Source organism: Lepisma saccharinum, chromosome 30 (assembly GCF_977018435.1).
Source record: "Lepisma saccharinum chromosome 30, izLepSacc3.1, whole genome shotgun sequence".
Taxonomy (NCBI): domain Eukaryota; kingdom Metazoa; phylum Arthropoda; class Insecta; order Zygentoma; family Lepismatidae; genus Lepisma; species Lepisma saccharinum.
In genome coordinates this window covers 31,684,928-31,809,533 of record NC_139258.1, presented here as the reverse complement: position 1 = coordinate 31,809,533, position 124,606 = coordinate 31,684,928, and the positions used below count along the sequence as shown (strand labels likewise).

The 124,606-nt window shown below is 37.1% G+C and overlaps 2 protein-coding genes across 7 annotated transcripts; one reads left to right on the top strand and one right to left on the bottom strand.

Annotated features, from left to right (window-relative positions):
• Nucleotides 1–15,696: 15,696 nt before the first annotated feature.
• phtf (putative homeodomain transcription factor) lies at nucleotides 15,697–102,899 on the bottom strand. 6 transcript variants are annotated; one of them, XM_083115290.1, is made up of 18 exons: nucleotides 102,855–102,899; nucleotides 102,003–102,065; nucleotides 98,561–98,700; nucleotides 93,978–94,195; nucleotides 92,839–93,022; nucleotides 88,601–88,676; nucleotides 85,129–85,802; nucleotides 81,744–81,844; nucleotides 74,414–74,548; nucleotides 58,132–58,275; nucleotides 57,336–57,381; nucleotides 54,264–54,386; nucleotides 52,242–52,425; nucleotides 47,671–47,899; nucleotides 42,150–42,245; nucleotides 33,716–33,859; nucleotides 29,618–29,713; nucleotides 15,697–24,779 (listed from the first exon to the last, which is right to left on the bottom strand). In XM_083115290.1, exons 2-18 carry the CDS (start codon nucleotides 102,026–102,028, stop codon nucleotides 24,630–24,632), a joined length of 2,766 nt encoding a protein of 921 aa, XP_082971416.1. In that variant the 5' UTR covers nucleotides 102,029–102,065; nucleotides 102,855–102,899; the 3' UTR covers nucleotides 15,697–24,629. The 6 variants fall into 6 exon arrangements, with proteins under 6 accessions (XP_082971416.1, XP_082971415.1, XP_082971413.1 ...); XM_083115289.1 differs by having other exon boundaries at nucleotides 102,803–102,880; XM_083115287.1 differs by having other exon boundaries at nucleotides 102,777–102,859.
• Nucleotides 102,900–112,836: 9,937 nt separating this feature from the next.
• Nucleotides 112,837–123,626, top strand: thoc7 (THO complex subunit 7). Its single transcript, XM_083115094.1, has 4 exons — nucleotides 112,837–113,033; nucleotides 119,546–119,669; nucleotides 122,159–122,471; nucleotides 123,340–123,626. The coding sequence occupies exons 1-4, from the start codon at nucleotides 113,024–113,026 to the stop codon at nucleotides 123,535–123,537; spliced, it is 645 nt and encodes a 214-aa protein (XP_082971220.1). The 5' UTR covers nucleotides 112,837–113,023; the 3' UTR covers nucleotides 123,538–123,626.
• The last annotated feature ends 980 nt before the right edge of the window (nucleotides 123,627–124,606 follow it).

Genomic DNA, 124,606 nt, shown 5'->3' with positions numbered 1-124,606 from the left:
CTTACGGTCTGCCAGCACCACACAACCGGTGTTCCCAAGTGACCTCGTGATTGCTCCTCATATCACAAATTCTGCCACGTGCCTTATGGTGTCACTAGAGAGCTCTTCATGCTGATGATTCATCACAGATGAATTGTACTGGTTGAGGACACACTCACTTCATCAACATACATTGCTACTTTTGACTTTCCAACTTTGGTTTTGGGATTTCTTGCTTGCTCCCCTAATTGTCTTGACCAGTGTATATTGGAATGACGTACTTTGGCAACAGTGTTTCAATTTGTCATGTTAAAAGAGTGCAGTAATGTACAGTTGATGGTCGTGTATTTTTAGCTATAGCAGTTTGTGAGATTTTTAGTGCAAGTGGCAGTTGCAGTGCTCGTAGATTTATTGACAAATACCACGAGATAGATTCAGGGAATTGTCCTTCCCAAAGCATACAGTGTCACATTAAAAATAGATGAAATGATCAGCATCTTTTCTTGTTAATACAAGGGTCGTGTTACCAGACATTTTCTTTTCCCGCTGGATATGCCTTGACATTTAGTCTTACCTTCAGCATAGGGAAGGATATTGAAAAAAGTATATATATATATATATATTGTAAATGCACTACATTTTAAACATCACTACAACTTTCACTGTCATGTTTAGTATTGATTCACTACAGTTGAAAAAAAATAACTTGGTAGTTGTATTATATTTTGACACTCAAAATCTTACAAAGAATTGACTCATTGTAGTAGTGTTAGTGATCATAAGTTTGGAAATTTTGTACTCTCGGCAAAGGTAAAGTTCCTCACACATTCTCAATCTCGATCTTGGCCATTTTATTGAGGTGGTTACCCACTCCATGCTCCAGCAGTCTTTAATCTCCAAGATTAACTCACTTATTACAGGCGAGATGAACCCAGAGCCACTTTATGCAGGGACTAGGTCGAAGAATTCCAACATTGGCTCTCCCACACGGCAGTCAGATTTCCTACTGACTTGAACACCACGGCTCTCTTGTACCCAGAGTTCAGTTAGCATTTCATAGTATTATACTGTACATTAGTTACTGTGAATATTTGTACTTCATTTTAGCCAACCTCTGACAGAGTGATTAGCACAGCATGCTATGATGCCAGGGGCCCCGGGTTCAAATCCAACCCTAGGCATGGTTGTTCTTTGTGAATGTTCCTTCATAAATTTCATCCTCATTTTTGCAATTAGCCAAAAGTGTCAGAAAAGTGAAGTAAAATAAACCAAATCAATTGTTCTCCATTTTTCTTATTGTGATTTGGTAACCAGTTAAGAGTTTACAAACTGTACACAAATGCTACTGTGCCAGATTTACTTGTTTCATTCTGTTAGAAACAATTAATTTCAAGGGGCCACTGCCTTCATTGTCTCTTGGTCTAAAGTAGCATCAGGAGTATCAACGTGATACAACTTTTCTTTGCGAGACATCTTGACACTGAAGTCAGTGGGCCAATGAAATGAATAGGTGTAAACTGAAAGGAACCAGCAATATTTGCATGTAATTTTGAGCATGTTTTCCACATATCATGAAAGTTTTAGAATAGCTGATAATGGTAGTTCATAGTTTTACAAAGTGTTAGTGTTTGGCAGTGCAATGCAGCTTGATAGGCTAGTGGGCAGATGCTAGATATTTTCTGCATTGAAATTGTGATTGTGCTCAGGGAGTGTACAACTAACTAAAGTATACAGTATGTAACATTCTTATTCGTACACACGGATTTTCAAAGAAAATTCTTTAATATCTGAAAGGAAATACAATCTTTTGAAATTGATTCTTTACAATTCAATAACTAATATCATTAGGAACATAAAATCTTACCCAAATTCTGTATAACCAATGACAATAATAAATTAAATGAAACTGAAAGAGAAACATGCCATATTTTGTACAACTTTTCTATTCGTACGCTTAATAATAGAAAAGAGTATATTCAGAGCAAATTGACTGACAGTTCTAATACTTTGATGCGTACACTTTGGCTTTAATTACTGCTTGACACCTGTTCTTCATAAAATTAACCAGTTTCCGACATGTTTCAGAACTTATTTTATTCCACTCGGCTTGCGCAACAGTTTTCAACTCTTGTTTGGACTTGACGCCTGCTTAATGGACTCGACTCTTCAAAATTGCCCATAAATGCTCAATGGGATTTAAGTCTGGCCTTTGAGCTGGTGTATGTAGTAGTTTGGGCACATTCCATATTAGTTAATTCATGTTTACTCGCACCTTATGCTCACTGTCATTGTCTTGGAATCTGAAGATAGGCAGCATGTTCATTTTTTGGGCACTCTGCTTTACATTGTTCTTCAATATGCCCAAATGGACATATGCATCCATGATATCATCAATAAACTGGATGGTATCAACACATTTGGACGACATACAGCCCCAAATCATTAATGACCCACCACTGTGTTTAACTGTTGGAACTGTGTTAATGTGATCATTGTCTTTATTTGATTTTCTCCAGACCCTATTTATCCCATCTGACCCGTATATATTAATCTTGGACTCGTCTGACCATATGACACTATCCCAAAATTCCTGGTCCTTGTGGATGTGCTCTTTCGCGAATGAAAGTCTATTCCTGCGATTCACCTTATTTACATACGGCCTCTTTCGTGGTATTCTGCCATGATATCCATGCTTCCACAAGACACGTCGGACAGTTTGATCGGACATCATCTTGCCAGCAACATTTTCTACTAACGGTCGTAACTGAGCAACACTTAGTCGGGGGTTTTCTCGCACTCTTTTTAAAATAAAGCGTTCATAACGTTTATTCAACCATCTCTCTCTTGGTTTTCTCGGCACATTCTGTGTTGAACCTTCCTCTCTAAATTTGTTTACTATATATTGAACTGTGGAGTGTGATTTATTGACTGTTTGTCCAATTTTTCTTATTGAATAACCTCTAAGAGCCAAATTTATAATAACATCCTTCAGATCGGAACTAAGTTCCTTCACCTTGCCCATTTCGAACACGCTGATAGATAGACGATAGGCCTACCTACAACAATACCTACGCCAGCATTCCGCTTGACGGGGAGCGCCTGCATGTTCAAACTTGATACGAAGTTGAAAACTGCACGAAATCGCCCGAATAGCGGTGGTGCTGTATGCGAGGAAGATTGAAACTCTTGCCTGTACGAATAACAATGTTGCATGAAACAGTGTGTTTTTCTCTTTTCACACAAATTATATGCTCTGTTTATACACTTTGAACATACGAGGGTCACTATTTATATTTTGAGCCTAACAATGAAAAAACAGGAATTTGGCATTGAAAACTGCTTTATTGTTTTTCGAAGTATTCTCCTTTATGGTCAATACACTTTTGCATTCGTTTAAACCATTTGTCAAAGCAGTTTTTCCAATCTTCTCGAGACACCTCCATAATATGGTTTTTGAACACATCAACGGCATCTTCCGCCGACGAAAATCGTTGTCCACGCAATTTATTCTTGACATTCGGGAACAAGAAGAAGGCATTGGGTGCCAAATCAGGACTGTACGGCGGATGACCCATCAATTCGATTTTTTGACTGTTCATAAAGTCGGTTGTTAGACGAGATGTGTGACAGCTGGCATTGTCTTGATGAAGAATGATCCGACGGCGTTTGTTTGTTTTCCGTATTTGACCGAAGACCTCTGGCAAACAAATTGTTGTGTACCATTCAGAGTTGACCGTTCTATGTTCCTCTAAAGGCACAGTTGCCACATGACCAGTTTTCCTGAAAAAACAGGCGACCATTCGTTTCGATGTGCTTTGAGTGCGAACAACTTTTGTTGGATTGGGTTCATCTTGAAACACCCATACAGTCGACTGCTGTTTACATTCCGGCTCATATGCATATATCCATGATTCGTCACCTGTTACAATCTTATATACATCTTTTGAAGCACCACGATGGTATTTATTGAGCATTTGTTTGCACCAATTGACGCGAGCATCTTTTTGAGTTTTTGTCAAATTGTGTGGGATCCAATGAGAACATACCTTTCTCACAGCTAAATGATCATGTAATATTTTATATATGCTGGTGGAACTAATGCCTATGGTTGCCTCAATCTCACAGTATGTCACATGACGATCTTGCAGTATTAGGTTTTGCACAGCATCAATGTTTTCTTGAACAACAACTGATTTTGGACGAGCTTCGCGAATCTCGTCGGTGAGGGAATGGCGGCGACGATTAAATTCGTTATACCAGCGTTTCACAGTGGCAAAGGATGGGGCTTCATCGCCAAATGTGGAAGTAAGTTGATCGATGCACTCTTGTCTTGATAATCCACGTCGAAAATCGTAAAAAATCATCGCACGAGTTAATTCCATTTTATTGTTGTCGCGCAATCTCCAAGGCAACATAAACAACACAAATCAAGCTATTGACAAAACATTTGAAGTATGTTATGGTCAATAATGCCAGACGATTCCGTGCAAACGTCAAATCGCGCCTAACTTCAATCAGTGTTGCCAAGGCTCAAAATATAAATAGTGACCCTCGTACATTCTTATTGACATTTGTTGGTGAAACCTTCATTAACATTAATTTCCAGGTACATATGAAAATGATTATATTTACTAGTAGATATGACATTTTTTCCTTGGAAATTCTATGCGTACGAATAACAATGTTACATATTGTATGTCACTGTTGTGCACCTTTTAACAGGTCTTCCTGCGAAGAATATTCCTGAAGAAATATATCATGTTTACTCAGATCTGTTTGTCTTGTAAAGTGGTACACAGCTGGGTCAGTAAATTCCCTCAAGGATGCTCAAAATTTAACCGATTAAGATAAACCTGGTTATCCTGTTGAGATTGTGATAGAAGTAAAAGTGGAGATTATGAAGTTCAGGCCAACAGGTAAGTTACTTTAGTAACCCAAGAATTTATTATAAATTGTTTGATAAAAATGGTGCTTCAAGAATGTTAATTCATATGAGAGTCAATAATTATCCATGCTTTTGCTGTAATTTCCTTTAGGTTGGCTGTACAACTTTATGTGTGTTCTTGTCAATAGAATGTGCATGTCATTGCTTTAGTGCATATTTTACTGTAAATGATGCGATCAGCTGTTCCTGTCTCTCACGTTCCTTTACTGCAAGTGAGGCCACCAAAACATTGACCCAATCAGGCATCACGGTCACTGGGAACGGAACAGCAGCCATCAGAGTTGGCCGAATTCGCACTTCAGAACATTTCTGGCATCAAAACTCAAGCTCACCTTCATCCACAACAGTCTCTGCCATGAGACAGCAGTCCGTGTGTTAAGGGAGCTCACACTGAACACAACAGTAACCTGACGCATCGCCATTAATGTCAACCGATTTCATCTACGAGTACCTGCACGGCCAACCCGCAATGTAATGCTCTTCCACATTTCCACTACAAGGCTCTCTTTACTATAGGCACCCTCCCCCCCCCCCCCCCACACTTTTCGCCACTTTTGCCCTGGCACTATGCTAAACCTTATCTACAAAGGGAAATATACCGTCTTTGCTTCCCTCAGTTTTGGCATCTTTCCCCCTCTGGTTTTGGAACCCAATCGCTGCCACTGTCCCCACTTATATAATAAGTAAATGTTGATATTTTCTTGTCAGAACACAGTTTCCGACAAATCACTAAGAATGTACATGTAACAGTTCTTTTTGTCTACCATCTTGTATTGTCTTGTTATTTTTTTCTTGTTGCTACAGTTTCAGTATAAAGTGGTCTTTCAGTACTGTATCTGAAACTTTAAGTAAATAAATAAATATAAACAATGTGCATATCTACTTACAGGAAAGTACTATGTTTCTTAACAACTTTAATGGAAATACACGACTTTAAAATGTATAGTTACACAGTGCATTTCACGGTCAAGTCATTCGTGGACAGCAGCTAGCTTGCCAGGCAGTAAGAGCACATCTGCAGACAAACTCTTGTGGAGAGATTTTTGAGGAGTATGTTTCAATCATGCTTCATTGTCGTCTAGTTTCTCCTCAGTAAGCAAAAGGCCATTTTGCTCTTCACTTATTTGTTTTACATTTTATAACCATGGGATCATGCAACTAGTACTGAGATAAAACCATATTTGTGTGGTTCAATGGTGGTGCATGAAGCGGAGTAAGTGGTATGGGGTGGGGGTTATGGTGGTACTTAGTTTAGTGACCATGCAATATCTTCACTGATACTGAGAAAAATTACAACTGTAGTATTGTGGGACGGGGTTGCAAGGTTGGAGAGGTATGAGGTAGAAGTTCTCAGTGATCATTGGGCTGATACTTGAAATAACTTACATTTCTTGCTTGGGAGGAAGTGCAGATTAGGCTGACACGGATAAGTTTAGTGAAAGACTGCTAATAATTAATTTGAATACAGATAACAGGTTACTCTTCTGCAGTCAGTAGCAAAAATATTAATTCACAGTGTGTCAAAGTATTCTACGAGTGAAAAATGTTTAATAAAAAGCAATAAATTATCTTGGAGCAGCTACGGCTGTTGAAATTACCTCACTTTCCAGGTGGTGGTTTCCAAAATAACAAGTTTTTGAAAACAAAGTAACAAAGCAAGTTTTGAAAACTGAAAAACAGTTCTTTAAACCAAAACTGAAAAATGTATTTCACATTGAGAATACTGGTGACAGGTTTTGAAAATATGGATGGGGGTTGCTTATTATTTTGATCCTTGGTTGACAATGATGTCATGCATTTTCAGACAATGCTGGACTTCCTTGCTTGGCTCTGTAACTAATATTTCAGGATGGTGTAAGGTAATGGTCTGTCATACATGTCATAAAATATAAAAATTATGTGCATATTGTAACAACATTATGGAATTAAGTGCTCATTTAGCATTATTGTAAAGCTATAAACATTTAGTGTCACCTACAGGTAACGCTGAACATTATACAGGGTGTCCCACTAGCTTTCGAACCCGAAAAAACGTTATAATTTCCGAACAAACATACATAGGAAAATGAAATTCACAATACACGTACCGTGTTTCATGCTGAATACATGATCACCACAGCAGGTGCTGCAAGTGTCTTCCCTGGACGTCCAGACATGTTTGTACACGGCGCTCCATATTGTGAAAAGTCCGGTGTGATCTCATGAATCGCATTCTCGATGTTGTTTCGCAACTCTTGCAGTGATCGTGGTTTGTTTCTGTAGACACAACCTTTAAGCAAACCCCATAAAAAAAAATTCGGAGGTGTCAAATCTGGGGATCTTGGCGGCCTCAATCCTTTGGAGATGATTCTGTCACCAAAAAAGAACTCAATTTCTGCCATGGACACGTTGGAAGTATGGCATGTTGCTCCATCTTGTTGGAAATAACCGCGATGCAGTTATTCATCATCCAGCTGATTCACAAATGCACTGAAGATGTGTCACTAAACTTGTGTGTTTACTGTATCTTCAAAGAAGATGAGTCCAATGATACGCTGTCGGGAAATTGCACACCAAACTACCACCTTCAATGGTCCTTTACGGCATCCCGATATCCAATATTTCTTTACAATGAACACGCGTTCTGGTACGGTGTACCGTTCCATCCTCGCAATGCAGGGACTCGCGCATCACACTAACCGACACGCACCACTTCCCTTGGTGCCATCTAACGTCTTTGTTTGGACGTGTGCGTTTATGTTCAACCCTGCCTCGTATTCAGCATGAAACAAGGTACATGTATTGTGAATTTCATTTTCCTATGTATGTTTGTTCGGAAATTATAATGTTTTTTTCGGGTTCGAAAGCTAGTGGGACACCCATTATTTCCTAAATTGCCAACATTATGAGAAAAACCTATTCTAAGTCCAATCTTGCAACATACTGGTGACAAATTTCATACATAAGTTTCGTGAAACTTTAGAAAATTGTAAGAACAGCAACATATGCAGCATGAACAAAAACTTGTCCTCGGTCATCACAAAGAATGTTTCTAATTTCAGTTATTTTACACTGCTTTTCTACCTCTCTCTCTGGTTAATCACAATAAAGATCAATGACAAACTTATGAAATGGAAGAGTCAAACACGAAGTCAACTTGTGTTTTCAACCCCTCCACCATGCATGACCAAGAATCCTGTGGCTGGTGTACTGGTTTGACAATTGCCTTAACAACGTGTGTAATCGAGTACTGCATGGGACCACTTTCGCTCACTGAAACTTGTGCAAGCTTGAGGGTGCTGCACTCTTAGTGGAATTATTGGCAACGTCCCGTAATATCAGAGCATAATAAGCAGCACTGTCAACCTAAAACACATACATGGAAGGAAACCACCCTATGCAATTACTATTCTAATAATAATTCCGTATGTTATTATGTAAGACTCAAGTACAATACATGTGAAAATATGCAATATCAACAGACCAAAATGTAAAATGGATACACATGCTGACAGACCTGACGAAGCAATTACAAATATCCTATCACAGTGTAATCATTGTTCACTTACCGAAAAGGATAATCATATTCTGCGAAATAATAAAATGTAGTTCTAATATTCAATCGAACATCATTTTAATGTGACAATAATCATAGATACATAAAATGTCAGCCTAGGTAGTTTCAGCTCATAATCATCTATTTCATTTTCATATACAGGGTGTTTCTAAAGGTCGTTTACAACGCTTGGGAGGTGATACCTCACACGAAAACAAGCAAAAAGTCTAAGTTCCATTTTTACGACTGAGGCTTCGTTTCCGAGATAGGAGCCTCGCAAAAGGTGACAAAGTGATCGTCACACCTAACTGGGACGAATACTATAACAGATAGAGAGGCGGTTCCAAGGGAATCATAAAGGAATCGTATGTGCTCAGTCCGGAAGTCACTATGAAAAGTTCACTGCACGCATGCGCAATGGAGTCCTCAAAGGAATTGGGGATTTCCAGCAAGAACAATACATGGAAAGGGTATGTAACGCAGCAAGAAGGACCGTGACAATGAGAAATGCGTTAAAGACAACACATCCCGACCTCAAACATCAAAACATGAGCACCGAACACAAAATCCGAAAAGTTGAGCACAGTTGCATACCCCAGTTACACGCGAGGAATGAACGAATCATGTCATGTGGCATACGAGAGACAGGAGGAGGGAAAGAAAAACACAATATCAGATGATTGCGACAACGTGTATTTTTACACGCGACAACTATGTAATATCCCCCCCCCCCCCACACACACACACAACAAACAACAAATGCTACAATATCTTACGCACAGACAGTCCGTGTCACTGTACACCAACTGAAGATGTCACTTTCACCACACAAAGGGGGTGGGGAGCAATACCAAAAGTGTTCGCACGCGATCATTGTGACGTAAAAGAGACCAGTTTTGGAAGCGCTGCACAGGCAAGTCTGGCTCTCGTAGTCTACGTTTGACCTTCATGACTGCTGTTCCCGCGAGAGGAGCTCGAAGGGTTGGTTCTCTCCGGCAGTCGTTCCAGTCGTGTTGCAGGTGCTGGGATATGATCAGCAGTTCGCTCTAGGTTGTCATACGCATTGAAGAGTACTAGTATGTTGTATTGAAAGAAGTTGACGTGGTGGAGTGGACAAGTCAAGTATCGCAACAATTGGTCTGTGGTGTTCGTACGGTGATACGGCCAATTTGTGCAGTGTGCCAGTGTTAAACAAAAACAATACTTTGCAGTTCCAGCTCCCTATTACACAGATGGCTGCGTATACGACCCAGCAGCTAGCAGACATGCATCTCATGTATGGGGAGGCACGTGGTAATAGCCGCGAGGCAAGGCGTCTTTATGGAGAACGCTTTCCACATAGACCTTTACCGTCTCACACCTTCTTTCAGGTAGTGGACAATCGACTGCGTGAAACAGGGTCAGTGTTACCACCGCGGCAAGAAGTTGGAAGACCCCGAAGTGTACGCACACATCAGTTTGCAGAAGATGTGTTAACAGGGGTCGCAGAACATCCTGGAACTAATACGCGCGTGCTCGCTCGGGCACGAAACACGTCTCATGTGAATGTTTGGCGAGTGTTGTCAGAGGAAGGAATGCACCCTTTTCAACTGCAGAAAGTACAAGAACTGTTACCTCGTGACTTTCGCCCTCGTATGGAGTTTTGCCAATGGTTGTTGCATCATCTGGACACAAACCCTCACTTCGGGGCAAACGTATTGTGGACAGATGAAGCCATTTTCACCAGGATTGATGTCTTCAATAGTAGAAACAGTCATGTATGGGACTTTGACAACCCATATGCATTTTTGTGACCCATCACCAGCACAGGTTTTCAGTGAATGTGTTGTGCGGGATAGTACATGATCATTTAATTGGACCATACATTCTCCCTGTTCGCCTGAATGGTCGCACGTATCATGCATTTCTTAGTGACGTTCTGCCTGAACTGTTGGAGACCGTACCTTTGGCACTGCGGCAAGAAATGTGGTACCAACACGATGGTGCACCAGCTCATATCGATTGTAATGTACGACATTTCCTGCATGACGTGTTTCGCAATAGGTTCATTAGTAGGGATGAGCCTGTGCCTTGGCCACCGAGGTCGCCAGATCTCAACCCTCTCGATTTTTTCTTCTGGGGAGAAATGAAAACCCTCCTATACGACACACCTGTCACATCAGCTGAGGACCTCGTTGTCGCATCAACATCGCCGCCGCGACGGTAGCAGATACATCTGGCTTGTTTGCTCGTACTCGACAATCCTTGAAATGTCGCTGTCATCTCTGCGTAGAAGTGAATGGCAGACAGTTTGAAAACCGTCTGTGATTATTGCCCTCGGCAAATCTCAGTGAGAACACTCTTGGTATTGCTCCCCACCCCCTTTGTGTGGTGAAAGTGACATCTTCAGTTGGTGTACAGTGACACGGACTGTCTGTGCGTAAGATATTGTAGCATTTGTTGTTTGTTGTGTGTGTGTGTCGGGGGGGGGGGGGGGGATATTACGTAGTTGTCGCGTGTAAAAATACACGTTGTCGCAATCACCTGATAATGTGTTTTTCTTTCTCTCCTCCTGATGGAGTAATGTGTCTCTCGTATGCCACATGACATGATTCGTTCATTCCTCGCGTGTAACTGGGGTATGCAACCGTGCTCAACTTTTCGGATTTTGTGTTCGGTGCTCATGTTTTGATGTTTGAGGTCGGGATGTATTGTCTTTAACGCATTTCTCATTGTCACGGTCCTTCTTGCTGCGTTACATACCCTTTCCATGTATTGTTCTTGCTGGAAATCCCCAATTCCTTTGAGGACTCCATTGCGCATGCGTGCAGTGAACTTTTCATAGTGACTTCCGGACTGAGCACATACGATTCCTTTATGATTCCCTTGGAACCGCCTCTCTATCTGTTATAGTATTCGTCCAAGTCAGGTGTGACGTTCACTTTGTCACCTTTTGCGAGGCTCCTATCTCGGAAACGAAGCCTCAGTCGTAAAAATGGAACTTAGACTTTTTGCTTGTTTTCGTGTGATGAATCACCTCCCAAGCGTTGTAAACGACCTTTAGAAACACCCTGTATATATATATATATATATATATATATATATAATGGATAAAACCAAGGAGGGCCAAAAGGGCTCAGTAAAAATCAAAGAAGGTAAAAGGAAACACTCACCAGACAGTAGAAAAATTCAAAATTTTCGCTAATTTCATAGCATCATCGGTGTGAGGAGAAATAGACGGAACCGGAAGTATATATATCTCCAAGATATACAAAACTGCATTTTAACATGGAGAAGATGACTATGTTCACTTATTTTTCAATTTCACTTCATGTTTTACTTCACGATCCATATTTGAAGACCCACTACCATAGACAAATGACGGAAATACATGTACTAATAGGGTTCGAGTGTATTTCGCTCGAGCGGAAGACATCAATTCTGTATGCAATCTAGCGTTGCCCATGCGAACTATTTGCTGCTCGAGAGAAAAATGCTCATTGCATACTCTAGTGTGTAACTATATTGTGGAGTAGCATACAGTGTATGGATTCTGATGATAAATTTGTTGCAAAACTAACACCTTATCAGAACTTATTTTCAGAATATTACTTGACCACCTACACAGCAGCAGTTTGAAACAAGGGTAAAATCAGGTATAAATTTGCCAGTTTGCTGAAATCTACAAGAACAAATTAGCAAAGATGAAAAAAAAACTAAACATTGCAACACACCATACGTTTATTTCTACTTAAGTAACCAAGCAGTCTGTACAGAGTTATACAAAAATATGACTCGGGAGTGGCAGGAACTGGAGAAATATTTATTGGAAATCACATTACGATAACACAGTGTAATATAACAATATAAAACAAGCAAAAATGTATGAAAAATATCGACAGGAAAGGGTGTCATTTCACAAACATTTCGTATCTTCAGACTCAACGGAGTTATTGCAATCAGCAAGAGAAAAATTTCTGCGCAAGTCGTATGATGGACATAACTTAAAATTTCACTAGTCCTGAAGAAACAAAAACTTGCAGAACATCACCATTTGCAATATGCTGTATTATCTTGTTTATGCTCATAAATTGTTACTAGGGACGTGAAGTTTTTGTTTCATTTTTCCCTAAATTTCAATGTTATTTTTTACTGCAATTCGGTATTATTTTTCGAGTTTAGGGCAAAATTTGGTGCAATTTTAGATAATTTTTACTGTTCCTTCTATGCATAAGATTTCACAGGGTTTTAGATCTGGAAAATTGAGACAAATTTTAGTTTTAATGACAAAAAAGAATACATTTTAACGCTTGTGAGAAATGACAAAGTTTCTTCGATTTGAGAAACTATTTGATCATCAGCCACTAAATATGAAATGTTTATTGAATGATATTACCCAAGTCTTTGTACAATAATACACATCACAATACCCTAACAATGCCAAAAAATCCTTCCAACGACCTCAAAATACCATTTTGTGTACACCATTCCCTTCAACACAACAATTTTCCCGTTCCCATCGAACTTCCCTTCTGGAAGTGAATTCTATTTCAGGACGAGGTTAAACACCCTCAATCATGTCTGCGCCAAACTGCAATAAATGAAGTGCGACAGTCTCTTTCAAATTGAACTATCACCAGCTAGACTAGAAATGACAGATCGAATATCTCTTTAGGTAGTTCTTTTTGAACAGAAGAAATGTTATCCCCAGTTTATATTGCATATTTTGCGGCGTTCTTCGTGTTAAAGTGGAAAATTCTTGTCTCATTCTGGAAAATGCCATAAGTTGCATTATTTCACGATTCCGAAACTTTTGCTTTTTTCAACTTTTCGGTGTTATCGTTAAAACGAAAACCTCACGTCCCTAATTATTACACAAAAATACAATAATTAACAGTGATGGAACATTTTCAGCACTTAATGAGATGAAACTTGTGTTTTGCATGGTAAGTCATTTACTGCAACATTTTCAACAAACTGGTCATATTCCATATATATTTGAAAATGTAAAACCCAGACTTTTGCATATAAAATTACATAACAATTTTTTCGAATATGGATGATTGTAAATTTCAATTAGCACATCATTTTTTGTATTCTCCACACTATCATAAAAATATTAGGGATGGGACCAATTAATCGGTACTCTATCAGCATCGGCCGATATAGGCATATCGGTGTATCGGTAAAATTACAGATTATTTTACCGATCCGATATATCAATAAATATCTGATAATTTACTGCACAATTCTGCCATTTTGTTGTAATTTTTATGGATAATCTCCACGTCCTACTTTCTAAAAACGTAAATGTCTAAATATGCAATTTCTTTTGCACTGCAGTCACTTTGAAACACATCTTTATTAAGGAAGCAATGAACCTGATCAAGGACCATTTCTAATTTTATATCGGATCGATTATCAGTATCGGTAAATTTTATATCGGTACTTTATCAGTATCGGCTAAAATTTTCATATCGGCCCATCCCTAAAAAATATACTTCAAAATGTATTAAACTGCACCAGTCCTCAGGATTACTGTATTACATTTAAGTTTATGAAGCATAAGGTTAACAGGAAATTTCATTGGCTAAAGAATGGAAATGTTCCAGTAAAAATTTCATTCAATACCTAAACTGCAAAAAGGTTGAGAAGTAAATGAGCTCTATTTGATTAAAAAAGTTGAACCATTCATTTATATTTATCACAAATTATTCAGGAATGTATTTCCTGTTTGATCTACTGGGACAAATATTACTTTCTAATGCAAGACGTAATTTCATTCCATTGCAACAACACATTGTAATCTTTTGAGAAAGAACATTTAAAAAAGGAAAAGCAAACTGATTGAACATTTTTCAAAATAGTTCTACTTATTTCTATGTATATTACTGAAAAGATTTTTTACAATATATTTTTCAAATAATAAAGCAACTAACTATAAAGGTTGAGATTCACATATTAAGTGACATGCCATTATCACTTTCTAATATAATTTACAAACTGCAATAAAACTATACACTTATTTACGTTCCACTATTTCTATTGTCTAACCTGTACATATATTCATTTGTGCTTCCAACATGATTACTGTACTTTCAAAAATACATACACAAGTGTACACAAATCCAACACCACATAACTTCCTCCAAAAATATTCCTTGTGTGTCAGAAATATAATTCTTCTGTCAACATTTAAAATGCACATGTTTACATGTACATTATGGCACATAAAAAGTTTTGAATGACATTGTCATGAATTAAAAATACTGTGAATTAGTTTTGAATTACATCCATAAATGTACAAATACACATCACGCAAGGAACTAGTAAGTTCTCTCTCATAGTGAGCTAAAGTGTGCATGAAATACAGGATATATTTGCTACACACAAAATTCAAAATGTATTTTTCTTGTTCACCCCAAACCGTGAGTGAATTTATTAGTCAATAAACAATTTTACATGTACAGTACTTTATTTTGACACACATTATGGCTATTCAGTTTACATTTTCACCTTACATAAAAGCTAATTACTTTTCACAAATGTCACATGAAAAATGTATTATCTTCCTTTTTGTGTCTCGAAGTATCGAACTGTTACAGCTTATGATCCAAACAAAATAGTTTTCACATCACTTTTGTTTCTTCTACTGTCAACAGGAATGCAAGATTAACATTAAAAACTTTTGGACTTATTTACATATTTCTCTGAAAGTTTAAGGAGAACCAGCAGAATCACTGCCATCAAGTGGTTTGTTATTAGATTTGAATTTCCTTGCATCATGACAACTAAAATGTCATGTGAATGATTCAATTGAAGTACAAAACACATAAATGTTACAATTATACCCAGTTGCTGTTTAAGTAGCATTTACCACATACTCATTGACTTATTTATAAAATTGTTCTATGATACTGTAATATTAAGTCAGTATATTGCAAATCAAAACGTGGGCATTCCAACATTACGTGTGTGTGAAATTCACCCATGAAATGTAAGGTTCTAGACATGCAATTGGATTAAAATGTTCATTATGAACTGATTTCATAAAATTATGAACCTGCTAACAAATTAAAAAACTTGAGTATGATGACATAGCCTGAATGCATGAAAAGCATTAACGAGAATGTGTTGTGTGTGATGCTTTAAAAATGTAGCGATATATGCAAATTATATGCATTCACAAACATTTTAGCCTTAATGCAATTTAAAATAATAATAATTTCTACATTGGTTCTTTTTAGATGAAGTGGAATGCCCCAACAAAGAAAATGCCAACATCTGCACAATTTTGTATTCCTATAAAGAAACACCTTATTTGAAATTTAAATATTACACTTACAATCATTAATACTTTCCTATTTTCCCATTATCATTACATAAAAGAATGTACTTAAATTCAAATATCCGAATTTGGCACTAAATTGTAATCGTTGTAATAGAATTCAATTAATCTTATGTATCTCCATTACTATCTTTAGGCATTATGCAAGAGAATTTAGACTCTTAGAATGAATACTTGTTTGATATGTCAAACATAAAGCTATAAATTGTGTATTCACATCGAGAACAAAATATATACTTGATAACTTGATATATCTCATGAAAACTGGTCTGATGGGACAACGGCCTTTCCCAAAATTTTGAGAATATCAAAATTTTCAAATGAAAGCAATGAATAACTCAGGGAAAAGCCAAATGACTCTCAGATAACCATTTTTGTCTTTCATATATTTCATATATTATTGTGTATCCCCCCTCCCAAGAGTGCAGCTTTACAATTCCAGCCCCCCTCCCAAAAAAACAACAAAAAAAAAAAAGTGTATGCTATTGATAACCTACGCCAATTCAAGGAAAGTTTGGTTATGGCATTCAGAAACTGGCACACAGAACAAGTCACCAATGCACTGGTTAGAAGTATGTTTGTATTACATTGTTTTTCTGCTATGTTTGGCTAATTGTGACGCCACTAGTTGCATGTAAAAGGAGTCTTTAAAGGTGACTGAAACCAACCTGTTACATTCACCACCATTGTCTACTGAACTCCGAAAATATTGAGGAAATGTTCGAAGATTACACAATCACACCTCAAGAGCAAAAAAACTATAAACTTTCCACAACTACCCTAACAAAAAATTGCAATAATAAATTTGATAGTCTGTACATGTTTGGAAGTATTAAATGTTCACTACATGAAGTTATTGTTGCACAATATACTCTCTAGAAAATTCAACATAACTACATTATATGTTAAGTTTGATTAAACTTTCTGAAGGAAAGAAAAACAGTACAATCCAGTTTAAAACAATACATTCATAATATTTGTACTATACAAACACTGTTTTACTTGAACTACATAACAGATAGAAAAAAATGTATGAACGAAACAGCTAATAAAATTTGTTTTACTCACGTTCACTTCAACACATTATCTAAATGAACATTTGTTAAGATTAGATAACTTACTATGAAAGATTTAAGTATAACTATAGAACTAATTTCTACATTACTCAATGTGCAAGAAATCTTAACTTTGCATTCAGAGAAGCATATACTTTTAATCAAATCATGTTAACATGACAACAAATATAGGTTGATAATTCCATTGAATAAGATTAGTATTACACATTTACAACCATAAATAACAAAATAATCCAAAAATCTAATTACTATTGCTACAAACTTGAAAAAACAAGTATAAAATAAAGATCCCGTTTACATTGTATACATACATAAAACAACGAAGGAAAAATGAGAAATTATCAGTGACTACTTTTTACGGATGACTTACCAAGGGCCACCCAAACTAGTCTATGGTGGGCACTTGCGCTGCCATAGTTTTTCATATGGCCTGCCTCCAGGTTAAAAAAACATCTAATTTTATTTAGAGATTATCTTTACAGAAAGTAAGTTACCCCCATGCATGTAGCACCGTGCCATGAAGGCACATTTAGGGGAAGTGGAGGTAGGACACCACACATTCTCGATCTTGGCCATGTTTGGTTACAGAAAGTAAAATATAATTAATTGTTCAAGTAGTTTCTGGCACTGCATACACAAAAGTTTGGGCACTGACCTTTTTGTCAACACCATGAGCTATTTCTCCTAATAACTTCCACATAAGACAAAGCTTATACTGAATTTTCAAACATTAATTCAACATTAATTTACAGCAATCTTTCATATTTTGCAGATACATGTTTAAGATGTCATCCAACTTGAGCATTATTTATTTACACAAATATTATTTTATGCATATCTTAGTAGACAAATTGAGAATAACTATAATTGCACTAAATTCAAGTTAATTAAAAGGAACAAGATATGATTAGTTGGTAGTGTTATTCAGAAAAATATTTACAAATCACTCACATGCAGAAAAAAATGTGCGCCCAGCATTTCTTTACAAAGATTAAATGCTGCATTTGCCACCTCAACATAAGCATCATTTCCTTTGCTTTATTGGAGGAATGTGTTGCATAATATGCCAATATCTTATTTGAAGGACACATCCCTCTCCCCCACCCCTACTATTAGCAATGCCCCTGCTGAGTCCCAGACCATTTGGAGATAATGCAAGAGTTTGTCATGATGCAAATTTGCCAAATACTGTAAAATGTTTATGACCCGGCTGCCTACATGTACAAGGATCTTTTCACCTTTTCCTTCACCCACCTTTTAATCATTTCCATCTTTATGATTAATCTGCTGGCAGAACAATAATGTATGTTCTGTATGTAAGTACATACCTTTAATGTCTGATACTGTATATTTATTTCCAGTATTCTCAGTATTTTTGGTATGCAACAAATACCAAAAGACTATCTAAAACTCAATACCTGACGAACCGCACTTATAGTACAGTCTCTATCATATACAATGCCGACCTCCATAGCATAGTGGTTATGTTCCTTCACCAACGTCGTCGTATCTTCACTCATCCTTGTTGTTGCAATTAACCAAAAGTGGCAGAAAAGCAACGTAAAATACCAAATCAATCTAACCCACATTGAACAATATACCATATTGCATTGCTCAATTCAACCATATTAAGCTTATGAGTAGGGCTATGAAGTTGATGGAAAATCATATTTTTATCTGGGCCTTGAAGACTATGCTAAACCTGATAGTAGTCCATTTAGCTTCAGTTAGAACCAGAAAACATAGTTTTTATTTTTGCATGTTTCTTTTTGCATTTTCAGCCTCTTTTGGCTTTTAGATACATTTTTTCAGAATTTTTCTTTATTTTTGATGATTTTTTTAAAATCATTTTTGAGGTTTCTTTTTGTTCCTTTCCTGCATTGCTAGTACTTAAATTTCCTAATAAGTATGCCATTAATCGAACATATGTTCAATGCAAAATTATAATCTGATACACATGAAACAACCATATTTTCAGATGCTGACCGACTACTGTATCATGCAAAGCCCACTCTGAATTATTTATACAGAATAACTTATGGTGCATTTTATGTAATCTTGAGGTAAAAATAAATACATTAGCACTTAATTGCTTTTTTTCCTTTGCTACGGTAGTTTTATGGAATTATTTAACTACTCTCTTGTAATTTATGAAAAATGAAGCTTTCATTTTTAAGGGCGAAAATTATTTTTAGTTCCTTTAAAAAAGTAATAATAATAATTTTTCAATAGTTTTAAGGTCGTTCTATGGCTCAATATTTTGAGATTTTTTAGGTTCTCAACTTACGAGATATTTAACTCTATTTAGAGCAGCACTTGATTTTATAAATGTTGAGGCAAACTCTACTTAAGATAGCCTTAGTGCCTATGATTAAAACCAGCTTTCGCAATATGCTTTGGCATTCCTGATTCAGCAATCAGAAAATTGCATCTCACTTCCTCTTTCACCAGATCTCCATTTCATAACTCAAATGAACATGGAAGGACTCAACGTCAGCTACGAAACAGAGTGACAGCCACTGTTCACTTCCTATGTCTGAGTGGACGAACCAGACCACTAACGACATTTGACAAACAAACGTGAACCTTGCACAACCAGTGGAAAAATCCATACATTAGTGCACAATACATTATAATCTCTCTCTCGGTGGTAAAAAAGTCAAGACGTTAGATTACAGAGCCTCAATGAAATCAATATGTGCTTACTTTTTTGTAGGCAATGTGGAATTCTCATTTTTCGTTTACATGTGAGTGATATAGAATAACGAATTGAACATCAAATTAAAATGTTATAAGACTGAACATAAGATTTGTTATGCAATCATTTATTTTAACCGGAAAGCTATTTATTGAGATATACCAATAAGAAACTTCTAGCACCATCAGTAGAACATATTTGTCTTTTCTGTATGTAAACAGGAACACAAAAAGTAATACACACACAATAAAAACTGATAAACATTCCACTAGCTTTGCCATGGTTAAAATGTAGCTTTAAAAAACAGGTGAGGGAAGTCCATTTTCAATTTGACAATGCTGCTGAGAAGCCGGTAAAATGATACATTTTTAACAGTTTTATTTGTACATGATGCTGTGTTCCTCTCTGTGCTACAGGTAAAACAAATAGATGGCATAAGGCTGAGAAAAGTTGCATCTATACTATTAACAACCATAATTTTATTTTGAATTTTTAAGTCCACTTTATACAAAGATAGACTAATTGAACTGGACCTACAGTTTAAAGTGGAATCTGAACTACTGTGCAACGTGCCTCCACCAGGTATCAAACCCAGGTGACAACATTGCCACTAGGAAGTCCTTAGCAACTATGATTGTAAATAAACTAACTCATTTTGAGTGGCTTTTCAATGACTGGCATGTGATGAATGCATCAATTCAGCTGCCACTGTTATCTGACTTTGTAATACTGTAATTACCCTGTTAATGCCAAGGCAACACTGAAGTTTTCAGACCCATGCCAGGAATGAACCCTGGGACAACTACACAACAGTCTCCGAATAATTTGGCTACACGGAACCTCTAACCTCCTACGCAACTTTTATTTCAGGTTATTTTTCATCTACACATCCTAGATTTATTGCACAGCAGTGTAGAAATATTAGTTAGAATATAAAAAATGAAAATGTTATGATGTAGATTAGCTTTGGAAAAATCAGATCATACATGCTTCTGCAAACATTTAAAAAGTTAGTGGAAAAAAATATGGTTCAAACCTATTACTTAACAAATTGTGCTGGCCTTCATGGAGTGGTTAGCACAGGGTGCTTAGATGCCAGGGGTTCCCGGTTTGAAACCTGGCCTCAGCATGGGTGTCTCTCTCTCTTCAATATCATCATATAGTGGAATCACAAGCAAAAAAGCCTGCGCAGACCAGACTCCCACATGGAGGGAATGGGCAGAGTTAACCATGCTTCCTTATGGCCTGAGTTGAACGGAAGAAGGAGAGGTGCACGGAGACTTTTCATCCAAGGTTCTTTTGTTTGTGGTCTCTCTACATCATCACTCGTCCTCATCTTTGCAATTAACCAAAAGTAGTAGAAATGTGAAGTAAAATAACCCAAACCAGTTATAGGTCCAGTGTCTTGCATGGTTCACTCATGATCTTGTCACTGGAGGTTTTGGCTTTGTGTTTTGGAGAATAGTTCTTTGCGAGTCGCACAACTTCATCATCAGGGCTAAAGTGATATTACTTTGAACTAATGTTAATACACTATTTTTTCAGACTACGAAGAAGTATCAGCCAGTATCAGTCATTAAATTCCATCCGCTATTTCCCTACAGCACTGGTATCAGTATCTGTTCAGCCCTAATAATAGCTCATTCTCATCATTGCAATTAGCTAAAAGTGGCAGAAAAGTGTAGCAAAAAATAAGGAAAATAAGTGCTCATATATACAGAGTGATCCATTGAACTGTAGACCATCATGCCAGGGTTGGCAAGCGAGGTGCTCGCAGTACTGTAAGCGAGGTACCGTAGTCTGTTCGTGAATCAAGTGTGCAAGTTTCCGTAACTAGTTTAAAGAGTGATTTATTTCATTACTAATTTATGAAAGAAGGTACTGAAACTGCCCACCTTCATTGTCCGCACATTTTTGACACCTCTTGATGAAGTTACCCAAGCTTGCTGCAGTTCCCTTGATTAATGTTGGTAATTTCATGGCAGATGTTGCCCTTGAGTTCTTCCAGGGTGACTTGTATACCTCATTTTTTAATCTATCCCACAGATAAAAATTTCATGGAACTTTTACAACCAGGAATCTTGTTTCTAATCACCTTTGAACTTCACGTGCAGATTGGGTTAACACACATGAATCATAAATAAATATACGCTGTGCAGGAGAAAACATTTGCCGAGCCATAGCATGCTTTGCAGTTGAATACACTAGAAGAAGCATAAAACGTAACAAGCACCTTATCACTCCACAGTCGCCAGACTAATAAACATGACACACAATACAAAACAAGGACCCTTATCACTTCAGTCTCCTGTTTCAGAACCTCTGTAAAAACTGGTTTCTAGCGCCCTCGCCAGCTTATGTTAGTGGGTCTCTTAATGAAGATGTATCAAAAATGTGTGCATCAAAGGCAACTAGTTTGAACACCTCCTTTTATAAATGTGGTAAGTAAATCACTTTTTAAAATAATTACGGAAACTGTTGTGCGCTTGCTTCATCGACACTCTACAATCTTGACAAACGGCGGCAAGTGCCTCGCTTACCAATAACAAGCACAGACGTGGCAGTCTACACTTCAATGGATTGCATTGTATAAATATGTATGGCAAATCTGTTTAAATCTGTAAAGCCCATCACGCAGTGAAAAAAAGGAATTACTAGAACAAGAAAATCAAATCTATCTGTGGATAATGTAAGTACATGTTACCCATGCATCAATGTGTCACATTAACTGTTTCAAGAGCCATGAAGTTGTTCTTATTGTGAAAACCATAAATATGTTTTGCCACACCAATAAAAGTATATGCTCATAAGGATGCATTATGTAATACTCCAGTGATTAAGCAGTAGTTTCAAAATGCTCCTCACACGATGATAAAGCAATAGCTGCATAATAATCACATGAGATGCCTGAGACGAGCTGAACTAGCCGAATTGTTAAAAATAAAAAAGGAGGAAGAAAAAGCATGTATGTAGTCTTTGGTTCTTGAAAAATAAAATGTGCATGTAGTATGTGGCTTGCGAGTGGAAAGTTTGGGAGTTAATCATGCTGTACCATCAATAGAAAGGCAATCAAGGAATCTGGTTGTTCTGAAACATTATTACTTCCATAAGAGGAATATGTTACTTTTTTTATGGTGTACCTCGGCTGGTGAGAATAATCGATAGAGGCATGCATATTTCGTTTTTGACAAAAAAATGTTTCAGAAAGGTGTGAGGTGCATTTTCCTACCCTGATTTGCCATGAAATGATGCGAAATGAACTGCAAAATGCGAAATGGACTTTAAAACGATATTTAGTGTTTATTTACCAATGCGACACTTTCGGAAGTCTGAATTATCCTGCAAGTTATACAATTCACGGAAAATTGATTAATTTTGATGTAAATATTTGAGAAGCAAAAATGGACCCTTTATACAGGAATAAACTTAATACTCTGTTAACTACGTAAATGTACTATTAGAAGGGATGTGTTTATTTTGTGTAAAAGTGCAGTTTTTAAATCAAATTTAGGTTTACATTCACAATTTTCATACCAAAATCTCATTTTTACATACCGCTTTTGATCCAATTTTTCACTGCTATAACACAGAAATTTTATTTTATTTACCGCTTTCGAACCCGAAATTGAGTGTTTTTGTATCGAAATTTTACTTTTTTATTTACCAAAAATATGTGCCTCTAATAATCAACCACACATTATGGCGTGATTCGGCTGGTGAGAATAATCGACCATACCTATTTCACGACAGGATTCTGTGGTATCTAGTCTGCTGGACCAAGTGCTAAAGAACGAAACAGGGGCTAGAAAATTCACAGCATGCGAAGCTATGGCTACAAAACATGCTATAAAAGGTGAAGCACAGGTGAGCTACGACTGCTAGCAAGTCACATATGCCATCGCATTTATCAGAGTGGATCCTATATCGAGAGGACTATAATATTAATTGGTTTATTATTTTCCAAACTCTTCACAAATTAAATACCACAGACAAGTGCACCATATTTGGACCTTGTTGCTGCAACAACCAATTGTTAAGGACAGCCCAGTAGACAAGCTAGCAGAGAACCTAGCAGCTCTGGAAAAATGATGCAAACCAGTCAATCAAACAGTGGAGAAGGAAGCTCCAAGATGGATAATGGCCAAGGACCACCAGAATTAATAGAAAAAGACCAATGAGATTGGCAGATAAATACTTGTTTTAGGTATATTAAAAGCACGTCTTTCAATATTAGTCAGAATTAACTGTTGGCCCAGTTTCATCAAGATCAATAGAGTGGAACCTTGACCACATGTTTTTCAATGTTCTGTTCTGTGACTTAAAATCGTAAATTGCAGGAAAATGTTTAATCAAGGACCTTTTTATAACATATAGCTTTATTGGAACCAAGAAGGCAAAGTACATAATGCAGAAAATTGTAAGAGAACATAACATTGGACTTCTGCTGTGTATTCAATGGCTTTTCAATTCATGCATTTTGACATAACTGCAATGGTAAATAAACCATTAAAAAGGTAAATAAAAATTGATAATTAAAAAAATAATAAAGTACTTTTATTGTCTATTTGGCAGAACATTTATCCTTGCTGTGATAATTTATGGAGAATTTAATCTCTGTTCAGTCTTAAACTATTTTAATTATACCCTTTCAGCTCAGATCTTACTTTCCACACAAAATGCATCAAGGTTTCTACTTAAACAATTATCTGCAAATGGATAAAAATTGAACAGCACCATTAAAACTACATAAATACATCATTTCATACAAATTTGAGTTTTATGCAAATTTGTAATTATCTAAATTTCAAATCTTCAACATTATACAGTAAATATCTTCACATTTAAACAAACAAGATGGGAGAAGTCTATGAAGTAAAATGAAAACAATTAAACACATATACATAAAATATATTTATCACTTACCTGAGTTCAAAGTAGTTTCTCTAACATACATACAATTCCACCCTTTCACCACAGTCAAAATACTATTAAATACACAACAGAATCTAAGTTTGCAATAAATCAATCATCCCATTGAACAATGGTCATACCAGCTACCTGAAAAGTGCCTACTTGATCTTAATCTTATGGAGTTTCAGCTTAAAGCCCAGCATCTCCGACAGTACCCCAGAGAATGCAGAGAGTATCACGACCTTTGTGATTGTGTACAGATAGGGATTTGCTGACAACCCAGAAATCTTGAAAGGACTCTCAAGCTCCTGAAAAATAAAGGTAACACTTATTACTTTCCAATGCACTATAGGTATCAATGCAAGAAGTGGTTTGATATTGACTAATGACTAAGGTTGAGCAGATACCCACCAATGCTGTTACACTTATGAATTCCCACCAATTTCAATACCAATACTTGAACATTGTAACAATTAAAAGTTGTGTTCAAGAGGAAATTGTGTATTTAAAACACATCAATCTAACCAGAGTCTTGCTTTAAAATATTTGAAGAAATATGTAAGAGAAAATCAGGATATTAAAATAGCTGATGTTTATGAAAAATTAGAAAATACACTTCACAAATAAATCATGTGTCATTTATGCGCATCTCAGAAAAGTATCAGCTGGAACTGGTACTAAATTTAGATCTATATTTCCAATACTAATACCACTGGTATCTGCCAATATCTGCCATCGATATGAGCTAAGCCCTCCTGATTATTCAAAATTATAATGGGTGCATAATCCTTGAGGATATTTGTGCCTTGCTAAACATGAACAAAAATGTAAATTAATTTGAATAAAATGATTCTTGGGAAAAACAAGTGCTGCTGTTCAAGGGTATCCAGGTATCACCTCCTCACATAATAATTTAAAAAACAGTTCACATGGTGTGCTACATAGGAGGGAGCTTTCAAACTGAAGTGACATGTGACCTAGGGGTTTCACCCAGTGAAAAGCAATGTGCCCACAAATTTCACCCATTGAAATAAGCACTTTCCCATCCAGCCTGCAAAAAAAGCATGCATTGACACTTTGGTAGAAAAGCTCCCAAAGAGAGGTTGACATTTAAATGCTTTTTGAAACCGATATCTCTATAACCCCTCTTCCACCCCCTTCCCATGCACACAAACAAAAAATATTTAATTTTCATCACTAAGAACACAAGGCGAAACTAATGAACAATGTTATCTAAAATGTTTCTAAATTTGTAGTTTTTTGTAAGACAAAAACCCATCGAAGTCATCTGGTTACATGCATTTAATGAGGAGCCAAACAAATCATAAAATACATAATTATCATTTTTACTTAGGCAACAATAAGAAATTCAATTTGCATCTTATTAACTCAAAATCAATGAAAATTGTACCAATCTGGAATGCTGACATTCCATGCTTGTGATCTACTGAGTTACCACAGAATCATCTAAAGGTCTTTTCTATTCTTACGGCAGGAAGTGGGGAGCCGGGAATATGCAGCAGACCAACCAGACAACAGCGGTGGTGCAGACTTACGGCATCGAGGGAAGGAACTACTACGTGCACCTCGTTCTACAGGCTGCTGCATTTCTTATCGCACTGGATTGGTCGCTTCCCACTTCCCTTGCCAGTATATAGAGCACCCGCCTTAATACTGGAAAAGAGCTTTAACATGCTATAACTGACCCTTATCATACCCTCACTGAGTAACTGTTTCCATGGACATGTTGATTACTTATTGTGAATCCTTTGAGTTATGTTCAAGTTATTTCTAACAGTGTCTATTCTAATGCTTTGGAAAGTTTCTAAAGAAACTTGTAACTTAAATAACTTGTAATTCCAAGTGCTGAATAAGCACAGTACATAATAAGAATAAAATTCCAATATCCTGCCAGCAATGTGAAGGTAAAATTGGGAGGGAGGTTTGGTCCATTTTTTACCTTAATTAAGTCAGTAAGAATGTCAGAATGTTATTCTTATTTTTGTGTGCTGCATGCTTTATTTCGTTACTAATCTTGACAGACAAGACTGTAAATTTTGTACAGCAAAATATGACTTAATACATACACAGTGTGGTCACTCTAGGACCACCAAAATTCAAGTATAATTCCCGGTTCTCAAAAAGTCAAGGGTACAAGCAGATCTTTTCTCTATTTGAACTTTACATATTACCATATCTCTATCTCTCTCTCTCTATTAACAATATAAAGGGTCTGTGTGATTCCAGTGTCCAAACATTCTAATTCTATTTGAATTCAATTAAATGGTACATATACTTAAAATATTTATTTTTAAGGTGCGGAATTTACATTTTACATTTCTCATACTAAGACTCGAAATACGAGGTGCATGTCAAAAAAAAGGGCCGATAATTTTTTACGTGGGGTTGGCAACACTGATGAATTTAAGCATGCCCTAGTATTCTGTGTTTGCAACAGAGATAGATTCATCAGAGTGGGGTTGCGTACATGCGAGTAGCAGTAAGGTGAAATGGCTGCCGTAATACAAAATCCCGCCAAATGTGAAGTGAGATCTGTCATACGATTTCTGAATGCCAAAGCACAGAATGCAGCTGCCATCCATCGGGAATTGTGTGCCATTTATGGACCGACAGTGATGAGTGAAGGGAAGGGAAGGTCAGGCAATGGTGCAGAGAGTTTCGGGAAGGGCGTTCAAATGTCCATGACGAAGAGCGTAGCGAAAGACCTAGTGTTCAGACGGACGATCTGGTAGAACGTGTTAACGAGAAAGTGCGTTCCAATCGCCGGTTCACAACATCTGAACTCGCCAAAGAGTTTCCAGAAGTGTCTGCGAAAACAGTGCATTGAATTGTGACTGACAACCTGGGGTATCACAAACTGTGTGCGAGGTGGGTACCAAAAATGCTAACAGACGCTCACAAAGAGCAAAAGAAGGACAGCTGCACGTGATTTTTTGGCCAGCTGGGGAAGGATGACCTCTTTTTGCACATAGTGACGGGGGATGAAACATGGATATCGTATGACACTGGGGAGTCGAAGCAGCAGTCAATGCAATGGCAGCACACTGGTTCTCCTACAGTGAAGAAATTCAAACAAACACAATCAGTTCAAAAAATCATGGCAACCGTGTTTTGTGACCAAAAGGGTGTGATTTTTGTGGAATTCTTGGAACCATGACGAACAATTACAGCAGAGGTGTATTGCAAAACACTGAATAATCTGCGACGTGCCATCCAAAATCGGCAGAGAGGAATGCTACGCTCTGGAATATTTCTGATCAATGACAACGCCCGCCCACACACAGCTGCTCGTACTGTTGAGACAATTCAAAGATTTTGATGGGAACTATTCAATCATCCCCCTTCCAGCTCCGACCTTGTCCCCCCGCGATTGCTTTCTTTCCTTCACCTGAAAAAGTGGCTTGCATTGAAGTGTTTCAACGACAGTGACATGCTCAAGACATCAGTTCTGGACTGGCTGCACTCTCAGGCAGCAGATTTTTATGCAGAGGGTATACAGAAGCTTGTGCCATGCTATCAGAAATGTCTGGAGGTTAATGATGAGTATGTCGAAAAATAGCCAAGGTATGTACTTATTTATCAATCACAATAAATTTCTTCTCCTATAATTTTCTTGTTTTTTAAAAAATATCGGCCCTTTTTTTTACATGCGCCTACAAACACAAAACACAAATGTTAAGGGATATACTAATCTACTAAAAATTGTTAATTGTACAAGAATTTCAAACTCAAATTTATCTAATCAACTTCAAGATCAGGGTGGCTACTCTAGGACCATGATAAAATTAAAGTATAATTCCCAGTTTTCAAGGCAAACTTTCCAAAAATTCAAGCAGATGTATTATCTATTTCAATCTTACGTATTACCACCTCTCAACATCCACACACAAATATCTTCATAATATAAAGGATCTATGTGATTCCAACATCCTAAAATTATAATTCAATTAAAAGGTATACGTAATATAATTAAAATATTTAATATAAGGTGCTCAGTATCTATTTAGAATCAGAGGTGCAACCACGAATTTTTGTCTGAGCGGGAGGGAAGAAAGTTCCAGGATAAACGTACTACTACTAATAATAATAATAAGTGTTAATAATAATATTATTATAACTATTATTATTATTATTATTATTTTACTTTGCTTTTTGTGCCACGTTTGGCTAATTTGCGAAGATAGGGATGAGTGATATGATGAAATTGATGAATGGACAGTCACAAACATCCATGCTCAAACCAGGATGTGGAGGGACCAACATTGTTGTTATTATTATTATTATTAGTAGTAGTAGTGGTAGTATCAAAGACGTTATTACCCTCGTAAATTATGCAAAAAGGGGGTAGAAGTTGGTGTTAAAGCATTTGTGTTCGAACAAACAATTTCAATTATTTTTTTCTTCACGGATCTCACTTCAAATTGTAGGTCCAGTCCGATTAGCCTTTCTGTGCATAAAGTGGACTTAAAACCACAAATCAATCAATCAATTTTACAACATTTTTCATATAGATAGTTTGGCGCGCAGGGCCGTCTATGGCTGCCTCCTAGCTATGGTTATAAACTTGATAACACTAAGAAAATTTTACGAAAATAATTTTTATTTGCATAAAATGTGAATAGGATTTGGATTAGAAAAAGTTGTAATTTTTCACGTCTACAGAGAAAAATTCAAGTAGAATTCACGCATAATTCCCAGAATTCAAGGAATTCCCGGTGAGTAGCCACCCTGAAGATATATTATCTTGCAACAATATTCCGTCTGCCAGATAGATTGTTCTGCAAAGGACACTAACAAAGTAAACAGATTGAGAGAATTCTGTTATAATTTCCAGGCAGCTTTCTTTTTCCTTTCTTGATAAAAATAAAAGCTAAACTGTGAAATCTTGCTGAGGGCATTTATAAATATGTATAAATTCATTGGGATTTGGATTAATAGAAGTTGCAATTATTCACGTCTACAGAGAAATATTCACGCACAATTCATGCATAATTCCCAAAATTCAAGGAATTCCCAGTAAGTAGCCACCCTGGTTCAATGTGGACAGCCACTCATTAATGACGGATTACTATAATAATGTTGTAAAAGAAAAACATTGTCTTTCTACAAACGTAAATAAACTTACCTTAAGTAGATCGGCAGCTAATTTTAATACACTGTTCGCTACCATAAGCTCTTCCTTTTTATTTGGCTTTTGTTCAATTTGGAGATACAGGTTTATCTGAAAATATAATCTTTATTATTGAAACTGCTCAATGATGTTCTTTTCTTAAAATACTAATCACAAAACTAATATAATCATATTTACCCGTGAATTTAATTACATATGTTGAATTTAAATCAGTCACGTGCAATTTCAATCATATGATTCAAAAATTAAAACTGCAAGCCCGATGGGTGCGGTGAGAAATTGAATAAAATTTCTGATTTTTAATCTGTGGATGTTTGGAACCAAGAAGCAATTTTGTTGCATTTGTTTTGAATTTCAAAAGACTCTAGCTTATATATCAGCAGTGAGTGCCACCATATCCCCTGGCCTGAACAAGGCCACCCAATAAGGTTCCCCATCTCACCCACACCACTCATAGTTTTCGGCAAGCCTGGCTAAGGAACATTTTTTTGTACCATCTACAACTTTGTTTTTGGACCTGGCAACCTTGCAGGTCTCACTATTTCTTCCGTCAGGTCTCTTACTTTGCTTCTACAACTGAAGATTCGGCTCGCGGCTGCGAACATTTGAATTTTTCCTGTGCCTGGTGAGTGTTTTCTCTTTCCTCTTTTAATTATTATTTAACCTTTGTACCACTCCTTCCTTTTATCCACTACATATATATCATGGGTACAGATGGAATCCCAAATCTTTGTGTAAAATTCACCATACTGCTTTCACTCAGTCTCAATTCGACAGCATGTCACCAAGCAGAACGGGTTGGACTTCTTCCTCGTGATATCCTCTCTCACTCTTCCAATGTGCATTCATCTTGTTATTACAGTTCCACTTGTTCGAAATGCTGTAACCCATCTCAAGATTGTATTGTGATTTGGAATGGGCCCATGACGTCTGATAATGAAACTGCACCAAAGAGCCACTGTTTTTCAATTTTTCACGAAACTGTTGTATGCGAACACACCATGCTCTAATGTCCACGGTGGCATTACAGCAACTGATCCCAGCCGAGCCTTAAATGGCATGGCCGAGCGAGTTCACTGCCACCCTACTCTCATCTCTACCCTCTCTCCCTGCTTCAAATTCCCCATTTGAAAATGGTGTGTGTCCCGTGATGCATCCTTTATATGATTATTTAATTGCAAAAGAATTGCACCCCCCAAAATTATGCTACAAAAAATGCTGTTGGTACAGAAACAGTTATTCATACATACAAAAGGGCAATAAAGTATTCAAGGGAACTAAGCATACAATCCACACTCAATGTTTACTCTTTATGTGAGAGCAATAGTACATTATAATGTATTAAATATGAATAACATGGCCTCTTTTATAGAATTCTCGAAGATAGAAATTTGAGTGCTGGAACCAGTAGCAGTATTGGATATTTACTAATTCCAAGACTGATTGAAATTAAAATGCTATGTGATCCAGTACTAAGGCTATTTACACCCATCATGTAATACAGAGACAAGATCCTCATCAATAACTATATGAAGGAAAGTTGTTGAATCAAACTGATTATGTAGAGCCAAACTCCTTACCAAGACTAAAAGCAATAAAATGTCGGAGGACTAAAATTTCCATATCTATGCTAAAAGCTGAGGCTACAAAGGGGCACCCAGCACACAAATGGATAAAACACAAAACAAGATACAGCTCCACAGGAGATTATCCAGACACCAGAGCCTCGTTAACCTGCAAGAATGCAGTTATCACGGTTTACTACATGGAAAAGAGATTGACCTTTGTGTGCCTTCTCAGAAGGTTACACCTTTTACATGCTCAATAATGATACTCATGTGTAATTTTCAGCCAATATTTAAACATTAATCTGCATTGCAACATCCCTAGAAGTATGAGGGTCATATACAAATGATTTAGATTAACTTTTGACTATTCTATATATTCTTCTTGGAGGTTCATATCCACCATTGCCATCTCTCGGGCAATTTCTGTACTACCTCACAAAACCATCATCTAGAAGTGTGTCTGGCCCACTTCCCGACAGCATCACGTTAGGTTTCATCATCTGGGAATTGTTGACCACACAGGGGATTCTTCATTTCACAGAAAAGGACATGGTCATTTAGTGCAGCTGTCTGAGTCTGTTCGCTGAAGTGTGACCATGCATTGATGGTAATCGTAAACAATTTCTTGCAGTGTGCAGTGACTCAAACCAGGTATCAGCAATCGTCTCATTGAATGTGATGTGTTTCTCCCTGATCAGGTCCGACATTCATGGAATCATCTGCAAAGTTCTCTATGTTTTTCGATGACTGCAGGATCCCTTTTTCACTGCTTCATCACTACATACAAAGCAACTGAACACGTTTGCACGTGAAACAGTACCAGCACCACACAGCCACTAAACATCTGTGAATATGCACGACGTTCTCTCCCTCCTTCCATTCAGAACCACGTGGTTCATCATTGCCCATGCTAGCCACTCTCCATTGCTTGTCTGACTGGTTATTGTACTGTGGGATTAACTGAAATTACCCATGGTCAGCTGCATGACACTGTGGCACCATCTCATAGGTACATGATCTTCAAGGTCAATATTATGGTTTCACCAAGTGATAGTCTGATGCTACCTACCAGATTGAAATCATAGCCACAGTCTAAATCATTTGTATATGGTGCTCATAGTAGGACCTGTGCAGAAGGCCAGATAAAGGGGTAACAAGATGCTCCGATCATTTTATCAAACCCAAGCTCTGGACTTTGAACCTTTATTTCTCCCCTATAAATTGTAAGTTACTGACACAGTTCTATATCTGATAGGACAAATCATCATAATTTAGATTATGTCTTTAGTCATTTTTCTTTAATAACCATGTTGTGCTTTCTGCATTATCTGCTATTTACATTTATATTCATAATTGTCTTGCTGAACATCTAGCAGTGGTTTTTCATGAAATATGTAATTTAGCCAATTGTACTGTATAAATTATAGGCTTGCTCACAACATACTGGAAAATATAAGTGGCAAAAACTCTGTAAAACAAAGTATTTTCCATGGAATCAATCATGCTGTATAGATTCTAACATGCTATTAAGATTAATGAAAAGTTACATGACAAAAATGTAGAAAAAGGGATTTCTGTTTTGAGTTTTGTGAGCACGGAATTGTATGTCTGTTGGATGCATGTTGGGCACTTTTGTTTTTTGTGAGGTAATTTTGCACGTCTAGAACTAAATAAAAGTATGGAAATACTTCCTTGCCGTTTTATTATTTTAAGTGTTCAAGAGTAACAGGTATTGATTTGCTAACCTGAAAAATACAAAACCAAGGAAAGGAAATGTCTTTCTTTAACACATTGAAAACCGTGTTAGAGAATCACCAATGAGGTATCAGCCTTCATGCATACAAACATTGACACCCCGCTACTGATGATGCTTATTTTGGGCATAACTAAACTCTATGGAGCAATGGTCCTTTGAGAAGCCAAAGTCTGCCAATGACTTTCTATTGGGTAATGTTTGGTCAGCATGACGAGTTTGATTGCTCTCTCATCCTCATATTGGATTAACATCAAAATTGTTTAGCTCTAACTGGGGGACTGAGCTCAGGATCGCTCACAGAGGTGAGAGGGCTAAGAGGAAGATACAAGTCATTGCTTTTTATGAGAGTTTAAATGGTTAATAATATTGACTTTCCAAATAAAACTTAAGCTTACAAATACATTCCCATAGGTATGCTTACTCCAAGTATACAACTACATAAGTTTAGATAAAGCATACCTAGGGAAGTTTATGTTGTGAGGCACAAATATAAAAGTTATAAAAGAAACAGTATGTAAGTACAGGGTGATTCAAAAAAAATGTTAACACTATATGGGAAATAGAAAATGTATTACTCACAGTCTACCTTTACTTCTTTAATGAATAATATTGAACAATTACATATGCTGGCAATCCAGAAAATAATATAACACACTGAACACAAATAAATTTGTGTTATTGCAACAAAGTTCCCTCCTTTAAGCAAATTTTCTATTTCCTATACAGTATTAACATTTTTTTAAAGCACCCTCTATATATGTCACTCACCTGTTCTGTTATAAGAACTGAAAGATTGTGGTATTTGCCGTTGATCTTTGTGCCCAACGTCATGAAGCGAAGAAGGAAGAATCCCAGAACCAAGCACCAGACCAATGCTTCCAAGTTATACTGCGAATGAAGACGTACAGAATCCTGAAATTTTAAGAATCAAATTCATGTACATTGAATGTACTGAATGTAAATTCTCCAAGATTTTCACTCATATATTCAACTCTTGCAGTAAGTTAGCAAGTGAAGAAATTAAAATAATAACTTGACATTAGAGCTCCACAAATACCAAGGTATTGATGTTGGCCAGCACCTGTGGTATCATTATCAGAAAGTATCAGTTCACAATTAACTACCACTATTGTACTTTTCCAGAGTCCAGGTATTTTGGGAGGTCAACAAAAACACCACATAACTTTCACTATGGCTTAAAATACGATTTTATTTCATTTTGCAATAGGATTGTGTGGCAAAAAGTGAATTTCAAAATTAAATGATAGCTACTTCAATATTCTGATCATTTCCTATCTAATTCTTTCAATACTATAAAGGTCATCCAGAAAAAAATGAACATTTTGGTGTAAAACACAAATGACAAATGATGTGCGCAAAAAAATTATGGTACAGAAACTACATACCTTCCTCTACTTTTCCACATATTTGCCATACCACTTCAAGCACTTATCATAGCATGATACCAGTTTGTTGATACCGTAATTGTACTCGGTTGCAGCAAATATATTCAACCATGCAGTGACAGCATTTTGAGTTCATCAGCCATGGCAAAGTGCTTTCCGGAAAGAAGGAACATTTGACTGTAGCACACTCCACCTACGCACCCTCAGATTGAGTCAAGCAGTGAGACGGTGCAGATGTGTATGCACATGTGTACGGTATCAAGCTGCAATGTGATATATGTGCGATAAAATTCGACCCTCATATAAAACTAAACTCTGGTAGATTGATGCAGTATAATTGCAATGCAATACTTATACAGGGTGTTCATAAAGTCCTGGTACCATTACAAAAAACATAGCTCGGAAACTACATGCAATTTAACAATGTTGATTGCAAAATGAGCTACAACTCTCCACGTTTATATGCCATACACCTCAATGTGCGCCCCTCTAGTTGCTCTCAGAACATCAAGCCCGGCAATCCACTTCTGCCCATACACGACCCAGCATATCACCAGTAAAAGTTAGGATACTCAAAATTATTCTTCTTCGAAGAGTAGCAACATCTGGAACAAGAGTGCAGTAAACACAATCTTTGACATTCCCCCAGAAGAAGAAATCCAAGGGTGTGATATCAGGCGAGTGCGGTGGCCAGGGACTAGGTCCATCATGGCCTATCCACCTGCCACAGAAATGCCTATCCAAAAGACTTCCAACATCCTTGGACCAATGAGGGGGTGCCCCATTTTGTTGAAAAATTATAATTGACTGGAATTCCTCCAACTGAGGAAGAAGGTACTGTTCAAGCATATCGTAGTAAATGTTTTTGTAATGGTACCAGGACTTTATGAACACCCTGTATATCATTTTTTGATGAATATTGGTATCAGTTTTGGGTAAGAGTATGGGTTCGAAGTAGTATTTGCTCAGCCCTACGTATTACATAACTAGTAGGGTGGAATCGATAACACATTGAATCAATGCCATTGTTATTGATGCTATTTCTGATTCTCACAAATACTGATACTGAAAAACTGCAACAATTCAAAGTAGTTCAGAATATTTATAAATTTTAGGATATAATCTTTCTCTGGAGCTATCATAATAATCTAACCGAGTTTTGCTTTCAAATGTTCATAATTTCACAACATTCATTTGTCCCCACCATTTTGTTGTAAAAATAATGAAAATTATGCATTTTGCATAATTTACAGGACACACAGAATCCACGAAAGAGCATTTTTTCACATTCCACAAGACAGATGGACTCTGGAAAAGTATCAACTGGGATCAATGCATAAATTCCAACTGATGCTTTCCAATTCAGTTCTAATACCTAGGTATATGCAATAGTTTATGATATGTACAAGATATATTACAATTTATCGGAAAGTTTGGAAATTATGGTTAAAGCACAAATCAATCCTGAGTTCTTTGTATGAAACCAAGTCACAATGGAAACAAGATATAACCTACCTCGGACCACACCACAAATTGAACAACTTAGATCTCACCATAAATGCATATTTAACATAGACACACTGAACTTCCAGTTAGCTGCCATTAGCTATGTGAACAATTGAGCAAATTAATTCAAACTTAAATTTGGATTTGTTTCAAATCCATTTTGTGCACAGATAAGATAATTGGGGCTATATCTGCAGCTTAAAATGGGATTCAAAACACTACCACTGCCACATGGGACCCCTGATTACAAGGTGATGACATTACCATTACACCATCAAGTAGGTCCAATTCAAATTCAAACTTAATTAGCCATATGAAATGTTATGGCATGATCAGGGTTTCCACCCTTATTTGGAAAACAAATTCTCTGACTTTTCCAGGCAATTTTAAAACAAATTTCCAGACCATTCTGTGATCTAATAACCATGTGTTAAACTGCACTTGCTATTCAAGAGAATAAACTTTATTCAACACTGTTAAAAAATAAATGACCCAAAATAAACAAAACAATTTTGATAAGGAATATATCCCACTCAAGACACTGATTTTAAAAAAAAGGTGGAATTATTTTCATTACAATTTTTGTTGAAACCCTTTGTTTTCCCTGACTTTTTTAACTCGCAGGTTGTTTTCCCTAATTTTTTCCCCACATTTCCAGCTGTGATGATCTCTGACCCAGATGCTGACTTATTAAAAAGTTTCTGTTACTGTCATACTGAAATTCAGAATCTTTGTGGAAAGAGTTTTGTAAATTTTATAACTGTGTTAAAATATTAAACGTATTAGAAATGTGGAAAGTGTCAACTAGAATTAGAAAGAAAATAAAGCCTTGGTTTCCATTTTCTCAATTGTTTTAATTTTACATACAATTATGCTGATCTAATGCTTTAAATATTGAGTGATATAAGACATTTAATTTCATGTTAATAACTAACGAATCTTTTGCTCACTTAGCTAACAATAATGTAAGTAAAAAACAAAACAAAACAGGCTGCAGACTACTGTAGTGTATCAAAATGCTAATCAATTAATTGGGATGTAAAATTAATTTCACTTACTGCTGTAATGAGTATTTGATTACTACTTTTATACCACATAAAAATAATAGCAACATTCAAGTTCTCTAGCATGCATAATCAGGTGGCAAATTTTATGTTATCAAACTGCATTAGAGAAAAACAGATTTTCTTGTGGACTGAAAGTTAAAGGTAAAGCTAATCCATGATTGCACGTAGGAGAGAAGGAAGGTAGGGGTCCACACAATCTTGATCTCAGTCATAGTGGAGATGATGTGATCAGCACCATGCTCCCACTGTAGTTATGACCCAAATGTTACTTTTTTATGAACATAGTTGGTAGCAGCAATGAGAAATGGTTACAACTAGCCTAAAACCAGCTACCATCCACATTCTGAGGTATGGAGAAATGCAAGTATAGCACAGAAGTTGCATACACAACTGCACAAAACGGGAGATTTCCACTGATGTGTGCAGGTGAACATCAGAAAATGGCCAAGAAGTAATTTTGCTTCATGACTACATTATGTACCTATAATTCATTCTAACTTAAGGTTAACAATTATTACATACGTCTGGAGATAAGTTAGTGATTGCACAACCGGACCACGGAAGTAAAAGTTGTCACTAGTGATCCTACATGAGTTAATTATGTTCACGGTCCGGTGCATTAAACATGGTGGAATTAATGTGTAAGGAAATGCTTCCTCATTCCTCTTTATTTCATCTCCACATAAATCGAGCAGTTGGACATTTAAAATCCTAGTATTAAAATATTAAAATCTTCATATGTTATGACTAGAGCCCAGATTTGTATGTAAATACATATTCTATTCCTTTCTAGATACAGACCTTGAACAAGAAAACGTCAACGAATTATATAACTGACATGATTTTGTACAAGTTTTATGTTACATATTTTTACATATTTGCCAGGATGTTACATATTTTACATATTTGCTAATATATTTTACATAAAACAACATATTTTGGAAATTTTTTCCTATCTTGAAACATGATGATGAAAATGTATAGCTCATGCAAAGTCATATTTTCTATTTTCTAATCAATGAGAGCAAAGTGCTTAAGGTAACCTAAAATTGACTGTCAAGTCGAAAGACAGGCATTAAAAAATAAAAACAATGGGAACTGTTATTTATTGAAAGATGCTGGATTCTCCCCTCCACCTCCTGGTTACATATTCTCGTTTCGCTTTTAGGGTTTAGACAAAGCACCTAGAAACTTGACATCGGTGGACAAGAAAGCTCCTTTCTTGTACGTAGCATGTTACACAACATGTTCCCTTGTACAAAAAGTACAAAAGTAGCTATGTATTTTCATTTGATTCTTTCTGTAGATGCTTTGTTTTTTTTCCATTTGGTTTGAAAGTTACAAAGGTCTCTCTTACATATTTACATATTCTACAATAATTGTGAAAAGTAATTAATAGTTGACAAAATTAGTTTCTTAAATATGTACACGTTGCTGTGCTTCTTTGAGTTTACACATTTGATACAAATTTTAATTTGAACAACTTATGTCTTTACAATTATGTTGAATATGTTCAAATAAAATAAATATCTAGCAGAATTTTTGAAATTGCTTGGATACTCTTTTATTATTAATACTAATACTACATATTTAGCTACATATCCTTTTGATAATACCGTGCGTCCATTTCGATCTTCAGCCGAGAGATCGGGAGAAGCGTGGCAGGCGGCGCTGGCGGAGATGCCGACATTTGCAGCCTGTAATGCCCGCTTATTTTTATGGACATATACAGATATTTCTATAAATATTGCAAAACAAGCACTAACCTGTGTTATAATTTATCATCTGTAATTCATCCAAGTTCACCCCTTATATACACAAAAAAATAAGCTTTAGAAACGATGTTAAGAGCCACAGATAATAAAACATTTTAATCATAGTTTTGACCAGTAACCTCCTGCTTAAGTTTATATCCTTGAAAGAGTTTTGTGTCGATGGGGATCGTTTGGAGGTTTCGAATGTGCAACACTGTATCAAGATTACGCTGTAGACGAAACCGTTAAAAGTCAATTGTGTTCGTGAGCTTCCTTGTAATCCGAAATCTCCGAGCTCGAGTTTTTTTGTTCCTTCGCAACAGAGCTGTGAATATAGTGGCGAGCAGATGTAAACCAAGAGCGTGTTAATTTCGTACTGTGCGCAAGAGTGTTATTCTTGGTTACTTGCCGTTACTTGTTTGTGTTATTGCAGTGTGTATGTGTGTTGTGTCAGTAAGAGGATTGGAATGCCAGCCGCAAGGTTCATGTTACGAGTGGGGCTGATAAGTTCTCGGCCCGACCTAGAAGGACTTTAGCTACAGGCACGAAAGTTTCAGGCTATTCAACGTATTCTTCCCGAAAGTCTACACACTTGGCACTTGGTGGATATCAGTTTGAACAACTCTTATAACACAGGTTAGTGCTCGCCATAAAAATAAGCGGGCATTACAGGCCGCAAATATCGGTATCTCCGTCAGCGCCGCCCGCCATGCTTCTCCCGATCTCTCGGCTGAAGATCGAAATGGACGCACGGTATATATTCTGGTACATATTTTCTCAATTATTGTTACATATATATGTATATATTTTGTACTTTGATATTACATAAAAATCTGGGGTCTAGTTATGACACGAAATATGAGTATATAATACAATTGTGTAATTTCATACAGTGGTTATGGGCTAAACTAGATTTTCAGTTAGTGAGGAAATACTTGTTTGAACATTAATGTGCACATATATTTCATCCAAAGTTGTATTATTTGGCTTGTGGAAATTGGACAACCATAACAATATTAATATTATTATTTCCTTCAGTGTGTCTTTGAAAGTGTGATGCATATAGAATGAATATTAGTTTTGCAGTGATTAGAGATGAATGAGAGAAACTATGTACTGTAGTAAGGAAACTTATGGTAATGAATCTTAGGTTCTATATTTTGCCCCATGTCTGAAGTGGTCTCAGATTAAAGTGCAGGAGGCCTTAGAAAGATCGCTTCTCGGGCTTACAGCAGACGACAATATGGGGGAGTGTCTGCGACAACTTATCAGGTCCGCGAATGAGCGAGCCGGGTTGCCACAGCTAGCTCGCTGCACCCTTCTGGAAGGGTGAATGACCTCTGCCTCTTGCTACCTCGGCCTGTTTGTTCGGCTGAGGAGCAGACGACACGAGAGTATCGGCAATAATGTGCGAGCGACGTCTGCTGTTAGCCCGCGAAATGCTCTTTCTAAGGCCTCCTGCACTATAGTTTGTTTAAGGTTCAACTGAAATTTTGCCCAATGCCAGGACAGCTGTTTTAAAATTCTCCCCTCCTTTCAAAAAACTGCTATGATCTTCAAAATTGTGAAAAATTTACATCTTCTTAGAATTCCTGGTAGAGCATTCATGTGAATCATCATGCAATTTGCTTTTGTTGTTATCCAGATATTCTCAATAGTCGCATAGGCTTATGTAATCACAAAACTATCGTGAACATCTAGGCAACAGAAAAAGCACACCACATAAATATTCACATGAATGCTCTAAAAGGAATTCTAAGTACAGTGTTCACCCTCTTAACAGGTCACCACGGAACCAGGCCTTTGGCCAGATAACAAAATGGCTGATTAAACCGAATTATGTAATAGAATACAGTAAACATCACTTCACAAGGCGAGCAGGAAAAAAATCACAAAAAATACTGTGTACAGTATGTACACATTTTAAACTAAACAATTGTAGACTATATCTTTAAAAATACATACAGTAGACTACTACATGTATTAAAAGAAGGCTGTGCTGTATTCTGGAAGAAATCAATATTCTTTCATCAGCTTGAGTGGCTGGTTAAACTGACGATTGGTTGAACCAAGGCCGGTTAAGAGAGTGATCACTTTATATGTAATTTTTTACATTTTGAAATATCATAGCAGTTTTTTGAAAAGAGGAAAATTTGAAAACAGCAGCCCTTGTATCAGCCAAAGGTTCAGCCAACCCTTAACCCATAACTGGTGTGGTGTGGTCCCTGGGACCTGTGGCCTAGAACAACGCTCTCGTTCTCTGTAGCAATAACATGTACTTTCCTCTCCTTTTCGGTAGCTTCATATTTTGGAATATCATGTAACCTGCCAGCACCACTTTGCTTGCTGCATTTTAGTTTCAGAGCAATAGACACCTGTGAGTGCCATAGACCACGCGACGCCATTTGCGTAACTCTTTTGGCAAGGAACCTTGTTCGAGAATCAGAGTTGACAATCCATTTTTTTAGAGAAAATATTCTTGAAATAAAAAATAAACTTGAATAAGCTGCAAGCGGAAGTTCATTTATCAGATCTGGAGTCTGATCATAAAAATGATAATGAAGTACTTATCTCCACTGACTATCACTACGATCAATTAGCTTTTCCCCTTCATTTTGACATTGTGCAGAATTTTTTGATGTGATTTTATTTTCATTGGGTACATACATGTGTGTTCTGTGATAATTGAACAACTAAATGATTTCTTGTATCTCACAGTTCCCTGAAAATGTATTTACAGAGCCATTTACGAAAAACAAACAGATAAATTGATTGATAAAAACTGCAATAACGGAAATAGTTGGCAAAAAGTTATCGTAATTCCATGATTAGGTCCGAAATAGATGATAATTTGTAAAAAGTTCGCTACTGTTTCGATAACTTATGGAAATAGTGAACTCAAGTTGGTGGTCCACGAGACCATGCCACGCCATTTGCATTACAATCTGTCACCATGCCAGTTACGGGTTAAGTCTCATTGTTTGCTGCTGAAAGAACTAAGAGTTATTTAAATATTGACCAAACCCTGGAGGAACATCATATCTTCTCGTTATCATCACACCATGCAGCACAGCACAGCACACAGCACAACTTAGCACTCTACATTCTTCTGGTGCCACTGGGTGAAGCCCAGATGGCATAACCTATGTTACTGAAGGCAGTGGTCGTTCGAAATTAATTGAACGCAACTAAAAAGCCAAAAGTGGAAACAAGGAACTTTCCCTACACAACTATTAATTAGTAACATTAATCAAACCTTAATTTACAGGCAAAGTATTAAGTCAAATGTTTCAGGGGCTGAGAAGAGTCAGTCACTCATGCACGGAAGCAGCAATGAGCACATAACACCCCAGTAGAGGCTACTCACAAAGATTTTTGCCACTTTGCAACAACTCTTTCCCATATATGATTTAACTACCCCTTTGTGATCCAGGTGATTACCGGACTCTATATCTACTTCCTCACTGACCTTGAGCAATTCCACACTGAGGAAAGACAGAAGAAGAAGCGTAATGATGAAAGCTGTTGATACAATAACATCTACTGAGCGTTGTGGCCCTCTTTTCTGCAATGAAACCAATTGCCAAATTAGCATCTTAAGATAAAATTAATTTATATTTGTGGTGGAACAGATATATTGTTACTGTTATCAATATAAATTGAGGATAAACTGATATGAATTTTTTCTTTTACCAATATACTACTAAAAAAAAACATTGTGTAACAACCCGTGAGGGCCAGTGACTACCTGCCGACTGCTGGCCTCACTCCTACCAGAGGTGGGAGATCACCCAACCAGTGTGATGTGCAGTCAGCATGATGAATCCCCAGTTGTTGTTCTAGGTTCTCATGATCAGGTTACGCTACTCATTCATAGCCCCCCCAATTTCCTCACGATAGTGGGTGGCCAACCATCCGATACACAGGCCGAAATCTCAGGAGAAAAGTTGTTACGCTCCCCCCAGGAGAGTCGGACCTGCGCGCATCCCATAGGTGGAGCTAAAAGCACGATGCCTTAGACAGCATGGCCATGGTGCGGGACAATATATTACTGATCTGTTATAAAATTATAAATGTTCCTCGAAGAACATAAATGGTTCATTAACCATTATAACTGTAACCTGGTGACCAAGGAATTTTGCCTTTGAAAAAGGCCCAGCTTATTTAGAGATTAACATTACAAAATCAGAGCACATACATCTCACATTTATGTTCATAAATATAAGAACAAAATGACAGAATTATGAACTAAATCTACGACACATTGAATGGGTCAAATTATTGAAAATTTTACTGATAAATGGATATGTCAATATTGGCCGATTAATCTTGCCATCCCCAGTAAAAATTATAAGCAATTTTACTGATTCTATATTTCTAAATCACTATAACATTCCACCATCCATTTTAATATTTGTAATAGGGATGGGGACAGATTAATTGGTACTCTATCGGCATCAGCCGATATGAGCACATCTGTGTATCGGGTAGAATTACCAATTATTTTACCAAATGGATATATCTTTAAATATCTTACAATTGACTGCAATATTCTATTTTGTTATAATTTTTATGGATATAAACTACAATCTCCATGTCCTACTTTTCTTAAAAGTAAATCTCTAGATATGCAGCTCTTTTGCATTGCAGTCATCTGCTAACACACACTTATTACGGAAATGAATGAACCATTTAGATTCTTCAAGGACGATTTGGAATTTTATATCAGATTGGTACAATATCAATTATCGGTATCAGTAAATCTTCAATCTGTACTTTATCGATAATGGCCAATCCCTAATTGTTAAAGCATATAATGGAATAGCAAGAAATTTAAGTGATTGCTCGGATATATATTTCATTTTTCTAAAGCAAAACATGCAGTGACATGGTTGATTGATTGAATTGTTGTTTTAAGTCCACTATATGCACAAAAAGGCTAATCGGGACTGGAACTACAGTTTAAAGTGGAATCCGAACCACTATGTGCCTCCACCGGGTATCGAACCCACAACCCCTTGATTACAAGGCGATGACGATGCAGTGACATGGCTACACACATTTTATAGTGGAGTCATTCCATGCCAAATCAACACAGATATGTGCAATTTTTAACCTGACCATCTCCGATTTTCATGAATTTGGGGAGTTGAAACTATGCATAGAACTTAGTAACTATGAAAATTTTTAGTCTCGTGCGTCTTGTAATTGTTAAATTATTCAAGGTCAAAGTTTGCAGAAATTGCCCTTTTTGAGCCCGCTTAGCTATACTAAATCTGCTGTAACTCCGCCCCTATTTTGCCTAGGAAGCTCAAATAAAGCTTATTGTACAGGGAATTGAACAAGCTTTCCAGTGATATATAACAAGCCTACCTTTGGATAAAAATATAATTTTGTCACGTGACCTTGACTTTTGACCTTGAATATCTCAAAACATGTCATCACCAAAAATCGTGAAAAAAAATATATTTGGTCCCTCATACCATACTCCGGTCGAGAAGACCTACTATAACGGCTGGGGATACGTCGGGCTGACCCCCCGACTATTCCAATACTGGTTGACGATCTCCACGCTTAGAGGTGACAAGCGTGGGAGGGAGACTGGCAGTCGGTAGGTATGCCTTGGCCCTTCATGGGCTGTTGCGCAACGGATTATTATTATTATTATTATTATTATTATACCATACTCTAAAACATACCAAAAAATCATTCTGGGACTGCAATGGGATCAGAAGATACAAAATAATATGTGTAACTATGTGACTGATAAAAGCCCCATTACATGAACTATGAAGAGTCAAATGTCCCTTAACACCCCCTACAAAATGTGAAGGAGTTATCCTGGGTATAATTGGTCATAAAAGAAATAGGTTAGGCACAGGGAGATTTCTGGCCGTGTGTGTCAAGCGCAGGTCCGGCATATTGTTGATGCCATATTGAATTCAACGCAAAAATTTCAAAGGAAAGGGGGTGATGTGATATATCAAATGAGGCTAGAATTTCACGAGAAATGAAGTGACGAAGGATTTTCCAACATATATTTAACCAGCAAAAATTTATTACTGCATGCTTGTAACCATTTTCTCCTTTTCGAGGTGTTAAAAACAAAGCATTGGAATGCTCCTAACGTGTTAGGAACTCATCGAGATCACGCTGACATCTTGGGAGAGAAAGAAGTATACGCACCATTGCATATGATTTTAATCAGCTACATTCACCAAATAGTTGAATAGTGAAGAATATTGGGAAAAGTATCTCAAACAATTACATGACACTTCCTTTGGAATGAAAAATTCTTCAGTGACGAGGCAAATTTTTATGTTCACGGTGAAGTTAATAAAAATAATATGCAATACCTGTGATTTGCTCAGTCGAATGGTTGTTGCTGGTAAGCTAATTATGTGGTATAATGTATGGCGAACGGAAATGGTTGGTCCATATTCAACAACGGAACCTTAAATGGTGAGGGCTTCTTGGATTTGTTAAGTGAACAGTTTTTTTCACCCTTGCTTACGGGATATGGCACTTTTCGAGAGTTTTGAAACAGGACAGAGTGTGACCACACTATGTAGACATTTTCGCAATTTCTTCATGGTAATTTTCTAGGTATATTGATGGGCACACGGGGATCTATTAAAAGGCCTGCACATTCCCCAGATCTAACATCTTAGGAGGACTTTTACCTTCAGAAACATTTGAACAGAATGGTGCATGCACTAAAAGTCCCTGATATTGACCATCTGAGAGAACGCATAGTTGCTGCTTGCGATGTTGTTGCACATGCTACATTACCAAATGTTCTATGCAAGTGTGAGAGACGTCAACGAGTGTGCTCACAGGAACATTGACAACATTATAATGTGCATATATCGTAAGTGAAAGTTATGTGTATAACGTTTTGCTGGCGTAAGATACGTTGGAAAATCCTTCGTCACTTCATTTCTCGTGAAATTCTAGCCTCATTTGATATATCACATCACCCCCTTTCCTTTGAAATTTTTGCGTTGAATTCAATATGGCGTCAACAATATGCCGGACCTGCGCTTGACACACACGGCCAGAAATCTCCCTGTGCCTAACCTATTTCTTTTATGACCAATTATACCCAGGATAACTCCTTCACATTTTGTAGGGGGTGTTAAGGGACATTTGACTCTTCATAGTTCATGTAATGGGGCTTTTATCAGTCACATAGTTACACATATTATTTTGTATCTTCTGATCCCATTGCAGTCCCAGAATGATTTTTTGGTATGTTTTAGAGTATGGTATGAGGGACCAAATATATTTTTTTCACGATTTTTGGTGATGACATGTTTTGAGATATTCAAGGTCAAAAGTCAAGGTCACGTGACAAAATTATATTTTTATCCAAAGGTAGGCTTGTTATATATCACTGGAAAGCTTGTTCAATTCCCTGTACAATAAGCTTTATTTGAGCTTCCTAGGCAAAATAGGGGCGGAGTTACAGCAGATTTAGTATAGCTAAGCGGGCTCAAAAAGGGCAATTTCTGCAAACTTTGACCTTGAATAATTTAACAATTACAAGACATAGGAGACTCAAAATTTTTATACTTACTAAGTTCCATGGATAGTTTCAATTCCCCAAATTTCATGAAAATCGGAGATGGTCAGGTCAAAGGCTGTGTTGATTTCGCATGGAATGACTCAGTGGTAACACTTGCCTTGTAATCAAAGGGTTCTCAGGTTAAATTTCCAGTCAAGGCATGTTACACAGTGGTTTGGATCAAACTTTAATTGTAGGTCTGGCCCCGATTAGCCTATCTGAGGATAAAGTGGACATAAACTTTGACTTGGTGTTTAAACTATGCAGGTTCTTAATGGAACATTTACAATTTTATACTAGTAAATTTAATATCTATGAACTACTAGCATCTGTAAAATTTCAAATCAGTCCATCAGAAAAATTGATGTACAAATACAGACTACATAATAAATGGGCAACAACCTTGTGTTGTTGAATAAGCCAGCTGAAGATTAAGCTTCAGTTAAATATTAAAAGTTTTCATTTTGTACTGAATCTGTACATATCTATGACCAGTGTGTAAATTTTATTGATAATTCCATGACCAACGCGAAAATTTAAGTAAATCAGTAGACATCTGATGAAAAATAATAATATACTAAAAACTCGAGCTGATTGATTGATTTAGTTTATTTTATTTCGCTTTTCTCCCACTTTTGGCTAATCATGAAGATGAGAATGAATGATGATATGATGAAAGGACACTCACAAAGAACACCCATGCTCAGGCCAAGATTCAAACCCAGGACCCCTGACATCGTAGCAGGCAGCACTAACCACTCTGCCACAGAGGTCTCAAAACTAGAGCTAAGACAATACCACTTTGAAGAGATATCCAAACTTATTCCCACTCAACACAAGTACCAATGCTTGAACATTACTGCAGTACTACCAAATCAATGTACCATCTACAGAGCTTTGCTTTAAAATATTCAAAATATTACATACGAGAGGGAACTGTAATATTAAAATAGCTTTCATTTAATTATGAATTTAACATTTGCCAATAATATTGATGCACAATTAAATAAAATTATGCATTTTGCACAACTTACGGGAGAATCTGACTCTGTGACAGTGTTACAATAACATCTTTGAAGCAACAGTGAAATATCAAGACCCCAAAAAGTATCGGCAATACGATATCAATGGAATCAGCCAATACAGATATAAAATCACCAACCTCTGTGGTGGAATGGTTAGCACAGCATGTTACTACGCCAGGGATTCTAGGTTTGAATCCCAGCCTGAGCATGGGTGTTCTTTGTGACAATTTCATATCATCACTCATCCTCATCTTTGCCAAAAGTAGCCGAAAAGCAAAGTAAAATAAACCAAATCAATCAAGGTACATCATCATTGGCTCATTAATAAGATAATGAATCTCAGGGTTACATAAAAATATCAACAAGTGCAAAATAAGAAGAAAAATGAAAATACTAACCTTCAGATATGATCTGACCGACAACCAAGTCTTAATATTGCGCACTTTATTGAGCCTGAAGTGTGGGAGCTCCGACTTGCGAGCTCTTCTGAAGGATGTGAGATGAGAGAAAAGTTTCGCATATAAAAATCTTTGCTTGAATGTGCGTTCTGCCACAGCCAAGAGGAAGAAAAATAGAATTGCTAATACCGATCGTTCTACAATTGCTATCACAACTACTAGTCTTTCACTGGAAATAGAAAAGAAAGAAATGACATGAAAATATGCACAAAAACAATCATCACAAACACATATATACTGCTGGACAAAAAAAACCAGACACCTTAATATCTGACATCTGAATTGCAATTACTTATGAATTACGCTCTCAGTTAAGTATTGAACAATTGAACATTCATTATTGAACATTATGCATAGTTTTCCATTTACTATTTATTTATTTATTTACTCGTATTTACTTATTTGGGACACCTAGTAGGCTCAAAATTAATTTCATGCAATTTTGTTTTAATTTATTGATTTTCAATTCCTGTTGATGTTATTTTGTTTAATGTCTAGAGAGGCATGAATTTTGGTTCATAGTAACCATAGTAACAGATATTATTGATATTGTCATTTCTGGTGTTTATCTTGCAAGTGTATTGTAAGTTTGCTAGCTTGAAAATGAGACGTGAAGAGGTAGTAAAAACAGTAGCTCTTTGTGATGATGGTCGTATATTGCTAGGGTGCTAAATATAGCACAAAGTACTATCAATGAAGCTCTCAGACGGTATGATGCAACTTGTTCCTATGGTAGAAGACCGGGTTCTGGTCGGAAACGATGCACAACAGCATGGGAAGATCGTTTCATGTGTATCATAGTCTTAACGGAACCATCGTACGACTTCAAATATTGTGGCACGGCGTTTGAGAAATGTTCATAGAGCTGTGGTTTCTTCACGAACAGTTCGTAGAAGACTAAATGAAAGTGGTTTATCATCTCGGAGGCCGGCTACAGGTCTCAGGTTGTTAGCACGTCACCGGAAGCGAAGACTGGAATTTGCTACAAAACACTTACATTGGAATGTGGAGCAGTGGGAAAAGGTTTTATTCTCTGATGAGTCAAAATTCAACCTACGTTCATCAGACGGACATGAACATGTGTATAGAAGACCTAATGAGCGTTATGCACAATGTTGTTTCGTTGAAATAACACCCTTTCGAGGCGGTGGTGTAATGGTCTGGGGAGGTATTTTTTTACAAGGACGTACAGAGTTGGTTCTTGTAGAGAATGGGGCAATGACAGCTCGCAGGTATATTACAGAATGTTTTGCAGATCATGTAGTACCATATGCACCATTCATAGGCCCAGATTTTGTTTTTATGCATGACAATGCGCGTCCTCACATTGCAAATATTGTCACGGAGTACCTGGACAAAGTTGGGATTACGCGATGAGAATGGCCATCACAAAGTCTGGACCTAAATCTGATAGAGCATGTCTGGGATCAACTGAAACGACATATCAGAAACCGTGCAATAGTTCCAGGAACAATTGAAGAGCTAAGACTTGCTATTCAAGAAGAATGGGAGCAATTGGACCAATAAGTGATTGCCAACCTTATTCGAAGTATGCCACGGAGGTTACAAGTTGTAATTGATGGCAGGGGAGGTAACACCCGCTACTAGACAGCTTATATACCCCACCAGTAGCACTTAACAATATTAAAACAAAATATTGCTAAGATTTTTTTTTCTAATTTTTTTGGTAGTTTTCTCTAACTTTCGTTTATGTTCTAATTTAACTTATTAACAAGAAATTTTAATTTGCTTTCTGTTGAATATATTCAGGTTTTTTTTTATTTCCAATAATTTCTGCAACATTTAGTTAGCCTTCGAATCAGAATTTATGCGTTATCACAAAAAATGCAAGTGTCCGGTTTTTTTTGTCCAGCAGTATATTAGTAATGTTTTCTTCTGTGCATACAACATTTTAAAATTATGTTTGATACAACACTGATATTTGTTCCATTATAAACATTTCCTATTCAAACTTAATGGCAGATCATTTGTTCAATGGAATATGACTGTTCACATCAATTTGTAAAACAGTACAACATACTGCTTCAAATAAATTTTCCACTACTGCAATTACTTACATCTCTTTCATTGCCCATTATATCCAGTGAGAGGGAGGATTGAGAATATCTAACAAAGATGTGGCAGAGAAGTAATGAGGCTCTTTACATGACATATTAACTGGTAATACGGTGGACAACCTGTCAAAAGGTGATAATTTTTATAATCTTCATTGGCCACCATTCTAACTTCGATCTCACAAGAATCATAGATGTTGGTCTACAAAGATTTGTGATTTTTTTTATTTTGATATGAATTTTGTTTATTTCCCTTTTCTGCCACTTCTGGCTAATTGGGAAGATGAGGATGAATGCTGACAAACACACAAGGACAGCACACAACACGAGCACCATGGAGGATTATGCTCGCTGAGCCCAGATGCCAGAGCCTCGTCAGTCTGCAAAATGTCCAGTCGATGGTGTACTACGTTACAAAGATATGTATCAAGTGTATACTAGTGACATGATACAAATAAGCAGCAATAACATCTTGTGTGATAAAATTTTGTGCAGAACTTGGTGAAAATGTGATGCAAATATACCATAAATTAATGCACGCATAGAGAGAGCATGACCTATCAAGAGCACAATGCATATTCCAATGGCTGAGAAAGTTTGGATCATGAACTGTGCTCTGGAAGATCTTCTTCATCAGGAAAAAACAGAAGATAATACTGAAAAGTGAAAAGCCTCATTAATGTTGATAGGCATTTATCATTCAGACTGACTGAGATTGAACTATTACCATAAATTGATTAAGACCACGAAATTGGGAATGTAGAAAGTATGGACAAAAATTGTACAAAAAAGCCTCAACATGAAGCAAAATAAGAATTGAATAAATGTATGAGTATTGAGAAAAATAAAAGTTATTTGATGTGATAATAGGTGATGAGTTGAGACACACATTTTTGGTAAATAAAGAAGCAAAATTTCGGTACAAAAACAGAGTCTATTTCACGTTCAAAAGCGGTAAATAAAATAAAATTTCGGTGTTATAGTGGTGAATAATCACATCAAAAGTGCTATATAAAATTACATTTTGGTTTTAAAATTGTGAATATAACCCTAAATTTGATTTAAAAACTGCACTTATTACACAAAATAAACTTACCCCTTCTAATAGCACATTTATGTAGTTACCAGAGTATTAAGTTTATTCCTGTGTAAAGCGGTCCATTTTCGCTTCTCAAATATTTACAGCAGAATTAATCAATTTTCCGTGAATTGCATAATTCACAGGATACTTCAGAAAGTGTTGTGTCGATATATAAATGGTAAATTTCGTGTTTAAAAGTATATTTCGCATTTTGCAGTTCATTTCGCATTATTTCGTGACAAAACAGGGTAGAAAAATGTGCCTCACACCTTTCAGAAACATGAAAAATGAACATTACAGCACGTTATTTCATATTTCATGTTTTCGTCAAAAACGAAATTTGCATGCCTCTAGTGATGAGTAGTGGATTTTTGTGTACTGCCCCAAAACCAACAGTACAATGCAGAACAATGGAAGAACATCCTATGATCCATTTCTAACAAAAGTAAGAAAATTACCACGTGCACATACAATGATTAACAAAGTGATTTAATCATTCAGACCCTTCAAGATACGTTTGTTATTTTTCACCAGATTCATGCATTATTGGTGTTAATACCTTGTTTAATGACACACTTTCAATGTCAATACAGAATTCAAACGGGTCCATCCCTAAAAATACTAATACAATTCCTAGTAAAAAATGCAGCAACCAACCTGCCAGTGGCTATATAATATCACATGTTACAATCTGGAATTGTGCTACAGTTTCAAAACTAGAAGAATTAATAACAAATCAGTATATCCATTTACCACTGAATGGACAATTAGCATTAACAATCTATTATTTCTACAAATAGCTTTAAAATAATGAATTACTACAGAATATATCCGGACCCTGATAAGATGGACTTCACTTAATTTGGACAGGCAAAAGGAAAAAAAAAAGCAGAACACAAGGTTTTAAATGCGACTAGAAGTCAACAAGAGAACTTCCCAAAGAAAAGGCAGTCAACCACTGATGAAATTCTGTTTCCTGCAGACTTTGTACTGTACTGTATAGTGTATTTAGGCCTATGCCCTATAAATACACCATAATAAACTTGTATTGTTGCTATAAACGGAGTGTTAATGCACTTTCTACTGTTCCTTTAGGTTATTTCAGTTAATCTGGACTTTCGTTAAACCAATCGACTTATCCCCCGCATTAGTCTGGATTAACGACGTTTTTCTGTACTACATATAAAAGATGAGGCTTAAAATGTGTTGTTCTGCAGAAGTTATGGCCTGAAGAACCCCAGTGAATATGGTGAAATACAGGACTAAAACCTTCAGACATGTCAAGGTAAGTACCTTTTATTACATTTGCTAGTTTCATCAACATTTTCACAACAGCACTCTACAAATATACTTACCGCAATGTGTAACCTAAAGCTGTCTCCATCATCACGGACAATGCCTGAGTTGCCTTCTGTAACAATGAGCTGGTTATATCAGAAATATCAGTCACTTGCAGTGATATATCAGGAACAGCATCAATGCAGGAGCTCAATCGACAGAGTGAGGGCAACAAAGCAAGTACAAATGCCATCACTATACCTGGAACGGAAAGCAACAACAATCATTAATTATAACATATACGTGGGTTGCTTAGAAAGTAAAGTCCCACAATTTTTTCTCATGCCAGAATGAAGAGAGCAGTGTGAAAATGGAAGGGTAGTAACATTGAAGTTTAATGCCCACATGTGTGTAAGTACATGGTCATCCGACAGATATCACCGTGTTAGTGGTGCATGAAAATGGAGTCTGAGTGATACATGTTACAAACAACAAGCTGTAATTGAATTCTTAGTGGCGGAGAAAAAAAATGTGGAAAACATTCACAAACGGTTGTTTGCTGTGTGTGGAAGTTCTGTGGTCGATAGGAGCAATGCGTACAGAGTTTTAAGGCTTCAGGAAGTGGAGAAATGGAGTTGCATAATCAGTCGCGGTCTGGGCATCCTGCGACAGCAACCAGCGCAGACATGTTGCTGATCACATTATTCGTGTGGATCGGCACATCACTAGTCGGCAATTGGCCATACAGTTTTCCGACAGTAATGGTAGCATGATGGCAATGATTGACACTTTGGGGTATTCGAAAATATGCACAAGATGGGTTCCTCGAATTCTCACAACAGAGCAGAAACCTCCCAATAGCCAAATTTGGTTGTACTGTCCCCCATCCCCCTGATTTTCCGATAATGATGAAGTGATTTAGGCTGTGACTGACTATTTTGCAGACCAGGAGAAATCATTTTATAAACAAAAACCTCACAACCCACTAGGCTGAAACTCTGCAAGGGCTCGTTTGAAGGATCAAACTTATTGACCATGCATCAGTTTTGATTATTGTGCTGCCATATCTGTTTAGTTTACCTTACTTTTGAAACTCCCCTCGCATAATGCACACTTTTTACCAAAATTATTGCCCCCAAAAACTGTGGTGCGCATTATGCACGGAATAATTCAGACAATCAACATAAAAAACCCACCCATGTTTTCACTATGTTACTGTGTATAACACATTTATATCAAAAGATGCAAATGACCAGGTTGGATTTCTTTAGTAATAATAATAAAATAATAATAATAATAATAATAATAATAAAACACTGTAAAAGTGAAATGGCCATTTTTCAGGATTTTTCACCTTGTAACCGAACATTTTGCAACACCATGCAATTCTAGAAAAAATCGTGAATGCACTTCCCATCACATGGGATGTGCATCAGTAATACCAGAGAGTTCTCTAACCTTCATTTACACCTGTGAGTCGTGCAACTGAATCTGATGATTTTTAAATCAACAGTCACAACAAGTTGCTCGAGGGAACAACATTCACCATAATCTGAATGTTCCCAGTCGGAATACCATTTTACTGTGGGTAAGGAACTTCAAGGAGATGGCATCAGCAATGAAAAGAAGACATGGTGGACATCGTAAGGTTTGAAATCCTGAGGACATAGAACAAGTTCAGGTCTCTGCTTTGAGGAGTCATTCAAAAAATGAGTGCTCGTCAAGAAACAGCATGATACTGCCTCTCATGTTATTTTCCTAAAATGCTTTGAGATGTAGTGCAACATGTATTAAATTGACTTTTGTTTTTATTTGTAATTAAAAACCGTCAGGATTAGTTGCCGCACTCTGCATATGAAATGGCTTGTCAGTCATGACAAGATGTTTATGGTAAATTAAATTTAACTATTAATGCTACTTATTATAATAATAGAAGGATTTTCTTTTTGTATTATCAAGATTTGAGTTTACGTGGGTGAAGTGCAAGTACTTATGCAAGACATTATTTGCAAAATTATCATCATTGATGCTCCAAAAGAATAGCTTAGAATAGTCTCTACAGAACACACGTGTATTCAATTATTTTGTACACAACTCACCTCCATAGAAGTAATCTAGATTTTCAGGCATGGTTTCCACCCGGGCAATTATTGAGGAGCTGATGTCTAAAACTGAAAGATCTGCCTTTTTCACATCACGATTCTCCCAAATTGTACAGCTTACTGCAAAATAAGAAAAACAATAGATATATCACATGCACTTTTTATTAAATATGTATTCAAGATTTCTAAATCACCTTTTCAAAATATTTCCACATTAGAAGAAAATACTGGACGATTATTCCATATTTGTATAAACTGCTTCTTAAGTTGTTTATTAATTTATTTTTAACTAGCTGATTACCTGGTGTTGCCCAGGTATTTATTTATCCCAATCTTCTATTAGACAGGAAAATAATGAATTCTAACTATAGTGTAAAATGTAACTTTGAGCTGAACGGCATTGGCAGTGTTACGATTCATCGTAGCGACCACGTAAACTATGGATTCCACACTACAGTCGGGATGCGCTAGCAACTGGCGTGGAACCAGATTGACCGACTTCAGGATTTTCTCGAGCCCACAGAAACACGTGTAGGATTAAACATCTGGTTAAAGTCAACAACGGGAACATTCCATTGTTCTCATTCCGACTCTGTTCATATTTGAAGGAACAATGTTAACTACTTCTGTTCTTTCATACATTTTTTATGTGTTTACTTACAGGTAGCTCAAAGCATTAATAACACATGTACCAAATGTATCATTAATGTTACGAAAATCGAGCAATTGCCAAGCGTTTCGTTTTAATTTATTGAACTCTGTATTGCCAGAGCCTGTATTCTCATGTAGCTTCCAAAATTATCTCACTTCACACACCCACATGTGCCTCCCCGATGGTACAGTGGTAGGGTAAGCGTCGTCGCCTTGCAATCAAGTAGTCCTGGGTTCGATACCCTGTCGAGGCACATAGTGGTTCAGATCCCACTTCCAACTGTAGGTCCATTCTAGATTAGCCGTAGTGTGCATAAAGTGGACTTTAAAACACCAACTCAATCAATCAATTCAAACACAATTGATTTGTTCTTGATAAATTCTTCTCCGTAATACAGTAACTTAGTTCTGTGAAATTCTGTTTTAGAGGTGAATTTTTGTAGGTTCCGCAAAATATAATTTAAAAACGTGTTAACTAAACCAAGTATACGTAATTTGTTTATATGTAATTCGCCCTAATTTTCAAGAAATACATTTCATTTGAACATTCTGAAGCTTCAACAATGTTACAGAAGTATAAATTCCATGTCTTTACAAAACAAAGGGCGAGTTTCGTATATAAAAACAATAGGCGGGTATAGCTGAGGTCGGTATCGAGTCGCGAAAAAAACAAACGCCGCGGCGTGACAAAGAAGGCAAAGAGAGGCAGCATGAAATCAAAGGACAACGATTTGCACAGTTGTTCATAACACAAGACTCATTTTCTTTTGTTGGTAATTGTGATACCATACAACACAAGTAAAAAGATGCCGGTAGCCGATGCTTGCAATATACCATAATAAAAACACAACAAAGGTTCTTTCAGTGAAGGTTTTCGGTTGCTGTGTAGAGTAGGAAGAGAAAATGTTTCATGCTTGCCAGAAAGTAAAATTCACACGGGAAGTTAAAGTTAACCTACAAGAAACTTCAGATTCAAACTTCTAGATTCGTTAATTTATCACTTTATGATGGAAATAACATATATTAGCATACTGATACGTACGTGCTTAATTTCGCATGACGTTTTATTTTTTCCCGAGCTTACCAACAGCTGATTAGCCTGTCTGCCTGTTTGTGCAAACGTGGCAATGCAGAAAACCTCCAGCCACATGGCAGCCAACGAGGAGACAGAATTTGGTCACGTTCTGCCATTTTGCGTTCCAATTGCACACCGCTTCTTATCGTGGCCCGACTGTAATATCAGTTATATTCGCAACACAAAGTCATATCAGCCTGAATGATAAGACAACCTGAAAAACAGTATTGTTGGGCAGGATTGCATAGTCACAGATGTCTGTTTATGCTGAATTTAATATCAGTCGTTTTGGATTATTTTTACATGTCACCCCTTCCCACCCCATCCCTAGGGGTGCCAGGGGTGTCTTACCCCCCACAAATATTATTTCCAGATTGCAAGTGATACGTGTACCAGGTTTGGTTGAAATTGCTCCAAGCGTTCGAGAGTTATGCTGAAACAAACAAACATACACACCCACACACACACATCCATTTTTATATATAGAGAGATTTACTTCTTTTAATTAACTCAACATTTTTTTAGGGATGACAAGGAAACAATATATCAAATTCAGCTTCCAAACTACGTAAACAACAAGAATATGTTGATCCCTTTTCACGGATAATGGATATTACAAGTGAAATGAGCATGTAAGTATATAAGATCATTGAGAATTTCACTGAAAACATGGCAGAATAGCTGAGAGGCTAAGATCGTAAGTCATCACCTACACAATTGCTAGAATATTTAACTCAAGTCACTTTCGAGTAAGTCCACTGACAAGCTAATCAAGATTGGAACTACAATTTTAAGAGGAATCCTAACCACTGTGTACCTCTAGCAGAGATAAAACTTGAGGTAGTCTGGTCCTACAGTTCAAGCATGATCTGAACCACAGAACAACATGCATCCTCCAGAAAATGAACCTGGGATCCCTTGGTTTCCATGTGACTATGTCAGTCACTATGCTATTGGGGAGGCCCCTGCTACATTCTCAATTCAATGATACCAACCTGGAAATTTGAAATTAGATATAAAAAGGTGTGGTTCTTATCAAAAGAAAAAATAAAATAGCTGCAAATACCAACAAGCATATTTCTAACTTACATCAATACACCTTCATTTTCTTTTGCTTCTCTACATCACCAAATTCTTCAAATTCTTTCTTAAGTGAACCAACCCCCAAAATCTGCTTGGAACAGACTAAACTATAATCTAGCAAGATTTGAGTGCACTCCACGATAAATATAAGCATAGCACCAATAACGACCCATTAAGTTGGTTCAGTTGAACATTAGCGATAATGATAGATCTTTATTTTAATAAACTGCAAATCAGTCTAGTATTTCAATGTACCTTACCTTTATCTGAGGCTGCACAGCTTGGGCTCAGTATTACAGTTGGTGACTGTAATATTAAAAGGAACAATTCAATACAATCAAGCTTTACATGAAATAATAAAAGAAAGATACAGGAAAACAATTCATAGGAAACTAGAAATTGGACCAATTAAGCAAGACAATAGTGATTATCAGCAGATAATGGAAAAACTGCTAATAAATAATTAAAACCAATAATAATTTTAATGATGGAATAATTGTTATTGGCATATAAAAGTAAAAATTCTTGTATAATGTTTTAAAAATCAACATCCACTTTCTCATTCTAAGACAAAACCTGTTCAACCTCTTCTGCACATTTTTTTTTTTTGTACTTTTTAATTTTCACATTATATAGATAACTTTGAGTTACTTATTGGTACAGATTCTATCAGTAGAGACAAATAAATTCTTACTGGTACATTACTGATTAACATTGATAGCTTGTAATTTTAACTGGTCAAGGATTAAATTCACATCTGAAATTTGTAATTTTTGTATGGACCTCTGTCGTATTTATTATTAAACAGCTTTCAAATTATCTCTACCTAACTGGATTTACCTGTATATGACACACAAAGTTGTGTATACAAATATTTGTAGTACTGAAGTATTTAAAATATAACTCAAATCCAAATTCAATATGCATCATTCTCAAATGCAACTTTTGAAACCCCATTCACTAAACATTCATTCTTATCTTTAGCTTGAACATTTTCACAAAGTGCGTGTGTTAACTTGTAGAATGAAAAATGAAAATTTCAATATAAGAACGTACCAATTCCCACGCAAAAGGGTGGTCATTGAATTCAGTCCCCTGCTCAAGCTTGGAATCCGATGCCTCCAATTCAGAACTGTAGCTGCAATCTTCTGAATTTGTTGTTACTCCAATCCATTCACCAGATGTTGTGCCCTCTGTGAACTGAAAATAAATAAAGTCAGTGTTGAAATCAAAACACAAGCCTCCAATGGAAGCAGTCACGTTTCATTCTTGATTCCAAGTGGATGATAAAAAAATGTCAGTGCTGACCCAGTATCATGAAAACAATTGGGGAGCTGGGGAGAAACCACATTGGAAGTAGACCATGCATCACCGAATGTAAAGTCACTTGGCATGCCATAACAGCATAGGTGTGCACTCCGGGGGGCAATTGCCCTTTCTAATCATGGAGGTCCACAGATTTTTCCCAGGGAGGGGCAAGCAAATTTTCTACAGTGGATTTAACAAGGCATATTGCCCTAATTATAGTGTTACCCTCTCAAAAAACACCACTTGGGTTTGAAATTTTCATGTTCCTGCATCTCCATTATAATAATTAATGTAAATTACTGTGACTAAAATTACTGTGTGTGTGAAATATGTACTTTTAGTTTGACATTAATTTTCCAAGGGGATGTGTGGGCCTTCCGGATGTCCATGTATTATAGAGGGTGTATCATAAGTAATAGTGCAAACTGACTCAGTTGAAAGTACACAATAATAGAAGCAAAGAAGTCTCAGTAAACATGGGTCTGCAAACGAGCAGTTTTCGAGATAATTGTGAATGTGTGGAACAGACTTCATTGTCTGTAAACGTCGTCCTAGTTGGTAAAATGCAAATAATACAGTAAGAAAAGTCATTGGAGATCTCATTGCTCTTATTGAACATTCTACTTACTTTAACAAGGAATACAGGACTACGTTAGTTGTTACATGTTACAATTACTGTACACTCGTACCTGTTAAAGGAGGTGTTCAAAGTGTCATCCTTGCATCTGGATGCAATTCTGTATAGCAATCAGTGACAGCTTCTAACCACAGATTCACACACATTATTAGTATTTTACCAACTAGGACGACGTTTACAAACAATGAAGTTAGTGGCGGCTTGTAACCACATATTCGCAATTATCTTAAAAACGACTTGTTTGCAGACCCATGTTTACTGAGACTTTCTTGCTTCTATTTTTGTGTACTTTCAACTGTGTCAGTTTGCGCTATTACTTATGAGACACCCTGTATACTTTTACTTAGAAATTAGTGTAGAGGAATGTTATCGCCGTTATTAAACGATATTATACTCTTAAAGAAAGTGTGTGTGCTCCCCTGAGAAACTGAAGTATTTTCAAGCCTATGAAAGTTCCAAGCAACTATGGGAGGGGAATGTACCATTTTCTACATAATTGAACTATAATATGCCTAAAATTACACTAAGGGGGTTTTCCATGGGTCTGGGCATACACTATTTTGTACCCATCAATACAGTAAACAGTGAGGTAGAATGAGCGTTTCCTTTCCCAACTGAACTTTCATCAAAGTTTTTGCCAAAAGGCGCTTCACACAGATATGGGGGAGGGGGGGGGCAATATTGACAATACTTTATTTACGTATAATGTATGTACTTCAAGAGGAATTTGGGGGGACAGATAGTGTCTTGCTCCCCCCCACCTAAGTTGGTGACTATGTTTTTGCCCCCCCCCCTAATCAGAGGGTCTGAGCATGCTGGTAGAACATAACTATATTTTTTAGAACTAGTTTTTAAAAACAGAATAATTCAATAGCTTAAATAGCTATTTTATAGTGTATTTTCATAGCATGATCATCCAAATCACCCCCTTTTTACTTATAGTCTCGAATCTTGAAACCCAATTAGAGGGTGTTCTTGAGTTGCTTCACATCATTTTTCACAATCATGTTCGAATCTGAGCATTTTCATAGCCACAATAAAATCTTCCCTACGATCTTTTTTTATTATTATTTTTACTTTTACTTCGCAAAAGTTGCGATTATTCTGAAGTTAAGGCAAGGGATGGGATTTCTCTCCTATCTAGTTGCGTGTTAGCTGAGAGTAAAGTCTCTGTGGAGATATTTTAATATCCTAATAACATTACTGAAATGGATGCATGACAAATCAAAATCACAAATCATTATTCAAAATGGCCACCCTTAGCACGCACACATTCCGTAAGTCTTTGTGGCCATGCATCAATTGAATTACGCAACACACCGACTGGAAAATGAGCAACTGCCTTCAAAAGAGACCGCATTAAACTTTCAATATTGGGATTTCTCTTCTTGCAAGCAATCTTCTGAAGCTTGGACCACAATTTGTAGTCCAAAGGGTATAGGCCCGGACTTGCAGAAGGCCAATCCGAAGTGGAAATGAAGTCTGGAACATTTACCTCCAGCCACTGCTGTGTTGTTCGGGCCTCATATGCTGGGGCTGAATCCTGGTGGAAGCTCCAGTTCTGACCATGCAAGAGAGTGTTGTTGACATTCTTGACTAGTCTCTCAAGCACTGTCTGCTGGTACACTTTGGCTGATGTTTTTACCCCTTTTTCACAGAAATGGAGCGTGCACTCATAGCAAATGTTCCAGACTTCATTTCCACTTCGGATTGGCCTTCTGCAAGTCCGGACCTATACCCTTTGGACTACAAATTGTGGTCCAAGCTTCAGGAGATGGCTTGCAAGAAGAGACATCCCAATATTGAAAGTTTTAAGAGGTCGGTCTCTTCTGAAGGCAGTTGCTGATTTTCCAGTCAATGTGTTGCGTAATTCAATTGATGCGTGGCCACAAAGACTTACGCAATGTGTGCGTGCTAAGGGTGGCCATTTTGAATATTGATTTGTCATGCATCCATTTCAGTAATGTTATTAGGATATTAAAATATCTCTTAGCATTTTGTGTCAATTTACTTAAAACTTTGTGACAGTATTTATGGAAAGACTAGGTATATACACATCATCGGATATATCAAATCAACCATCGGATATTCCTCATTTTCTTAATATCCTTAAAAATATCCTTAAACAACAGATAACAAATAGAATTCACAATCTGCTCTTACAACATTCCATAAAAATACATTTTATTTTATCGTCACTTTACGTAAACTCACGCGATGAAAGAGAAAAATACCACCATCATACCACAGTAATCTCTTTATATCGCAATGACATCTCTCGATTAAATATTTTTTACAATAATGTTTCCCGAACATGCATCAAAATTGTAAAGGTCGAGGTTCGGGATGGTCCCTCTGCGGCACCAATCATAAACTTTGAGTAAAATTAGTCAAATGTGTGCCTTTTCGTGGAAACAGTTACATGGACTTACCTCCAGAAATTAAGAACAAAAAAGCTGTGTTGAATATACAAAATGCCGACAACAAATGTTTTCTCTGGTGCATCATTGCACATTTTCATCCAGTAACGCATAATGTGCATCGTGTTTCTCACTATGATTGCCATGAATAGTTTGAAAATGTGATGTCTCGTATCCAATATCCGGTAGATCATACAGCTATTGGCAAGTTCGAAAAGCAATACGAACAAGACAAAAAGGAACCCATCGCAGTGCATGTGTACGGCTATGATGAATATCATAACATCTATGTACTTAGACATCATTCACCACCAGCAATTATTAGATTGTTGTATGTTACAAACAAAAGAAAGCAACATTATTGCCTGATACAAGATCTGCCACGCTTGGGGAGGAAACAAATTACCTCTTGTACTAAAAAACTTGCAATATGCAATCGTTGTCTCACTGTATTTTACGAAAGAGTCCAGAAAACAAGCCAAAAGCAATTAGAAGAACATACAAATTTTTTTTGTGGATATCCTGCAGTCCCTTATCAATTTCCATCCAAGACCATAAAATTTAATAAAATTATTCAGCATTGGTGCAGCATCCATTTGTGATCTATGCTGATTTCAAAACTATACAAAGTCTCTTGCCTCCTGTCTTCCAGATCCAGAAAAGAGCAATTCAACACATATTTCTAAACACGTAGCTTGCAGCTTTGCTTTAAAATTAGTACGTACCTATGAACAAAATAGTACAGAGCCTTATTTGTACAGAGGAGAAGATGCTTCCCAAAAAATTATCGGAAAACTTTGGGGAAAAGAGTTTCATCGGAACAACAATGGAAACACGACAAAGCTACATATTGTGAATTTCGTAAGAAATGCTTTGTTTCAAATAGCGACAAAGTCTGCCACCACACAGGAGATTTCATTGCGTTGCATATTATTTAAAAAACAAGGAATGTTACTTCCTTCCAGTGTTGATTCATAATTTACAAAATTTCGATGCACATCTGATCATCAAAGAAATTGGATGCGATAAAAAGGGAATCAACATCATACCATGCAGCAAAGAAAAATATATTTGCATAGAAAAGAATGTAAGATTCGATAATGAAAAATTGGTTACTCTCAGGTTTCTGGATTCTTACCATTTCTGTCAAGCAGCTTGGATACTCTAGCGAAACAATTGGATGATGGTGAATTAGTGTATGCAACACAATATTTCGGTAGTGAATATTTATCATTATTAAAGCAAAAAGGTGTCTACCCTCAAGAATATATGGAGAGCATTGCTAAATTTGAGGTGACTCGGTTACCATCACGAGATAAATTCTACAATCGTCTTCAAGGCATCGAATGCAGCAAAGAAGATTACGAACATGCTCACGAGATTTGGAACACGTTCAATTGTAAAACAATCGGTGATTAGCACAATATCTATTTAACTTTGGATACTACTTTGCTAGTAGACGTGTTTGAAGTATTTCGAAGCCTTTGCTTTCACACGTATGGTTTAGATCCTGCATACATGTTCACCACACCTCATTTTTCATGGCAAACTATGTTGAAATATACTGAAGCTGAAATCTGATGTTCACCAATTCTTGTTTATCAAAACTGGAAAGCGAGGTGGAATTGTGCAATATCCTCATAGATATGTAAAAGCGAACAATCCATATGTACCTCATTACGATCCTAGCAAATCTTCTCAATACCTATTTTACATCGATATGAATAATCTTTACGGGTATGCCATGACACAAGCACTCCCTATCGCTATCGGCAATTACGAATGGATGACTTCCGAAGAACTTGAAAGAGAAGAATTCTTGATGTGGTCCGAAGATCAGGGCTGTTTCCTGGAAGTTGATCTAGAGTATTCATCCAATTTTCATGATAAGCATCAAGGGTTTGCCATGGCACCCATTTCCCAACATGTTCCAGGTATTGAAGAAACAAAATTAATGCTCACTTTCGAAAATAGAAAAAATATGTTGTGCATTAGTCTTCTTCAATATTATCGGAAGCAAGATTCGGAGCTTACGGAAGTACACACAGGATTAAAATTCAGCAAAGCAAATGGTTAGCACAATATATCGACAAAAATACAGCATGTCGTATGAAAGCTGGCTCTAAAGCAGAGAAAAATTTTCATTAACTATTAAATAATACAATATATGGTACATCGATGGAAAATAAGCGAAATAGAATAAGATGGACTTTGGTATCAGATCTGATAAAGCAGTTGAAACTCATTGCTGATTCTACTTACAAAAGTTTCACTCACATCACCGAAAATCTAATTGAAACAGCAAATACATTTGTAAAATGTTATACGGCTATCGCTCTGGGTGTTGCTATACTCGAATTATCTAAACTTCCAATGTACCAATTTCATTACGATATCATGAAACCAAAATATAAAGAAAATATTGAAATTGCATACATGGACACAGATTCTTTTGTCTATGTGATAAAAACAGATGATTTATATCGTTATCTTGCAACAATGAAAGAGCATTTTGATTTCAGCAACTTTCCGAAAAATCATCCATTCTTAAGTACTGAAAATAAATTAAAAATTGTTAACATGAAAGATGAGGCAGCAGGTCAAATCATAACAGAATTTGCCGGACATGGAGCTAAAATGTATTGTATTAGCATGCTTAACAAAATAGAAACTAAAAAAGCCAAAGGTGTGAATCGTACATGTACTGCCAAACTTACAATAGAAGATTTCAAACAGTGCATTTCTGAAAACAAATCGAAAATTTTGACAGAATTTTACATTACCAGCAAGCACCATCACTTGCACATCGCAGTGATGAATAAATTGGAACTTGACAAAAACGATAATAAATTTAGAATACTAGATTGTAATATTCACACATTAGAATATGGGCATTATAATTCAAGTAATCAATGCAATTTTTGCATTAAATAATTTTTAAAATTGTTCTATAATACGTTCATTTCTCACATCGTACAGAAATGATTACTCCACAATCAAAATCACGCCACATATCGTATTTTCAGGTAACACATCGTGCAGTTCACATATCAGCTTAATACTCGTTCGATCATTCACAACCACCGGTTTTCCTTTCAATGTATTAATTAAGAATATCGGTCTATGTGACATAAATTTGTCTTCATTGTAATACATATTAATATTCTCCTCAGTCACTCGCTTGTATGCGGTGTATGCCTCGTACAATTTTAAATAATCTTGATTTGCTATGTTTAAATTATAATTCTCTCGAGGGAAAACCTCATTACGCCAGTTCTTAAGATAAATATTTTAATCTTGCAATTACTTAGGAGTAATATTAACAAATGAAAATTATATTAAAGAGGAAATAAAAAGTAGGCTTAATTCAGGAAATGCATGTTACTTCTCTCTTCATAAACTTTTGTCTTCTCGTTTAATATCTAAGAAACTAAAAGTTAAAATATACAAAACAGTAATTTTGCCTGTAGTATTATATGCATGTGAAACTTGGTCCCTTACATTGATAGAGGAACATAAATTGAGAGTATTTGAAAATAAGATCCTTAGGAAAATCTTTGGACCTAAAAGGGATGAGGAGACAGGTGAGTGGAGAAGGCTACATAATTTAGAACTACATAATTTGTATTCATGTCCAGATATTATTAGAATAATTAAATCAAGAAGACTTAGGTGGGCAGGCCATGTGGCACGAATGGGAGAGGAAAGAGTAGTTTACAGGATTCTTGTTGGGAAACCTGATGGTAAGAGACTTGTAGGAAGGCCAAGACGAAGATGGAGGGACAACGTTGAGATGGACCTAAGGGAAATTGGTAGAGATGGAAAAGAGTATATAGAACTTGCTCAAGATAGGGAAAGATGGAAGGCCTGTGTTGCTGCAGCCATGAACCTTCGGGTTTAAGAAGGCTAGGGAGTTAGTTAGTTAGTTAATCTTGCAATTATCAAATTGACTACTGTCTTTTTCCTGATAGTCATCTCTTCCTATTTGAAACAGCACAGCTACAAACTCAGGCATATTGTACTGTATACTCTGGAATTGCATAGTCAGGACAAATTCGAAGAATTTGCCTTCGGCTGGTTTCTGTATGCATTGGTAAGTGTAAAACACCAAAGGAATTTGAGGATTTTTCAAGATGTTAGCTTTGTATTTAAGAGCTTAGTTCAATTCATATTCTACCCCAGGCATGCATAATTCCATAGATTTCATCACATATTTTGCTGCTTCGGGTAACGTAGAATCATTGGCTGTTCCATCTGCATTCAATGTTTTTTATCTTTTGAGAACATTTGATATCATTGGGTGCTCTGCGAAACGTAATGAGCAAGCCACCTTCCCACATGATTTCCTTGCAATCGGAGAAAAAGCCAAATAACAGTCGCATGGTGAACAGTACACTGTGGCTTTTTGTTTTGATTCTCGTTCTGGCTTCGAATCCACCTGCCTGATAGTAAGTACTGTCTGCTTTGGATAATTTTAATGTCCCCACTGTAGTCGAAGTGATGCCAGGATAGTCAACAGTCAATGACCATGCCATGCTTCTTGATTTCAATTTGTGAGAAGAGAAAAGCTACAAAATCGTCGATGAGTTTTAAATTTGCATTGGGAGGATATTCTTCCCCACTTTCTATTTTCACTACATAAAATTTTATATAAAGATCTGCTCTGTGTGGGTGAATAAAAGCATCTCCAATGTCAATGTCTGCCTGGATGTCTTTGTTCGGTTCATAAACATTAGCAAATGTCTTCCGATTCAGAAGGAAGGACTGCAACTCGTAACTTTCAATATGTTCCATGGTTTACGTTGATTTCTATCACGGCTGTGGTAGTGGCACCAGCAAAATCAACAACCTTGTTTTTCTCGTTGGTGACTGATTAATTTTATCGTGCGAAAACAGGAAAATAAACTGGTGGAGCAAGACAACAGATGATCGGTTCCATCAATTGTATTATTGTAATGATTAACAAGATTGTAGCATTTTGTAGGTTTGGTGTGTATTACTCACAATTCCAGAATATAAAAAAAGGATGTTAAAAACTGTACTTACACGTATGCGAGTATGTTGTTCCAATATTTCTTACTGTAGAACGACGTTTCGGAGATTAACTATCCCCTTCTTCAGGTTCGTATGAAAAAACTAGGTACTTAGCATAGTACCACGTCAAAATGTAATATAAGGATTGTGGACAAGGGTTGGTGTGGATACATTTAAAATATTATATCCTCGCCCTAGAGGTATATAAAAAGCTTGTCGTTCACTAAAAAAACTTGCACAATAAACCTATTCTCATGTTAAAAATGTTTTTTTTTTCATACGAACCTGAAGAAGGGGATAGTTAATCTCTGAAACATCGTTCTACAGTAAGAAATATTGGAACAACATACTCGCATATGTAAGTACAGTTTTTAACGTCCTTTTTTTTATATTTAACAAGATTGGGTAAAATATTCACCCATCGATTATTACCTTGCAATGTGAATTGTTTCCACATGTGGGTTTTTAATGTTCTATTAAAGCGCTCGACCATGTTGGCTTTCAAGACACTGTATGTAGACTAATGTTTGATATCATGTTCTTGCATTATCTTACTGAACATGGAATTGAAAAATTGTTTTCCTCTGTCTGCAGATAACGTGGTATCCTGCCTTGACTGAATATAAGTTTGAATGCATCTACGATATGAACAGCATATTTTCCTTTCAAGGAAACGACCCAAGCATATTTACTAAAACTATCAATTACTGTAAGCATATACTTAAAACATTGATTATTTTATACAAACCTTTTCCACAAGATCACTTTACCAGAGATCGTCGATACCTTTTGTTCCGACTGGAATACGTTTCTATTGTTTCTATTGTGGACGAGCTGGCCTGTGGAGTTCGTTGACGATACCTTGCCTAGACATTCAGTGATAGATTACGTTTGAACAGAAAAACTAGTGTAAATGGATGCATAGATGGAAGGACCTCGTTGCTGTCACGCACAAACATATGATCCCCTTCCTGCACATCAAAAACAGATAACACTGGACAACAAATTTTAACTTTTTTCATGCTTCAGAAATAAAAAGTACATTTCCTTATGTAATTGAGGGTGCTGAATATGAAAATAATAATAAAAATGCTGAATTGGTTCGAGTTTAAGTGTAATCGAAAGAAATATGTGTTATGTGGTGTTAATAGGAAATTAACACGTGTACAAAATGGAAGTTATAAAAACATTACTTACATGGATATTACAAACGGTGCCTCTTTGCCTGTCGCTTGTATTGTAGTTCTGGAACATCTCTGGCAATTGTCCAACAATAATCAGCAAGCATAGACTTGCTCCAGTGGCCCTGATATTGTTTCTCCATTGTAGATATAACTTGGTGGAAATGTTCCCCATGTTCATCGCTGACTGCTCCAAAATTTCCAGGGAAGAAGTTTATGTGGGAGAGTAACATATGTATTTTTTAGTGACTTATGACACCCCATTGCTTGGTAGGAAGATATTAGGTACTCCACTAGTTCCTTATAATTCTGAGTCTACATGTTTCCCAAAAAAATTGTCACCATGTTTCGGAAAGAGTCCCATGCAATCTTCTCCATATCTTCTAACAGCGCGTCAAATTCAGGATCATTGAGGAGTTCTCGAGTCTGAGAGCCAATAAATATTCCCTCCATGATTTTAGTTTCACTAATTCGTGGAAATTTACGCAGAATATACTTGAATGCATCACTGGCTTGGTTCATACCTTTAACGAAGATCTTGATTAAACCTAGTTTAATATGTAAAGGAGGAAGTAAAACCCTGCTGGAAGCTATCAAAAGAACATATTGAACGTTCTTTGTTCCTGGCTCCAAACATTTACGAAGTGGCCAGTCTTTCCTTAAGTAGTGGGAAGAAGCAGCAGTATTTTGTGTAACCGAGCTGCAGGCCAAGAACTATGGCTAGAACTTTGAAGTCACCACAAATATTCCAAATGTATTCGTTATAATTTATGGCTTTCAGTAGTTTTTCCATGTTGGCATATGTCTCCTTCAAGTGCACTGCATAACCGATTGGGATTGATGGCAACACATTTCCATTGTTCACTAACACAGCTTTCAGACTTAGTTTTGATGCATCTCTGAACAGCCGCCATTCATCAGGATTATGTTCTATGTTAAGTTTACTCATAAGACCATATTTTTACAACACACTGTGTCACCTTCCACTGAAAAATACTCTTTCAGGGGTTTCTGACATGTCCGAAACACGGATACTTGAACATCTTCAGCAAGAGCTCCCCACTGCTTCAGTCTGGATGCCAGTAGTTCTGTGCCACTTTTATACAACCCCAGATCCCTCACAAGGTCATTTAATTCATGTTGAATGATCAGATGGTGATTAGATGATGATATGTTGGCTGTGAATTCAGGATCAATGGATGACGAGGAATCTGCAACAGGATTTGGCATTCCTGCGTCGAGTTTGGCCGCCTCCTGCTCTTCGTCAGATGAATCACTGGAGTACGATATGGGAGGTTGTGGAACAGGTAGTTCTTCCGAATGTGGCACAGGACGAATAGCTGAAGGAATATTGGGATAAGTAATAGTCCACTTTTTCTTTTTGGATAGGCATTTAATTGGAGGAACCATGCAAAAGTAGCAGTTTGAAGTATGATCTGTCGGTTCTCTCCACATCATTGGAACTGCAAAAGGAATGCATGGTCTTTTTCCATGTAGCCAGTCCCGCAAGTTTGTTGAACACGTATTACAACAAATATGTGGTGCCCACTTCTCGTCCATATCGCCAACTTTACAAGCAAAGTACAAGTGGTAGGCTTTCTTTATGATTGGCGTGAAATTTCTTTTTTGATTGACAAATGTTATTTCGCCGCAAACATAACAAAAATTGTCTGCACTGTTAACACATTTACGCGACATATTTCTGATCAGTAAAGTCATATAACGATAAAAAGAAATAACACCAAACACTCATCCAATATCTCACCACAACAACACACTTACGTGACAAGTTTCTGGTCAGTACAATCATAAAACAATAAAAAAATACACCACAAACACGTTTCCCCTGGCAAAATCTTCAATACAAACTGAAGCGTGATGTGGTTGATGATTCTCGGTCAGCGATTATGTGCTAGCAATAAGGATAGTGATAAAGCTAACAGTCACACAATGGATAGTTATTGAAATATGGAGACAGCTGCAGTTGTCACGAACCCTTATTTTGCTCGCTGGAGCACATATGGCGATAATGTATTTCTTTGAAATTCAAAACCAATCTTCAAAAACTAATATCATATTCGTTACTAGCACCCTCAAATTAGTAAGAATAGGTTACTTTTATCTCCGAAGCATTTTCATTGTTGACCAGTGTAATTCTTCATTGTCGGCTATTTGATACACAGAATGAGTCTCATCCCAAAGTGCCAACTGTATGTTCTGAACTTTCATTAAACCACGCTTGCTAATCAAACTCACCATTGGGACAGTGAGTTGCTTCCCACGAGCCCAATATGAAAATTCATGAAATTGTATAGTGCCATCAAGTAAGAACCTGTAATAGGGAATAGGGTTTATATATAATTTGGCCCCCTTAATAAGTGTGGAGCTTTGTTGTTGGTTACGTATGCTATTAATTTCAATTGCTTGCAAAGAAAATAATTTAGCAACTTTAGTATTGATACTAACAAGATTACTATTCATGTTCATGTTGAGGGGAATAAACAACGCGGTCGATAACATAAGACGTGAGTGAGTTACTAAAGATATATCCGCGAAACTTACTTGTAAATGTTCTATTAATTTTTAGAACTTGGAAAGTTTCGATCAAAGCATAAATATTTTTAATTTCATCATTCATTGACTCCAAACCTGATTGAATATCTATTTATTATGAATTTGTCAGAGTTTATTTTCGATGGGTAGCAGCCGTTCAACCATATGATCAGATACGTTTGAAAACGATGGCTTGATCTTTAATTCCACATTCAATTGCTTATACTTCTCATTGAGTTCTTGTAATTTAGCACTGAAAGCAGCCAGCATCGATTCATGAGAGGCAGCATTGGATTCGAGAGTACCAACCTGTTCTCTGACTCTGGCAATAATTTGCTGAAGCTTTTGCACAATATTCAGTGTAGAACTTTTCTCGGTGAGATCACTCACTACGGTTCTCAATTCCGTAGACTGGGCATGAAGTTCGGTCACACTTTGTCTCATTGGAAAAGTGGACACCATGTTTCGAAACTTAGCAATTTCATTTTGAATTGCTTCTGTGTTCGACGCTTCTGATTCTAGTTGCTTTAGTATGTGTGCAATATAGTATGTAATTTTTGGGAGGCTACTGTGCTCTCGAGTGTGGTCAAGGAAAATTTGATACTTTCTACATCGCTAGCATCGGATAATGCTGAAACAGCTGCTTTCAATTGTGCTAAATCATCTTGGGGATGGGACAGATGTTTGCAAAGTTTCAAGACCACACTGTATATTATCTAATATAATGAAAATGTGTGAAATTTGTTTCCACATTCAAATTTTCTAAATAAAGAATCTTTTGTTGAACAGTACCTAATGTTTCTTGAATACTGGTCAACAGAGACGACTGATCTTTGAAAGTTTCGATCAAAGCATGAATATTTTTAACTTCATCATTCATCGACTCCAAACCTGATTGAACATTTGTAATTGTTGTTTGGACACGTCCAAAATACTCGAACGTCTCCAATTGTAGTTTTATATTTGCCACTCTCTTACTGATTATTTTCAATTCTTCAAAGGAGGGAAAGTTGGTAATGGTATCTTCTAAAATTTGTAATTTATTTTTAATTTCTGCGAGAGTACTGCGAACTTCTTCCGTTTGAAGTTTTTCCTTGATTATTTCTAATGAAAGAGTGCAATTTGGTAAGATTCAAGTTCCTCACGTAAATTAGCGATTTAACACCTGTTCAACATTAAAATCATTTATAATATTTTGCATCAAATTTTGAAGTTCCGTCAAGTTAATCTGTATGTTAGAATTTTGCTCTTGAAATTCCAGTTTCAAGTGTTCGATATCTTTAGTTTGAAGTTGCTGTAGTTTTACTATTTGTTCTGTAATGAGCGTACACTCAATTGAATATCTTCCACACTTTCTAGTTTCTATAGAAGCTAAATTAACGTAATTCTGTAATAAAGATTTAAGTTCGGCATCAATTTTCAATATGGGGTCAACCTATTGGGTTTGAAGGTTGGTGATATCAGTCTGTATACTCGAATTTAATGTATTCTGCAAAGTTTGCAAATCCATGCTAAGTTTCCTCACACGTTCGTCCAATCTGACGAGTTCTCCGCTGTTGTCTGGCATCTATTGACGCCGCGTATTTCCGAAGATGTCGTTAGGCATTATGATAGCTGGGTATTTCTATGTACTTACGTGAGACTCAAAAGAGAATAAACAATTCACAATTAGATGAAAAGAGGAAGCAGTTTGTTATATTTACCTATCATTTCGGCAAACAAAAATTCACCTACTTCCACATTGTACGTGGTTAGAATTGATGTCAGAATGTGTGATTCTGTAAAAGCTTTGGCCCACATGGACGATTGCTGCATTCGAAGGGGGGACACTAATCTGCAGCTTTCCTCCAACAGGAAATTTGTAGTAATTCTCATTGTTATTAAATACATATAATTTCTTACCTGTATCGTCATCTACTTGCTGCCATATGCTGTTCAAATGCACAATGATCAAGCCATTCAGTTGATGACGCATTTCTCTAATCACATCCATGTTCACTGAAGTTTCCACCAGCTGAAGAATGTTATACTTCATAAATCCAAAAACATTCATTGGCATATTGTATATTCTATCACACACGATTCATAAACATCACATACTTACATATTCTCTTCTCTGCAGAAAAAAAAGGAATACACATTCATAAAAACATAACAAACCTGAATTTTTTTTTGGTTGAAAACCTGATCATGAAGCAGAATAAAAATCCGAAAAAAAATCACAAAAAATATAGGTATATGGCCTATAGAAAGTCCTAAAAAATGGGAAAAAAATGACGTAAAAAGTGACCATTAAATTTGTTAGTTTCAGGTTATAAATTGAAATGAAAAGGAAATTAAACAAAATGCAATCTTGCTTTCAAAACAAAAGGAAACAAAAAAGGCACCAACCTGGTGGTTTCCCTTGACACAACAAAGACTGTCAGCAGTTCAGCATTTCTTTTGCTCGTAAATTGCAATCCTGCGAGATATATATAGGTCTAGGCTCACCTTGGTGAAAAGACTCAAGAATATTACCAAAATGAAAGAAGTGACAAAATATGACAAAACAATACACCGAATATTGCGAAAAATGACGGAAAAATGCCGAAAATCGGGGAAAATTACCTACAACCTGAAAATTGGCAAAAAAAAAAATGCAAAAACATGCACTTTAAAATTACCTTTTTTTTGGGGTTCTAGACAAAGTGTAATATTGTGTATATTTAATGGGCATCGTGTCCGAGATGTCAGAAAAAATATGACATTTCATCAACTTCCGCTCCCTAGATATAATTATACTGTTTCCTCGCAGAAAACTATTAATTTTTATCAGAACACCGCTTGTGGCAAATTACATGTCATGTCCGAGGCTTTGCGAATTTCTTGCTTGATACATTGTTTTGAACAGTCAGGAAAACTCCAATTTGCTTGATAGACCCTTAGTAAGAAATATGAATGATGAATACTAACTTATTAAGTTGTGTGATGTAGTTAACGATAAGTTCAAATCTGCGAGAAATTGGTTTTAACAGAGAGTTGGGGACTTCATATGTTGGCCAATCAATCGACAATGGCAGGAATTCTCTCACACACACTTTTGCGGGAGAACATAATTTTATGCTGTGTGAATAGAAAGCAGGACAGCATTTTGGAAACAAATAAGAAACATTCCATACCTTTTCCGTTTGAGTTATTAAGTACAAATAACCACATTTTTAAAACATAGCCATGCATTAAAAAATTAAATATATTTAATTTATATACATCTATTTTTTAAAAAAAATGAATATAATTTGATGTGAAGCAACTTTAACAGTACCATCCCAATTTTTCACACACAGAGACTTTAGTTACGCAACTAGATGGGAGAGAAATCCCATCGTTTGCCTTAACTTCAGAATAATCACAACTTTTGCGAAGTAAAAATCAAAATAAAAAAAATTCATAGGGAAGATTTCGTTGCGGCTATGAAAATGCTCCGATTTGAACATGATCGTGAAAAATGATGTGAAGCAACTCAAGAACACCCTCTAATTGAGGTTCAAGATTCGAAAATATAAGTAAAAAGGGTGTGATTTGGATGATCATGCTATGAAAAACACTATAAAATAGCTATTTAAACTTTTGAATTATTCTGTCTTTAAAAACTGGTTCTAAAAAATATAGTTATGTACTACTCACGCTTATGCCTAACAGCAAACTACGCAATCAACAATTCTAGAATTTCTTCCAACTGCATTGGATCTAATGAAGCAAATAAGAAGTTTGTGAACCATTTATAACAATAATCAATTTGTTATTCATGAATATATAGTGAATAGCAATGTATTTTCCAGTATGAAGCACAATAATGATTCTTGTGCAAATAATACAGTATTACTTTGAATTTATGAAAATAATAAAAAGTCAGTATGTGTGCAATTGTAACATTAATGCACAACTTTGAGTTCATGAAAAACTAATCAAATATCAATAATAAAGTCTGCAGCATATTATTCTTTCAGTGCAACACAATAATTCATATTAAAAAATGAGAAGGCAATACCAAAAAAATGGATGTAAACTGCGTTCTTATTTGTGAAGTCCACTTTATGCACAGATAAACTGATTGGGACTGGACCTTCAGGTTAAAGTGGGACCTGAAACACTATGTGCCTCCAGCAGGTATTGAACTCTGGACCCCATACATGTAAAGGTAAATTAGGTGACGTTTTATTACTTACTTCAACAGCAGGAGTAATAGGTGACACTAGCTCCCCATCACTTTCACAACTGCTATTGTAGCTGCTCTCTGCAGGCTGAAAGATTCGAACCTTTAAAGGCTGAGATCCTTTCCTTCGAGTTAGAAGCCGCTCCCTCTAGTAAAAGTAAATTCATTTATTAACTTTTGTGTTTAGTGTCCTATTGCTTAAAACAAATACTACATATTACAATAACAAATTAAGACTTGTTTAAATTCATAGCAAAAACACAGCTGACGTTCACTTCTTATACATATATGTTGTTCTTAAAAGTTCGCATAACCACTTTTTGTACATGCACAATAATGTTACACAGTTATTTTTAGTGGTTTTTATTTTATGTGATGTTTCGTCATTGTTTCCCAGAAGTGTAGAGGGACTATTATATTATTCACATATTTTTGCAACATCAATTCATATTATATAGGCTAATAATTATTCTGCCTAGTCTATGCAACGTTTACATTATTTGTCAAATCCCAAGATGGCTAGGATTATTTCTATCTTTCATGCAAATGTTGTTGTTTAAGTACATGTTAAACACATTTCTACCTAATATCGATATTTCCCAACAATAGACAAGATCAAAGTAATTTAGTCTTCGTTATAAATCTGTAAACTAAATCTGTATTTAATCGTTTTATGTGCAAGGGCAAATGTGAATTACTTTATAAAATCAGTTTCGTTATTTCTATCTGGTTCAATATTATAACATTATAGCAAAGCAATTCTCTCTCGCTTTCAATAATACAACATTATCCTATTGACTGTTTATTTTAGGAGTCAAAAGTTCCATGTTGGCATTCTTAATTATTGCCAACCATAACCAAAGCTTATTATCACTATTTAGCAATAATCTGACATATTCATTATTAGCTTTTCTTGTGTTATTTTTATGTTATGAGTTTGTAGGATTGTAAAAAAGGATCTGCTATGCTGCGCCTCACGCTTGGAGTAAGCAGTTGAGATCTTGCTATTAACGGTGAAGGCGAAGAGCGGATTCTGTCGTGTTAAATAAGTTGCTAATCACTGCCTACGAACGAGCGGGACCCAACAAATTATAATTTTAACTTGTGTGAATCAGTATGTATGCATGCAATTCTTGATTAAAGTTTTTGGACCTTTTTATTATAACATTTGATATTATTTGACGTTATGTGCTGCTCGGTGGTTACCTTCCTGATAGATTGGGGATCACCTTAATCCTGATACTTGGGTGAGAACTCGTGCTTCCAATTGACTAGCTGAAGCAAGGAGCAGTGTGTTGCCAATTCGGTTGGTTGATTTGGTGTTTTACGTCCACTTTATGCACAGTAAGGCTAATCGGGACTGGACCTACAGTTTAAAGTGGGATCCGAACCACTTGTGCCTCTGCCGAGTATCGAACCCATGACCCCATGATTGCAAAGCGAAGATGCTACCACTGCGCCATCGGGGAGGCCCTGTTGAAAATTCGGATCTCCATACCCTAGAGTTGCGATTGTGGTGTCACGTTGCATAATCTCCACACCCAGCTTTTTAAAAAAGGAAATGTTTAAATATGCAGCAGCTTCTTTTGCATTCCAGTCATCTGGTAACAATAATATTAAGGAGAGTTATGAACTATTGTGATTCTTCAAGGAAAATTTAGAATTTTATATCAAATTGGTAGAATATCTGTTATTGATATTGCTAAATTTTATATCCATACTTTACAGATATCGGCCAAAATGTCATATTGAATAAATTATGTCTTTAGCAAGTTACACAGAATGATTACGTATTTCCGAAAAAAATAAATCATATTTTTCCTTCATAAAGTATCTCAATGCAAATACCATTACTGATAGGAATTAGAGTTGACATAATTCCAAGCCGCGGTGGCTCAGTCGGTAACGCGTCTGACTACCATGCTAAAGGTCCCGGGTTCGATCCCCGGCCGGTACAAATCCAGGAATTTTTCTAACGATGGAAGCGGCCCCGGCGCCCACCCAGCATCGAATAACATGGGCACCTGGGGGAAACCCTGGGGGGTAAAGGCGGTCAGGGGCGTGATGCTGATCACATCATCCCCACTCACGACCAGATCAAGAAAGTGTGGGGCATTACCTCCACACCCCCTATACGCCTTCATGGCATGGTGCTATGCACAGGGGAGCACTTTACCTTTTTTTTATAATTCCAAGCATAAAATCATAAATTAGCAAGGTTAACTACGAAAAAAGGCAGTTTTTTGGACCCCCTCTCATATCCACATGTTCCAGACTCTGAATGCGAGGTGTATTTCAAAAGAAAGGGCAGATTATTTATAAAAAGTGACTGGCAACCGGATTGCCCCTGCAAGGTAACATCAACTGGTCCACTGGCCACCTAACAATCATATTTCCGCTAGTCAGCTGTTAGTTATCATGTGAGTTAGAGCATGTTAAAATGGCTGCGCGAATACACAATCTTTTAGTTGAGAAGTATGGTCTGTGATTAGATTTCTTAACATCAAAGGTCACAATGCTGCTGAAATTCACCGAGAATTGTGTATGGTTCGAATGTAATGAGTGAAGTAAAAGTACAGCAATGGTGTCCTGCGTTCACACCCACCAAAGGCAAAAAAAGCTCAAGAAAACTCCATCTGCGCGAAAAGTCATGGCAACAGTGTTCTGTTATCAATAAGATGTGCTTTTGGCAGATTTCATGGAGCCAGGGAAAACAATCACAATGCAGGCGTACTGTGAAATGGTATCAAAACTCAGATGTGCCATGCATAACACTGGTCAACACACATTTTCTGGCATAAGGTTTTCCAATGGTTTTAAGGTAACTTTGGGGTGCTGATTTCAAATCTGATCTCAGATTTGCTCTATCACATCTCATTTGTATGGTATTGGCAAATCCCATTTTCATTGATTTTACCCGGAAATGACCGGTGGTCACTATCACATCAGGTTTTTGAGATATCAAATATTGCATTTTCAATAAAAACAGCACATTTATGATCATTTACGAAGAGCTAAACAGACATACAAATAAGAATAAGATAAAATACAATATACAATAACAAAGAAACAAACATTTAATGAGTCGTAGCACAGTTGTGACTGCATATAAATGCTCTTCGCTCAAATGACCCAACTTCTCTGAAATGTCGGCCAAGTGACTATGTAAGTAGTGAACCTTGATGCTCATCCTACATCCAAGTGCTTGGAAACTCAAGATCATCTCCTCCACAATCTCTTCATAGTTGTCCGCTTTCCTGTTCCGCACCACATCAGAGAATGCATTCCAACCCCCTAGCCTCTGCCGCAGTCATTGTTGTAACAAAGTGTGGATCCCTGATGAGTGTTCTTATCTGAGGGCCATCAAATATTCCTGCCTTTTTCTTCTTGGCACTAACACTTGAAAAGGTTGAACAAATATAGCTGAAGCAGTCTCCAGTGTGATCAAGATCTTTGACGAATTGCTTCATTAATCCAAGTTTTATGTGCAGTGGGGGAAATATAATTTTATTCCTATCAACCAAAGGCTCATTCTTGATGTTCTTGTCACCAGGCGTCAAACTGATTCTTGGTGGCCAGGTCCTTTGAACCCAGAGTTATAATGTAGCCCTACTGTCCCGGTAGCAGAGGAAACAAGGGTATTTGGTGTGACCTCCTTGCTGCCCCAGCAGAAAATTAACTATTTTCAAATCAACACAAATTACCCATCCATGAACATGATATTCCAATCTATCCAGAATTGTTTTGATGTGTGCATACTCTTCTTTCTTTCGTACAGAGTGTCCTATTGGGATTGAACCATATATATTTCTGTTGTGCAGTAACACACATTTCAAACTCCTTTTACTACTGTCAATAAAAAGTCTCCATTCACTTGAATCATATGCAGGCAGTCCCATATTCAGAAGAAGCCCTTCAACATCATTACAATAAACAAGTTGACCGTCTGAATGGAAGTAACAGTTGGGCTGAAAAGTTCGTAGGCTAACATAGTAAAAAATATTTTTTTGACAAAATTCGATTTTATTATTCAATATAGTTGCCTTCGAGGGCGATATAACGATTATAGCGGTCATACAATTTTTCGATGCCATTTTTATAGTACGATTTCTCTTTAGCCTCAAAATAGGCCTCAGTTTCGGCGATTACCTCTTCATCAGTGCTAAATTTCTTTCCAGCGAGCATTCTTTTAAGATCTGCAAACAGGAAAAAGTCACTGGGGGCCAGATCTGGAGAATATGGTGGATAGGGAAGCAATTCGTAGTCTAATTCATATAATTTTGCCATCGTTTTCATTGATTTGTGACATGGTGCATTGTCGATTGTGAGCACGCGCGGCACCCATTTTGCACACAGCTTTCGCATGTTCAAATATTCATGCACAATATGTCCAACACGTTCCTTTGATATTTTTAAAGTCTCAGCTATCTCGATCAACTTCACTTTACGATCATTTAAAATTATTTTGTGGACTTTTTTGATGTTTTCGTCGGTAACAGCCTCTTTGGGGCATCCACTGCGTGCATCGTCTTCGATGCTCATTTCGCCTCGTTTAAATTTAGCAAACCACTTCTCAACGGTTGATTTTCCTGGTGCAGAGTCCGAATAATGTTTATCAAGCCAAGCCTTGGCTTCAACAGTATTTTTTTTCGCCAAAAAGCAATGCTTTATTAACACACGAATTTCTTTTTTTATCCATTTTTTCACAATAACAAAAGCTGCTTCACTCACAATGCTATATCTCACGAAATAATTATCCGGCAGCTGTGAAATTTATACACGTATCTTTTGAAGGTTCGTACTAAGTAAAAATCACATGGATTTAATTCTAGTAACGCCATCTATGAGTCAGCCTACGAACTTTTCAGCCCAACTGTTACTTTCGCAGTGTTGCTTCTCTGTTTCGATAAAAGGAGACACTAGTACCAGGTCTGAGTAGTTCTTTCTCTTTCAGCCTGGAAGCCAACACTTCAGCAGACTGCTTTGGTAAATACAAATCTCTTACCAGACCATTCAATTCAGGCTGACTAAACAGAGAAATTTTATCAGAATCTGCAACAGATAGCGTATATTCGGTCAGAGCATCATTCTCATCATCTGTAGAAGCAGGTGAAGTGAGGGTTTCAACATCAATCTCTGGTAGCTCAGTAAATACAGGCACAGGTATTTCCTCACAGTGTTCAACTGGTCGTCTGGCAGATGGGATATCTGGGTATTGTAAGTTGTGTTTGTTCGTCTTATTGAAACCTTTTACATTGACAAGGCAGAAGTAGCAGTCATCCAAATGATTTGTTGGTTCTTACCAAACCATTGGCACACCAAACTTCAGCTTAGCATTCTTTTCTTTAGACCATGATCGCAAAGTTTCAACACAGGCCTTGCACACTTTGTGGGGGGCCCAATATTTGTCTTGGTCTCCCAGTCGTACATTAATGTGGGCAAGATACACCTTCTTGACAAAGGTATTGATGGTGTGCCTTTGATCCCTCAAAGTGAAACTGCCACAGATGTAGCACAAGATATCTGCATCATTACGGCAAGTCCTTCTTCCGAATGTTGTAGCCATTGTTAGATCACGACATGCAGATGAAAAATATGACATAAATGTTGATGTCTACATAAAATCATATTATAAACACACTATCCTACAAATACAACACCATCTTTTATCACTAAAGCACTCACTGACTCGCAACAACTTGTAATCATAAGTGACCACCGGTCAATTCCGGGTAAAATCATTGAAAATGGGATTTGCCAATAGCATACAAATGAGATGTGATAGAGCAAATCTGAGATCAGATTTAGAATCAGCACACTGAAATTAGTCTAAAACAGTTGGAAAAGTCCATGCCAGAAATATATTATTTCTTTTGTTGACCAGTGTAATTGACGACGTGGAATGCTCCCTTAAGGAACTGTTCTTATCCATGACAATGCTAGACCACACACTGTTGCCCTCACTCTCCAGATGATTGAAAGGTTCGAATGGTAACTTTTTGATCACTCCCCCAGTATAGTCCAAACCTTACACCTAGTGACTTTTACATTTTCCTGTACATCAAAAAGTGGCTTACATCTCAACGATTTCAAGAAAGTGAGGTGTTGAAAATGGCAATATTGGATTGGCCAACTCTAAGGCAGCAAACTTCTATGCAGAGGGCATAATAAAATTCAAGTATAATTATCAGTTTTCAAGGCAAAAATTCCAAGGGTACCAGCACATGTTTTCTCTATTTCAACCTTACGTATTAGCGCCTTTCACCACCTACACACATACTCACACAAATATATAAACAACGTAAAGGGCATGTGTGAAACCCACATATCCAAAAATTCTAATTCAATTCAATTGAACATCGAATAAATTTAATATACGTAAAATTTAATATACATAAAATTTAATATATATTTAAGTAAAATATAATATATATTTAAATTTTTAATTTAAGGTGCAGAGTTTACATTTGCCATTTCACATACTCACGCTCAAATTTCCAAACACAAATCACAAATGTTACGGGATATACTAATCTATGAAAAATTGTTAATTATATAACAATTTCAAACTGAAATTTACCTAATCAACTTCAAGATATGTAATCTTGCATTAATCTCCCGTCTGTTAAATAGATCAAATCCGGGAACTTTTCTAACGGTGGAAGCGGCCCCGGCGCCTACCCAGCGTCGAATAACATGGGTACCTGGGGGAAACCCTGGGGGGTAAAGGCGGTCAGGGGCGTGATGCTGATCACATCACCCCCACTCACGACCGGATCAAGAAAGTGTGGGGCGTTACCCCCACACCCCCTATACGCCTTCATGGCGTGGTGCTATGCACAGGGGAACACTTTACCTTTTTTTTTTACCTGTTAAATAGATTCTTCTGCAAAGGACACCAACAAAGTAAACGGATTGAGAAAATTCTGTTAATTTTTCACGCAACTTTATTTTCCTTCTTCGATAAAAATAAAGTGAAACTGTGAAAAAATTTCCTCAGAGCATTTATAAATATGTATAAACTGAATGGGATTTGAATTAATAAAAGTTGCAATTTTTCACATCCACGGAAAAAAACAAGCAGAATTCCCGTAGCCAATAATTCATGCACAATTTCCGGTGAGTAGCCATCCTTGGAAAATAATGGTGACTATGGTGTGAAATCAAATAGATATGTATGTGTTTGTAACCACTAATACAGTATTTCTACACTTCTTTGATATAATCAATCTGCTCTTATTTTTTAAATGCGCCTCATATTACCCTCTGAATGACAGGTCTTGTAAACTCTCTCCCCTTTAACCCCTGAACGACCATCATAAGTAACTATCTAAGTGACTTACACTAACTTGTGGAACTGTTGACCTTGCTGCCTGTGCGTCATCACTGCCTTCAGTGTCCGACTGTTCATGGTCAGATTCATGACCAGGTACATAATGTGAACCTGTAACAAGAATAAAGGGGAAAATGTTACTGATACAAAATCTACAAAGCAAATTGCAACAAAATTAGTATTTCAAATGAACTGAAAATTTCACTGAATGCTGTAGGAAACGACAGACCATTCCATTGGCATAATCATGTGATCAACTTCTTATAGCATTTAAACTATTTTGACTAATTTTAACCCTGTTTTAACCTGTTTATCATGTCTTGTACTTACCTCCCATCCCCGTAGAAGGACCAAGGTTGATCTGAAAATTTGGACTATAAAAGATAGTATGTGCTGTAACTTTGTCACTCTTGTTTTCACTGAACAAATGTTACAAGTGGCAAAACATTGGCATACCTGCTCAGATGATTGAAAATATGTTTTGGAAGATAAATTACAAAATTATTAGGGGTGAAATGATAACGCTTTGAAGTGCCAAACATTACTCTTACAGATTCTCACCAATACAAATAATGATTATTGGACATTGTACCAATTAAATGTTGTGTTCAAAGAAATTACAAATATTATTGCAATGATAAATAAATCTACCATAGTTATGGATTAAAATTGCTATGTTAAAAATATAAAATATTAAAAATAGCTATCAATGAATTATGAAATTGGTGTAAACAGTGCTCAAAGTGAGGAGATGCAGGGGAAAGGAATCCCCCGGCTAGGAAAATCTATGCCAAGTATTCCACCAACTCTCATTGCCACCATGTTAAACCATAGAGGCATCCTTCCAGCCCAAAGGTCAAGCAAACATCCCATGCAATTTCTTCAGCTAAAGTAGATCATATGTTATGTCAATGTCTCATCAATGGTGGCAATTAACACTATGACAATATGCATAATGTCTCAAAAACTGGTTTACAATGCCTTGTAATCCCTGTTGCTCCTTGTGCAGATCAGTATTCTGTTGGGAACCTAGTGAGCATAAACTTCACAGTATCCTATCATCCAGCCCTATGGTACATGTACATCCACAGCTGAAAAACAAATGCAAAGCCACTTTTCAACATTATCTGTCAGTCTTCTCTGATTAAGGCCTTTCATTGTCGGTTCACGTGTATGATGTTCATGGGTGAACAGATCATCGACCTTCATCAGTTAAACTTGTTCTTCTGCTTCAAACCTTTCTACCCATTCATGGTGCTTGCAAATTTGTACTGAGACAACATCCGAAGGTAAATTTCAAGCAAATGTTGTCTACTACAGCATGTTGTTCTTCGATGGTGGTGCCCTACAACAGTGTGCCCATGTTTCTGTCCTTGTGGCTATCATCTGACTAACGGTCAAGTTCTGCATGCTTAAACTACTAATAAGTAGGGACCTTGATTTTTCATTAATGCAGTAACACTGGAAAATGTTAATTGTTGCAAAAAGTGCATATGTATATGTAGTGACATGTTTTAAACACATTTGTTTATGCATTTGAAATGTTTTAAACACATTGTTCATGCATTCGAAATCACAAAATAACGCACATTTAGCATAAATTTGATTTGTGGTCTGGTGATTTTCAATACATTTTGCGCTTAAAAATGAAAAATTCAAACAATCCAACATTCGTGTAAAAATAAAATGTGCCGTTTTTATGCATGTATAACAAACACGTTTTCCAAAACTTTCTCCGCCAAAAAATTATGATACATGTAGGAAGATAATAATTCTGATAGCTACATGAAACAACTTGTTGGAAGCTTAACATGATTTTTCACCTTCGATTGGAATGTTTTGCATCACCAAGCAGAGTGGGTGTAGTTTCAGTGTGAACCTACTTCAAACAGTAACATAAGTATTTGTTGTTCGAGAAATTACATCAACGAGAATAGGGGTGCTGTGTTGATGGAGATCGATTGTGCATATCTATCGTCACATTGCAGCCGTGTGAGAAACATTTTACTCCACCGAGAATCGTATGTGTTCCTACTGTCACAAGAGAGCCTCAACCTCAGTATTGTCAAATGAGAAACATTTTGCGTTACTAAGAGAAGTGAAGTGGCTTTGGCAGAGATAGAAAGTGCACCTACCATCACACAGAAATCATAACATCAGTATTTGTTGTGCTAGAAATAATGGAAAATAGCTTTCACCATATGAAACTGTCACAAACATGCACAGGCCATTCAACCTACAAATTAAAATACTAGTTTAAAAGTACAATGAAGGTCTAATTTTATGTGTATTTGGCAGAAAAGCATGTTGAAATAAAAACGTGAATTGTGGGGTGACAAAAAAAAATCGAGGCCCCTACTAATAGGCCATTTTCAAACAGGAGTCATTGCACCAGCTTCTCTACATTCCAGTTACGAATAATTTCAAAGTAGTCTTTAAATTTAAAATTGTGGGTGCATAAGCACTTAGGCTATTTGCACCTATCACAGCCTCTTGCCATAACTAAAATCACCATCTGTCTCTGAGGAATAGAATCTCATTACCAATGTTAAAAGCTGAGGCTGTAAAGGGGCATTCAGCACATGCATTGATAAAACACAGGACTACATACAGTCTTGCTGACCATTATACTGGTCGTAGGTCCAGATGGCACAATCTTGTTGGCCTGCAAAACTACAGAAGTGAGTTCATTTTTGGTTCCGTGCGACTTACTCACTATCTTATATAAGCATAAAATCAAAATTAGTTAATGAGTATATAGTTGTCGTTGACGATGTTTCGGTGGCAACTGCCCCCTTCTTCAGGTCATGAAATCCGCTATTACGTGCATACGTAAAGCTTCGTCATTTAGAAAGGATCAAGGTATATGCATGGATAGGTTGATTGTTAGAATGACTAATGACTAAAACATGGTAAAACTGTTAAAACTGCTATAAAAAATGTTAAAACCCATAATGTTACTCTATCACAGCTCCATGTTGACAGGAACAGATATGTTCAATTACTATTAAAATCGTTAAAACCGGTGAGGTTACCCTAATACTGATACACGTAGACAGGAACTGGACAACTATATATTCACTTTACGTAAGTAAATTAATAATTTCGATTTTATGCTTATACAGAAGTAAGGTTGATTTTTGGATGCCTTCTCAAAAGACCCTTTCCCCTAATCAGAGGTGAGTGAGCACCAATGTCACTTTATGAAAGGCCACCGTTAGAAAATTTCCTCCTGCAATCATCTACACTAAGAATCAAACCTGGGTCTCCACATATGTAAGCCAAGGTCTTTCTTTATACCTTCTCCTAACACTCATTTTGAACAAACCTGAACCATGAAATGCCATAAGTGAAAAAGAGAAACATAAAATAGAAATCATAAGGACAATAAATACCTAATTTCCGTTCCCGAAGAGCTTCATTATTGCTGCTAAAAGGATCTTCCTTCTTCTTCATCCAACCATTACAATACTGCGAGATGCAACTTGATTGACTGCCTGAATCCTGCTCTTCTAAGCAACACTGCTGCTTTACATCAGATTTGCCAACACCACCAATTTGTTTAGTATGGCACTGTTCATCACCTAACACATCCACCCGTAAACCGTTAGTTCTTGGACTCGCATTCCCATTCCAATTACACGAAAGTCCAGCTTTCGCCTCTAAAACGTCACTTTTGGCTTCGTCTTTGATATCTGACGTTTCTCCTCCTGCTTCGTCACCATTATCACTCGATGCATTGCCGTTCAGGCTTTCAAATCCATCATCGTCTAACGGAACCCCCTCTGGCTCCTGCAGAGGTTCGGGCTTGTTTGGTCCACTCTGTTCTTTCGGTGGTGCTTGACTAGATGTCGCTGAAGAACTTGATGCTTCCACCTTATCTCCAAGCAAACTGGCAGAAAATAAATTTTTAGGCTTGGACTTGGTCAGTTCGTTAGTGTCTGAGATATCATCTACCTCTGATATGTTGGATAACAAATTATCATCACTCTTCTGTGAAGTGTCACCAAACACACCCTTCGCTGTACTTCTGCAGAGCCTTGACTGTGAGATTTCATCCAAAGATGACCTAAAATGAAAGCAAACATAAGCAATAACAAGGAACAATTAAATTTTATGACATGCGAGATCACGCAATGTAATGTTCTTGTATTTTCTGCTATTTGATGTACACTTTTCTCCCACTTAGAACTAATCACAATATTGATGATGAATGATGATTAGTAGAGCTACATATTTATGATGAATAAAAAAAAATCAAGATTTCGGTACAAAAACTGGGCACATTTCGGGATTAAAAGCAGCATAAAAGTTGGCATTTTGGTGTTAAAATGGTAAAAAAAAAACAATTTGATTTCAAAACTGCACTTATTACACAAAAGAAACATTACCCTTCTAATAGTACATTTGTGTAATTATCAGAGTAATAAGTTTATTCCTGTGCAAAGGAGACTATTTACAGCAGAATTAATCAATTTTCCATGATTTGCATAACTCACAGGATAAATCAGACTTCAGATAGTGTTGTGTTGTTAAATAAACCCTATATTTCCTGTATAAGAGTTCTTTTTGGGATTTTACAGTGTATTTCACATCATTTCATGACAAAACATGGTACAAAAATTCATCTCTCACCTTTCAAAAATGTGAAAAATGAACATCACAGTGTTATTTCACATTTTGGGTTTCCATCAAAAACTAAATATGCATGCCTCTAATGATTAGATGAAAGGACACTCGCAAAGAATATCCATACCCAGGATGGGACTCAAATCTGGAACTAATGATTATGAGGTGGTAGTTCCTCAAAACCAACTCAACATGGAAATTAGTATGGAATTATAGGCACAGTTTCTTTGTTTGTCTGAATTATCCTGGAAGTTATACAAAATTCCCAGAATATTGCTTGGTGGGATGAAAGAATAAACTTTATAATTCCTGCATTGCACTAATAAAATGTCTACCGTAATGTAACAATTCTGTACTTTGTGTAATAAGTGTATGGATTGGTGTGGGTAGAAAACCATGAACATCGTAACTTCCATGTTTGAGTTCGTCTGATAGTTCCAAGTTTTCATGGTAGAGCTCAGGTTTACAAATTATGTTGTGATGTCAGCAGGCAGTGCTGCTGAAACACTGTTGGTCCTCCATCCGTAAATTTAGTTTCAATTTAGCAACAGAAAATTCATGTTTTCATTCAATGAAGTATTGAAAAAGTCACTATTAATAATATGATGTTTTTGCAGTTTTTCAAGCATTGGCTTGTTCTGAACGTAAGTTTTTCTGGAATTTCAAAAAACACTAACTTCTCATATAGAATTAGAATTAACCATTTGATCAACAGTTCAATGAAATGAGATTTCGGCCAATTCACTTGCAACACTTCAGACTGTTTTCTGCCCAAAAAGAACTGGAGTGGTTTCAATTACTGATGGTTTGCATCGTACAATCCTACGTTTTGTTTGTACAAAACCATCAGATCATTTCAAACATAGAAGTGGCAATACTGATGGTTTTGTACCCACATCAGTCTCAAAGTTTCAAAATAAAATTTCAGATTTTATTCACCAAAATAATATTGCAGCATCATTCTAATACAGAATTTGAATCTGAAAGTCAATCCATTTTTGTACTAAAATTTAAGTCTATGAAAAAAATGATTTCAGATATTTCATTATGTCACATAAAACACCTCATGCAGTCCTGTACAAAATCGTCAAGGGCCCGAATGCAAGGAAAAAAATCCCACCGCTAACAGTCAGAAACAAAAATTTCATCCGAAAAATTTAAGTAATTATTTAGAATAGCTACTTGGGACTACACATGAAATAATTATACAAGTCAAATGTGTGCCAATATCCGTGGCAGAATGCGTTACGCAGCACCCTACAATGCTAGGGGTTTCGGGTTCAAATCCCAGCATGGACAAGGGTTTTTTGTGATTATATTTTCATCATTAATTACCCTCATCACGATTAGCCAAAAGTTGCAAAAAAAAAAGTGACCTAAATAATAAAAATTAAATCAAACCATAGTGAACGTGTACCTATGAATTATCATAGATTGCAGTTTACATCCCTATGATACTTGCGTATTCAAAAGAAGAATGAGTAACTACGTACCCTCTTCTTTACAGAAAGCAGACTCCCTGTAGTTTTCTGGGCTGACAAGGATGCTACTATTTGACTAACACCAATAAGTCTGACCTGAATCATACTACACTGGAGGTAGTTGAATTTTGGAAAGATTGTTCTCCTGTAGTAACAGTTATGGGAAGAATAAGAAAAGAACAGAAGGCAGTGCACAGATCGGGAACACTGGAAGCTAGTGCAGAGTTATAAACATTAAGAAGCTTTGCCAAATCACTTAAGGTTTGATTTCAGATTTAAGTTCATTACTGAAATGTTCAACTTTATCAGGACATTCAGAGGATAAATCATCTTCATATTGGTATGGAGGGCAATCGATGCACTGCATTTTGTTGTATCTTACACTTGATAATTTCTTTATTCACTTTGGTTTATTGTGAGAACCGCAGGGGCTCCTCAAATAGAAATTCTTTATGTAAAATATAAACTTTCTTATTCTAATTGTGATCATTTAAAATTTCCGTTCCCACAAAAGTGGGATTCTTTTGAGAAAAAACAAAACCAACCCCAACTGTTTCTGTAAATAGCCTTCCTTCTAGGAACTTTTCTGTCCAGCACATTTGGACAGTTCATGATAAAAACTCTCCATCATAAGAGGCTTACACACAGAAAAATGTCCCATGCACTGGTTAAAGTAGTTTAGTGCTTCTTTTAAAATGCAAGAACATAAAATTAGATACTACTTTTGTAAGAAAATTAGAAACAAGTTTACTCGTACCTTCTTGCTCTGCTTCTTGGCTTCTCCCCATGATTAACTTTTCCAGATACTTCTTGAGATGTTTTTGAGTCGGAACCTAGCAATTAATTTATACACAGTAAGTAGTATTCAAATTAATACAACAAATACACTTCAAAATCAACATCTTGCCTCACTAACATCAGTAACATTATGTTTAGAACAATTTCATTTCATATCTAACAAAGCAAGTAATATTGTACACTTTCCATTAAGTAATTGTAGTTTTCCTGGCAACGTGATTTGAACAAGTGTTCTCGGGTTACCAGCCAGGTTAAGTCGATGTTAGTATCCAATGTTACGATCGTATACAACAGAGAACACTTGTTTGTATTTTCGTTAAGATTAAGTAAATACTCCCACCAACATAAAACACTACAGAATTTGAAATTGTTCACAATCATGACACAAGCCCACACATAAGTATTACATTGTAACTATACAATATCAATCTACTAATTGCTTTTTGTTCCACATTCACATTTGATATAAGCAGGTTGTTAAGACACCTGTCAAATCCGTCATTTAATCACTAAATCCATTATTTTCCACATAATACTAATGAAAAAGTAATTAAAACTATGCATATTTCAAAATTTTTCCATGACATTTAGACTCCAAATGTGTACATTTCATGCAGTTGGTGATGAATCTCACTGGAGTTACACCTTCTTGTCCACTGAAAACTAGTCCCTGCATGCACTTCCAGTTTGAATGCCACTTCCAAATAACGTGACATGTTCATCACTGATAATGTTCAATCCCAAACAGCCAAAGCACAACCATTACTCCACCCTCACAAGGGAACTGTTATCAGTGTTGCCAACCACATCCATAAAAATGTATCTTTCCGACAAGATATTAAGGGTAAGTGCAAATTATATTGTAACTTTCCCTTGAATACAGTGTGTCTATAAAGTCATGTTGGGGTTTCAGACTCAGACAGTATCCCAACAAAACAAAATAAAACCATGAGCCTTACACTGCATTGAAGAGCAACTGTTTCAGAAGTGTGGGAAAGACTGGGGAAGCATGTGCAGGTAGTCACATGACATGACATGATGGTGACACAAACCACACCACTCAGTTGGTCAGGATGTGGATAGTTCAGAGAAAGGTTCAATTCATACTTTGGCTTTCAAAATTTGAATCTACAAGTGTTTCATGATGGATGCGGTAAACGCAGTTTAAAATTACTTACGTGAAATTTAGAAATTTCACAACTTCACGCGATGCGCAATTTAATGGTTAAATCGTATTAATTTCGAAGATCCACTGTCTTCATTTACTAAGAGTATGGCATCTGGAGCGGAGATGGTACCGCGTCAGACCTACATTGGCAGAACCATCCGCACTGTCCAAGAACGGATTAACGAACACGTAAAAGATGCCAAAAAAGACACACCAAAATCAGGCCTCTCCCAACACCTCCACTCCACTAACCACACCATCTCCTCCATATCCATACTTCACCCAACCGGCTCTGTCATAGAAAACACTGTCAAAGAAACCCATGTTATCATCCAACAGAAACCAGCACTAAACCTGGACAACGGACAGGCACACCCGACTTGGCACACCATCCTCAAAAAGATGCCCGACCAGAAAAAGAAAAGATGTCGTGCGCATACTCGACCCGCCTCCAGCCATGTAGGGAACACGAACTTCACCATGCCGAACAGCATGGCCCAGCCCCCCAACCACCACCCGGCAGTGCCACCTGACAACAGTAATTAGACGATGCAAACCAGGATACACATGCCAGTGCCACCGAATGGAAGAAATTGCAACTACCACCACCCGGGAACAAACAAAGCAGTGATGCGGTACCATCTCCGCTCCAGATGCTGTATTCTTAGTAAGTGAAGACAGTGGATCTTCGAAATTAATAGGATTTAACCATTAAATTGTGCAATGCGGCAGACATGTTTTTGTGCTGAATATTGTTGCATATTCAATGAAGAGCTACAACGTGAAAAAGAATATTACCTGGTAGGATTGCCAGCTTAAGGAGACCGGCAGCTAGTTGTATGCAAAACATTTTGTTAGGCCATCCTTTAGTGATGAGACTATTGAAGCTATAGAAAAGTCCTCAGGAGCCCCAAGAAATAGGTCCTGTCCTCAAAGTCTAGGTCTTAAGAGGACAACAGTTCACAAAGTGCTGAAATAACATCTCTGTTTTATGGAATACATACTGCAGTTATTACATGGATTTTGTCTAACTGATAAGATGTGCAATGATGAAGAATTCCTAAAAATAATTTTGTAGTGATGAGACTACATTCCATGTGTTGTCTTGTCATGGTCATCGACATAACTCCAGGACATGGGCTAACGAACAGCATACCTACACTGAGCATGAACAGGATAACCCAAAAGTAAACACGTGGTGTGCCCTTGCACATGATAGAGTGAAGCCATTTTTCTTCGCACGATGGACTGAGATGTTACACAACCATCTTGATATGTTGGAATTGTACTCCATGACCCAAATTGGAGACAAGGCATTATCTTTCAACATAATGGTGCTCCTTCATACTATGGCAACACTTGTTTATGAGTTTCTGAATATGACATTTCCATACTACTGAATAGGAAGGTGGATGGAAAGCATGGCCACCACATTCGCTGGATCTCATGCCTATAATTTTTTACTTCTGGAACTACAGCAAGTAAAATGTGTACAGTGTCAATCTGTCACACCTGACACGACTAGTTGTATGAAGCAAGAACTGGAATATCAAGTGAATGTGTATAGGGCAACAAAGGAAAGCCACATCAAATTGAATATGTAATATACATACATATGGGTTGGTCTTTCATTTCTCATGTATTGGTAATGCTTATTATTTTTGGCTCTTTGAATAAATAGTTTTGAAAACCCACTGAGACTTTACGAACACACTGTATTATAACTTAGGGACGGAGAAAGAGAGAGTGAGGGATGAAGGGAGAGATAACACAGGGGAACAAAAAAAAGATTTTATTTTGTGGCATAAAGTTTAATAACAGTTTCAGCACACAAAACAGCTGTGATTGCCAATTGTATGATTGGTTCAGTTGAATTGACTCCAGTTATAAAAATAAACACACCATTGAAAATGTAGGAGGTAAAATTACTCCACGCTTTTCTCGGTAATATCAAAATTTGATAATGAGCTGAAATTCCCATTAAGAAACTTATTTATTTATTTGTAAATTGTTGCTAGGCAACTTATGAAGCATTGCTAGTTAATATATTTCTTAATGTTGAATTTTGTAGTATAACTAAGTTTGTAGTATAACTAAGTGAAATGCATTTAATATGAATACATTGGAAATATGAGTTCCTCACATAGTAAGTGTTTCAATAACCCAAATGTTTTTTGCTATATATGTGGAATATATTGTCTACCATCACAGAGAAGAAATATCACGGATGTAGTGAGAGATTTGTATCAGGCTTATTTTGCCAAAAATCTGGGACAACATATAGTTTGCAAAACTTGTTTGGAATCACTTCGTTATTGGGGCCAAGGTGGACGAAAGGGACTCAAATTTGGAGTGCCCATGACATGGAGTGAACCAAAAATTCATGTTAATGATTGTAATCACAAAAAGAAATATTAAATTGTTGTTGGAAGTTCATTTATATGTATCTCTTATGTTTCCGCCATTTTGGTTTAGTTGCATTTATTTCATAAATTAGAGCCAATTAAGGAAATATATTATTATATCATTATTCAGCAGCATGAAATCGCCCTAAATTAGCTCTCAAACACTGTGCCGCAATTTCACTGTTCCCCAGTGTAATTCATGAGCCGTCGTCGTTTTGAATTTTTATTTTTTTGTTTTATTTTTTAATACAGTAGCCTTTGACGCGTAAAAACATGGATCATAGGTGGCAATGATGGTTGTTAAGTGACCACTGTTTGACATCTATGGATCGTAAAAAAGTAAAGGCAAAGGTACCCCTATGCATATGCACACATACCATGAAAGATGGGGTGATGTGAAGGTAGAGCTCCACATATTCTTGATCTCGGCCATAGTTGGTTGATTGATTTGATGTTTTAAGTTCACTTTATGCACAGTAAGGCTAATCGGGACTGTACCTACAGTTTAAAGTGGGATCCGAACCACTATGTACCTTCACCAGGCACCCCTTGATTACAAGGCAACGAGGGCACCACTGTGCCATCGAGGAGGTGAGAGAAGAGATAATGAGAATTATAACTTACATATTCCAAGTCCACGATTACGAGAACTGCTTGTTGAGCGTCTCTTTGTTCTCCTAATTTGACGAGATTTATGCTTCCTGGGTTCATGAGAGAGTTCACTGTGAGTGGAAACAATCTGTGAATGAACAATGCTCAGCACCAACATCATAGCACCAGGTACCAATACTTCAGAGGTTGTCACATGCTGCAATATATACAAAAATTGTCATACAAAATAAAACTCAAATTAACAACATTAAAATAAATAAAAACACATGATGCAATAGTGTTATACTCCCATATAAACAGTACATAGTGTTTCAGACAATATTGACAGATTAATTAGAAACAGTGGCAGCCGATGAAGTGGGGTTGTACCCCCCCAAAAAAATTCTATCTGTCTGGAGCTTTCAAATTCACTTGGCGCCAAGTGGCAAACAGGTATATGAAGCTGCTTTCCCCTCGGGGACTGCCAGTACAACACCAAGTTAACTCTAACGTAAGCACTGCTTCCACATCCCTCCCTGCTAGGCCCTTGTCAATGCTAAAAAGTGGACTGCAGTCTAATGTGTTGCCAAGTGGTAGAAATCGAAAGCCCTCACACTATGATATGGCGACACCGTGCATAAACATGTGATTACCAAGAGAAACAGTGGCCTGCCATGTAAAGCATTAGTTTCGGTTGTCAGTAAGTGCATGATAGTTTAAGTTTTTGAATCGATTCACAGAGTTATTTGTTTTCTGGCAGTAAGTTACATAATCTGGTGTTCTGAATGGTAAATCGTACAAGTAAAAAGGAGTGACTGACAAGTTCGCTACAATGAAAGATCGCCGAATGGAGTTCATGTTCAAATAGTTAAAGTAAGGTATTTTCTTTTCTTTTTTATGAATGCAGCCATCCTAACAATAAGTAGCATGAGCCACCACTGATTAGAAAACAAGGGTATGACACAGCATTCAAACACAGATATATGGAACCTAGAGCAAATTACCTTATCACCTTTTAGGACTAGTTCTAACATGAACATATACAGTATAGTTAAACAACAATCAGTCTTAACATGATGAAACTCATATTTCAGAACATTAATTAAAATATTTTAAGTATATTCAATAATGTTATACAAATGTAGACTTGTACATCACTGAGCAACACTTACTTCAAATCTGTCTTCCTCTTCTACAATATCACAGCTAAAATATAGTCCCATGTTAAAAATTTGTAGTATATATAGCCCAACCAGCAGGGCAAATATTTTTGGTGACGTCTGTTGTATCCACCATTTTGAATATATAGGTAAAAACAAAAGGCGGAGAATAGCCAAACGAGTCACCTTTCCTATCCCATGTTTTGGTTTAGCTTTGGGAAATGAAGAACCTGTAAATGAATAAGAAAATCACTTCAGTTTTATGAGTTTGTTTTTGCAGTTTAAAGTAGAATCTGAACCACAATGATCCATCAAGAGGCATCAAACCTAGTGCCCGTTCATTGCAAGGTAACGTTACACAATCAATGAGGCACATATAAGAAATTCGTGCAAGCAAAGAGTCCTATTCTCTGATTTCTTGTCTTTTGGTAAAGGAAACTCTTTCAAGCCATTGAAAAATAATTACAACCAAGCACTAATGCTGGCATATGAAGTGCATACCATTTTATTCTTAAATATGTAAAGTTCAAATCACAAACCCTGAGACCTTCTGTAAACAAAACCACCTGCATGCAGAAAGCATTGCAAACTCATACAAGTAAAATAATCCACACAAAAATCCAGCGTTGTTACAGGATTCATTACGTAAGGTGAAACAATGGCCAATTTGTAGTATGGGATACGCTGCCGCAAATGACGTCTCACTTTAAACCCAATACTCTTTCTTTTTTTACTTATTGCTTCACCTTTATGGTTAACTCTTTGCACCAGTAATCATTTCCCATAAATTTGGCTTCTTTCTTGCATGGGAATTGAATATATTTTACTTGCATTTCTTTAGACAAAATGATATAACATGGTAATGTATATTTCTAAGGATGATATAGATAGGAGTGTATTTGAAATTTGTTTGTAGATTTTATGTAAATTGTATCTTATGTAAATAAAATATATAATGGGCATAAACAGCCATATGCATTGCTGTAAGTCCAATAAATATATTGATGATGATGATCAAAACAAGACAAAGAAATTTCGTAAATTTATTGCGGTTGGAAACTTTGACAAGCATCCTAATAACGATTTTTGTTCTGCCAAATATAGTGCACTTCGTAAAATAACTTGGTGACATGGCAAGGCAAGATAAGTGTGAACATTTTGTAGGAATATGCATTGTAACTTTCAATGAGCTTAGATATTTGTGTACATAATGATATTTTATAATATTGGTTATATTCTAAAAATAATCATGTGAACAGCAAGGAAGTAGTGCAACTTAGTAATATTGCCTGACTTATCCTTAGAAAAATAACATGCAGAGTTCTATGCGTGCGGGAAGGTCTCAGTGTTCTCCGAGCTTGTTTTCAAAACACCAGCAAGGACAGCCTTTGAAAAGGGGTGAGAAACAGATTCTACCCAATATTTATGTAACGTTCTGTCAGTGGTATCCTGAGAAACCAGTAAATGAAGTGGTTAAGTTGGTATCCCAGTGCAGTGGTGTGTCAGTGTCTGCAGTTTTAAGGGTTACGAAAGAGAGAATGACCGGGGAAAGTAACAATGTATGCAGCTGCATATTCATCTGATGTTTTGAGAGCGGGTTCTCACATTCAGAGGCTCTTATATAAAATGAATAGGTGCGGTGAACTATGAGTGTAACAGCAGATGATTGCGGTCATGAATCAGCTGACGCAGAGTGATACATTGAATCGGTGAGACCATTTGTTTACAGAAGGTCTCAGGGTTGGTGATTTACACTTTAGTACATGTATAACCCAAAATATGTGTCATGAAATTCATGTAGATCATTGTAATTCACAGATATTCAACATTTTTGCTTTGCTACATACAAAAGAAAAAAATTATGTTGTTATATAAAAACCCCAGTCCTAATGCTAACTTGTTTTGTTCAGTATATATCAGACTACAATGCCATGCTAATGAACGATGAATGTGAAGATGAAAATTAAATCACATATGAGGTCTGACAATTAAGTTCGTGAACTTATCCTAGAAAATATGCTACATACCTTATTGCTGAATAGCACTGTGGTCACCTACAAAGTACTCCCCTTGAGAAAGCTATACACTGATGCCAGCGCCTACTCCACACTTCGAAGCAATTTTGAAACTCTGTTTCTGGAATGGCCTTCAGAGCTGTTGTAGTAGTAGGCTCCATGTCCTCAATGTCGTCAAAATGTCTTCCTTTCAAAACTTGTTTGATCTTCGGGTAAAGAAAGACGTCATTGGGGGCAAGATCAGGTGAGTATGGTGGGTGGTCTACCAAAGTTTTTTTGTCTCCTGGCCAAAAACTCCCATACAGATAGTGCCGTGTGAGCAGGTGCATTGTTGTGATGCACGAACATGAGTTGTTGGCGAAAAGTTCCGGTCGTTTGCATCTCACTTTTTCATGCAACCTTTGCAGCACTCCCAAATAGTACACTTGATTAACTATTTGTCCTGGTGGTAAAATTCATAGTGAACAATCCCTTGGATATCAACGGTTTGGTCTTTGATTGATGGAACTTTTCGATCGTGGAGAATCAAATGACTTCCATTGGGCACTTCGTCGCTTTGTTTCAGGGTCATGAGCGAAGACCCAGGTTTCATCACCTGTGATTATTCGGCCCAAAACATTGTCTTGCCTCTCCAAAAGGTCTGTGCATAGTTCAACCCTCCCTTGCTTTTGTTCATCAGTGATCTCCTTTGGGACCAATTTGGCACACACCTTGCACATACCAAGGTTATCAGTTAAAATTGTCTGCACAGTTTTCCTATCAATGTTTACTTGGTCTGCTATGGATCTCAAAGTGAGTCGCCGATTTGCATGCACAATTTGACGAATTTTGGCAATGTTTTCGTCCCTTCGGCTCGTTACTGGCTGCCCTAACCTTACTTCATCAGTCACTTGTTCCCTTACCTCAGAAAACCGCTCAATCCATTTGCACACCGCTGTTTTCTTCCATGGCATTTCCCATGTCTCACTCCCATTCTTGCCAGAAATTTGATGAGATGTTCGTTCGTTGCTCTAATACCGGCTCAGCCATTTTCATCACAGCACACACACGCTAGCACTAACAACAATGCACACCATTCAGCACAAATCTGCCACGCGTCAATGCTGTGAAACATTGAATTACCAAGGTTACAAAATCTTACAGAGCTGCCCTCAGCACTAAAGGGTGGCGAGTTTGCGAACTTAATTGTCAAACCTCATACATATACATCACAACTGACCTAGTTGTCCCATTTTGGCTTCAAGGGTTAAACAAATATCAATAAACTAAAACCAAATTCCTTGGTATAACAGCGCACTTAGGAGCAAACCTGCCAAGATAAAATTGATGATGAAACGCTTGCAAAAGATCCATATCCAAGTTGGGATTTGAGCCCAAACCCCAGGCATATGTAAGCATATAGTTAGGTATGGCTCATGTAATGATTTTCATGTGACTAAAGCAAGCTCTGCCATTGGCTAGACCACAGAACTGTATGAATGGAGGGTTTGATGTGGTAGAACCTTGCTGACTTGGGAGACTGGACGAATACCACCTATAAAGTTTGAGTATATTGCAACTCCATGCACTTCTTTTTCGGCCTGCATGGCCTGGTAGTGAATTGCCTCAAATTTGAAAATAGTTTCTTAATAGTTCATATTTCAATTGTTGAGTAAGGGTAGATTACTCCGGCTCATATTGGTCAGATGGGTTTTATGCTGGGTTGCAGTAGACTCAATAAAGCCATATTTTCTACTGACAGATGCACTGCTTGACTGATTTACATAGACTGACTTTTCGTTACGTGTTATTCCTCCTAAATGAATGCAAATTGTAATTAAAGAAATTAAAGTAATGGGAGAATTATTCTTGTATAGGATTGTGTGTGTTGACTGTTGCAAAATGAAGTTGTACTTTTGTTGTTATCACATAAATTTGTAATGGGTTTTGTTATTAGAAGATTTATATTTATCCAAAAGATTTGTTAATAAAATTTGGGAGTGAAGTGAAGCTGTTAAATTCAGTTGAACATACTAACCATGTAAAGTTATGTAACTTCCACTGCATGCATAAGATAATTCCCTTCTCACCCCTGGCTTTAAATTGTGTGGGGAAATAAGAGGTGTAAGGGATTATACATCACAGTGTGCATTGCCAACTACTCCATCATGGAGGTCAGCCTCTTGAGACTAGAGCCTCTACTACCAATTCTCATGCCTTGTTACAGTAAAATAAATTGCTAAATCTGTATAATTAATTTATTTAAAGCATCAGACTGATCACGACACCTACAAAAGTGGACCAATAATACAATCTGCTGATTTTTTACTGAAGACGTTGCTTGTTTCGAAATTTGCAACCCCTTCTCCTCGAAATCTTGAATTTGAAGTTCTGGCATTTCTTCAAGAAACTTATACTAGTCTTATCAACTATCAATCCTTTCCATTCATTAATTCAATGCATTACAACTGAAATTAAATTACATGTGCAAAATATGTATTTCTCCTGATGGTCACTTCTCTTCTTGAAACATCTGTCAATTTATACCAATACAAATTTTTATTATACCAACTATTCAAAAACTATATATTTATCACATACCTCTGACAAGATCCAAATCAATAAGTTCAGTTTTCAGTTTTGCTGTCTTCTTTGGTACATGGGTAAGACCAAGCAGGATTCTCTGCTCTACGGTTCTCTCCCATTGTTGTTTATCGTATGTCCCAATCTTTCTCTGATACCTTTGATAGAAAAAATATAAAACAAAATGGGGGATTCATATCATGGAGTTGCATTGAGAACTCATCTTAAAATTTTACAGTACAAAAAAAAGTAGACGAGTTCAGATTATTTTAATCAACTAGTTATTTTGAAAAATATAAGGAAGCTGGATACAGCCAGTATACAGAGGCACCAGTATTTACAAAAGTATTTGTTTAAATGTCTGTGATTATGTAATTCTAACATTATCATTGTATAAACAAACACATTTTATACAAAAATTTATTTCTGTACGTATTCATATTTCACTTATTTTACATCACCATTCTGATTTTTTTAGGCTATTGCAACAATGAGGATAAATAATGATTACATAAAATTGGTGAAAGAACACTCACAAAGAAATGCGCATGCCAGGACTCAAACCTGGGACTGTCAGAATTGCAATGGTGAGTCCAGTACTCAATGTGCTTGGCCACCTAGGTAGCAATTTCTATACATGTCCATAAACACATACTGAACAGGGTTACCAATAATTAGAACAGATAAATTTAAGTACTAAACAACCCAAACAGTAAAGCAAAAAAAGACACTAAAAATTGAGAAAATAGCAGTAATCAGAACGCTACATTTTAAAACTAGCTTCGCTACAGCTGATGCTACTTGCCCAAAAATGTAACTTCGCTACAGCTACAACTACATTTACTAAAAACTAGCTCACTACGCTACTCATGTGCGCTACTCGCTACTTCTGCATAAGAAAAAAAACTTGAAACAAGCACATGGATATTCAAAAAAAGCCCCTGGTATGATAGTTGTACTTACTGGAAAATACGATCGTTATACGAGCGTAATTCGTTAGATGTTTGCTCTAACTTTGCGGATAGCTGGGAGGTGCTTCTTTGGTATAGCTAAATGGTTGACAGGTGGATATATGCTTTATGTAAGTTTCATGTTGGGAATGCTTTCCTGAAGGCACAGTGGAAACTTTGTCAGCTTGTAATCAAAGGGTCCCAGGTTAGATACCTGGCGGAGGTACTAGTGGTTCAGATCCAGTCTGGATCAGCTTGTCTCTGTGCATAAAGTGGACTCAAAACAAAAACTAGGAAGGATGCCTAGTTGGGAGGATGGATTCTCCTGCTCCTCCATTCCCCACACTGCTCACCATCATCATTCACCATACTTCCTCATTCTCACAATTACATACATTTAGAAACTGTATAAACTAAAGAAAATTATCGTTTCTGAAGAAAAGTCAAAATCTCATACATACTTTTTACAATATTATAAAATATATTGAGGAAAGTGGTGTGTAAACTTGAGTGTTGTAAACATATTGCAATTTTAAAATTTCTGAAAAAATATTATATTGAAAATAATTGTAATTCCAGAAAGTGTATTTCTATCATTCGTGTAACAATAATTTCTTGCTGGTAAGATCCTATACGCTAAAAATGATTAATGCTGAACCAATGATTGCTGGCACTATTGCTTTGTCATTGTAGTGGAGACTGGATCGCTCTCTTTTGCGTTGCAAGTTGTGTTTTATACAGAGATTAATGACATTTACCTGCCTCTTACACCATGGATATCAACAGGATTTGTTCCTGGGGTGGTGCAAATGAGGCCATTTTTTTAGGGTTGCTGCAAACGAGGCATGTTTCTCCCCAAAATAGTGATGCAGCTAAAAAAACGTGGCCGTTAGCCAGAATATATTCATATATGCCAGTTCAGTTTAGTTATCTGTCTTTATGAACCTCCTCCAAATGTAAGCATTATTGTAGATTTTTTTAACGCTGTGGTCACTTTCACAAGTTTCCTCATAATGCAGAGAATTATTTTGTAACTTCGCTACAGCTACAATTTTCAAAATGTAGCGCCGCTACAGCTACGGCTACAAATTTTGTAGCTAGCTACAGTAGCGACGCTACAAGTAGTGCACTACTTCCGACCACTGGAAAATAGGCATTAACAATAAAGGAATTCATTTTTAATAATGGGACTAAAAACAAGCCTCAAATTCAAATTCTCGCATCCAAACTTTAATGCTTCCATAACCTTATAGGCTTTTAAGTTTATAAGATGAAGCCAAAGCAACCATCAGTCCTTGCTTTTATGTTTATTGAGAACTTACTGCAAGTACCGGTCATAAATTTAAACACAAAGGGACTTTAAACACTTTTAACATTCTGTTCCTCCTTTTAAACATTTTAGGTAATTGTAGGCATTAATACTAAAATAGGCAATTTTAGGTAAAACAAATTTACATATAATGATGAGTTACCCTGAAACATACATCTGTACAGAAAGTCTTCATATATGTTCATGGAAACAAAGTAGACATAGGTAAAATCTCAGCTATGCAAAAGAATCTTTCCATCCAGGTCGAGTGAGTAGGTTAGGTAACACTACTGTTGATAGTATTGAATAAGTTAGGTTTTATTTAGTATTTCCAAACTTCAAACTCACTTCCAGACCCACTTAGAGTTTAAAAAATACTTTACTTCATGCACTATAGCTCTTAACAACGTTTCTCATTAATAAGACATTTTGTTTTTCACTCCATGCTCAGATGGGCTAATAGGGACTGGATCTGCAGATTAAAGTGGGATCCAAACCAATCTGCAATCTGGCTCCATCAGGTACAGTTTAGCCACTGTACCCCTTGAAAATTATGTCGATTTTTTTTAATCGGCATATTTCAATGTTTTACGTAATGTAAAAGTGGTTCCAGCATTAGGAAAGCACAAATAATGGAGATATTTGATCCCAAAGAATGTCGCACGTAAGTTAAAACCTGCAATTTCGGAGTATTTTCGAAGCTTTTCGTTACTAAAAACTGTTTGTATGTACACTAAAATAGCAAAAGAAAACGCTGAAAATAACTATCAGTACCAAACCTAACTGTAGACGTAAAATTATAGCTGCTGTTGTGGAAAGTCGTTTGGGTTCACTTATGCAAGCCTTCGGGCTGTTCTGCTTCACAGTAAAGTAACATGCTAAGGCAACAGACGTACTTTACTTCACAATAACACATTTCAGAGAGCTAAAATGAACTGAAAACGTTCATAAACAACAAAATCTTCATAAACCATGCAAGATATTTCACTTTCTCTAGGGGGTACAGAGGGTCAAGGGTACCCAGGACCCCTGGATTACAATGTTATCACTATGCCATTGGGGCAGCCCACTAATAAGACACTATCATTAGAAATATAGTGTTGTACAGATTTTGTTTCATGCAGTAGTGTGTGTAGTCTAACGTTTATTTTACCCTCACACAAAATTCCATACTGTTATGAAACATGAGCAATGCACTTACCATGACAGTGTCTCCTCTAGATGCATTTTTCTACAATTTGCCACTACATGTCAATTTTAGCTCCTGCAATAGAAGAAATGACATTTGTAACAATTCAATGCGCATAAACAGATGAAACTGGAACAATAAATGTAACCTGCATTACCATGAAACAAATAAAAAGTGGCTTGAGATACTTACTCTGAAGAAAAAATTTCTTCAAGTTTCTAGTTTCTAAGTAAAATATCGACTAGTTGGGAGTTTGTTCTGTGAAGGCTAAATAAACGAATACCTTTTCGTGTTGCATGTCCAAAGCTTTCTATATTTGACTCAGATAACGATTTCATAAGCATCTAAATGCGTCTGCCTTTGTTCAATAAAACATCACTTTCAACTTAGGCAAAGGTAAGTCGCCGCTCAAGTCTTCTAGAAAATACAGAAAGTAAAACAACTTTCAACTAAGTTAATACACACGTCCAGAATGGAATTTAATTAACAACTGAAATTCTTCGTTCACATAAAAGTTGATTCAATTATTAACGTGCGTATGCACACGTTTACATACAAACATTTTAACATTTCATATTACCTTCAATTTTCAACGCGCACAGCACCCCCTCTACGAACAGCTGATACCATAATGCAATGCATGTAAACAAAAGAACGCCTGATTGATTATGCGTCAAGAAAGATGAAATTACGTTTTTGTTATTTGAAAAAAGGTACGCAATGCAAGGAAAATATGGAAGCATGGTAATTAATAAATACATTTTCAAAACTTCAGCTACTAAATACCTTAAAATTAAAGTCACATCACATACACCGATTTATCTTGCCCTAGGCCTTCCTGGATGTAAATTTCAATGTCATTACCTTCGTCTGACAGAAAACAAGACTCGCGCAAACTCGCACTTCCAGTAGTCCCAAATAGCTGCAGCTTAAGCTACGTGCGTGGATTACATACAATGCTTTACGTAAGAATACTTCCGCGTTTATTTAATTAGTTATATAATCAGAACGAGAAAATTGACTGAATTTCAGGTTTAAATGACAGTGTTAATAAGAACGGAAAATAACCAACGTACCTAGCAAATGTGAAATAAACAGTGTGAATTCAGGGAGGAGTCCCCACGGAAATTAAATGTTATTCCTCCCGCCTGGCAGAGCATTCGGAGGGGACATGAGCTGAGAAACTTTGGCTTTCCTTCTTTCACTTTAATTTGACGTAGAACGTACTGTTCTGTTTTTTCGTAGTAATAAGCACTGATTCGGTCCTCTATACATAGTCTCTCTCTCTCTCTCCTATAATTAAAAGTCAAGATAATGAACGAATTTTAATTATCATCCATTTTGATAACTGCTAAATTAAGAAATAAGACGGGTCTGGTCAGGATACTTTTCAAGGTGTCAACTGATGGGGACTAAGAACCCTAGGAACCGACAGAAGAGTCAATGATGATGCCATCTACAGATATGCTGTAGAATGCGTAGACACCTTAGTTTGCTGTAAACGTAAATTATTGCATGCTATAATATTATTTTATTGATTTCCGTTCTTAAAATCATAGTTAATTAAACCTAATTTACACTTAATTGGATTTAATGACATATCAGCGTAAGAAACAATTTTTAAATATTGGTATTATAATTTGATACCTTTGACAGCCTCCCCCGTCCCCCCGTGAAGTTTGGTGTCTACCCCGTAGGAAAGTGACTGGATTCAATACTGGAAATACACTAAACATTATTACTCATAATTTGTATCAGGAGGGGATATTCTCAGGGCTCGAAATCGACCGGAGCAGCCCGGAACGGCGTTCCGGTTCGTGAAAATTAGGACCCCCTCCCGTCCCGTCTCGTCACAGATGGAAACGGACCGTTCCGGGTCGTTAATTTTTTTAAAATATATTTCACTACATGTTCCTTTTCAGCGTGAACTAAATTGTTAATACTCTTTAAAAGTACGTAGCATTCATATAAGCTTCCCATCTACGTGGAGACACATTGTTGCCTGCAGTGAGGGAGCTTAATAGAGAGAGTATGATAGTGCCTTCATCTTAGATTGTGGTTTTCGTTTTTCATTTTTTTATTTCTTAGTGGTGACGATTAGGGGATTTGCCCCCCCCCCCACTTTTTGCCACTTTTGCCACCCGCACTTTGCTAAACCTTATCTACCAAGTGAAAATAAACTTACCATTCCCCCCCCCCCACCTTCTTTTGGCAGCTTGCCTCCAAATTTTGGAACCCAATCATGGCCCCACTGTTTCTTAATTATTATTATTTATCGTGTCTTGTGAATTCGGTTGCTCTGATAGATTAACCCAACAGTCAATCCCTGATCGTGCGCAAAATAACAACTTTATTTATTTATTTGAAAAGTCCTGAATACAGAAAAATCCATTTTACATCAGGATATCAAGCGGAAAAGAAATAAACAAAATAATAAGATGGACACATGCACACACATATATACATATATAACAAGAATAACAACTAGGGCAAAAATAATATTCTTTACTCTTCAGCTGCTTTATGCACGCCGTTCTCTAAGTCTGTTTTGATAAATGGAAGCCCGGAGCGTCTTTTAATGAGTTGTAAGTGGTTTGTAGCCTGTAGAGAAGTGATCTTTATTCTAAAGATAGCCTTGAAGGTTTAATGTAAAAGAAGTTGTTGCATTTACTGTTGGGGCCGGGGATTCTGATATTAAGAAGTGGCAAGAGTTCGCTGGTGAAAAGTTGTCCATTAATGATTCTGAAGAGTTGACGGCAAAGAGAAAGGTCATGAATTTGTAGAGTGGATAGAATTTCTTGTTTGGAGAAGTTTGCAAGGGTTGGGCATCTGTGTTTGACTTTTCTGACGAAACACTTGCAGCGTATTTTAATTGTTTTTTAAAAAATTACCCGGTTGGGCGAGCTCACTACCATTCATACAGTTACATTTTTCTCACTCTCTCTCTGATGAAAAAGCGCACAGGAGTTCTCTCCTCTTCTTCCAGAAACAAAGAAAGAAACATCTCTCTCTCTCTCTCTGTTATTCTTCCTCTAATCTTTATTTTTCTCTCTCTCTTCCCTTTCGCTTGTGTCATCTTCCACCTTTCACCTACCCCGGGAGGACCCCCATTTCTTTTCATCTACCCTCAATCCAAGGAGACACAAAGAAGGGTTGAATTCTTTCTCTCTCCTTACGTATGCCATAATAAAAAAGAGAGAAAATGCAAGAAAAGAAAAATTAGTGGAAGAAAAGGGAAACGAGAGTGAGAGAGAAAGAGAAGGAAGGAGAACGAAGACAGGGGGGGAGAGAGAAGAGAAATATCAGCCCTTGTCCTGTCTGGACCACCCACAGTAAGTATATAATATAGTTAAGGGATCACCCCCTAATCTTGGGGAAAGCTAAAGGTCCTTCAAGTTTTCTCTTTATCTTTCTTTCAAACCCCGCATTTCTCTCTCTCCTCTCTACCTTATTCTATTTCTTTCATTCCTCATCTCTCCATTTCACTCTGTAGGAATTCCTCTATATAGTATTGCAGTACTCCTACAGAAAGAGAAAGAACGAGACATGATTTCTTCTTCTTTCTTTAAAAAAAGGAAGTGAAGAATAGAGAGAAACAGAGTATAGAGAAGGCAAAAGAAGAAGGAAGGGACAGCATAAGAAGAAGAGAGGGAAAGGGAAGTAAGTTCTTTCTATCTCTTCTCAGAGGAATGGAGAGTAAAAGGAAAAGAAACACGATGAAAGAGAGAGAAGGAGAGAACACGCTTCCTTTCTTTCTTTCTTTTTCTATTAAACTTCTCTGTTTCCTTCTTCTGCTTTTCAATCTCTTTCAATTCTCTCTCTTTCTCAACCCCTCCCGTTCCACTTCTCTCTCTTACCTTCTTTTCCTTTTTCGTAGAAAGAGGGAGAGATATGTTCTATGTCTCTTTCTGCCATAATGAAAAAGAAAAGAAGAAATCAAGGAGGCCCGGGTTTGATCAACGAAAACAAGTAGTGACGCGAGACTGCTCCACCAATTAATACAGCCCGGTGGAGGCACAAGTGGTTCGGATCCCACTTTAAACTGTAGGTCCAGTCCCGATTAGCCTTACTGTGCATAAAGTGGACTTAAAACACCAAATCAAATCAAAACCAATTAATACGGGAGAGCAACGGAATTGCGTGGAGAGGGGGGAGGGGAGCGACTGCAGTTACCAGCCTTCCCAGCAGCTTGAAGTGCTTTGCTCTGCCCACTCGACCCCCTCCCCTTTTCTGTAGCTATGTGCGGCCTTGCTCCAGAGATAATTTGGGACAGACTATACCTCCACATCTCACACATACCTTTCTCCTCCCGTTGGTGGGACGGGGGAGAGAAAGAAATCCGTTTCTACCTCGTTTAGCACCACCAGAATATATGAGCTCGCATAACATTTTGGGATGGAGGGGAAAGGAGGGGTGCGAGGTTTTGCAATCAGCTGTATCTTTCCTGGCATGTCGATAAAAATAAAAACGGATATAATATTTATAGCCGAGAATTCGCTTGAAACGCGAACGGCATTCATAGTTATTTTCGTGTGATTTTATGGTGGGATGTTGTCAATAAACTGCGCTTGTTTGCTAATGTTAAGATCATTTCGTAATATCTGCATTCTATGTCTCATTCGTGGAGACTAAGAACCGCTCATTACGTCTTTCATTCATAGATTCATACTGATTAGTGACTTTTGTCCCATTTTATTTATTTATTTATTTATTATTGCCTTGCAAGTCGAAATTCAATCTGTGAATGCCAATTGTGGACAGCGTAGTAGCTGAAATACAAAACGACATATTCATGTGAATAATAAATGCATATGCGGATTTAGCAGGGGACACAGGGGCACGTGCTCCCGCCCCCCAAAGCCATGCGTAAGTATTATGAGAAGGGATGACATGACATAGTTATATCCTAACGAACAAAAACGTTCGAGCAACATAAAATAAAAGCCTTCAACAATATCCTTTCTAAACTGCCAAAGAATGGAAATTATCACCACCAATAGGCTGGATCAGTGCTTATTACTACAAAAAATGAAAAGAACGTTCTACCTTAAATTAAAGTTAATGAAGGGAAGCCAAAGTGAACATATTTGCCAAACTTCTTAGCTATTGTCCGAATGCTTTGCCAGTGCCAGGTTACTGAAATTTATATTTCCGGGAGAATTTCCCCCCGGGCCATCCCATGGATTCATCATTGGCTCCCCGGTTGGACGGGGAAAAGATAAAGTGGGCGAGTGGCGATTTTAAAAAAAAACACTGCTTGTTTTTCTGCACCGCGCTAAGCATAGGCAGTGTTGCTTGATACATGCCTCGAGCAGGGTTCGAACCTGGCACCTGCCATCATGCCGCGCGACGTTGACCACTCCACTCTGATTGATTGATTTGCTTTATTTTACTTCGCTTCTTGTGTCAGTTTTCGCTAATTTGCGAAGATGGGGATGAGCGATGATGTGATTAAATTGATGAATGGACACTCACAAACATCCATGCCCAGGCCGGGATTCAAACCCGGAACCTCTGGCGTCGTAGCGCAATGTGCTAACCACTCCGACACGCGGGCCGGCTCCTAAAACTTGAATTTACATTACTTTTTTTTACAGGCAAGCCTGGTAATTTGAAAAGTTAAGGGACAATTCACGATGAGAGATTATTTTCAGGAATTTCAGCATGTCTTGCAATAAACCCTAACACGGGAATTTTTCGTGACTGTACAGTATATTGTTGAAATGATGCTTATTTGAAACAGGAAGTTGAACTGGTTACACACTTGCATGCAAGGAGGTAAAATTCCCAGGGAAGGGGATTACTATAACATTATTTTTTAACTTCATTAGCCTAGTAATTATTTTACATCCAAGAGGCAAGGGCATTTGGTTCCCACGATATTTTTATACTCTTTCTTTTATACTCTTACTCTCTCTAGAATTGAAGATATACTTATGCACGTTTCAAATACTGAACACTTTATTTCTCCCTTCAAACTCTAAGGCCTGTTGTTAGATAATAAGTAGCGCTCGGAAGTTGAAGACCTATAAATTGAAAAAAAAAGACCTATTAAAGACCTAAAAATATCAAAAAAGGACCTAAAAACGGAAAAAAGTACGTATAAATGTGATCCAAATAAATAAATAACTTCAGTTTTAATTACATATTTAATGAATTAAAAAAATAAAAAATTCTGGTGGTATGGAACACACAGTGCGAAAAAACTATATGAATGAAATGCATCTTCTTTCAGACATTATATTTTTTAGATTAACAATAATTTGAAAAATCATATTTGGCCTAACCACACTAGGGTTACAGAAATAGGACTTCGGATACTATTCAGTCGTCCAAAAAGGTTTTTCGCTAGTTTCAGGGTTCAAATATATTTCTTTCATTTTATATCTTTACTACAGAAAGGATGTTTAAGAGGTGATGAACTGATGATGATTCGAATTTAGAATGGGCAGTAACAACGTAGTCGAAAGAAGGTGAGTTGCAAAAGAAAGCCGTTAAGACCTAAAAAAAAAAGGCTAAAAAAGGACCAACAAGCCAAAAAACGCCGAAAAAGGCAAAAAAGGACAAATAAAACCCACCTTTTTCTGGCCAACAATGACCCAAAATGAACATATATTATGTTGGGCCTCGTCTTCGAACACTAGGAAAAAAAAAGAATTTTCCTCAACTTCCGAATCCTAACAATAAGTCACGATCTAGTCATGGGCGTTGGTCATTCATAAAATTTATCTAACATGCATCCTCATCGTCACAACACAATTAACCTAAAGAGGAAGAAAAGGGAAGTAATGAAGAAAATTATAAGCAGACCTACAAATACTGGAACGCATTAACTGGTAGTGTATTATCAAATGTGGTGCAACCATATCTATACTCTGTCCCGAGAACCTCTGCACCGAGCGAACGAAAACAAGTCTCTGCGCAAGTAGTGACTCGAGAGGGTTTGACCAATGAACACGTGAGAGGGAACGCCGACTAGCTTTCTCCCCTTATCTACCGTTATGCGCGACCTTGCTCCATAGATTCCCGGGGAAGAGTACAAAATACAACATATTTCCTAACTGCTAACTAAATCAAGATTAGTGATTACTTGCACCTACAATATCGGCGTCGCCAGAGAGGCAGGGGCGGGCGCCCCACCAGGCAGAAACTCCGTCCCCTGCCCCCAACTGGTGTTAACGAAATATCGAATAATAAGGGTCTTCACTGAGGTGACCAGATGTCCCGCTCTAGCCGGGACATTCCCTTTCCCGATTTTTTAAAACGTAAAACGGGACACCTAAAAGTGCCTTTTTTGTGACAATGACATCGGCACAGAATTACTGCAACTATACACCTTCTCTACTCTTACTGTGAACTATGGCACTGTTGGAAAGAAATTATTTCACATTTCAAAGTCAGCAATATGCCATAATCCAATATTGTTAGTGCCTCCCCCATCTCGTAGTGGTAACGCCGTTGCATTGTAATAAAGGGGTCTCTGGTTAGATACCCGGTGGAAATACATAGTGGTTCGGATTCCACTTTAAAGTGTAGGCAGAGGCGCAACCACGAATTTTTGTCTGGGGGCAATTACCAGGAGAAACGTACCAATAATAATAATAATCATAATAATTTTAATAATAATAACAATATAATAACATTATTATTATTCTTGATTTGCTATATTTTACTTCGCTTATTGCGCCACTTTTGGCTAATTTGCGAAGATGGGGATGGGTGATGATATGATGAAATTCATGAATGGACACTCACTAACATCCATGCCCAAGTCAAAATTCGAACCCGGGACCAATATTATTATTACTAGTAGTAGTAGTAGTAGTAGGAGGAGGAGGAGGAGTATCAAAGACGTTATTATCCTCGTAAATTATGCAGAAAGAACTATTTGAATTATTTTTTCAACACGTTCAATTTCACATTAATAATGGAAAACAAGCACACACACACTATTTTTGAAACACAGTAAATGCTTGACAAATGCATTACAAATATAATTATTTTTTACATTGACATGTATAACTTTCATGCACGATATATGTTTCACATTGTCCAACATGGAGCGACTTAGACACTAAATTGTGTACGTATTCAAAGTTTCTTTAATACATACATTTATATACAACATATTGCACAACCAATTCATCCATCTCAAAATAAATCAACAGCGAAAATGACATAAATTGTAAGCCTATCTCAAATGTGCACGCTCCCTTTCCTCAAAACAATTGTTCATGTTTTTAAAACAAAATCAATTAAGACAAGTCTTATGCTGAAATCAATATTGATTTAATAGGGCGCAAATAATTTCACGGGACCCCAATGCATTCTCTCCTTTACAACCTTTGTGCCTCCCCAAAGGTGGTAACATCGTCGCCTTGTGATCAAGTGGTCCCGGGTTCGATATCCGGTGGAGGCACATGGCACAGTGGTTCGGATCCCACTTTAAACTGTAGGTCCAGTCCCGATTAGCCTATCTGTGCGTAAAGTGGACTTGAAATTACAAATCAATCAATCAATTTTACAACACATTTTCATTTACATTGTTCGGCACCCAAGGCCGACTCCTGCCGCCCCCTAGCTACATTTCTGAACTTGATAAGACTAAGAAAAGCAGGTAATGCGAACGAAGCGAGCAAGAAAATTTTACGAAAATAATTTTTATTTGCATAAAATTTGAAGTTGTGGCCGGTGTAATTGTCCCCTGCACTTGGCCGTCAATGTTTGCCCCCAAGAAGTCATTTTCTTCCAAGGTTGGGAGGGGCAATGCCCCCCTGTGGTTGAGCCACTGACAGAGGCGCAACCACGAATTCTTGTCTGGGAGGGGGGGGGAGTACCAGGAGAATAAACATGCCAATTATTATTATTGCCATTTTTTCCTGGGATATTCTAAACACTTTCAATTTCACATTAGCTAATAATGCACTCTAATGCACAAAGAATCGACTACACACTAAAAGAAATAGTGCAAATTTAGATTTGCTCGTCATGTGGTTATAAACAAAGAATGCACGATCATATAAATCGTTTCTCCCTACTTACAAAACTTTTTGTGGCATAATTTTCCCGTAAATGCTACGAAAAAGTAAATATACATACTGAAGCTACAGTTCGAAACAAAGGACACGAAAATTTTTACACTTATTGAGGCACAAAATCACATTCATTTTGCATGCACCTTTACTTACCAAACGTACGGAAGCACAGCTTTTTTTAACAGTGAGCTGGTGAGCTGCTTCGGGATCGACCACCGCACACACACAGTCTCGAATTTACCACCTTGTTTGTCATTGGTCAACAGGCTGCTTACATCATAACTCTCCTGCGTACGTCATATCTATCCGTAACCAATAAGATCTCACGATCCATCGATGACGTTGAACCAATAGAAAGTCCTAAAAAGAGTGTGGAAGCAACGTCTACGATTTTGATCCACAAAAATTACGAATATAATTATGTTTGTAATATGACATGTGTAATTTTAGTGTAGAACATGTTTTTCACATGCAACATGGAGCGACGTAAAATAAGAAAATACATATGCAACATGCTAACACTAAATTGTGCACGTATTCAATGCTTCTTTATAATTACGTAATCAATTCATCCACCTTATAAAACACCAACAGCAAAAATGATATAAATTGTCTCTCACATGTGCTCCTTTCATATACAGTGGAACCTTGATAACTCGAACTTAAGGGGAGATAGAAAAAATCGAGGTATCAAGGATTTCGACTTACCAAGGTTCGAGTTATTGAGGGCCAAAAGCGCCGATTGATTGATTGATTTGGTGAAATCCAACTTTATGCACAGTAAGGTTAATCAGGACTGGACCTACAGTTTAAAGTGGGATCTGAACCACTTGTGCCTCCACCAGGTATCGAACCCGGGACCCCTTGTTTACAAGGCGACGGACGACGCTACCACTGCGCCATCGGGGAGGCCTCCAAAATCGCCGACTTCGAGTTTTAGAGGTCTCTAATTTACTGACCCTTCTGAACGTCTGCACTATGTATGCTTATAACGTATGCCCGACACGATTGTTGATTATCTGACATTGTACGTACGCACCCTACACTTCGACTTATTGAGGTCCGTGCGACTAAAACTTCGAGTTATAGAGATAATTAGAATATAATTTCGACTCATAGAGGTTTTTCATACTACTCTACCTTCGGGTTATTGAGCTCGAACGGCATCCCATACATTGTACAAAAATTCGTCTTATCAAGGTTTTATTCGAGTTGCTAAAGTAAAATGGGCGAGGTCAAAGCAAACTATTGTAGGTGGCAGCAGTCCTGTTGTGTCCTCATGCTTTTGATGGGCAATTGTTCTCCCATTTAAATACATGGGGAATTTGATGCTGAATGTGCTGCTATTACATTAAATTGCAAGTTTGATTTCATCTTAACCTCATAAATTATGTCCGAACATGATAGATGAATAATAATCAGTGCTGCCATTTGCATAAAATTTAAAATCGAGGGAGGCATTTACCCCTCTGTGCCCTCCTGCAGGTGCTTTTGGCCGTCTGGGAAAAATACAAGAAATATATATGAATACTAATTCTATCTTGAGTATCTTAGAGTCTGCTAGCCTTGCTTTACCTGTGGTTGCGGTATTGACAGGGCGCAAATAATTTCGCGGGGCGCCATAACATTCTCTCTTTTATAACTTTTTCATTTAGATCGTTTGTCTATCTGTGCCCCTGCAGGTGACCTTGGTTGTTAATGTTTGCCACCCCCCAATAAATTGATATTCGTCCAAGGTTGGGGGGGGGGGGGCAATCCCCTTTCCTATTTTTCTCGTCATGACTTGGTAACATTGTCCGAAGCCGAAAGCGATTGTCATTTTTCATTCAATATGGAGTTGTCTTTCAGACGCTAGAGGATTAATAAACGAGTTGGCAGTGATATTTCGTGAAGTACGGGGGAAAAAGTATATAAAATTACTTTTGTGCCGCGCACCGTGCTTTATAAATAGTTCCTGCTTACTTTGTACAAATCACTAGGTCTTGGTGTGAAACTATAATGGGAGATGGTAAGTGATAAATAGTTCAATTGCATACATGCTTGTAACAATGCCCTTGGCTAATAACATTAAAGCTATAGAGATTCTAGGAAGGAGACGGTTTTCATAGAATCCAACATGTTCACACCGCATGTCAATGGCCCTATACACACACACGTGTCTACTTGATTACAAAGTGCAACACCGAGTCGTCAACTTCGTTGATGTCACTTAGTGTATTTGGTGTTAGCATGCACTACGTTCTGGAGCGTGTGTATTCTGTTCGCCACATCTTCCAGCCGAAATTTTAACGCGTGCCTCCGTTGACAGTCGAAACGTTGCCACATATTTTCCCTCTTTTCGGGTGTCAGCAGCCAACCCTCTTTTGCATATGGTCACTTTATCGCCCGGCGTCATGTTGGGGGAGGGATGGAGACCATAGTGAGAAGGAAGAAAGGGGGCTGGCAAAAAGGGCGTCATAGAAAGTTTTTTTTTATTTATAAATCGCAGCGAAATCAGGTTATGCAACGGATATATTCATAATTAGGAGAGGTAAATTCTGGTTACACTGTTAAAATGTTGTTTCCCAAATTAGTAGTAATAGTAAGTTTTACAAATAATGAAGAGGTTTTCTCGGGCAATTAGCCAGGTGATTTCCAGATAGGCTTCCAAGCATTTGAGAGCTGTCACTCTCATCTTCAGGGATTGAAATACAGAGACAAATGACAATGATAATGACAACACGGTCCCGAAAGCTCTCCGCCGTATTGAGTGGGGCAGTGACGTGCGGTGACGTCCACACTTGGAGTAGCAGTCAGTGGTGTGCTCAAGGGGTAGGGTTGGTGGGTCACACCCCTCCTCCCTTTAGGGCCAGTCTTCCTACAAAAAAGAAGAATGTCAATAACAGGAAAAGATTGCAAAATTATGAATGAGTACTAGAAAAAAGTACACGTAACCCCCACCCACATTCGAAAATAAATAAACTATTTGATTTGACTAAGCCAGAGATCCTGGGTTCGAATCTCGGATTGGCCATTTGTGTTCTTTGTGTGTGTCCCTTCATCAATTTTGTCGTACCAAAGGTGGCGGAAAAGCGAAGTAAAATAAACCAAATTGATTAATCAATCAATGATTTGATTTCATTTTTGTTACTTAGCGTCGCTTTTTTGTCACATTTGGTTAATTGCGAAGACGATACGATGAAATTGATGAAGGGACGAGCATAGGGAACGCCCATGCCCGGGTCGGGGTTCGAACCCGGAACTCCTGGTGTCGTAGCGCGCTGTGATAACCACTCCCCCACGCTTGGTTGATTTGGTGACAGGTAACAAAACACAACACACTTTTTTGTAGTTTCTTCAATGATATTCATTTGACTTTTTGAGTTCTGAGATACATTTTTCATTCCAAATTATTTCATTATTCACTGCAACACATAGGACAAGAATGCGCACTCATCACGAGTTCGAATCCTGGCCTGGATTGTTCATATGAGGTCCCTTCACCAATTTCATCATATCATCACTCCATCCTCATTTTCGCGATAACCAAATGTGGCAGAAAAGCGACGTAAAATAAACCAAACCAACAACAATATGAACACGCGTTCTCTTGCCCAAATAAATACATCTGTATTTATGACTGTTAGAGACCAAGAGTAGTGTATTTAAATAAAACACTACTAAAACGAGAGTCAGAGAGAGCCTGAGCACATATTTGTAATTTAATCACTATATATTCCATATTTGAAAAAGAAAAAAAAAGAAAGAAAGCATAACATTATTGTCTGCACATAACACGTTCCCATACATACACACATATTGTACAACGTGTAAAAGGTTGTGTAAATACAGAGAACATAAGTACTGCAGAAAATTTTACCCTGTGTTCTTTAGAGGATTTACAAAACAATATGAGAAACCAATCCCCTATCTGCCCTATAGGAGATAGACTGGAGGACCTGAAAGCCTGGGCTTTCAACCATTTCAGCGGGGGGCGAGGGGACAAGAGAGGTAGAGGTAGAAATCTTCGTTTTCCTTGGGCCGGCCGTTTCTACCTGAAAACTGGTCTGGCGGAAGAAGAGCGAGCTAGGGTATCCAGCCAGCTTTGCCCGCGGAGAACACCGATGGACGAGAAGCGCGTGGAAAAGACAGTGTTGCGTATGAGCTGTGGTGGCTTTAACAAGACAATAAATATTGTGATTTGAATATAATTCGAGATGTGAGATTGATTGATCTATCTCTGCTAGACTAGCTACTCCTCAGTGTACGTCACTGGAGTGGGGCCATTTCATCTCAACCGGCGCTGCAGTGTGATGGTAGCCTCTCTTGGACCCTACCACCTGTGAGGGAGGTACAGTAGAACTCGAGAGAGTCCTCCTTGTGTATGGCATGCTTCATGCGGTTAGTATTGAGAGCACACATGGTGTGTGTTTCAAACCCGACTTGTGCCTTTTGGCATATCTCAAGATGAAAAGGAAGGAAGCAGCAAGAAAAATGGGGGCGAAGTATTTTCGCATTTCAAGGAGAAAAAACCTGCCTGAGGGACAGGAGAAAACTTTCCAGTCTATTTTAATTGGTGTGTGTAATCTTGTTGGGAGGGGATGTTATTTTGCAAGTGTTTGCATGCACTAATAAAAATGAAAAGGGGAAGGATTGAAGGGCACTTAGTTGTGCATGGGAGGGGGGACACCCAGGTCGGGATCTGATCCCAAAAACACTGGTGTCATAGCACAATGTACTAACGACTTCGCCGCAATGAGCGGTGGAAGGTAGCATTTTGAGCAAAGCAGAAATTAAGTTATTAATATTATACATGCTAGTATTCCATTTGAGATATGATGGAGGCACATAGTGGTTCGGAACGCACTTTAAACTGTATGTCCAGTCCTGATTAGCCTTACCGTGCATAAAGTGGACTTAAAACACCAAATCAATCAATCAATCAATATATGAACCATCGTGTAGTGCATCTCCACTCCATATCGAATTAGGGATGCTTTCTCAATTACATGTAATAACTCACTAAGAAACCAGCCGGCCCATGGCGGAGTGGTTAGCACATCACGCTACGACACCACGGGTCTCGGGTTCGAATCCTGGCATGGGCATGGATGTTTGTGAGTGTCCATTAATCAATTTCATCATATCATCGCTCATCTTCATATTCGCAAATAGCCAAAAGTTGAGAAACCAAAGTTTTCTATTTTAGAATCTCTCTCATTGAACTGGACCTCCTACAGGACATGATGATAACGTCATCGCTCTGAAATCAAGGGGTGCAGAATCCTTTACCTGGTGGAGGCACATTCTGGTTCGGATCCCACTTTCAGCTGTAGGTTCAAGCCCGATTAGACTTTTTGGGCATAAAGTGAACTTTATAAAAACAATGTTTCGTTGAACTTGACATTGGTTTACATTTCTTGAATGTAAGTTTGAATATGTATAATAATAATAATGACTATAATTAATAGACATAATGAAAGCTGAAAACATTGAGATTGATGAAATTGTCCTCTGTTCATCGAGATGTTACTGACACTGGCATTGATGGAAGGGACTGGACTGAATATTTTGCTACCCTTGAAAAAAACAAGAAAAAAAGAAAACAGTCAAAGGAACCAGGGAAAATGCCTGGCTCCCTCCTCCCTTTAAGGCGAAGAGGGACAATTACGCACCAGGCATGCATTTATTCCAATATCGTCGGAATGAGCAATGCTACTAAAAAGATCTCCGCCAGAAATGAAGAGTATGAATTTCTCCCCATGTGGCAAGTGGAAGCGGTTTCCTAAGTTGATTATTAAGCCTTATACGATTTTTGAAAAATATGATGAATTAGTATTTACCGAATCCCATGTATTCCTTATGGGACATCAACTTCAACTTCAAGTTACGGCTCATCAAATGGGAGTTTCGACTTTTCCTACTGCTATGACATAGTTCTACGTGTCCTTTTTCCGTCCATGTACTTTTCTACGTCATCGGATGTTTGATATTCCCGATAGAACAAATAAAATAATGGTCCCATAAGCCTAGTGCATTTCTCCTTGTCTCCTACGGCCATCCTGGCAGTGTTGCCAAACCTGATGTGCATAATAGAGCTAAATTTCACCATTCATATAGCTAAAGAGGACTTTCAAGGAGCTAGAATAACGAAGGCTGCATAAAGTGCCTACTAGGGTAATTTTAGTTGTCAGAGGGGTAGGGGTGCTGCTATTACCGTTAGCTTTAAAGTGATGGCAATTTATTCTTTCTTAGTTTTCACCGCCTAGATTTGGCTGCATCACCCATCTCAATAATCCAATGATGTTAATATAAAATCGAAAATAAAGGGTTCCCGGATAACAAAATTGTCATCTTCATCTTAGCCTCAGCGCTATATATAAAAATACATGGGTAGGAAAGAAGAGGTGGGTGACGCAGCCTATAGCTACACGAATATCACGTCACGTGCAAAAGTTGGTATTTTTGGGCCGGAGCCAATGGTGGCATCATGGTGGGGCAGAGGGCGGGTGCCACAGTTCACAGTCAAACGAGTGCACGAAAGAGCCAGATTTGGCTCCAAAAGAGCAAAGTTGGCAACAGTGATCAGCAGCTGCCCCAGCGAGAAAGACCAAGGGGAAATTGTCCCTCCTCGCCTTAAGTGAGGGGGAGGAGTTGGTGGTCGGATGCTTGGCAACTATGAACTTGCCTTTCTTTGTCTGTCTAATCTACAGCCTAAGATTTATGGTTGTGGTTTTTCCTCCGATGGGGGAAACTGAGGTTGCGAAGGCATGGCAAACAGAATGTGTGTGTACATTGGTGAATCCAGAGTTTAAAGTTGGAGGGGAGAATTTCTGTCGTGTACCTCACCTCACCGAGAATCAATTCTAGCCTACATTTGCAGTTTTTTTTATGTAGCCTAAACAATATATGTTAGCCTACTGTATCGGTAAATAAACATTTCATCTTTTAACTGGTGCAACGTAGACATTGCTAACTAGTACAGAAATCCTGAACACACTCCTCAGGTTGAAGAAATGTAATATTTTTGGGTCATTTTTTAAAATTTTGCATCATTTTTAGGTCATTTTCTTAAAAATTTTGTGTCATTACATGGTGAAACATAAGAAGTTCAACATTTTTTGTTTTGTCTGAATGTTATCTTACAGTACTTACTCTGTGAACTACTAGCTCAACAAAACCTGTCTGAAAATCGCAAAATGCAACATTGTCGAGTTTCTTATTCACAGTCCGTACAACACACCAAGGTGAAGAAGCAAATGTTAAATTGTTTGTCTTGGAATATATATATTATTTTCAATAAGCAGATTGAGTGTTGTACAATTTTTTGGGTCATTTTACAGGATTTTTGTTGTCATTTTAAAGGTCATTTTTCAAAGATTTTTGGGTCAAAATATTATGGTCATCCTAGACCTAACCCCATGATTACTAGGTAATCTAACACTGTTGTCACTAACGTATTAGGTAATTGAGGTAATTTTGGTAAAGTGGATGGAATTGTGTTTTTTTATTGTATGTGTGTATTGTATCCCACACTATGAAACACAATTCATTGAAATAACTTGAAAAATGTTTGTGAGCTTTATTATATTTTATTATAAACTTGCTTTATACAACACACTTAATTACAGAGTTATATTATGTTACTGTAGTTCAATAAATTATAATTTGCAGGCTACCATTTCTACTTCTATAATAGAAACAATAAAGGAAATAAAAAAATATTTGTTACAGTTTCTTTCTGTATAGATTTCGCTTTTGATTGCCATTGGTTTCAGGTAATGGATATATCGCCATATCTGCTTTACACTGTATTTGAAAGTAAAAATCTAAAATTACTGAGCTACCATGATATTTTTATCGCAAGGCCACAAAATAACAATATTTATAGTGTATAAACTTAATAAATTACGCTGACTTGAATCACATAGTACAGATTGCCGTCGTGCATGTGGATCGAACATGTAGAAGTGGAGTTATTTTGAAATTTATTATTTCTTGTCACTTATGCACCTCCATTTTTTTAAAAAATGATATCTAGGAAACCAAGCAGGGGAAAATCTACGAACTTTCAGAAAAGTTCTTCATAACATGTACTTTCACCTCACACACACAAAGCTGAACACCATTCATCCTAAAGTGTCTGGACTAAAAGAGACAGAAAACTGACACAAAACAATAAAAAGATATTAATTCAAGTATGACTTTTATGAATGGATGTACCCTCTAATTGTGTTGATCATGTACTTTTAAGTTCATCTGAAAAACTTTTGCATTTTACAATTAGAATATTCCTTCATTTACAATCCTGCAAAGTATATAAATAAATTGTTGTTTGAATTATTTTCTGGAATGACACTGCCTTTTTAATATTTATAACATATGGAAGATTGGCCTTTCACATAATAAGTCAAATGGTAGATATCGAGGATTGTTCAATGGAATTACCTATTTGTGAGTTAATGTATGTTATCTGTGCTTTTATGTAATAATACAAATAAACTAAGAATGTCCTGTAAATGCTTCATAATTCTCTTACAGAGGAAGTGATCAGGAGACGTTTGCTAATAGATGGGGATGGAACAGGGGACGATAGACGTCTTAATGTGTTGCTCAAATCCCTCATTAAGTGGTGCAACACGTCTGGGGACTTGCGAGAAGAAAGGTAAAGTGCGGGTCACTAAAGTGAACATTTGTCATTATGTACGAGGTACATGTTGTTTGCACTGTGTGTGGGTACACATATTCCTGGTAACCTTATCCCCCCATCCCCAGTAGAAGCTTGCATGTTAGATTTGTATACTTGTTTATATAACTTGGATTCTAGAATTATTAACATTTATTCACCAAATCGAATAAGAAACATTTTTGATATTCATAATTGTAATGCCAAACAGCAGACAAAAAAATTTCTTCACTGAATCTTATTTAGAACATTGAAAAATTTATGTTATCTAAAAGTAAAATAACCAAAGATACACTATGTTGCCATTCGTCACCGGACACCCCCTCAAAAAGTGCTCGGGATCGTCTGTACATGTCATACAACCTATAAAAGGTGTTGCCGGTTGAGAATACACTCATACCAGCTACAGCAGTCAATATGGACAGACGACGCGAACTGAGTGAGGCGGAAAGAGGGATGATCATTGGAGCCCACAGGTTTGGGCATTCGACCTGTGAGATTTCCGACAAATTTCAGATACCCCGGTCGACAGTGAGTGGTGTTATCGTGAAGTGGAAGCGAGAGGGGGTCATGACATGCCGACCCACCCCCAGTAAACTGAAAATATTAACAGATCATGCCTGTCGATGCTTGAAACGTGTGGTGAAGTCAAACTGGAAGGCGTCATTACAGATGGTGGCACAGGAGTTTCGATCGGCTTCCAGTAGTGCTGCAAGTGATCGTACTGTCCGCCGGGAGATCGTCGCACTTGGTTTTCATGGTTGCGCAGCAGTTCACAAGCTGCATATCACAGCCAGCAATGCGACCCGTCGGTAACAGTGGTGCAAGGAACGCCGCCATTGGACTCTCGAACAATGGAAATCCATCCTATGGAGTGATGAATCGTGCTACCAGATGTGGCGGTCCGATGGACGTGTGTGGGTGTGGCGTATGCCAGGTGAACGCTGTTTACAGGACTGTATCGTACCCACAGTGAAATTCGGCAGAGGTGGCATCATGGTTTGGTCCTGCTTTTCGTGGTATGGTCTTGGTCCTCTTGTTTTCGTTCGGGGAAATATGATTGCCGATACGTACCAAAAAGTTCTGGACAATTCTGCGCTACCAACATTGTGGGAACAATTCGGTATTGGCCCATACCTGTTTCAGCACGACAATGCTCCATGTGATACGGCAGGTATTATCAACACGTAGTTCGAGGACATGGGTGTGCAAAAACTTGATTGGCCAGCCCAAAGTCCAGATATCAACCCCATTGAACACCTTTGGGACGAGTTGGAGCACCGCTTGAGAGCCAGGGCATGCCGCCCAAAAAACACCACTGAGCTGTTTATTGCTTTGCAGGAGGAATGGCGCAAGATTCCCGTCGACACGTATCGCAAATTGGTGGAAAGCCTTTCTCGAAAGGTTGCGAACGTCATTGCAGCGAAAGGGGGTCCTACACGATACTGATGTGGTGCTGCGACCGGATTAACATACTGGTATGGGGTGTCCGGTGATGAATGGCAACATAGTGTATATAACATGTTATTTGATTGAAGTTCAGGAAAAAAAAAAAACAATAATGTGCAGGATAAACATAAGTAACCATGGGTTTATATTTTTAAGTTTAATGTTTTTTTTTACTTTGTAAATTGTAAACAACAGTATTTTTAATCGGATATGTGATGGCAGTTTCCAAGACATAATGCAAGAGATGTGAATATAATATTATTAACAGATCGTTCTTAACATAGTAACATACATCTTGTAGCATGTCGGTGATAGCAGACATAGTTACAGTGCTGAGAAACCGTTAGTGTGCATGTGCACAGGGCAAATGATGTACTGTAACATAATGTAAAGTTCCCAGATATGTTATAATGTAAGTAGATAGATACATATGTTATAATAAATAAATATTAGGGCTGAACCTATACCGATACTCTCACTGATACTTGATAATTGTAATAATTAAAAGTTATTCAAAGTATTGATTAATATTTGTGCGTAAGTATCTCACTCAATGTCTCAATTTACCAAGAGTTTTGCTTTAAAATATTTAAGGATTACACCAGAATAGTAAATTTTATGTTATGTTATTAATCATATATTTTTCTTCATACAAAACTAGCACAAATAAAACATAATAAAAAGAAACTTCGAATTTTGCATAATTTTCTGGATAATTAGACTGCAAAAATGTCCCAGGCATTTTTGCAGAGCCTGTAAAAGATCAAAATGCTGGGAAAGTATCAGCCTGTATCTGTAAATAAATTCCAACCAATACTTTTTGATACCGATACCACTGGTATTGGCCGCATTGATATCAGCTCTGCCCTAATGAATATTGATTTACATATATATCTAGGGGTAATATGTACTATGTAATACAATCTGGGGATATGGCGACTTCTCACACACTGTAGATACAAACATTTCTGGTGATGTCCATAGTTCTGATGCTAATTTTTATTAATTATCTTTCACAGTCAGATGTCCTATGAAAGGATGCTTGCCCAGTTAGCGCAGTGTGAGTTTGCTATGACAAAATCCCGTCTCTCGGCTGGAATGAGTGAAGCAGAGCTCAAGAACTACGAAATGCTTTCCCGGCAGATAGAAAAGGGGATCGAGGCAGCGAAGAAAACAATTGAAACAACAAAGCTGGAATTTCAGGAAGCCAAAACTATCAGAAAAAATAGAATGGAGTATGATGTTCTGGCAAAAGTAATTAATGAACAACCAGATAGGAAACAAACTGGAGAGAAGTTGGCCCAGTTGCAGGAGGAACTGAAAGCTCTTCAGGTACTTTTATAAAATTATTATTATTAAAAATAGAAGTTTGTTTTTAATTTACATTACGCTCACACAAAGGAGGACGTAGGTGCTGTCGTGCAAATACAATTTCTGTGTGGTGTGTTGGTTAGATGATATCGAAATATACGTTTGAATGATTTTTATTGCAGAACAGATATCAATTATTTAGCACCTTGCACTATGGAAAATTGTGTGTCAATTATTACTACAGTAAAAATACAAAAAACCTAGCAATGGAGTCGAATGATGTAAATTAAAATCAATTCACTGCATTGATAATTTTCAATTGTTACTACATTACAGAAATAGCAATTGGCATGAAATGATTGCACCCCAATTTATATACATATGCCTATTAACACACATGGGCTTTAAAAATTAGTGATGCACTTAAAGATATGAGTTCAATAAAGCTACAAAGAGTACATAATATTAAAATAAGGTAATATTTCACCAACATTGTTAGTTAAGGTAGACTAACAGATAGATACTTACTTACCTTAAAACATTTTTTTACAGTGCAAAGCTTAAAGCAACAAATTATGTAAAGATAATGCCAAGATTCAGTATTTAGGAAGTTTACAGATAACTTTGTTTATATTCGGAAGTCTTCATGTAAATTTGACTTATTTGTTTTACTGAAATGTAAATGCTTATGGTGATCTGGTAACCCTGGGCATTTGATTTGGCAAAATGAACCTTGATTATTTTAAGCGCTTGGCAAAAATTTAATGTAGAATGGAATCTCAATTTTATGGAATGTACGAGAGTAACCACTTATTTATCCTTAGCTTTGTATAGTATAATTACACAAAAACATATTTAAAACTTACACAAGATATCATCTTCATTTCAGCTAAAACGTGAGCAGCTTGAAGAGAAACTGAACATGAGGAAGAAGCAGTTCAATGTACTTCTAGCCTCTATTCACCAGTTGCAAGGCATGTTGGAAGATAATGACACTGATGAAATGATGGATACCGCATTTTCTGAAGATGAAATTCTACAAGTACCAGTTGTCAAGAAAGAAATTCCGACAGTAGACATAGAGTGATACCATTTTATATATAACTTGACATTGTGTTCATGCAATTTTCTTAATAAATATTTTTTTGTAAAATTCAATTAATTCTTAATGTTTACTTCAACAATAGTACAGTGTGTCCAGCTTAAACATCCAATAAAATTAAAAAATGGTAACTTGAGATGTATTTGAAATATTTCTACAGAGTTTGGTTCTACAAATAGAGTAACTCAAAATGTTTTTTTACATAGCTAGTATGTTTCAATATGTGCACCGTTTGTGGTGCGACAGACGTCTAATCTGTATTCTATCTCTCTCCACGTGTCGTTCAGCATTGCAGACGTAACATTGTTGATAGCTGCACGAATGCGATGGCGCACATCACGTAGATCACAAACTGGTGTTTCATACACTTGATTTTTTACAAATCCCCAAAGGAAAAAATGAAGCGGCGTAATGTCTGGGCTTTTACAGGGCCAAGATGGCTACCCCTACCAATCCAATGCCCAGGAAATTCACGGTCCATAAAATCTCTGACAATTCCTGCGTAATGACACGGTGCACCATCTTGCTGGAATATCTCGTCACAAGGAAGTTGTGGCACAATGCAGGGGTACCCACAGGGGAGATTCATGACATGCCTGTGTCATGGGAATTTTTTGGGGGGAGGGACAAAATTTTTAGCTGCCACTTCTACATATTTTCACACAAAAATGAGGGATAGTTTAATTTGATTGACTTGTTATTGATTTTTAGTTATGGTTATTATGAACAGTTTCTCTAGCTATCTGTGGCTAATCGCGGCGATGGGGTTGAAATGAAGCATCACCACTTATACCTTTAGAATCAGTTTGGAAGAGGGGGGACAGGGTGCTAAATCCTGGGGGATTTCCTCCCACCAACAATCTTGGCCTCAAATATCCCCACACACAAAAATTTTAGGGGAGAGAGTTTTTGTTACAATAAACAAAAGATAAACAATTACTTTTAATTTCAAATATACTGTACTAAGAATAATATCAAATACATACACAATTAGTGTAGTTGTAAGTGTTCAATGATTTTTCTCTCTCAAGAGAACAAATCTACATCAATACGC

Bases quoted from the DNA above. Each gene is read 5' to 3' on its own strand.
- thoc7 (XM_083115094.1), top strand. The intron at 119,670-122,158 runs GTAAAGTGCGGG...TATCTTTCACAG, and splicing joins GGGGACTTGCGAGAAGAAAG to TCAGATGTCCTATGAAAGGA. The intron at 122,472-123,339 runs GTACTTTTATAA...TCTTCATTTCAG, and splicing joins AGGAACTGAAAGCTCTTCAG to CTAAAACGTGAGCAGCTTGA.
- phtf (XM_083115290.1), bottom strand. From the start codon at position 102,028: ATGCATCTAGAGGAGACACTGTCATG. The intron at 81,845-85,128 runs GTATTTATTGTC...TTCTTGTTACAG, and splicing joins TCTTCGGGAACGGAAATTAG to GTTCACATTATGTACCTGGT. The intron at 42,246-47,670 runs GTTAGTATTTTC...GTTTCATTGCAG, and splicing joins CGGTCAGATCATATCTGAAG to AAAAGAGGGCCACAACGCTC.